The sequence below is a fragment of the Cimex lectularius genome, unplaced genomic scaffold (assembly GCF_000648675.2).
Source record: "Cimex lectularius strain Harlan isolate CLEC.00 unplaced genomic scaffold, Clec_2.1 scaffold62, whole genome shotgun sequence".
Classification (NCBI taxonomy): domain Eukaryota; kingdom Metazoa; phylum Arthropoda; class Insecta; order Hemiptera; family Cimicidae; genus Cimex; species Cimex lectularius.
The window spans coordinates 1,240,342-1,363,458 of record NW_019392785.1 but is presented as its reverse complement, the minus strand read 5'-3'; the positions used below and the strand labels follow the sequence as shown (position 1 = coordinate 1,363,458).

Here is a 123,117-nt window from a genome sequence, read left to right as displayed (position 1 = left end):
CATATCAGTTTCCACTTAATGAACACGGAACTGAATTATTCATCAGTTAACGTATACTCTTCTAAAAAAACATCTCGGATAAAATAAAACAATTCAAAAGTATATACGGTTCAGATTTAGAACAAACAGGTATAACTCAGGATTTTGGCATCATTATCACATTACAGTGAGAGTACAACCATTGATTTAAAGATTCTACTCTCCACGTGGTGCATGCTTGATGTTATTTAGAAGTCTGCCTGATCATACTGGAAGACATTGCGTGACAAATATGTCAACTGCAGGCACTTAAAACTTCCCATCGTTTGTTCCGTTGAAAACAAATTGGATGACATGCGCTGAGATAGTTTGGAGTTCAAATCGAAAGCTGTCGCGCTAATTGCGCCATTTATTATTCAAATTTAGACCTGGATTCCGTTTAAGCTTCATTTACGATATTGCACTGTTCCTTTCTAATTTATCATAAAAGTTAAAAACAAAATTGTTGTCTAGGTAAGTAAATTATCAAAGCAATTATATTTATGTTTATACTCCTTACCAAGTGTGTAAACAAAACAAACGTACACTTCATTCATTTTTTATTCTTTGACCTACACGATTGTTTATAAATAAGCATGCACAATTTTAGTAGCACACTTATAGTTTTATGAATATAATGATACAAATATTTTAAACAGAACCTTAAGTCAGGGGAGAGGAAAGGCAATAAAATACGATTATCAAAACAAGAATACTCGGTACTACTCTAAACATTANGTTGAGAATCGGACCATGGACAATATGAACTTTTTTGTTCATTTTAGGGTGAAGAATCTACTGGAGAAGTTTGTAGCACGAGTAGCAATTCACCCTGTATAGAATTATGTAGGTCAAAAATGTTGAAAAAGTCTAATTGATTAAACGATGTTGTTTGTCAAGATGGCATACTAAAATTAACAAAGTTAAACAATTCAAGGTGACGATAAAATATAAATACAATATATTTATTCTAAAACATATCAGTCCAAAACAAAACGAAACCGAAGACAATGTTTTATATAAAAATTAGGAGAAAATAAACGATAAGTCGAAAACTCTTAAATTTTAAATATTGGGCAAAACCAATTTATAAGCCAGAATATTTCTAATTTTCAATAAATGTGGTAAAAAATAATTAATGACACAAGTAAATAACAGTTAAACTTTGTCGAGATAATATGAAAAAATAACCCTGATCCATAGTTATTCCAGTCCAGTATTTATGTAACAGTTTATTACAATTACTAGAGCATATTAGAAATGTGATCACAAAACTTTTATTCAGTCCCAGCACTATAATGCCAGTGCTGCAACCAGAGAACAAGTGTCATAAGAAACCAGCCACCAGGTTCTACTCTGTGTGAGGAATTAAAGAGGAGGAGGTCTAGAGGTTATCGTCAAGTAAGGAGACGTGTCGGGTTTTCAGGATGATAATAGGAAGAGAGGGATCGAGCAGCAGGGTTAGGATGGATCGAGAGGTTGGTACGAAACTTTTGGAATCGGGAACGCTTTTTCAGACAAAGTTCTAGGGGATAACATGAGCCTGTAAGAGCGAAGTGAGAGAACTTCATCTTTATTAGAGAATAGGATCGTGATACTATCAAGTGTGGATAAATGTGTCGAGATAAGTAAACAGGATGAGACCGAGGATACTACCTTGTGGGACTCCAGCCTTAACAGGATAGTAGTCTGAGACGGATGTTCCCTGTTTTGTCTGACAAAAAAGTCCTTAGTCAATTTTGATAGGAGGATGAAATAGATATCAAGATATCTTATCAAGTAACACACCCGTGCATTACTGTTTCAGCTTATGAGAAGAAGAGATTTTCGGAAGGAGCTTCTCGTGTAATTTTCTTAGTACAGGTAAGAAGTTGCTCGGGCGTTACGATAGTTATATACTAAATATTAATAGTTTTGGGGCTTTTGATTCATTTTTACGAAAAACGTGCATTTAAAGAAAAAAGAGTACTCCTTAGGAAAGTATTATAAAGGTATAAAAACTATATTCTATTCTGTAGGTTGTTATTAAAATTTATTTTTTATCTTGACCCCACTCTATTCCACAAAATCAAAAGAATTTTTTTTTGGTTGTCTCCGTCTGTGGAATAGACTGGGCCAAGATAAAAATTAATATTATAAAAGTAGTTAGGAAGAAGATTGATTTTTATAGAGATGAAGGGTGTTTGAAAAAAGTAAAAAATCGTGATGATTCTGTGTGTTCTTATTTTTTGGTCGTTCAGGCTGTTCGCCCATCTTCAGCAGCTCAAAGGGCTAATTCCTACTTTACACCCCTACAAATCAACTGGCATTCCTTTGAACGAATTTTTAATTAAGGCATCATTAAGCTAAACTGAAGTGGATTGAATAGTTGTTTTTTGAGAAGTATCGATGGATTTCAGCGGGAACAAGTTCGGATACAGAAGCTTTCTTTTTAGAAAGGTTTTCGATAATATACCGAACCTCTGAAGGATGAAAAACTTTTGGGTGAAGGGAAAGAGGTAGTGGTTAGACTAGTTCTTTTTCTATGGTTTCTGTTTAACATTTTTTCTTAAATAGTAGTGATTTATAAATAATAATTGTATATGTATTCAAAATCAATTAAATTTGCGTTTAAATTTTGATACAGTAACGTTATCACATGACAAGTTCAAACAAAACGTCATAAACTTGTAAATTTAGCCAATAATTTATAATCGATTTTGTAGCATGCAATCTATCCATTTAATAAATCCTTTCCTTGTTACTTCAGTGAAACTCAGGCTACGATTTACTTAATCAATGTTGCTTCTATCGTTGTAAAGGCAAGAAATAGTGATATGCAAAAACGAGCATCTCGGTACAAAGATTTACCTCCATTGGTTTTCCCAAACATTTCAGTGGAAATAAATAATTAAAAATAGAAATCTCATATAAAACGAGTCAGATATATAAATATTACCTGTTTTTAACACGCTTTTCCTTCATTATCGAACAGTATGAGGCAGGGCCCACTTTTCACTGTTATCAATCTTTTTAAAAACGAACCTTTAATGAGAATCGCAGGGAAACGTGCGATCTACCTAATTTTCGTCACGCAACTGCGTGAAAATATTGTTCAAAGAACGTATTCAGGAAATCACGGATGTATCGTGAGGTTCATGACAGATGTACTGTTTGTCTGAATGTCATGGTTGTAGTATGACTCTATTTACAACTAGAAAGAAAGTTAGATAGTAATGTTTGTTTTCATTATGTGAAAACTGTACAAATGTCATAGTTGGAATGACTAAAAGGACAAGGAACTACTGTTGATTAAAAGAAAACACCTAGTGGCGTTCTTCAGAAGTTGGTTAGAAACATTCTTGTGAATGGTTATCACAACTAATAAATTGAAAAAACAGATAACAGTAACATTATAGTACAGTACAAGCAAGTATATAGTACAGAAATTACTAAAACTTCAGTCTGTGAAAATACGAAGTCAAGGTGTATTAGTTTGATCGGGGTGTGTCTGAGACATTTAGATTGAGGACTTGTTGTCTAAGTTGGTTAAGGTGGACTGATGTTGCCATCGGACCCAGACATATCATTCCGAATCTATTATACATGGTGAAACGAAACCTCATTCAGCGACCTATTGCCAAATTAGCTGGATAACTACGAGTAAAATCATTCGTTTGAGGTGTAACTATGTGTGGCTTCATCACATGAGCTTCTGATTCAGCTAAGCGCAAAATACCGAACTGACAACAGCCGACACGAGTGCACAATTCATCTGACGCGTTGAAATGTCCCGAGGATTCGTTGTATTGACTGCCTCCATCTTTTGCACGATTCACTGACATTATCCGCAGAGTCCTGGATCACGGCCACTTCCAGGCTAGTTTATTGTATGGGCAGAATGGCGACAACCCGAGCCAAGTTGGCCAATTTAGAGTTGTAATTACTAAGGCGTAAAATGTAAATAGAGGAAGTGAATTGTAATCGCCATGACGGATGAGCGGCCAGAATACTCTCAGTCATTTAAACGAAAGTTCCTCTTCTTAGCATACTAACTACGTTATTTAATGGACAATTTAAGGTCATCAATGTGAACACTAGTGTTTAATTTTTATAGTCTGCATATAAGATTTTGTTGACAGCATATATGATAGATGATAGTGTTAATTCAAAAAATACAGTAATGTAAGATCTAGAAGGAAGATAAAGTATAACTTTCACTAATCCTATTTCGAAGTGCGCACTCATTATTGTCTGCCTCAACTCCAAAGAAAAACAGTTCATAACCATTATAAAATATCCCATTGTCAACAAAATTTCAAAAAGATATTTTCTTTCAACTCTGGTGGAACTGCGAAGCCGCATTTAAAAAAAATGTTTATATACACTGTCAGGCACAGGATGGTAAAATCCGTTCGATACGTTGCATCAACCATGGGGATTAACAGCCGTGGGGATGTCGTGCTTTTTTTCTCTCAGGGCCGAAGGCTGAATCGACCACGGTACCCCATGACCGAGCCGACCTTGATCGAATTCGACGATAACTTTTCCAATTCATGGAAACGTATAAAACGAGTGAATTTTCCTCAACGATTGTCGAGGGACTGTTTGACAGGGCGTGTTGTCAGCAAAAGGATCATAGAAACAAGCATTTCATCCTCCATAGAGTACTAACCTTTAATGATAATTGATGAGTAAGTCAGTTAGAAAACAATGCTCCGCTATTATTTTTTATTATGAGAAACAACATGAAAAGTAATTTTTGTTAATTGACATAATTTTCCAATTAGAAGTAACGTTGAAAACAATGCAATACGGTTATAAACGTCAGAATGAACGTCCCACTAAATTACTCTAGTTTATTCACACAGAAGTGCAACATACAATTCCATAATTCGTCTTTCCTTTAAGCTTTTCATTTAGTTTCTTTCCATTCATGCCTTTCTCACGTTTTTTCAATGTCGAATTTGCTCGCCGAAGGAAAATATAAAGATGTTCAGAATAATTAGCTTTTCATTTAGTTTCTTTCCATTCATGCCTTTCTCACGTTTTTTCAATGTCGAATTTGCTCGCCGAAGGAAAATATAAAGATGTTCAGAATAATTAGTTTCAAGAGAAGTCAACAATCGTGTTGGGTTTTTTACATATCAAATTACGCTTGCGTTTTACACCCAACACGGTTTTCCATTGTTACAACTGCGACTATTACAAATTACACGATTAATCGCGCCCACGGCAGATGACCCATCGATATTGCGAAATCATACACTGTGGCCTTTAACGAATACCAGCCATGTCATATCTATTATTGTACGCGACTTGCACGCTCATATTAACGATTATTTGGAGATCGTGAGGTCGTCTGGTGTGACGTAGCTTTTAGAAAAACATTTTCTTTATCGTTTCGATCTTTATTGAGATCATTTTCAGGGTTCAAAGTGTTTTTTTTCTGTGTAGACGTGTCATTATTGTGTGTCAGATTGACAGACAGACAATTTTTTTTTTCAAAAACACCGCCATCCAAGGGTTGATACGACCTCGAGAATCACCCACCTCGGGTGTTGGCAGTCAGACCTCTTATTCGTCCAGCCGTCTAGGTTGGCCTCCAGGGGCTATCAACAGCTAGGTCATTTTAGCCCCCAACGCAATCGGTTCCTAAATCCTTTCACACGTACTCACTCTTAAATTCTTTCCTATTTACCTACAATTCACTCAGTTAGGGTGGTGAAGTACTCAATATTCCTCCATCTCCCTTTACACCTGTTATATAACTAACCTAATTGAATTTCGATGGATACCCAATATTCAGCTTTCGGCCCTCTGACGCCAATCAATACATTCACGCTCAACACTAGGACTCAAAACCACCATTATCTACAATTCTACTCAAACTATCACATATACAATAAAACGACCCAGCTTCCTACAAAATACTGGCTGCCTAGCTCAATTCATATGTGTGATATTCCTACGCGCTTTCTTTCGGAGCTAAGGAATTGCCCCTTGAATTAGGTGGGACACATCCAGCAACCTTTTTCTGCTCGCCGGACACATGTGCGGACTTTCGCCCAAAAGTAAGGGTCCGTGTATCAACCTCACATAGACTATGCTTAATCAGGTGAGGATGACCCTTCTTCTACGAATCAGATACTCCGAGGGCCACCTATCAAACAGTAGTCTTGATACCTACTGGTATTTATTTTGAAACCATTGTACTATGATAGTATTACTTCATATGTCGCAATCCTAGAATTATATACCATACATCCATCTAGGCTTTAATACATAACTGTCATCAAAGCATGATTTTATTTTGTATTAATAAAATGGGCCCCAACGGGATATCGCTTGTCAATTAACTTGCCTGATTGCAGATTTAATACAACACTGTTGCTTTAATCAATGTTTTGTGGTCATCGTCTCCTCATTTGACCAAAGCTAAATCTTACTATCTTACACTATCCTTATTCTAAATCTTATAGTTCCAACAGAAATTTTCCTTTATGTGAGAGCCATAAACGCTAACGTTGGTTTTCCCCATGGTAATATCTTGTACAGTAAATGTACAACCATGAAAGATGATAAAGCTTTCCTTCCCTCCAATTCTGATCCTGTCATCTCCAACAGAAACCACGTTCGCCGTAGGAGTAGTAAAAAAAATTGAAATACAAAGATAAACAATGACAAAAATAAATATTTAGATATAGTAAATAATAAATATAAAACCTTTACACGTTACGATTCACACTCCTTCTCTCTGCATGAACAGTATGTTACCTTGGACTATTTCCGGACATGGAACTTTCACCGAGACTAAATAGAACTAAAACGACGATACTGACTACCCGCCAGTCTAGTTGATTAGAGGTCTAATATGTATAGATAACAAACGACTCATATACAATACTAAAATAAAGCCAATATGACGTTACGGACTAGAAGTTTCGAGTTTAACTAAATGCTCCAATATCAATAGAATCTAGATCCAATAGTCTAAGATCCTCCAAAAAGGTCGATGTTCCATGTATCCATCCTCATTATCCATATCGTCTTCAACATTCCTTTCATCCATTAACTGGCAAGAACCACATACCTACATTACACTTCACGATATCCATCCATTGTAAGTACACTTACATCACGCACTATTCCAAATAATACTGCTGGAAGTTTCGAAACCAAGTGTCCACGCGACTCCTTTGGCTAGTGTAAAAAGTGAACAGTAACAACAGCGATACTCCCTCATGTAAGAAATTAGAAAGTCAGGTTGTTCATAGTGTAAATAACTAAGTATTACAGTTATTGTCACAAGTTGAAGGAACAGAGAGTACGGGTGAACAGAAAAAATACCCTTCATATTCTTAGACAGTTAAGCTATGCATCCCTTCTGTATTGTCACTATTCTCAAGATATGTCTCCTCGAGACTTTTTCCGTGCTAGACAACTGTCCATGAGACTGTTATATAGTTTAAGGAATATTACAGAATCTCGTCATATCTTACAAAAAAACTATAATTTGTGATTTGTAATGATTATTGATGATTGAGGTCTTTAGAGATTTAAATTTTCTTGAAATAAATAATTGCACTTTTAGAATTAATATAAATCGCTGTTTAAAACAAACCTGTAGTCACTCAACAATTCAAATTGATTTGCTTGAGAGTATTTAAAACTTGGAATATATTTGATATTACTCAATATCTGAGAAATAGTACAAAAAGTGTTCGTATAGACGTGAAAAGCATCGAAATGGAGAACAAACGTTAGATGTCCATTTGACTAATTGCTTCCACCGGTGGTTGTATGAGGGTGCAGATGGCACCGCGTGTTATCAAGCCCGTATTTGTGATTTCCGTCCGTTTCGACTGCTGGCCAGGTGAAAACTCACCGATATTTCTCACAAATCGATTCCTAGCTTCATTGTACCTGGTAGTCTTCCAACATAGGAAAGTTCATTCGGATTGCATAATTACTGACGGTTATTGGTAACATACGAGATCTAACTCGTTACACGGCTACTGCTATGCTTCGTTGAGCTTTCAATTTAAACTAGACGACGTACTTTAGCAACCAATTCCAGAGCGTGGCAGAGTGAAAAAATTTAGTCTCCCTCAACCTTAATCGCGGAGTTGGACATTCCAAATTTACCTTCAATGATCAGTACTAAGAAAATGCAACGAACAAGGATGAATGTTATTTAAGAATGTTTTAGACATGTTAGCACACCAAAAAACACAGTAGTGTATTAACATGTTTTTTATATCTGGGAAAATTATTCAGGTGCTCTAAATGAAAATAATTCCAGTTAGTCTTGAGGTAAGCAGATATTTACTAATATTCCACTACGAATCATAATATACTTTTTAACGTAGATTTGGACATTATCAGTACAGCAGCAATAATTATTTGAGATGAAACATGTTAGGGCGTTTCAACCCAGGGGCTGTCCGAAATTTGATTTTTTTAAAGAAAATTAAAATATACAGTAAGATCATAAGAAGTCTGCTTTTTAGCCTTTTCATTTCATAGCGGCAACGACTGGATAAAATCAGTGAAGATGGTATTCTGGTGCTCTCAATTATGCGTTAATACAATTTCACATATGTTTCTTTCACCACTTCGGCGATTTATGGTATGTTTAGGTGAATTACAGAGATCCCAATATGCCAAGGAGCAATCGTGATAATTCGGAGAACTCGGATTTGGTGGATTTTTGAATAATTATAATAGTGAGTCACTTGCAGGCCCCAAGAAAAGTGTTGCCTACTGCCGAATGGGACAGAGAAGCTATAATAGCCTTTTGTTGAAGAGTGAAAGTGAAGAACTCTTGTCAAGAACGAGCTTAGAAGACGAGTTCGCCCCAAAAGTCGTTTAATCCGATCACTGATATGTTTTGAATACGTCGATCTTTGATCGAATGTGTCGCTTAAACAGTTGACGGAATCAACTTTAGATACCTATTATACCAGGGATCCAAGACTAACGGTATCTTTTCAAATCTTCTTCTATAGGAAATGCAACTAGGGTAGACTTTTACATACGCCATTTTTGATTACAGTCAACAATTTTATTAACATTATTTTGTAATTGCTTAAAAGCTATTAGGCCATCTTTGCCTCTACTTAGTAGCTGTCGTTATCAAGTTAGATCTGGGGATGTCACGGTCACAAGTAAATAAAAGGCCCCTAGACGCTTCCCTGCGAAAAACCGGCTCGGATAGATCATATCATATTTTATTTAATTATTTATGATAATTTATAAGTAAATAAAAAAGAAAAAGAATTGTTTAATTGAATAATATGTTTTTAAAGTGTGAGATTTGTTGAGGCATGCCAACCCGAATGATCTGAACGGCGAAAGTCCTTTTTTTGTTAATGTTACAATTTTTATCAGTTGTGTGATAGTCCATGAAATAGAAAATCAGTCGTTCACAATTCATTGTCTCACACTTTTGTGCATTGGCATTTCACAGGCCAATACCCCAGGAAGGAAATGTACTTGATTCAATACAAGACTTTCTACGAATCATCTCTTATTTGTTCAAACGCGGAGATGGTCAATTACCTACTCGAGGACCATGATTGGAAAGCAAGTTTGCAGTCGGCATCAAAATCATATCCAGCGCAAAAATGTACGAAATTTTGCCGAAAAATATAAGATTTGTACAACGCCCAATGCAAAATTGATTTTATCTCCTGTGCTCTCTCTACATCAATGTTTTTTATTCGATAGCATTTTAATTTAATAATATTCTCAAATGTCATTAACAATAAATTAACACATCTTAGTAAATAATAAAACCACTAATAATAAGGGTCCGACTACGAAGCCCTACTAGTTCAGTTCAACCAATACAATGCTGAATTAGTACCTGGACCATTTTGCCAATCCATCATCACTGCACGAACACTGAGATGCAAATGAACTCACCAGATTTACAGAGGGATTTCTTGTTTAAATACCATGGAAAACCAACTTTCTCCATTAATGCCCAGGATTCATTATAAAAAATAATTCCCTGACTAATACTAAGTATTGGATTTAGACAAGGTTACTCAGCATTGGCAATTGTCTATTAATAAATAATATCAATATTCAATTTCTCCCTAAAAAGCAAAAGTTTGTTATAAACTTTCAAGATACCTTTCATGCCATTAATCATAACCGCTTAACATATGATATGAAATGTAGGCTTCGCTTCTAAATTTATCAGCGTTTTGAAAAAATTGAATTCTGCAACTTGTTCCGTCGTAGGAGATAAATATGGCATTTTTTAACTTTTTCTCTGTGGTCACTGGAGTAAAACAAGGCTGCCTTTTAAGCGCTATAATATTGATGGTTTGCCTTCAGTTCGTGAAAGGGGAGTTAAGGTCGGAAACACAAAAATCAATTCACTGTTATTCACTGATGATGATGTGTTTAGTGCCGACAACCCAGTTTTTTTCAGTTAAACATGAATATAATTTAAAAATCTTAATTTAAACCTAAAACATCTTCAGAAAATTTTCATGCCATGAGATTTCATGAAATTCCAAACCTATTTCTAGAAAAAAGTATTCTCCCTTCCTACACATGCTCCTACGTATACTGTCAATATTGAATCCTCCGCTGAACCTATTTTTTGATTGACATTACAAATACACTTTATATTTTGTCTGAACGTGCTATCCTTTTCAACCATCGATTGGTAACAAGTTACCAATGGAGGTAAGGAGAAGGTTCTCTTGTTTAATTCTCGGGATAGACAATATGGCCAGGTGGAAGAGTCAGCTTCTAAACTTTTCAAAAGAATAACAACTGCTCATCGGAGTCTGTGAGAAGGGCTATACAGTCTAAACATTTCAGTACAGCAGTGTTTTTAGCAGCACAGGATCGATTATTGGACCAGAATGAAGAAGAACTCCTCAGGAAATGATGTTTTCTGTGTAATTTGATAACCAAAGATGACATTCATCATTTTAAATTAACCGAATTACACCGGCTCTACATGGGAAGAAATCTTACTCGCTGGTTTACCAGTTGTTTAGAGTTCTGGCATGCTCACAGCTCTAACCGTTTATTAAATAGTGATATGTAAGCTTACTAAAATAATTTAATTATTAATTTTGTTCCTATCTTGAGGTCACATTAATGTACATTTTAACTGTAATGTAGGGGACCGCGGTAGCCGAGTGGTTAGCATGAGAGACTCTCACGCCGCGGTCGTGGGTTCGATTCCCACCGTTGCCCCTGGCCCTTTTTTCCCAATAACCCCCCAAATTTGAATACACATATACGATTTTGTCACATGGCTAATATGCATAGTTCATAACGCCAAAAAAAAAAAAAAATAAAAAAATAAATGTTATTTCATATTTTAAGAGAAACTATTAAAGGAATTTTGTTTCATATGTTATTTTTGTTTCATATTTATTCATGTTTTATGTTTGTATATTCCTTATTTTTTATATCATGTTTAAAGTCAATGTTTACGTAATACCACTTCAAATAAATTTTTATGTTGTCAAAAGAAGTTCCAAACTCTGGCAGATGACTTTTACCATGTTTGCAATTTATTGTAGATTCATTTTGTGATAAAATAATATCAATAAAGTTTATTGAACATTACATGCCATTTAATGAAAATAAATTAAGTCTGCCGGGAGATGGACTTAATGCATTAGTAGGCGCCGTTAAATAGGGGTGTGGTATCGAAATCAATAATTAAAATAATTAAATAAACTAAAATTAAATAAAACCCCAATACCTGAAGTGAACGGGTGTGCAGTTCTCGCCAATCATCTTTTCGGTACGCAGCAAAGCAGCACCTAAACCCTCAACAGAAACCCTGGATAATATAATGACTTAGATTACCACGATACCTGCTAGGTTCCGTCCGAACCTTTTCTATCGGCAGCTGGCGGATTTCACTCCCGTGATTTTAAATTGAAAGAAAATTAAACTGAAAATACTTCTAAGCCTTAAAGCGAGGACTGCTATCACTTCTGATTTTACGCACGGAAGCAAGAAAACGGATACGCGGAAGCAAAGATGTACGTTACTCTGTTATGAGCCGAAGATACGACGGGAGAAAGTTATTGGTAGTCTATAGGATGGTAATCTGTAATATACGAACCATTTGTTTGAAGTGATTTTTGAGACCATATAATTGGATCCAACTCAATCTCTAGTAAAATAAATAGGTCGGGGAAAAACACTGAAGATTAAATATTTTGCGACATCCCATTTTCCCATCCAGCAAATATTGAAGTCCCCAAATTTGTGAAGCGTATAAAAAAATTGATCCGGATACCTTTGGCAGTTAGGTGGATTGAAGGCTGTGTGAGTGGCCCGTTCCAGATGACATTCAATTTAGCGGTTTTGGCTTTTTTTCTAGTTATTGACAACAATAACACTATTTCTCTCGGATAGAAATATTTATACATCACACTCCTTACACACAATAATAAACACGGTTAAAGGGTTTTTACAAAACATTATATCCCTAAATCATGAATCCTTTCACCTAAAAATTAACAGGATCATAAACAATTGTAACCCAGCACTACACAAAACTACAACTTCCACAGTACACAACACACCATCAACTCAATCACACAAAGAAACCGATGTGTACATGTCCATTCCATTCGTCCACACATTGTCAAACAAATTAAGAACATTTCTCTCCTCAGACCAAATTGGAATAGCTTTCAAATTCGTTGACTCAACAACAGCCAACAAATCCGATCTAATTTATAAATTATCGTAATTGCATGAATTATCTAGCTACATGCATTGGAATTGCATCACAATATTTGTAGTAAAATACCAAAAACCAATCACACAGCATTAGCCACTCACCATTTTAAAAAACACCACAATTTTGATTTCGACAAATACAAAAACTAAACACTGAAAAAAATATATTTAAAAAAGTATAAACGCAGCTTTCTAAAAATGGTTTACATTAACAGAAACACACGCACCATTAATTACAGAATAAGTTCATGTAAACTCAGCAGTAGCTACGCCAACATCATAAAGCAAATAAACTATAAAACTTTATTTTTATATTATTTAGAGATCATGAAATAATCATTATTTAACGGTCACTAAATACATTTATTTTTATATTAACCTTTTCTTTTTTCTTGTCCATAATAACTAACTTACACATCTTATGACAATCAAATAAAAACAGCAGAATGCAAATTCATGTTTTACAACAATTTCAAATTAAACAAATATGACACTACAAGAGTAGCACCACGCTTTATATGAGGACGAAATACTTAGTTGAACATTGTTATTTACTTTTGTATTGTATTTTTTCCAATCAATATATGTTTTGTAATTCATTCGCTCCCTGAAGATGACCCGAATGAAGATCAGGAAAGAAAAACGTGTTTTTTTTTAATATTTCATTCCTGACCCTCCTCACCATTTCATCAAATTGTTTTTATTGGCAGTATTACTTTTACACGTTTGTCAAAAATAGATGCTGTCTATGTTTGCTTGTTTTGTGTTCGTCAGTTCGCTATTTGCTGTACATAGAGGAAATGACGTTTGAGAAAGAATAGTAAGAATAAATTCGATAATATCAATAGCTATCGATTAGTTTTACCATTAATTTTCTCCACCATGATACATGCATAACATATCAGTAATATCAAACTTAAACTAACTAAATTCGTCCAACTATCGTATTTGATTTTTGATTTTTTTATACATGAAAAAAGGTATGTAATTGTGTGTTCACAGTTATGTGTTCATTGTGTTGTCTTCCCGTAAAGTTTAGATAGACATAGATTTTGGTTAGATTTGGTGTCACGAAATTCGAATTCCAAATTGATTAGATGAATTAATTTGATTGGGCAGTCTTCGAAAATCATGATATAAAACAACTGATTATTCAGAAATCGTGAGATGCGGTATGGTGTGATGTAGGTTTCAGAAAAACATTTTCTTTATCGTGCCAACGTTTCTATATTTATTGAGATCATCTTCAGGGCCTAGAATTTAGAAACATTGTTTAAATTTAACAAATACATGTAGAATGTGAAAAAAGTGAATTTATACAATGCAAAATATATTTTTATATTCATTCAAAGTATTTCTACTCACTCAAAATGTTTGTTTTCTATGTAATTGTGCCATTCTTGCGTGTCATGTTGAGAATGCCAGTGAGATAACAACAGTGAGAGCAATATCTCACTGGCACTCTCAACACGACACGCTAGAATGGCACAATTACACAGTAAACAAACAATTTGAGCGAGAAGAAATACTTTGAATGAATATAAAATATATATTGCATTGTATAAATTCACTTTTTTCCACATCCTACATGTATTTGTTAAATTTAAACAACGGTTGTATATCCTAGGCCCTGAAGATGATAATAAATATCGAAACGGTGGCACGATAAAGAAAATGTTTTTCTGAAACCTACATCACACCAGACCTCATCTCACGATTTCTGAATAATCATCGACTAACGGTCACTAATCACCACACATATAGAACAACTTACTACCATTAATTTGAATTTATTAAGATCGATTATAGAATTGATTTGCGTTGACTAGATTACCAAAAAGGATCGAACATGCAGCTCATTATACTTCAACAATTTGGTGGATGGAATATTGGATGGAAATAATGTCCGAACAATAAACATTGTGATATTTTAATTATGCATTTGCAGGTTTGATGATGATCTGACAATATTTTGGGTGCCAGCGCACAACATAATACTGGGCAACGATCAAGCAGACAAACTGGGTAGAATCTATAATTGGGATAACGAGAGCAAAAATACAGTCCATCTCAAAATGGACGCATACAAAACAAAAAGAGATATGGACTAACTCCGGGGGTGATAGACAGTATTCTAATAATCATCACCCCTCATCAAAACTGGCAAATATATTGCTCCAGTTAGAAAGGATAAAACTAAAGTGGTAATACTAGTCACTGGCATCTGAGAAAACACCTGAACCTGGGTAAATTGGTAATAAGACTGATCAGACTGGAAGAGTCTACAATACGTAACTGTCCTAACTCCTGATTAAAACTCGCCCAAAATAGCATTCTTCCACAAAATCAGTTAGCCTGCTGAGTAAAAAAGCAGAAAAGATTTTATTAACGCAATTTACAAACAGATATACCTCTGTAGTTATTTGTGTCTATGGTGTCTCCTTTCTTGAACAGAAGAAAAATGATAGACTCTTTGAAGTTCGTTGGGAATTTATTTTGTATGTTAACAATTTTTTTCTTCTATAAAATTATTATTATAGACTTATACTTATTATAAACTAATTATTGTAAATAATTCTGTAATTGTATGAGAGCTCAAAACCCTAGTTTTGGCATAAGACTAGAGTCATAAGAGATAATCTCTCTGATGAGTAAACAATTATTGCAATTTGGAAATAAAATTGTCTCTAAAGTAAAACATTTGACAGCATATTATCTGATTTTCAACGTCTTTCACAAAAATTGAGGGAATTAACACGGTTTCCTTAGAAAGTTTATCTTCGATAGAAGTATGGTTTTCTTTTCAAAGGTATCGCAAACAGAAAGAATGGAAATTTATAAGTTTAAATAATTTCTTATAAAGAATCCGATTGTTTTAGTAATTGTACTATTAAGTGTTTTTAATTAGCAATGAGCCGCATTAATCTCAAACGATATGTTATAAATCATTTTGTAAAAATCTAGTAATACTGCACAATTGTCTAAACATATGTTTTGTTGACACAATTCCTTATAATTTAAAACATGGACGTTCAAAACTTTTACCTTTAAATACATCCCATACTTAAAATTTTATGTATTTCGCTTAAATAATTAAACCAAAATTCCAACAAAAAAATTGAAAAATTAAAATAAAATAAAAATGTCCGTCTGCAACATAAACACCCCTCAACCCCACTACATTCCAGGGTACATTCACGAATAATCTTTTTCCAACAAATCGTTTTATTTGAATTTTTCTGCAGGTACACAGGGCATGTACCGACATACGTATACAGAGTGGGGGATACCTTCGGATCGGCGACCCATAAGATCTTGTTGGATCCGAATACAAACCACAGCGATTCTCTGGTTCTATCCGACAGGACTATCACGGATTTCGAGGTTAGACAGACGCGACGATAAACCGAACGTATGAATAAACTGCTATTTTCTTAGATTTACAGGCCTCCGAAGAACGTTATTGATATAATCGAAAACCGGAAGCACCATGTCGATGCCAGGTACAAGCACCCGGTGGTTCCCGGGTACAGTGGTTTTGTGCCCATGGCGCACGGTCGGTCCGGCCAGAGATTCACCGTCCAGGTTGAAGAAGGTCTCGCCGACTTCGAAAAGATGCAGATAAGAAACAGACAGGCCGAAAACAGCTTGAGGAAAGAAATATCCGTACAATCCGGGGCTTTCCTTCCGAACATCGATGACAAACAGGTCCTTCACATTCTTCCATTCTTGTTAAATCGACAATTTTATCTCTTTTTCTTAAAATTGTCATTTGTGGCTGTTTTAGTTGGTGAAGAGTGAATTTAAACTACCGTTGTTGGAAGTGCGACCGGAGGCGTGTGCCATCTTGAGGGAGATTACCGTGCCGGAACCACCTTCCAATCCGACATCGTTATTGAACTCGGTATCTCCTTATTTCATGGAAGAATCCAACGATGACAAAGCTTTCAAACCGGGTACGATGGTTTCATTATCCTTTAAACATTTTCATTATTCCGTTATGCTTTAAACTATATTAATAGATCGGGCAGGTCCAGGGGAGTATGGAAAAAACTGGCATTCACATTGATTTTTACAATGGTTTAAAACACAACTCCCAACTTTTAGTTCAATTTTATAAAAAGTGAAAAATTAACATAAATTTAAACTTTCATAATATTATAAACTAGAGTATTCATATCATATGGTCAGCTCTAATAAGCATTTTATTTCATATAAAACCTGTTATTAGATCTCCATAAATATTTCAATAAGACGTCGGTAACAAAGAATTTAGTTCGACCATACTTCACCGAAATTTTGTAGCCCAAAAGTAAGACACATTTTTTAAAAATATGAACCAGAAAGTCTTGGACGAAAGGATATACAGATCTTACGCAAAGGGATATTTACGACCACCAGGAAGTGAGTGCATTTGATTTAAAGTAAACCATTTTCACCAAACCCTAGACAGAGTATAATTTTATACAGTTTCTTTTCAAACGGTTAATGATAATTTGACTAGCTTTGACCGGTTCGTAAGTTCGTTAAAATTGTGATTTTTGGTAATATGCTTCATGCGCGATATCCCGGATTTCGGCGATTACCAAAAGCTTCGGATACTAGTCTTCTTATGCCAGCCAAGACTAAAAATTAAAATTATTCCTGTGGTACAAGAGGGCTTAACGGCCAAGACTATGGTGTCCTACCGACTACCGGCATGACCCCTTTAGTTTTACTATTTCTAACTGGAGTAATGTGAGTTTTGATTAGAGATGTTTATCATGAGATTACTGTGTATGGCACCCTTACACTCGGTTCATATCTCATTTTATTTTGTGTGAAACCAATTTGAGGTGGACTGTATATTTGATCTCGTCATCCCAATTATAGGTTCTGCCCAGTTTGTCTTCTTGATCATTGCACAGCATTACGTTGTGCGCTGCCACCCAAGATATGTCAGGTTGATCCTTATCAAACCTGCAAATGCATAATTAAATATATCATAGATGTTTATTATTCGAACATTATTTCCTTCCACACCGAATTGTTGAAGTTTTTAATGAGCTGTATGTTGAATTCTTTTTGGTAATCTAGTCAACGTTAATTCGGTTCTATCATCGATCTTAGTAGCAAGTTTATTTTATTTATTTGATTTGTTGAGTTTTTATTTGATTTTGTGGTTTTCGAAGAAGACCCAATCAAATTAAATGTTTGGAATTTTGTGGCACCAAATTTAACCGAAATCTCTATATCTAAATTTGACGTGAAGAAAACACAATGAACACATAATAAACACATAAAGTAACATAATATAACATAAACATAATGTAACATGTAACACACAATCATATATAACCTTTTTTATGTAAATCAAAATTCAAATATGATGGTTGGACGAATTTAGTTTTCAATTTTATATTACCGATATTTTATGCATATATTAGGGTGGAGGACAATTAATGGTAAAAACTAATCGATAGCTATAGATATTATCAATTTTACTATCGATAGTCGGATAATAAGCAGGAAACTATTCTTACTGAAACGTCATTTCTTCTAAATAAGCAAATAGCGAACTGACGGACACAAGACAAGCTAACATAGACGGGCACCTATTTTTGGCTAACGTTTAAAAGGAACAATGCTAATTAAAATAATTTTATGAAATGGTGAGGAGAGGTCAGGATTGGAGTATTTTCATTCCTGACCTTATTCAGGTCATCTTCAGGGACTGAGTGAATTACAAAACATATGTTGATTGGAAAAATTCCAATACAGATGTAAATATAAATTTTAAACCAAGTATTTCATACTCACATAAAGCTTGGTGCTATTGTTGTAATGTCATATTTATTTCATTTGAAATTGTTGTGAAACATGAATTTGTATTCTGCTGTTTTTATATGATTATTATAAGGTGGGTAAGTTAGTTATTATGGACAATAAAGAAGAAAAGGTTAACATAAAAATAAAGTTTAATTTGCTTTATGGTGTTGGTGTAGATACACCTGAGTTTGCATGTATCTTTTATATATAATTAATGGTGTGGGTATTTCTGTTAATGTAAACCATTTTTAGAAAGTTGCATTTGTATTATATTTTTTTTTTCTGTGTTTAGTATTTGTATGTTATTGAAATCAAAGTTGTTTTTTTAAAATGGTGAATGGCTAATGCTATGAGATTAGTTTTTAGTATGTTACAGTCATAAATGTGTTGTTTCTTCCTTTTCCCAAATATTGTGCTGTAATTCCAATGTATGGAGCTGGGCAGTTTATATAGTTAATTTTATAATTACATCGAATTTGTAGGCTGCTGGTTTGGGTCTTTGACTTTGGAAAAAAGTGTTTGTACTGTTTTGTGGTTTTTGAAAGCTATTTTAATTTGGTCTGAGGAGAGAAATGTACGTAATATGTGTGAAATGTGTGTTGTCATACCAGTTTGACTTTGTGCGATTGGGTTGATGTTGCGTTGTGTACTGTGGAGGATGTTGTTTTGTGTAGTGCTGGGTTATAACTGTTTATAATTCTGTTAATTATGTTTTTAGGGTAGTTATATAAAATTTGTTTGAATGTATATTTTATAGGTCAAAGGATTCATGACTCACTGATATGATTCTGTGTAATAATCCTTCAACTCTCCGTATATTATTGTATGAGGAAGGTGGTGTGATGAATAATTGAGTTAGTGGTCTACGTTCATTGGTTTTTTTTTTTACAAGTGTGTCTAAGAACAATATTTTGTTTTCTGTTTAGCCTTCATGTGTGACTTGTGAGGTTGAAAGTTTTTAAATGTGTTTAATGTTGTTTGTATTCGATCTGAAAGTAATGCTGTTAGGATCAATGTATTTGGTGAAAAGTAGTAAGGTAGTTGTGTGATAAAAGTGTAGATAAAAGTGTCATATATCTGCATAGATCTATAGGCCTTGATCGCTGCTTATGGCTATGACGAATAATTGTAGAATTGATTGATGTATGTGAAATAACCATTTCTGCAGCAGTGTCGTAACATTGCTAATAAATTCACCGTTGAATATGGTGAAATATCGATGAAAAGTGTCTGACCTCTCGGACACAATAAATCATGATAAAGCTATGCTTGGATCATTAGAAAGTAAAATAACAGTTTTAAAAAACATTACAATTAAATTAAGTCGGTAAACTCAAGTGATACAAATTGTTGAAGAAATTTTACAATTTATCTTCAAACATGGCGGGAAAACACGAGATGGACGATAAAATAAACAAATGGGTTCTTGTTGCATGAAAATATGCTTTTTTCAAACTTTCTCCCGTCTTGGAATTAAAATAAACAGTAAATACCGTTTGATTTTTTGAAGAAAAAGAGAATTTTTCCACACCGGAACCGTTTCACAACTGGTATTAAAAAAAGGTTTCAATTCAAAATTATATAAATCCAAGGCCTTCTGGTTTTTTAATTGTTTAAAAATTTTTTTAAACTTTACTTTTCTAAAAAAATATATTTTACATCTACAAGTAATGTTTATTATTAATTAGACGATGTTTCTTTGTTTTATGTGGATGTTTCTTCTTATTTTTTTTTCTGCAGGGGGTGTCTTTCTGCTTAATTTTGATTTAGTTCCCACAGGCTGCGCTCCATAGCCCGCAGTCCACACAGTGTACAGTCTACACTGTACAGTGTACAGTCAGCCACTACTTCCTTGTTGTTCTCGTACAGGACACACACTTCAAAATTAATTTAAATCCAGTTTTTTCTGTGTGTTCTGCATCAAAATCTGTCATTTAATCCTACTAAAGTGTCCCTTCGAAAGAGATTTCTTCCAATCGGAAACGAAATTAATTTTTGGATTCTAATAGGAAACAAGGCAAGGCTTATTTATGACTAATTATTGACAATTTTGCTGTGGACGTTTCTCTTGGTCGAAAAATAATTTCTTCTTGATAGGAAATCGCCTTGTACAGATCACAAATATCAGTTAATGTATTTTACCTATATATTTTTTAATTTGAAGCCACTTTTATCATGAATCAAACCTTTCATAAAGCCTCACATTCAAAGTGAAATAAGTAATAGAAATATTTAAGAAAATATTCTTGTTTATTATATCACAGTTCGTACTGTAAAACAATACTACTTAGTCAAGTTCTCATTAGCATTAAGACATTTAGTAAACCTCTGACATTAATTTGTGAAAACTCACTTTGACCAGTTTGTCTCAAACTCACATTATTGTTAGCTCTTTTTCGTACGCTGACAAAGATCTGCAGAGTGATGATCCTTTGTAAGCAGGTGTGCTCTATGTGCTTATCGCTAAGCGATAAGAGAACGCCATAAAGGCTTTTTGAATAGGGTTTCAAATACAAGAAACCAGAAAGATATTCATAAGCATTATTTTTACAATGGCCTGTTTAGATGTGGTAACAAACAAAATCAAGTCAGTCTAGCTCTGATATGCCTATTCACAAGAACCTATTACCCCGAAATGATGCTTGCCATTAGCAGCTTTCACACCATCGAGCATCTTATGGGACTTAACTTCTACAGCTTCCTTGGTCCATACAATCGACTATTCAACTTGTCCCAATGGCTGCTTACTGAACTGGACTGAGTCTAGATGAGTCTTAAATTTGACTGACTGCATTCCATATCATCCCCTTTTATACCAATTCCCCAACCAGAGTAGGGGAGGAAATGAAAAAGCAAAAACTGTTGGGGCAAATAGAATCTGGAAGTTTTCATTGCGCAGCCTCATGATCGCTGGCTGTTTGGTGAAGTTGTATATCACCCACCTCGCTGACGTGACCCCAAATTTACGGTGTTCGATAACTGTCCACAACCTTCCCATACTAAATAACTCTTTTTATTTCTATGATTGTGTCTTTGCTCCCTTGTGGGTGTGAGACCCTGAGATTGACAGACATTTCTATTTTTTTTTTGACATGCCTTAACACTATTTTTAACTTATGTTAAGAAGGGACCAGCTTACAACTTGATCATTTCCAATCATCATGGTATTCTCACTAGTTCCCCTGTCAAACAGGTTTTGTTTGTGACTGGTGGGCTGGTGAATTACTTTTCTTAGCTGTGCCCATTTTACACATTTAAATAACATAACAGCGCCAAACCAGCGATGATGTGATAGACTGCTTATCAGTGATGACTGAATTATAAAGTTGATGGTGTGTTTTGGTCTGTGAGTTGATAAGCTCCTGTTAATTGGGTCCTGTCTGTACTCGTGGGTGAAGCTGCAATGCATTTCAGCTTTGCACCTTCAGTGAGGAGCAGTGCATTTGAGTCGCATAAAAACCCAAGAGTGTAGATGGTTCCAGTGACAGGCCATTCGACAAAAATATGCCAACAGTAAAAATGAAGTGGAATGAATTGTAGAATACTAATTATAAGTTTGTCACTTGATGAAAAATCAAATTGAAATCTCAACGTAAAAATTTTTATGTTAACTTTTTAAATTTGTTACAGGTTACACTGGCCATATCCCGTACGGATATTCGAAGTACGGCCAGGGCTATTCACCATACACAAATTCAGCTTTGTGCGATTTCACCTCTAACTACAGAAGGAGGCAGAACACAGAATGGGCGCCTGTGACGGCCGTGAGGCCGGATCCGCCGCTTCTCATCCAGCCAACTGAAATATACCACAAGCATATCGGGATGCTTCCGAATTACGGTGGACACGTGCCGGGATCGTTGTTCAGGTAAAGACGTAATTGGTTAAGATGGAGCAGAGACTTAAGTCGGAGATGCAATCTGCGACGAAAATGCATGTATTGATATACAGGTTCTTGCTGAAGTTTTACAAACAGCAGAAACTGTTTGACGAAAAGCTGTACGATCAGATCAAAATGTACTGTCTCATTTTAAAATCGCTTGATGACTATAACGAGCAGATTTTAATAAGGAGTACGTACAATATAGGAGTCCTTATCGCTATGTTTGACAGATGTGCATCGCCGAATGTACAGCTGTTTTTTGAGGTGCTTAAAGAAAATTTAGTGGTAAAGATGAAAAAGTTGAAACATTTAAAACGAAATGTAATGACGAACAAGAATTGTAAGGAACAAAAATGTTTGAAATTAACTCCAATGAGCAAAGTAGACGGTAGTGATGCCAGAACTGCCGAATTGATTTCCAAGATTAAAACCATGTATAATATGACTTATTCAGAAGAGACCAGATTGAGGTGTGCTAAAAGACATAGCAAACCACAGGAACTGAAGAAAAAGAAAAGAAAAAGATGGTCATTAGGGATCATTAGGACAAAGATGAAGAAAAAGAAAAAACAGGCGCAGGAAGTTAAATTAGGAAAGAGTGATGATCGAGCTCAAGGGACAAGCCCGAACTATATGAAGCACGAGGTGATTGAGTTAGACGACATAGAAGATCATGATGCCGATGATCAGCCCGATGATTTTGTAGATTTAGTCTCATTGGAAAGTGAAGACGAAATCTATGAAAAGGGAAAACTTCAAGAAATAAGAGATAAAACCGAGAGTGTTTTCAATTCATACAAAGTCGTACATTTAGACAAAGAAAGAAAAATGTCATACATGACCACAATGAACAAAGCGTATCAAGACATGAAGAAAAAGAATTCTTACTCGCTTGTCTCGACACTTCTGAATAAACTCGACATGTCAAGTTCAACTTATGATTATAGCCTTAACGAAATTGGCTTACTTCATACGGATGATCTATTGCAACGTAATGACGACTTGCAGACAAAAATTTTCTATAATCATGAAAGCATACCCTCTGGGGTTCATGGAAAAGTGCCATTCTGTACTGTCGGTCCTTTACAGGTCAGACGTTATGAAGATGAGGTTGTGTTTTATTGTACATTGGACGGTTGTAAAAACTGGTGCACTACAAAGCCAAGCTATCTCCACAGACATATACAAGCCAAACACAGCGAACTGACATTCGATTGGTCTTGCTCCCTATGTCCTATCATAGACATGACTTTCATCAAAACGTCAGATCTCTGTGATCTCGAATGGGCTTTCAAACACCTGATGGTGTTTCATATCGAGAGAAGAAACTACGGTCTATATTTATTGGAAAAATATCAAGACAAAAATGATAGCTACATACCCGGTGTAAATGATGAAGATAAGACGGAGATAAAAATTGATTCTGTAATCACTTTAAATCCATCTTTTAAACAAGACAAGTACAACTTGCACAAAAATTCAAGAGTTCCTAAGTTGTTTGTGTGCCCGATATCAAATTGTGAGTTCACTTCGGATTGCGAGATGGCTAGTTTTAAACATTTTTTCAATGAATTTGATGAATTGGAATACCATAAATGTACTTATTGCGAACTGTCTTTCAAGGAAGCTTTCTCTTACTGTGGTCACATCTTAGACGAGCACGGCTTTGACAAATATCAATGCACCTATTGTATGTACAGATCCATTTCGAAGAATAATGTTGTACACCATCAAATGGATCAACACACATCAAATAGTATTAGGATTTTAAGCAATAAAGATAAAAAACATTTTAAAAATAAAAGAAAGGAAAGTGATATTTCAGTTGACCTCGTGCCTTATAAGTGCACTAAAAAGAACTGCAATTTTCAAACAAACATCAGTAAGTTTTTCAGTGACCATCTCACAAGATCCCATGTAAATATGAGTTATACGTGTCAGCACCCGAATTGTAGTTTCAAGACGAACATTCCTCACACCCTCATCGAACATATGCCATCACACGCAATCGCAGAATTCCAGTGTAAATATTGTCCGTACGCTTCAAACAATCCCCAGGCGATCCGTCGTCACATGTATCAGACACACGCCTCAAAGCATCCTTATTGTTTTCAAAGGATTCCTTTTATTTCAGAGTCTGAGAAAATTTCTAAACAATATTCGAACATTTCCTCTTTGAGCACAAATGTGGAAGACGTGGTTCTCATAGATTTAGATTCCTGCGTAGCAGAAAATCTATGGGATCACGAGGTGATAAATGCAGAAGAGTATGAACGATCGTTGAACAGTTACGACTGTAATGTGCTGGTGGAACAAGAAACATGCAAAGAAGACGTCGAAGACGATAAAACAGAAGGCTATGAAAAAATTGTTTTGAGCGATTCTGAACACGAGGACACACCACAGGTAAAGAACAAAACACTAAGGATTTCAAACTCTAATCCAGAAAGTTCAACCCCTAATCATAATTCCCTTTTAACGCTTGTTGACACTGAAAACACAGAAACCAGAAACGCTTCAGCTAACAATGCAAAACTGCCTATTCTTATGAATGTTAATTGCATAACACAACAAAAAATGGTGGAAAAAAAGACTTTGTTGTTTATACCCACTATGTCAGAACCAAGCTTGTCCTCTCCAAGTCTGTCATCACCTACAACTTTTTCGAGTGTGAGTGATGAATCAAATTCATCAGTACTATCAAGACTGACATTGCAGAACAAAGACGCTGCATCTTCCACTTCTGCCAGCACCATTTCATCGTACACTAACGGTATTCCACAAAATAATCCTAGCAATGGTGAATCAAATAGTAAACAGGCACCTAGTACTTCTAAAAAGATTGTCAAAGTTCCAAAAAGAAAATCAGATTTGACTTCATCACTATCTGACACTTCAAAATCAATACACCAAAACAACTTACGAAATGTAGCTAAAAAATCAACCACAAAAAATGGATTATTTTGAAAAGTCAGTCATCTTTTTTTTTACCATTGTTGAGTGCATAAATCTAAATTATGCATTTTAATGTATTTTATTACGTGTTATGTATTTTTTAATACGAGTGTCAAGTAATTCATGACAAAAATGTCTGTATATAGCAGTATTAATATTATTTTTTAATTGTATTAAAATAAAGTTCCTGTTTTATGATTATATGTTTTTTTCCAAACCATTCTCAAAAAATACGCGTATATTTTTTATATGCGGAAGAATAAAAAACTAATATGTCATCAAGGAAAACAAGAAATGCAGTAACAAGAAGATATTGAATTTGTGAGATAAATAATAGTTTAAGAATATAATGGAATATTCTTGAAACCTAAAATTATATTCTTTATCACTATTTTATATATTGTTAATTGTATTTAATTTAGTTTTGTTTGGGTATGACAGAGAACTATACCCTTTATTATACTTTCCTGTTTCCAGTCAGGTGAAATTTCCAGTCATGTACAGTTTAAATTAAAAATTCAAGTTTATAACTTTTGTAAATAATGGATTTTTAAGTTGTTCCGTTATGTCATAATTGAGATATTGTTTAAATAAATGTGCATACTCAAAGAATAACATTTTTATTTACACCATGTCTTCAAAAACAAATCAAAGTTTATGAAAATAAACAATTTAGAATTTAAACATGCCTTTAACTCAATTAGCTTAATATGAAATATATCACAAAGAATGTTTTCTAGGGCTGGTAAAACTTATGGCAATGACACGAAGGACGCGAAGAGGTGGCTGAGGGGCGACTTCTCATGATTGAGAGGCCCCGGGCAAGGATGGATTCATGGTCACATCTTGCTGGCCCCACAAGCCCATTTCTTGAGTATCTGCTCGGCTTTCTGAAGATTCTCATCTTTCTGTTTCGAGGAGCGAATTAATAAATCTTTAAACCGGTCATTACATTATTTTATTTACTTACTTTTATGAAGCAGTATCGAATATAATTTTCACCTAAGTTCTTGTGTTCGGTGCCATAAAATGCTGATGGTGGAATGCCCTGGAGCTTTTGGTTCTTGGTCATCCACTTGGCGAACTTGTAATCTTTGTATTTGTCATTCTCTTGGTCTAACGCAACCCTGTCAGCTGAAAAAAAGTAATTTAAATTAATTTTTTAGAACTAGGTGTTTGGACTTATTTTAATCATACCCAACGGTGTCCAATCTACCATCATGAAATAACCACCCTCCGGTATCGTAGGAATCATTCCGATTTCTGTTATAAATTTGGCCATGTAATCTCGTTTCTCTCTTAGTTCTTCAGCCAAACTTACAAAATAACAATCAGGTGAATCAATTCGTGATAACTCCAGCTCCAAACTTCTTGCTATCGCTTCCTTAAACATAATTACACATTTATAATCAAGAATCACAAAATAAAAGCCTTGTAAGCAAAAATATTGCAACTGGATATATTTACCGATATTGGAGTGGTAATGGAATTCAAAATGTTCTGATGTACAACTTGCAAGTTATGGATGAGGTTTGCCGGACCGTAAGCCCAGCCCGTTTTCCAACCAGTCACACTGAGTGTCTTTCCCGCAGATCCAATCGTGATCGTCCTCTCCCACATGCCAGGCAATGTCGCTTAAACAAAATTGAAATAAACTTTGTACATTGCATTTATTGCAAAGCCGTACCTATTCGTACATGCTTGTAAGGCTTGTACACCATCCATTCGTAGACCTCATCAGAAATACAGACAACGTTCCACTTTTTGCAAAGGTCCGCAATCATTGTGAGTTCTTCCATGCTGAATACCTTACCTACAGGGTTGTGAGGTGTGTTCAGGAGGATAAGCTTTGTCTTTGAACTGAATGCACAAGAAAGCTCGTCTTCATCAAGCTTCCAATCGCTTGACATGATTGTGCCATTTTTTTTGGTCTAAAATAGAAAAAGACTTTTGCTAATTAAAGTAATTCCTTTGGTACAGGAAGGGCTGAATCCACAGCAGCACAAATAGACAACTAACCATTGGGTAAAGAGGGGTCAGAACCATTTTACAAAACATTTAACTTATTTTAATAATTACGTAAAGCACACTGGGAGAAAAGAATTAACGTTAATGCTGACCACATCCGGTAAACAGATGGTTCCAAATATGGGACAGGAACTGGCATTTATGGAAATAAACCAAGGATTAGAATTTGTATAAGCTTGGGCAATATGCGACTCTCTTTCAAGAGGAACTGTGTTTATGGAACACTGTGCCAAGGAGATTTAAAAAAAAAGGAATCATTAACAAAACAATAGTCATCTATTTGAACATCCAAGTGGCACTTAGGGAATTACATTGGGCATAATTACCCTTGCCTTTGATACCAAGGCACACAGGGCAGAGGGTCAATGAAAAGGCCTATAAATTGGCCCTGAACCCTTTTGTGGCATGCCAAATTGCCAAAAAAGTGAATCCATCAGGCAATGGATTTTAAATAAGTCCTCCATTCAATTGGAATGAAGTTCAAGGACAGACTTGCAAAAAATTCAACAAAAGACCATCACAAAAACTAACTGTAGAACTACTAAAGCTAGGAATAGAATAATAGCTGACTGCTAACTAGATACAGTAGAATCTAGAGGCATAGTGTAGACTGAGTGCAGAAACAAGCCTGTGCTGACAGGAAAGAGAGCTAGCAGAACATGTCCTTTGTTGGTATGAAGGCTTATGTAAGCTGAAATTTTGACGCCGAGAGGTTTGGGCCTTAAGCTCTAGACAACAATGGAGATGCAAACCACTACTGCTCGTGTTGCAAAGATCCTAAAGAGAAGCCGGCTCCTACTAATCTACTACTACCTAATCTAATCTAATCTTGGGAACTTCCATTGCATTTAATTTGCTTATCAATAAAAAATAATTTACAAATAGTAGTTATTAATATATTGAATTATATATACTTACCATTCGCAATGGAACAAAAACAGGTTTCCCATTTGCAGCAGCTACCATTGGCTCATAACAGTCAAAAAACGGTTCTATCAGTATGACCTCATCACCAGCATTGACTAAACCGAGTATAGCACAGTACAGAGATTCATAAGCACCGGCAGTCGTGATTATATCAGTCATTGGGTTAATATCATGTCCGGTCATTTTTGAGTATACTTTGCTCAGAGCGTTGACAAGACGCACATGGCCCTTAAATATAATTCAACGATGAAATGACTATACAAATTTTTGTACTTGAGCTTACAAATCCTCGGCAGTACTGATGCAGGAGGACATTGTCATCTTTGGCAACATCAGCCAATGCTTGGGTGACATGCGAGGGTGCTGCAAAATCAGGAAAGCCTTGGCCGAGGTTGAGCGGTTTGTGCTCAGCAGCCAGCGCGATGAACTCAGCCCTGAAAACCAAACCGATACAGACAACCGAACATTTCAACTCGACAAACACTCACCATACTGTCTTTTCTGAGCCTTTGTACTTTGACGGTAGTTCAAATTTGCCTTCCAACGTTGACATTGCTTTGAAGTTAAATAAATTCAAAGAATAAGATGGCTTTTGTGATATTAATTTCCTCAGTCCTTTATACATCTGAAAGAATATGTTCATTAAACATAAAATTTATATTTGTATACGTATATTAAATTATCCAATATAACTTTTTATTAATTTATAATACGTACAAAAGTACAGTGGAAAAGTTGAAGTTTTTTGGATTAATTGCGTCTGATAAGAGTAACCTTCCAGTAGATAAGATAAAAACATCACCCTTGTCCCTTGTTATTTTTTGAAAAAGTTTGTTCTTACCTTCGTTAATGTGAAATGCTTATTTTAATTTTGATTGTTAAAATCAAAAATGTTAAATTCCTGGAACTTATTAATTCTCGGGATTTTGACAGAGGTAGACGTTCGAAGGTTTGTGATGTGGTTGATACTAAATCCAGTCGACCAATTATCGCTTTTTTTATTTTTTATACATATATTTCATTTTCAAGCTCACATGACTAGAGGTCATTCCCCTACAGGCAGAAAACGTTAAACTTATTTATCATATATATAGTTTATACACTGATGTACAAAATTAACACATCACCCTTAAATTTTAATGCATTTAGGGTTATTCATATCTTGTATTCCAAAAAGGTTTGGTTGTAAAAATAAGAAATTTAAAACTTAAATGTTTATTATTATTAAAAATAAATAAAAATGTAAAAAAAGTATGTCTCCTCTAAAGCTGAGGAAAAGCCTTTGCATTTTCCTTGGAAAAGATTTCCAAGAATTTTTGCCCATTCATCAAGAATCATTACGTGGTGCTCATTGTAAAGAAATGTTATTCCATTAAAATTTTATTTATTAAAAACTCCCATTTATTATTTTTATTGCATGTAAAATTGTTGTAAAATTAAGCTCACTTGATCTATAAAGGACTTAGGTGTTATATTTTACCACAAACTTTCATTTCTCTTACATATCAATGTGATAGTCAATAAAGCATTTAAACTATTAATTTTATATTTTCTAAGGAGAAATACATCTGACTTCACTAACATAAGTTGTTTAAAAAGTTTTATATTTCTCTCTGGTAAGATCTGTACTTGAGTACAACTCCCATATATGGCATATATGGTCACCCCACTATAAAATTCAATTCATGACATTGAAAAAGTGCAGAATAATTTCCTAAAATACTGTGCATTTAAACCAGTTTAACCATATATGACACTGTTACTATTCCTGTGCTACTGACCAAATTATCTCTGGTAGTAAGAAGGAACACTTATGACTTAATTTTCCTATTCAAAATTGTCAACAACCAAGTTGAGACCATATTGTTAAATAGAATTTATTTAAATGTCCCTTGTAAAAGTACTAAGAATACCAATTTGTTTTTTTATTTTTTTTCCTTATCGTAACTATTTCTATTATGCCTCTATTGAAAGAGCTTGTTATCTTGCTAACTGTTATGACATTGATTTATTTTGTGTCTCTATATCAAAAATCAGACATTTACTGGTAAATTACAATTAGCATTGTATTGCTTTATCAAAATGGCCAAGTACCATGTATACCAGTGGTTCCCAAAGTGATCCCTACGGACCCCCAGGGGTATCATTCAGGGGGTCCGTGGTAAATTAAAATTGATTTGGGGATCTCTGAACAACGTCAGGGGGATTAATATAAAATAATATAAAACAGAAGTACGTTGGTTATCTAAAAGTGCATGTTTAAATCCATTTTATGTGCTCTTTGATTCAGTGTTGGAATTCCTGAATTTCATTAACCCAAAAAATGACATAGCCTTTATGACTGATTTATTTGCCAAATTTAACAAAACTAATTTGAAACTACAAGGTGACCAATTAAATTTTATCAAAACTAAAAAACCTTTTTGAAAATCTAGCCAGCTCATTTTTATTTCCCTAAAAATGCATATAGTAAACAGCGTCAGTATAAATGATTTTTACCAAACAATTTGAAATATTGTTTTTCCTGACTGTGCTGCTTACAAGCCTATTGCAGGTGCTAGTTAGTATTCAGCAAACTGGCTGCAGCTTATGGACCCATCTCCTTGAATTCCAATGCGGTGACCATTTCCGTTCAGATTTGTCGAGTTACACTGACAAAATAATCTCACTCATGAGCCTATTCAAATATCCAACGTTGGAAATACCTTAGTTCAAGAATCTATTTTAGACAGTTTCAGTCGTTGGTTTTAGATTATATGTAGTTATATAGTAGCTCGTAGATTTCATTAAATAATATAAGAAACTGCTAATTTGTTTCAGATATTTCAAACAGATATGAAAATTTGAATAATTTTACACTTAGTACAGTCAATGATCATTGGATTATTTTTAAACTATAGTAAGATAAGTACCATACAGGAACCCTGAAGATGGCAATAAAAAGTTGGAAAAGTAGCAGTTATTTTTAAAAAGACTACTAGATGTTCCATTATAGGTTGAATCATTAAAAAACTAGGGTTGAAAAAAAAAAAACATCTCAACATAATAACTAAATATAAAATATTTTTTAAATATGAACGGCCATAAATAAAAAAAACAATTAGAGGAAATAAAAAGCAGTTATTAGATTAAAGATAAAAAAAATAACCTTTAAATTAAAAGGAAAGAGAAAAGGATTTTGGGAGAAAACAAATAAGGAATTATGCCATGTAGTAACAGTTATATTTAATATGAACAAATATTCTACAAAATACTGTTTTAAATAATTTTAAAATTCATTATTTAAATTTTTTTTGTTCTTGAATCGAGGGATATTGCACATCTAAATAGTCTTTGAGCGAGTTACACATTGTTCTTGCAGAACTACTGCGATGTATAAATTTATTTACAGCCTCGTCCAATTAAGTGGCAAGTCTTCCATTTAGAAATGATCGATTTATAATGACGATGATATAATAATGAAGCTAATTATTTTTTAAAAAAATTAACGCTAGAGACCATTGCACTTATTTATGGGCAACTTAAAGATTGATATTTCTCTGTTTTTTAAATAAACTATAATTTACTTTGGCTTAGCCATACACAGTTAGTTTTCAATTTGCCCATTTGATATATTCACATTGTTAACACTTACAATAATTAAAAAATTTGAGACAACTAACTTACAGAAGAAAACTAACAAACTATAACAATAAATAACAACAAAAATGATTTTCTTTTTTTATTTATTAAAACTTTATAATTAATTATTTGTAATTATTTATATAATTTATAGTTTAATAATGTTGTTCATTTATATGTAAAAGAAGTAAACTTTTATCGAATTCAAAAAGTTTGAATATACGTAAAAGCCAAAGGTCTAGGATTATAATACTGTTTTCTTTTTTAATTTCACTTTTTCTTTTCTTTCTTTTATTAATGTTTTTTTTTATTTTTCAAAATGTTCCAAATATATTTACAAGAAATTACAAATATACGACCACTGGACAAAAGACAAAAGCACCGTTATACACAAGGATATTATCTACAGTGTCTGTACATATTTACAAGAGGGCTATGTCGGTGCAGTATACCAATTAGGGGACGAGGAGTTGGGTTTGTTGTAGAGGTGGAACGCCGGGGCGGGGTTTGAGGAATAGAACTGGGGCTGTTCGATAGAAGTCGTCGGATAGGGCTCCAAGGGATGGACGGGATACGGTTGGGGCTTCAATGGCAGTGGCTGCGCGGGGCCTTCGATGTACTGCGGCCTCAGGACTTCCGGGTAGCCGACAGGAGGGCTGTCGAAGCCGGAGTGCAGCGGTTGTTGGTGTTTGGGGTCATCGCGGAATGATAGTCCACCGTGTAGTTATGGCGCAGGGGAAAGTCGTTTTTCTGGATGTATTCCTGGGGGTAGGAACCGTCGGAGCCCGGCGGGGTTGGCAGAGGTCCCATCTCGGGTCCGTAATATCCCGAGGGCCTGGTGACGTTGGCCCTTATCACGCTCTCCCTGTTGGCGTACAGTTGACGGAGGAGGGTCGAAGCGGGCAGGTGCTGCCGAGCGGTGGCTGGTTCAAAGCTCCTATCCATTGTATCGTGCTCCTCTGCTGCTGCGCTTTAAGCAGGGCGTCCGTGCTGAAGTCCGTGTGGGCTTTGTCCGGCGGCGGGAGGTGCTTGGACCTGGCCTGTTCCAGCTCCTTCACCGTGCCTCCGGCTCCGTCTGAGTCCTCTTGGCCCTTGGGGCTGCTAGCCAAGACGGACGACTGGCAAGAGGAGCTGGCCGGGCTGAGGACCGGGTACCTCTTCCTCACTGGAGCTTGCCTCTCTTCTTCTTCAGAGCTACACGAACTCTCCTCCTCACCGACTTTTCTCTTCACACCTCGTCTTTCCCCCACGAGTTTCTTCATCGGTCTAAATCTATGAAAAGGGAAAACTTCAAGAAATAAGAGATAAAACCGAGAGTGTTTTCAATTCATACAAAGTCGTACATTTAGACAAAGAAAGAAAANCTTCCTCCAGGGCCTCTTTTAACTTTACAACTACTTGAAAGTACATCACCCTATAATTAAATGATTTCTACAGCTTTACAGGTACAAAGTATGCATATGACTGTCGGTGATACATGGTAGTAATAGTTTAATAAAGATTTTGTTTTGAATATTATCTGGAGGAGGAAGGAGACCTCGTTCAAATCCCAGCTCTGTGCCTTTTAAATTATAGTATGAAAAATGAAAAGTAGTTTAAAGCTTCCTTGACTCTGAACAGGAATTACTTTACTTTTATTGAGCAGAGAGGATTGGTTCTTTTTTTGTTGGGGGGGGGGAGCGAAACGGGAATCGAACCTAGAACTGCAGGATCTAAGCCGAGAGTCTGACACGCTTATTCGGCTACCCGAGATCCCATCTAAATATAAATCAACTTAAATATTTATTTTTAAAGACTATTTTTCACAACTTCATAGAGAAAAGAAAACCGAACGAGACGTAGTGTGTAGATAACTGTGAGATTTCGCTTTGTAGCCAGTTCCATGGAATGTTCATCAAAGAAAAAAAAAGTACTGCATGGGGGGAATGGTGGTCTGTAAGGCTGTAACTAATACACGAAGTTACATACAGTTACAGAACAATATATTTACTAAACAGGACTTGTTATACAAACTGCAAAATAACACCTTGCGACGTTCAATGCTTATATGCACTGCTGTAGGATACATTTAATAACTGAAAGAAAACAAAACCGCTTCGGCCAAAACGCACATCATACCGATGCATGTGTCACAACCTAGCAAAACCGCTCCGTGTTTCAGCGCCCTCAGTCGCTCCGAACGTCAACCAGTGAATTACCTTCTCAAAATGGATGACGATTTCTTGTGCTACTCTTCTGTTTATTTACATATTTTATTTATTGTTTATTTACAAAGCAAAAAATCGAAGAGAAAATGGTGTAACAAGTGGCTCCTGAACAGAAGCCGTAATACCCTTTTCAATTTGATGAAAGTACTTTCCCTTGAACCCGCTGATTGGAGGAACTATTTAAGGATGGATGAAACGTCTTATTTATTCATTATATTTAGTGTTCTATTGACCAAATTACTTCTCTCAATTATTTAATCTTTTTTGGAAGGTTATGGTTGAAAAGAGAAGCTAGTGCCACGAGCGGGATCTGAATCCATGGCCTTCGGCTAAATACGCCGCTGCTCTACCACTTGAGCTATCGTGACTTCGATCCTCTCCGACACCAAAAAATGGCAAGAAGAGAGAAAATTCGAAAGATTGCAGGTTGAGATGGGGAGTTGGTGACCGAGTGGATAGAACTATCGAAGTCAGTATAGCTAAAGTGGTTAGCGCAGCGGCGTATTTAGCCGAATGTCGTGGATTCGAATCCCCCCGTGACACTATTTTTTCATTTCAACCAAAACCTTACAAAAAAAAGATTAACGTCTTATTTATATTTACTCCAGCTTGTTACCCCCTTGATTAGAAAACAAAAGACAGTTATGAGAGAAATCATCACTACATGAAAGGTTGGCAACCACATTACGATTTCTCGCTACAGTGATGAACTACATAGAACTTAAGTTCTCTACTTCGATTTTTGATCATTGTTAGGGGTTATCAATACCGCATCTCTCATTGCATTTGTATCCTTTGTTTTGAAAACGTCGACCAACTGGTTGCGGACCGAATTTCTTTTATTAATATCGTGGTAATCATTGTCCACAACTTTCCGTAAACATAGTAAACTTTCATACAATTCAATCACCTCAACAATAAAATCTCGATTGGATGTCATTACCAATAAAGAATAAACGTTCTTGACTTTTTGAGAATGTACGACGGAGATATTTCCTCAGTGACAGAAAGACGGAGACCGCGCCGAAAAAACGAGGGTTTTCCCATTCATGATCATGCCAGCGCGCCAAAATCCCCACCCTCCACGCCAGGTTTTCCCATTCACGAAAGCGCCATGCCGACGTCGCGCCATAGATATTTGGAGTGGAGCGATGGAGTTTGGACCGGTCGAATATTCGGCACAGCCGGGCACGCCAGTTCAGTTTTGCCATTGACGTGGTTTTTGGAACGGCGTCGCTCCGTTTGGCCTTGGAGCGATCGTGAATGGCCACCTTAATAGCTGACTGCTAACTAGATACAGTAGACTCTAGAGGCATAGTGTAGACTGAGTGCAAAAACAAGCCTGTGCTGACAAAAAGAGAGCTAGCAGAACATGTCCTTTGTTGGTGTGAAGGCTTATGTAAGCTGAAATTTTGACGCCGAGAGGTTTGGGCCTTAAGCTGTAGACAACAATGGAGATGCACACCACTACTGCTCGTGTAGCGAAGATCCTAAAGAGAAGCCGGCTCCTACTTTAATCTAATCTAATCTTGGGAACTTCCATTGTATTTAATTTGCTTATCAATAAAAAATAATTTGCAAATAGTAGTTATTAATATATTGAATTATATATACTTACCATTCGTAACGGAACAAAAACAGGTTTCCCATTTGCAGCAGCTACCATTGGCTCGTAACAGTCAAAAAACGGTTCTATCAGTATGACCTCATCACCAGCATTGACTAAACCGAGTATAGCACAGTACAGAGATTCATAAGCACCGGCAGTCGTGATTATATCAGTCATTGGGTTAATATCATGTCCGGTCATTTTTGAGTATACTTTGCTCAGAGCGTTGACAAGACGCACATGGCCCTTAAATATAATTCAACGATGAAATTACTATACAAATTTTTGTACTTGAGCTTACATATCCTCGGCAGTACTGATGCAGGAGGATATTGTCATCTTTGGCAACATCGGCCAACGCTTGGGTGACGTGCGAGGGTGGTGCAAAATCAGGAAAGCCTTGGCCGAGGTTGAGCGGTTTGTGCTCAGCAGCCAGCGCGTTGAACTCACCCCTGAAAACCAAACCGATACTGACAACCGAACATTTCAACTCAACAAACACTCACCATATTGTCTTTTCTAAGCCTTTGTACTTTGGCAGTAGTTCAAATTTGCCTTCCAACGTTGACATTGTTTTGAAGTTAAATAAATTCAAAGAATAAGATGGCTTTTGTGATATTAATTTCCTCAGTCCTTTATACATCTGAAAGAATATGTTCATTAAACATAAAATTTATATTTGTATACGTATATTAAATTATCCAATATAACTTTTTATTAATTTTTATTACGTACAAGGGTACAGTGGAAAATGTTTTTTTGATTAATTGCGTCTGATAAGAGTTACCTTCCAGTAGGTAAGATAAAAACATCACCCTTGTCCCTCGTTATTTTTTGAAAAAGTTTGTTCTTACCTTCGTTAATGTGAAATGCTTATTTTAATTTTGATTGTTAAAATCAAAAATGTTAAATTCCTGGAACTTATTAATTATCGGGATTTTGACAGAGGTTTCGAAGGTTTGTGATGTGGTTGAAACAAAATCCAGTCGACTAATTATCGCTTTTTTTTTGTTTTTTATACATATATTTTATTTTCAAGCTCATATGACTAGAGGGTTATTCCCCTACAGGTAGAAAACGTTAAACTTATTTATCATATATATAGTTTATACACTGATGTACAAAATTATCACATCACCCTTAAATTTTAATGTATTTAGGGTTATTCATATCTTGTATTCCAAAAAGGTATGGTTGTAAAAATAAGAAATTTAAAACTTAAATGTTTATTACTGAACTCTAAAAAAAATTAATGAGTAAAAAAATTAAAAATAAATAAAAATGTAAAAAAAGTATGTCTCCTTTAAAGCTGAGGAAAAGCCTTTGCATTTTCCTTGGAAAAGATTTCCAAGAATTTTTTCCCATTCATCAAGAATCATTACGTGGTGCTCATTGTAAAGAAATGTTATTCCATTAAAATTTTATTTATTAAAAAATCCTATTTATTATTTTTATTGCATGTAAAATTGTTGTAAAATTAAGCTCACTTGATCTATAAAGGACTTAGGTGTTATATTTTACCAAAAACTTTCATTTCTCTTACATATCAATGTGATAGTCAATAAAGCATTTAAATTATTAATTTTATATTTTCTAAGGAGAAATACATCTGACTTCAAGACATTGAAAAAGTGCAGAATAATTTCCTAAAATACTGTGCATTTAAAGTCAGTTTAACCATATATGACACTGTTACTATATCATCATACTATCCTGTGCTACAGACCAAATTATCAATGGTAGTAAGAAGGAACACTTATGACTTAATTTTCCTATTCAAAATTGTGAACAACCAAGTTGAGACCATATTGTTAAATAGAATTTATTTAAATGTCCCTGGCAAAAGTACAAAGAATACCAATTTATTTTTTTATTTTCTTTCCTTATCGTAACTATTTCTATTATGCCTCTATTGAAAGAGCTTGTTGTCTTGCTAACTGTTATGACATTGATTTATTTTGTGTCTCTATATCAAAAATCAGACATTTACTGGTAAATTACAATTAGCATTGTATTGCTTTATCAAAATGGCCAAGTACCATGTATACCAGTGGTTCCCAAAGTGATCCCTACGGACCCCCAGGGGTATCATTCAGGGGGTCCGTGGTAAATTAAAATTGATTTGGGGATCTCTGAACAACGTCAGGGGGATTAATATAAAATAATATAAAACAGAAGTACGTTGGTTATCTAAAAGTGCATGTTTAAATCCATTTTATGTGCTCTTTGATTCAGTGTTGGAATTCCTGAATTTCATTAACCCAAAAAATGACATAGCCTTTATGACTGATTTATTTGCCAAATTTAACGAAACTAATTTGAAACTACAAGGTGACCAATTAAATTTGATCAAAACTAAAAGCTTAATGTCTGCGTTAATGCTCTGTTTCCAAATTTAGAGATGAAGATTTGCTTGCTGTACTCAACACTTAACGGCTCTTCATATCTGAACCAAAGATTTGAAGACATTCTTCACATGGATATTCCCAACCCTTTTGCGCGTGGACAAACTCAGATCCCAAACACAGATGAATCCATGCTAATACAGAAGCGGCTTATTGAAATATCCACAAATGAGGAACATAAACCAATGTTTGAACAAGGATATCACATTTTAAATTCTGGTTACAAAAACAGATCCCAATTTTATACTTGCATTGTGGGTTATTGTACAGAAGTTGTTGACTGCTTTCCCGTCTTTCTATTTGGTGGAACGTGGATTCAGTGCCGTTATGAAGCTCATCACAAAAGAAAGAAACCGATTAGAAATTATACACTAACATCTCATCAGGTTCATCCGTCATTAATTTTTTTATATTTTATTTTAAACAAAAGTAATTAATATTATAATTTATATATATTTATAATTTATAATTTCAAAAATACTTCTTCAAAAAAACTTTTTTTTAAATTTGTAATTTTTATATTATGCATTTATGTGACTTTTTCACTGGGGGAGGGGGGTCTGTGGGCAATTTTTGACTATAAAAAGGGGTCCATGGGTCAAAAAAGTTTGGGAATCACTGATGTTTACAAAAATAAATAAAACAAATAAACAGCCCTATTCACTTTGTGTTCTGGGCAACAATGTTTGTGCATGTATTAACATTTTGCCATTTTGACGTATTTCAACTTAATTTTTGATGGTACTTCGCTTCGTAGCTGTTGGCAAGAGTGGATCAGAAAACTTTTATTCCTGTACCAGAGTGAAGTTACCTTCCACTTATTTCTTCTCTCAAGAAGGTAAGAACTTTTATTTCTTTTCCTCATTTCTCTATTAAAGTTGTTACCTCTTTTTTATTCTTCGCATTTAAAATAATTTAATCATATTTATCAGATTGTTTGAATTGTGTCCGAATATCAGATGCGTTAAGTGATTTCAACTCTATCGTAGTGTTCCTCAGGGCTCTGCCTTGGGACCGGTTTTATTTTGATTTATATAAACGACCTCCTATTGGACGTTAGATTTAATGTGTATCGGCTGGTTCCATTACATTTTGAATTTTTATGGTAGTTTTGTCTGTATATTGTACAGAATATAATAGTATTTTGTATTTTTATTGTTTTTTTGTTTTTTAGGCAGAGCTTTTATAACATTTATAATTAAAGTAATAAACTCCCAAATGATGGGGATGTTGAGCCTTAATAAACTGCTCAAAAATGAATGAGGGATATTAGTAATTTATGCTTATTCTATTAATTTTAATTAAATTAACCAATATATTCTTGTTAGTTGGAAAAAAACAAAATGGAAAATACAAACCAAAAACAAATTTTAATCCTCATTTTTAATAATGGATTTACTTGAGAATAGTAAACACGAATATCATTTTGTAAACAAACGCTTTTTCTTGTCTTTTCTCAATTTTAATCCAGTTCTCTTCAACCATGGAAAGACATCATCTTTAACCAGAAGATCAGAATATTACTGTGGGAATGGGACATCTAGGTCACCAGCAAGTGGATATCATAGAGGCTGTTGGCGTTTCTCAGACTGTGGTATCCCAGGCTTTAGCTCGATTCTGAGAGACACAGAAGTGTCAATAGGAGGCCTGATGGCGGATCTCAGTGCATTACAACTCTAAGGGAGGACAGAAATATTGTTATTCTTGCAAGATGGAATCCTTTACATATAGCCCGCCAAAACCTAAATGAAGTACAAGATCCTTTATCAACACAAACGATTTGTAATTGTTTGTGGAAAGTTGGCCTCACATCGTATACCCCTTTGAGACGACACGCCGCAACAGCCCACATCAGCAACTCATGAAAATATAGTGCAGCGAGCGCCTAGAAGAGGACACCTATTGGAATGCGGTTATATTTACTGACAAGTCGCGTTTCTGTCTGTATAGTGATAGCACGCGCCGAAGAGTGTACCGAGAACAATTTGTGCTTCCTTCAGTGCAGTTTGGAGGAGGTGGTCTAGTGGTCTGTCCTGGATTTACACTGGAGGATGAACTGGACTCCATATTTCCATATTATCGAAGGCAACCTTACTGCAGTCCGTTATGTACAAGAAATGATCGAGGAATACATCTCTCAAACCGGGGATCTCATTGGCAGGGATTTTTGATTATTGGATGACAATGCCAGACCTCATGGAAGCAGAGTTGTTCAGAAAACCTGGAAATTTCCCATCTGGAAACAGTCTCCAGACCTCATTCCCATTGAGCACTAGTGGGATGCGTTGCAAAGAAGGCTTTCTGATCACCATCCGCAGCCAGTTGACCTCTATCAGCTGAGCAGGGTTACAACATCAATAGAGTGAAATTAGTGTCATCCTTATGAACAGTTTGACACTAATTGACTAAAAGATGCTTTAATAAAATAGGTCTTCTAGGGTACCTACAGCACCAACTTTTATTTTATTCATGTTGATACAATGAAATTGTAGTTTTATAATTTAATTTTTAGTTTGAACATGTTTATGATTGTAATGTGAAGCTCTCTTTGATAGGCTTTGATTAAGATGTCAATTTTGCATTTTGATATTAGACTGCTGACAAACCATGGCAGACAGGATCTTATAATTCTGTTTTTGGTTGACTGTATCCTCTGCAGGTGGCTGAGCCCCATAAGCTCATATGGACAAACAGCGATAGATACAGCATCTTTTACTTGCAAGTGTTAGGAGTGACTGTCATGTAGTAGGACGTTGTTTCTGTATTGGGCTCTGTGCCTTATTTTTGATAGCCATGTTAGCTTATTATTATGCGAAATCCCAGGTAGCGGACATTTGCCCCGTGAAACAAACAAACTATACCTACAGGCCTAACAAAGGTGCTTGACGAGATGTGTAAATCACTGCTAGCTAAATTTCATTCAGATGAAATATTTGGAAATCTTGTTTGGCTAGAAAGTTATTTGTGTAAAAGTGTCATTGTTGTTAAAGTTATAAGCTCTAGGTCTGAAGAATTAAGACCATGTTCTGGTGCTCTCTCAAGGATCTCATTTTGGCCCTATCTTATTTATACTATTCACAAATGACATTGTTGATAAAATAAATGTTAATGTACTGCACAGAGCAGCACCTGTCTGGCTCAAGAACAGTAACAATAATGTTTATGATGCGATGGCACTGCAAGGAGAACTGGTGAATGAATTGGGAGAATGAACTTAAACAGTTTTTCTAGTCTATATAGACAGTAGACTAAGTAGGTGGTAGAATGATGGAAGGTAAGAAAGATTTTTTAGGCTTTGTAATAATTAAAATAAGATGAAAAATTCCATTGGAATGAGAAGTATGTAGACCTAAGGAGAGAACTTTAACTAAGGTTATGAAAACTACAGCTTTTTAAGTCGGTATCGAAGGATTTTTTCTGTGCTTGGGTACTTCATTGAGTGCGAATGGTTTTGGCGGGTGGGAGTATGCTATGCCGCAAATTTAATATCAAATAACATATTTTTAAATAAAAAATTTCATACATCTTTCTACAGATACACTTATAGTTTTGTAATATTTCTCCATAGATGGGAATTATCCTTTAATCAATTTATTCAATATTTAAATGGTGAACATTGGACAAAGCTGTTAGATAAAAGTGTTTTTATTGTATTTTATTTCATGTTATTTTGCGTTCACAAATAAGCTAACAATAAGACAAACCCCCCCCCCCATGATTGATTGACCATGATTAAGTCTACTATTAATTTCTTGTAAATAATGGAATTTGGAGTAATGAAAAAAATAATACCGTTATCATTTCATAGAGTAGCCATCAAATAATAAATTGTTCATGAAATTACATGTCTAATTTTGAAATATGTACAGTAACCTTTTTGAAAATCTAGCCAGCTCATTTTTATTTCCCTAAAAATGCATAAAGTAAAGAGCGTCAGTATAAATGATTTTTACCAAACAATTTGAAATATTGTTTTTCCTGACTGCGCTGCTTACAAGCCTATTGTACGTGCTAGTTAGTATTCAGCAAACAGGCTGCAGCTTATGGACCCATCTCCTTGAATTCCAATGCGGTGACCATTTCCGTTCAGATTTGTCGAGTTACACTGACAAAATAATCTCACTCATGTGCCTATTCAAATATCCAACGTTGGAAATACCTTAGTTCAAGAATCTATTTTAGACGGTTTCAGTCGTTGGTTTTAGATTATATGTAGTTATATAGTAGCTCGTAGATTTCATTAAATAATATAAGAAACTGCTAATTTGTTTCAGATATTTCAAACAGATATGAAAATTTGAATAATTTTACACTTAGTTCAGTCAATGATTATTGAATTATTTTTAAACTATATTAAGTAAGATAAGTACCATATAGGAGCCCTGAAGATGGCAATAAAAAGTGCCGAAAAGTTGGAAAAGTAGCATTTATTTTTAAAAAGATGACTAGATGTTCCATTATAGGTTGAACATTAAAAGACTAGGGTTGAAAAAAAAAAAAAAAAAACATCTAAACATAATAACTAAATATAAAATATTTTTTAAATATGAACGGCCATAAATAAAAAAAAAAACAATTAGAGGAAATAAAAAGCAGTTATTAGACTAAAGATAATAAAAATAAACTTTAAATTAAAAGGAAAAAGAAAAGGATTTTGGGAGAAAACAAATAAGGAATTATGCCATGTAGTAACAGTTATATTTAATATGAACAAATATTCTACAAAATACTGTTTTGAATAATTTTAAAATTCATTATTTAAATTTTTTTTGTTCTTGAATCGAGGGATATTGCACATCTAAATAGTCTTTGAGCGAGTTACACATTGTTCTTGCAGAACTACTGCGATGTATAAATTTATTTACAGCCTCGTCCAATTAAGTGGCAAGTCTTCCATTTAGAAATGATCGATTTATAATGACGATGATATAATAATGAAGCTAATTATTTTTTAAAAAAATTAACGCTAGAGACCATTGCACTTATTTATGGGCAACTTAAAGATTGATATTTCTCTGTTTTTTAAATAAACTATAATTTACTTTGGCTTAGCCATACACAGTTAGTTTTTAATTTGCCCATTTGATATATTCACATTGTTAACACTTACAATAATTAAAAAATTTGAGACAACTAACTTACAGAAGAAAACTAACAAACTATAACAATAAATAACAACAAAAATGATTTTCTTTTTTTATTTATTAAAACTTTATAATTAATTATTTGTAATTATTTATATAATTTATAGTTTAATAATGTTGTTCATTTATATGTAAAAGAAGTAAACTTTTATCGAATTCAAAAAGTTTGAATATACGTAAAAGCCAAAGGTCTAGGATTATAATACTGTTTTCTTTTTTAATTTCACTTTTTCTTTTCTTTCTTTTATTAATGTTTTTTTTATTTTTCAAAATGTTCCAAATATATTTACAAGAAATTACAAATATACGACCACTGGACAAAAGACAAAAGCACCGTTATACACAAGGATATTATCTACAGTGTCTGTACATATTTACAAGAGGGCTATGTCGGTGCAGTATACCAATTAGGGGACGAGGAGTTGGGTTTGTTGTAGAGGTGGAACGCCGGGGCGGGGTTTGAGGAATAGAACTGGGGCTGTTCGATAGAAGTCGTCGGATAGGGCTCCAAGGGATGGACGGGATACGGTTGGGGCTTCAATGGCAGTGGCTGCGCGGGGCCTTCGATGTACTGCGGCCTCAGGACTTCCGGGTAGCCGACAGGAGGGCTGTCGAAGCCGGAGTGCAGCGGTTGTTGGTGTTTGTCCCTCGGCGAGACGGAACTCGGCGGGGTCATCGCGGAATGATAGTCCACCGTGTAGTTATGGTACAGGGGAAAGTCGTTTTTCTGGATGTACTCCTGGGGGTAGGAACCGTCGGAGCCCGGGGGGGTTGGCAGAGGTCCCATCTCGGGTCCGTAATATCCCGAGGGCCTGGTGACGTTGGCCCTTATCACGCTCTCCCTGTTGGCGTACAGTTGACGGAGGAGGGTCGAAGCGGGCAGAGTGCTGCCGGGCGGTGGCTGGTTCAAAGCTCCTATCCATTGTATCGTGCTCCTCTGCTGCTGCGCTTTAAGCAGGGCGTCCGTGCTGAAGTCCGTGTGGGCTTTGTCCGGCGGCGGGAGGTGCTTGGACATGGCCTGTTCCAGCTCCTTCACCGTGCCTCCGGCTCCGTCCGAGTCCTCTTGGCCCTTGGGGCTGCTCGCCAAGACGGACGACTGGCAAGAGGAGCTGGCCGGGCTGAGGACCGGGTACCTCTTCCTCACTGGAGCTTGCCTCTCTTCTTCTTCAGAGCTACACGAACTCTCCTCCTCACCGACTTTTCTCTTCACACCTCGTCTTTCCCCCACGAGTTTCTTCATCGGTCTCGTAAGAACTCCGCTGATCTGAAAAAAAAAACAAAGTACATTAAACTTCAATAAAAAAAAAACCCTGAAAATAACATTTGAAATACAACAGAAAAGAACTTGTAATCGTAAAATTTTAGTGAGCAGTTTTAAACCACAAAAATGAACAGGGATATTGCCAATTTTGTAAAATTTACTTTCCCTAGCAATTTTTATTTTATTTTTATTATAAATTGCATTAAAATAATTGCATAATAAATAATAATTAAATTGGAAATTATGTTATACTGAAGAAAAATTTAATTAAGCGATTTTGAAAAATAACAAAATAAAAGGCTTCCACAATTTTGTTTTTCGGACACAATAATTTTTTAAACACTTAATATCGTGTTTTTTTCTATTTGTTAACTAAAACCTGTGGGCACCTGTCAGGTTGTCACTAATTATATAAGGAATTTCACTACATTGATGTTGCAACGCTGCACGCAGTTGGAGGTCAACTGGCTGCGGCCTACGGATGGTGATCGGAAAGCCTTCTCTGCACGCATCACACACGTGCTCAATGGGATTGAAGTCTGAAGACAATGGGAGAAAGGTCAGATGGGAACACTGCTTCTATGAGGTTTGGCATTGTCATACAGAAATCGATAATCACTGCCAATGAGATCCCTGGTTTGAGGGATGTATTCCTCGATTAATGTCTTGGACATAATGGACGCAGTGAGGTTGCCTTCAACATGGAGTCCAGTACGTCCTCCAGTGTAAATCCACCATACCGCCTCCTCCCAACGCACTGAAAGAAGCTTGAATTGGGGCATTGTACGTATCCCTTGTTTTCGGTTGATTCTTCTGTGCCTCCTATCACTATACAGACATAAACGCGACTCATCAGTAAGCATAAAAGTATTCCAATTGATGCCCTCTTCTAGATGCTCGCTGCGCATATTCTCCTGAGTTGCTGATGGCGCGCTGCTGTTGGAGGTCGTCTCAAAGGGGCATACGACGTGAGGACAACTTTCCGCAAACGATTACAAATCGTTTGTGTTGATAAAGGTCTTGCCATAACATCTAGAAGTTCATTTAGGATCAGGCGGGCACTACGGAAATGGTTCCATCTTGCAGCAATGACAATATTTCTGTCCTCTCTTAGCGTTGTAATGTGCTGAGATCCACTACCAGGACTCACAACTATTGGCAGTTCCAGTCTCTCGGAAAAGGGCTAAAGCCCCTGAGAAATGCCAACTGCTTCAGTGATATCCACTTGCCGGTGACCTCGATGACTCGAACTGAGTAATCTTCATGTTTTCTTAAGTAAACCCGTTATTACATTTTTTGTATTTTCTACTTTGGTTTATCCAACAAACAAGAATATATCGGTTAATTTAATTAACATTAATAGAATAAGAATAAATTACAAATATCCCTAATCATTTTTGAGCAGTTTAGAACTATTCGGTCAAAAAGGATCATTTTCACTTCTGGCTTTGGAATTAATCTTTTTTCTACCCTATCGGCACTTGTAAAAATGAGAACCGATAAGTGGAAAAGCGAACCTGTTGGTGTTCCCCGGCATGGATCTGATCCATGAGTCCACGACCCCTCTGATCACCCTGAACATCAGGCGTCTCATCGTCCAATTCCGACGGGCCTAGATGTCTGTCAGGGAGATGTGCATTCCCTCCACTCCTCCCTTCTGAAAACAAGAAAATCGAATTTGTAACATAAGATTTCGAAACAAAAATCATTGAAGAAAAAATTCATTATGCATAACAGAAAATTCAACTCTATTAAAAGAACAACAAAATCTAAATTGGGCAGTTATAATGGTTAAAGGAATCAAGAATGTGATAATAATTATTAACTTTTAATCTATTAATCCACATATTTTCAACTTTGCGGATAGATTATCATTATCATAAATGATTATTTATATCGCTTTATGTATTGTAGACAGACCTTCTACATTTTCTCAAGTACAAGTTCTACATTTTGTTATCCATATGTCCAAAATAAATATTTAAAAAATAGGACTCCGGCCATTGTTAATTTTTCTTATAATGCTAGTCGGCTATTTGATCGTCCTTTAAAATAAGCACCGGCTTTCGAAACATGACTCGGCCGAATGGAAACGTGTCGTGAATTTAATAGCTGAAGCCCGGTAGCGTTCGGTCTACTACTCAGAAAACTTTCCCACAGTTCGTGCCAGCCTATTATTTCGGAACCCATGCAAATTAGTGATGTCATCGGAATATTTTTATTGAAACGATTGGTAAATTTTGACAGGCATCATGAAATAAAACAGCTTTCGAACGCAACAACAGTAATCAAAGAAGAAAAAGGATTTTTAATCATAAAGCACTAAAATGTATGAATTGAAATATATGTTTCAAAATTCATGGATTTGTAATTATAGTCAACGAGAGGAAAAATCAACTATGACAGACCATATTAAATGGCCATAGGTAACAAAGATATTTGGAGTCAGCTCCACAGTAGAAAGCTACAACAGAAGGACATAAAATAATTTAAGTGCCTTATGAAGATTTTAATTCATTTATTAAAAAATTGAATGGCAGAGAGTGAGTAATAACAAACTTCGGGAAATTAAGGGTTCTGTCAAAGAGTGAGACACACCCTTACGAAAACCCAGGGAAGAAGAAACAACTCTGGCTAGACTGAGGATAGAGCACTGTCCATTGACGCATGGTCACAATGTCCCGAGACCTGCTCCAGTGTCCAGATTGACGAGAAATAATCGTTGTTAAACATATTTTAATAACATGTAAAAACTACATAGACAGAAAAATACAGAAAAAAGGCCGGAAGTCGCAAGGGAGATGGCTCCCATGATTTGCGGCTAACAGCATATTTTCAAGGTAGTCATGACCCTTGGTAGTTGACATTTACAAATACATGTAAGATGTGAGGAAAAAAATAGACGCCTAGTATGGTAGGTACACTGATAGATCAGAAAGAACGTGAATAGGGGTTGTCCCAATTATCTTTCAAGGGAGATCCATGTAATCCAACTCTGAGTACAGGAGTTTATAAGGAATATAAAAGGTGCACGGATTTTCGCTCAGCCAGGCGTTTCATTTTTGCACCAAATTAGTCTGGTAATGTCTAAATTGCCGATGGTCCTATGAAAATAAAACAAGGTTATCTTAAAGTAGGTACCGGGACATGAAGGTATAGAGTTATAGTTATTAGAGTTATGAAGGTATAGGTTGGAAAAAATTCCATACGAAAGAAAAACTCAAGCGTAGTCAAAATCTGGTTGACTAAATCTAAACGAAAACAAACTACCCAAAAACTAGGCAGTGAAAGATTATCAAAGTTATGCTTCACATGGGCAATAACTACAACCCCATCAGATGCCTCAAACTCTATTAAACCTACTTCCATTTTTCACATAAATATATAAGGAGAAGCTTGAAAACGCTCATGACGTGCGACAAACATTTCTGACATACAATAGCAAATAACTGCCACCCATTCCTAGCAATAGGGACTGATTATATGATCCCGGAAACATACTTTGCAACATGTTTTAACTATGAATAAAATGCAACAGACTACTTAGGAGGAAAAGAAGAAATAAGGAGAGTATCAAATAAAATTATATAGTAGGCAAATGACTCCAAAACTAGTGAAATAACACTAAGCAAGCCTTCAAAAAAGTAACAATCAATGCTAGTATTTATTGTCATAGAAAATCTTAAAAGAAGTAAACGACAAAAAATTCTAATAAGAGCAAAGATACAAGAGCTAAGAGCTCGTATAAAGGTGAATACATCCGAAATCTCGAAAAACATTATTATGTCAGAGAGAAAAGTAATTAGAGTAATTATCAAACAAACTAACTGGCCAGAACGCCATCAAACATAAACTCCATCTCAGAATGGGTCCATACAAAACAAAATGAGAAATGGATTAACTCATGAGGTGCCAGGCACAGTAAACTCATGGTAAAGGAGCCTCACCCAACTGCCAAACACACTGCTCCATTTGTAAAGGGTACAATTAAGGATGTCATACCGGTAACCGGCATCTGAGAAAATACTCCCATATATGGGTAGATTCAATGATGACCCTATTTAACGGTTATGCAATGAAGAGGAAGAAACAGGCATATGAAGCAACTGCTCAATTAAGACATAATCTGAGGAAACAAGAAGACTGGGGAAAAAGAATTGCAGCAATGACAGTCATTGACCTACTACTACTGCTACTACTAATGAAGTATCGAGTAAGATCTTAAACTGAACTAAGAAACTAGGAAAAGTTCAATAAACCAGAATGCTACAAAACCTCCGCTTCCTAATATTCATCATCAATAAGATCACTCCAAAATATACGAATAATAAAAATATATTAAACTCGCAAGGTTTTGAAATTATGCTATTCTTTATTTCCTTTTTTTGGTACTTCTTTATACATACAATCCATATAACATAAACGACAAAAAATAAACTACATCGTTTGTAAAGTAACAAAGCGTGCAAAAACACCACGTGGTTGACTTGAATTTTGACTTTTTGGCTTGATCAGACCAATGTATACCTAACTCCTAAGTAGTTTACCTAAATCCAATATGACTTGAGGAACCTATAGAAATAATTGAGGTGGGGTGAGTAGGTCGATTCAACTTTTGTTAAAGATGGTTCTACTCAAAGAATTCCATGAGTTCTTTACAAAATTTGAAAAACCTAATCCTTTTAAATTTTTCCGTCAAAATTTACACACTTGTCATAAAAAAAGAAGACAAAAGGAAAACAGGCCATTGGCAGAAAGTCTGTGAAGCACGAGCCGTGAAGTATTTGAATACAATCGGAATTGTAGATAAGTATGCAAAGTGACCCCTGTGGGGGGAGCGCGGCCAATGGGAGGGAAGCCGTTTTCAGGTGGAAGGCGTCCTGGGGATCCGGTTGGCCCCGCTCTGTCAGGTGTCGCCCTGCGCGCGCCTCTCCACCTTCGTCCATCCCTCAAAAGCTCCGTTTCGGATTGCAAAGTTCAAACGACCACCCTAGCTATTCCAGCTTTCAGAACCCTGTGACAGTTCCAAAGCGTCATATTACGAAACTATAGCTCTGCGAAGATTATATAGATTCCATAGCCGCCCTGCTTTAATTTTGACCTACATTAAGAGTCTAACTTTTTATCTATTTGTATATTTATATATAAATATATACTATATATTTATATATATTATCCCCACCTTCATTATTTCTATTAAGAGTATAATGTAAATCTTAATCGTAAATCATCAAATATACTGTCAACATTTTAACTATAAACCCTAGACCAATTGTCATTCGAAGTTGTTCGCTTACGGTCGAACTTTAGAAATCCAGCTTGTCTTTACCGTATTGTTGAAACTGAAGAAATCACAGTGGAAAAAAGTTTTAAGTCTTTCCGGGACTTCGGTCATGGAGGAAAAGTTGTACTTAAGAGCCTCGTGAACTTAACACACGTTGTATTGCATTATCTATCTTCTGGCTTTGTGGTGCCGTTTTAGTTTAACTGACTGATGAGACGAACAACTTACGGGAACAAAATTATATGTAAATATTAGAAATAGATTAATCACATCACAGATTTATAGTAAAAAGATAAGAAATTGTAAATATTAGTGTGTGTAGATCGGTTTATGCTAGTTAATTGGGTATTCAATCGAGAAGGAAAGGACGAAGGAGAGAAGGAGTGAGTTAGGAAATGGGAGTGAAAGAGATGCAAAGATGGGGGAGAGAGAGAGAGAGAGAGAGAGAGAGAGAGAGAGAGAGAGAGAGAGAGAGAGAGTGGGTGATAGTTGAAGCGTGATAGATAGGGTGGGAGTGCGAGGTTGGGTGAGAGGGGGAGGGAAGGAGAGAAAGAAAAAGGAAGAAGAGAGCTAGAGAGAGAGAGAGAGAGAGAGAGAGAGAAAGAGTGAGTGAGGAAATGGGAGTGAAAGAGATGGAAAGAGGAGAAAGATTAGTTAGGGTGAGAGAGAGAGGATGAGAGAGAAAGAAAGAAAGCGAGAGAAGAGTGGGAGGGAGAGAGGGTGAAAGAGAGAGAATGAAAGAGGGTGTAGGGAAAGTAAGAGAGAGAGGGAGAGAGAGAGAGAGAAGAGACAGAGAGGATGAGAGGGGGAGGGTGGGAGAGAAAGAGAAGAGAGGGAGGAGAGAGAAAGAAAGAAAGAGAGGGGCGAGGAAGAGAGAGAGGGGTGGGAGAGAGATAGGGGGCGTAAAAAAAGTAGTGAGGGAAAGGGGGAGATAGAGCGAGGGAAGAAAGAGAAGGTGCAACAGAGAGCTTGAGAATTAGAAAGAAAAATGAGACAAAGAGAAAAAGAAGAAGATAAAATATAGATAGATGGATGGATATATATATATATATATATATATATATATATANATATGGAGAGAGAGAGAGAGAGAGAGAGAGAGAGAGAGAGAGAAGAAGTGAGAGAAGAAGTGAGAGAAAAAGGAAGTGAGGCAGTGAAAGAGTGCGAAAAAGGGGAACAAAGAAAATCACAAGAGAGGGAGTGTTGGACTGAGAGGAGTAAGCGACAAAGAAAAACATTAAGTTTTTGTATGTCATAATGAAAAGAAAAAAAGGGTGCAACTCGGTTAATTTATACTGAACTGTTTTGAAGTGTATGCGTTTTGTATGAACTTTTGTTTGTATTAGTTGCGTGTGTATGTTTGCAATAATTGAATTTGCTATATGAGCTCTTTTTGACGCAAAGGGGAAGTTTTGAAAACAATATGGATCTCATTACAATACACCAACAAGTATTTTAAATTGTAAATTAAGAGAATTTGATCGAACGATTGTTAAACTTCGCTAATAAAAGTTTGGTATTGATCGTGAAGTTATAAACCTGTTGAAGATATTTTCTCTCTACCAGGTAAAAAAGTGAATGTAAAGGATGAATGGTTCCTCCCATAAAAACAGGTGGGTGGCAATAAGGATCATGGTATTCCACTTCCAAATTGGCTGGACGTCCCCGATTTCGTTTTTCAAGTATGATTCCCTCCGGTAATTGCGAATGGACAATGGATTGGCGACTTGGGGTCGGACCGGCTCAATTTCCTCCCCAGTAAATGGACAAGAGAGTGTAGCGCATTAACTTTCATGAAGTGGCCCTGATAAGGCGGCCGCCCCCAGCCCATCGCCTTTGTCCACATGTTAATTCTTCGCTTGTTTATGGCTCTCTTGTCTCTGACTCAGAGACTTTAGGTCGGAAATAAGAAAAGACGATATCTCGTGTCACCGGAGGTTAAAAAAAAAGAAGAAAATTATTAATTTCCGGGGAGATAAACCGGACATTTTTGCCTCCCTTTCTAAAAGTTTATGAATAAAGCCTTCACCATTTATGAAGAATGGTTTAGATTTCTTACCGCCGGTTTCCGATCCGGGAGATCCATTTTCGGGATCGTTTCCGCTCGTGTCTTCTCTTTTCACGCCACGGGCGTTCACGTGCTCCTCCAGCTGGCAGCAATCCATGATTAAGTTTTTGTATTCTCGACCGCTGAAAACATACAGCATAATTTTGCTTAAAAATAAAAGTATCATTTGTTTAAAACATTAAAAATATGACGCTTTGTCTGGTGAAAGAACTCTTTAAGAAAGGCTATTGGAATTAGATGAAATGCGGGATGAAGTCTACTGGACTATTGATAAATTAACGGCGCAGTTTAGAGTATTTATTCGGAGATTGTGAGGTGCGGTCTGGTATGACGTAGGTTTTAGAAAAATATTTTCTTTATCATGCCAACGTTTCGACCTTTATTGAGATCATCTTCAGGGCTCAAAGTGTTTGTTTTCTGCGTAATTGGGTCATTCTTGTGTGTCGTGTTGAGAGTGCCCCACACGACACACAAGAATGGACACAATTACGCAGAAAACAAACAGTTTGAAACCTGAAGATGATCTCAATAAAGGTCGAAACGTTGGCAGGATAAAGAAAATGTTTTTCTAAAACCTACGTCACACCAGGCCGCATCTCACGATCTCCGAATAATCATTGACTAACGGTCACTAACCACCACACATTAGAGCATAAAACTCACTTATTTAGTCCATTTATGTTTTAGTAGTCAATTGACCAAGTTACTTCTTCCAATTAATTATTCCTTTTATGTAAGGTGCCGGTTGGATAAAAAAGTCAGTGTCACGAGCGGGATTCGAACCCACGACCTTCGGCTAAATACACCGCTGCTCTACCACTCGAGCCAGCGTGACTTCGTGGTTCGAATCCAGCTCACTGACGTATTTATCTCAACCGACACCTTACATAAAAAGAATAATCACTTGTTTAGGTTGTAATGTGAACCTCCCATGCTGCAAACATGGAGGTGGATTTGTTATAGACAATGTCAACAAGAAAAATCAAGTTAACAATTAACCTTATATCATCGATTAAAGGATCGCGAAAAGTAAGTGTAGGAAGAAAATGAACTTGGTAATGATATGTTACTCACCTGACAACGTAGTTGACGCAGATGATATTTTGCTCCTCGGCATTCTTTGAGTTGCAGACGACAGTCGCGCAAGTCTGAACCCATGTGTAACCACCGTTTTTGTTCATGAGCCTGTAGTAGTGGGTCAATACTTGGCCTTTGTTGATTACTGAAAAAAAATCGTCATTGTAAAGTGGTGGAATTGAAAAGATGTTCATTGAGTACTTACAGTCGATATGACTTTTTCTAAGCCTGTGAGCGTCCTCACCGTGACAAAGGGTATACATATTCATCCCTGTTATTTCTTCAGCTGTGTAATCCAGCAGATCTGCGACCCTGGAAAAGTATTAGGATAAATATCGAGCATTTGACGCTGGTTTTATTTCCTTACCTCGGCTCACAGTGGGCGATGGAGAAGTCGAAGTTCAGTCTCGTGACGAACATGTCGCTTTCGAGCCTGATTTCGTGAACACTGGGCGGTGGCAGAGCGATGGCCAGCGACACCATCCCCAAAAGGGGCGGCGAGGATTTTCGGCTGTGGGAAAACTGGTACTGGGGCCTAAGTCTGCACAGGAGCAGCACGACCTGTAAAACCATGTCGCTCAGAGGGTTGTTTATCCGTTCGCCCCTTGTTGATTGCCCCTAACGAAGCTCCTTCTGATCTCGTATAATGGAAAGGGTTATATTATTGACTTAGAGGGGCTTATAGGACTTGGCCACAACTGACAGACCTTATTTCCAATATACTCTCAGACACGGCAAATCCAATAGGGGGTTTAACCCACCACAAGACAGATATAACAAAAAAAAAGTTCACTTACTCTATATCCAGAGGATTTGAAGTGGCAGCCTCTTTTCGTAAGAGTTGATTTCATTCTGATGCAGAATGTCCTGTCGTAGCCTTTATAATTTGAAGAATTTAAGGTCATAACCGTCGAAACTGCAAACAAAGAGTTAACTTTAGATTATTTCTGTAATGTTAAAACTAGCCCAATAGTAAACTAACCCTGTGGTCTTTCTAGAATCAAAAAACTTTCTAACATTTACGCACAAAAATGTCTAATTGTAAAATGTACTCGTTTACAAAACCAGAGTTGAGAAATACAATGAATGTACACAACAAAAAATTGACAAATGTTGGGGTTGACCAGGTCTCGAAATAATCATAATGCATAGTTAGGTTTATCCCGTGACATCTTACTTGATAAATGCGTTTATGCTTTTTGCTAACATTCCACCCTGAAATTTTTATTAACCGTCGGCCCGGGGTGTGGAGTGGCTTTTCGGTGAATATGCCCCGTGCTCGGAGTTAAGTTATTTCCGAAGATTCGTCTCGGTATTTCTTGCCGGGCAGACGCTCCACGGTCTACAATGAACTCCGGGGATCCCGTGAAATGTGGCCATTCTGTCTGAGGGCAAACAATGTCAGAGGTGGGCCCAAAACCAATCAAGCCGATCACAAAAGGACCACTTCTTCACATTTTGTTAACACTCGAAAATCCGGATCTAACACCGGAGTTGATTCGGTATTCAAATTAGGCCGAGGTACGAATGGCGCACCTGGGACGAAAACGACATTTCCGAAGTCGATCAAAACCGATCACAACATCCTGGCTGAATCATGACTGAAATGGCAAATACGAAAACAATGCCAGGATAGAGAAAATTACAGAATAGTGTTAAAATAAAAGACTTTAAAGATTTTGCATCAACGGCTTTAATGCCGAGTCAATTTTATTTCATTATTATTATCACGTAATCAACAAAATAATTGCATATACGGGGTGGCTGGCGGTAAGTGTAGAAAATTCCAGGTTCTTCTACTCACATATGCAACAAAAAACTTCTTTAAACCCCTGTCCAAATCTCAACGGTAAAGAAGTAATTTCAGGTTTTTTTTTTTTTTTAATTTTTCGACATAGATCCACTAAATTGCCTATAAACTTAAGAATTACTGCCTGTTGAAAAATCTGGCTTGTGCCACCTGAAAGTATGTTAAATTTACTGTAAGAAAACCTATCTACATTGCAGTATGATGAAAAAATTCTGCACGAAAAATTCAGGAAAAAACAAAAATGTGGAAATATGGAATTTTTTGAAAATGTTGGATTGGTAACTGTTAATAACTACAAACTCCTGGAGCTTTGCACATTCACTCAAAGGTTCTCCATTCAATTCGTTTCCAGCGACATACCCACCTTTTTGGATTGCGCTTCTGGAAGGCCCGAATATTTTGCATTTTATTCGGAGATCATGAGGTGCGGTCTGGTGTGACGTAGGTTTTAGAAAAACATTTTCTTTATCGTGCCAACGTTTCGATCTTTATATTGATCATCTTCAGGGCCTGGGATTTATAAACATTGTTTAAATTTTACAAATACATGTAGCATGTGAGAAAACTGAATTTATACAATGCTCGAAAATTTTAGATAAAAAAAGTGGATTTATACAATGATAGAAAATTTTAGATTAAAAAAAAAGTTTTAGATTAGAGTTTTAAAATCTAAATTTTTATATCATTTTACAAGTTCATCTTTTATCTAAAATTTTCTAGCATTGTATAAATTCAGTTTTTTCACATCCTACATGTATTTGTAAAATTTAAACAATGTTCATAAATCCCAGGCACTGAAGATGTTCTCAATAAAGATCGAAACGTTGCCACGATAAAGAAAATATTTTTCTAAAACCTACGTCTTACTAGACCGCATCTCACGATCTCCAAATAATCATTGCCTAACGGTCACTAAATACCACACATTTTGCATTTTGTTGAAAAAATCTGGTATCCATGAAGGGGGCACGCTCAATTTTTCCAGGATATCCGTCTGGCTCTTGAGTTTCGTATCGGTTCTTTATTGTTCAATTCAATCAATTTGCTTTATGTGATCGGCTGACAACGTCCTCACAGTGGTGATTTAAATTAGACCTTTGTTTCCTAATGAACATCTTGCTGATATCCATTTCATTTACTGTTACTGCCATATCGAGACGTTCCAGCAGATCGCACCTTCCAACGACTTCATCCCAGGCTGAGGGAAACTGGTTCTTTCACCCGAAGAATGAGGGAAGGCAATCAACGAATTGATGGAGATGAGGAAATTTTGCATCATTATCTGATAATTATTGTGCTCCTTTTTATTAATTATAAACGTTGTAATTACTTCTAGAGCCCTGATAAAGTCCTCAATAAAGGTTGAAAGCTGGGCATAAGTTTCAAAACTTACTTTTTTGATTACCGCGTCCCTGATTTCTAACTTATTAATGATGAAGTAAATTGTTTAATAAAAGTCGGCGACTTCCCCAAACTACGTCAAACTTCATGGTGTAGCTCAGGGCAGTGTATGTACTGCCGTACCATATCACGTATAAACAGCTGTTCTTCCATACAACCACCCTAAGCATTGCTGAGGAATCTGATCCAGCAATTTCCATCACTTGGTGTGAAGAAAAATAATAAAATTGAGTCGCGAAAAATCCACTCACGTAACTCTCAGCTAAAAGCTCCTTCATCTAATCTACTTCCGTCATTCAGTTAAATATTCCAGCATCCACCCCATCCAAACTGCCAATCTCTAATTACTTTTGGCCAAGATGTAGTCCATCCTGTTGTTCCACCACAAATCCTCAAATAGAAAAACTCTCCCGACAGATTACCTCCAACCACCTCACCGAGAAAAAGACGATGGCCAAAAGATCTTCTTTCAGTGATAATGAAACTTACCTCATTAATTAGGGAATCCTTAGGACCCATAGGAGTATTGCCAATATTGAAAAGTGGACTAGGTCGTCCGAAGAGTTCTTGCGTGTCATGAGCATGATTGGTAGATGGTCCCGCAGAATCAAAACCTCAGAAGGATCGTCCTAACCCGACTCAGAATTGGCCATACGCGGTTGACAAACGGACTTTGGGGCCAAATCTCTTTTATGTGCCCAGCATGCACAGAAAGGTGACTCCCATAACTGATAGGAATCATTCCTTGGCTCTATATAGGAAGCGAGTACAAATGCCGCCCGAAGTAAGAATTGTGTTTGAGAACTTTGGATCCCCTATTCCGATTTTTGAATAAAACTGTAGTAATTCTGTATATACATTTGTTTATAGGTAATCCTATTGTTGTATATACAAGGTGTATCAACTTTTATAGCCCACCCTTTTAATTAAAAAACGATTAACTTTAGCAAAAAATGGTCTTATACAAACTCCAAGTTAATTTTAGCTAGGAATCGCGTGGTGGTACCAGATGTATCATAACTTTCTCATCTAGCTGAGCAATGATACTAACTTTGTTACTTTCAATGAGAATCCCTTATTTTTATTGTACAATTCGATCCTAGAGCTTATTTTATGCCACTTTTACTGAAAGGAAAATTTTGATAGGATCGACCATTTCTAAGTTATGTCCGACAGAAGACACGTGAGGGGGTATGATTTTTTAAACAAAACTTAACAAAAAATTAACTTGGGGTTTGTATAAGACCATTTTTTAGTTAGAAGTTAATACACCCTGTATACTAAATTCGGTGGTAGATGTTTTAACTGATTCATGATAATGTATTTATATGCGTGAATGTTTGTGTAAGAGAAAAAATGGTGGAATATCATGTCTATCGACCGTCAATTAGACTAGGTATTGAAAGTATAGTTGTTTATATGAGGATAAAGTGTGATGGAAGACTATCTAGTAGATACTTAGACTTAGGCATAGATAATCAGCATACTCATCGAGCATTTCGTCAATTTGGTTATGGTGTTAAGTCCCATAAAAGTGTACTTTTATTTTCCAACTATGCTTCCAAATATTTGTAAGCTTCATCACATTTCAATCATTACAAGCGTTTGATTTTTTTCGTTGTAGCCTAACCAAAAATCGTTTAATGTTGCCTCAAGCATTTTGCCATACTTTTTTGCATTTTTCTGACTACAATTCAAACCAGCTGATTAGTATCTACAACTAATTTTGGTGAAATTTTGTATTTTCTTCTCTTCGCCCTCTTTCGGTGGAAATACAGTTAAGGGAAAACAAAAAGGCCGTCCTATTGTGTTTTATTTCTACTTTTCCACCGGAGAAGAAAAGCTGGGCCGCGTGTCGAACCGCATGACAGGGCGGACAGTTTTGATTTCACAGCCGGGAATGGGATCGGCTCGTGTTCGGACCGGGACAAAAACGGACACGAGTCGAAGCAAAAATGGCAGCGGAATCTGTCAAGACACGGTCAAATTATAAATTTTAAACGACAAAAGGCTTTACGCTACCCTCTTTTCTCGATTTGGAAAATTTGTATAAAGCCTGTATCAAACTGGTTTCGGCTTGTTTATTTTTAAATTTTTTTTTACTAAGGAACTGTAATTTGTTATGGAATTATCTAATACGTTAAAACGTTAATAGCCGATACTTTGGCACCGACCCAGAATATTAGAGTTCAAACAACTCTAAGTACCTCATGTCAGATATCCAATTAGCTCTCAAAACACTAATCAAACATCATTAACTAGAAGATGGGGCTGACTTCAAAACCTAGGCAAATTAGGTACCCAAAATAAAGTTACTCTCTCCCAAGAAGGAGAGGATTAGAAGGAAACGAAAGAGCGGATGCCCTTGCAACAAAAGAAGCTGCTATACCGCTTATAAATTCTGAACCATTCTTAGCATTGGGAATCAGCATCTTAGACAAAATGAAAAACCTAACAGAATTCTTAACGCAAACTAGATGGACATCTGAACAAGACTGGTATAACCCAGAACGGTAAGTTAGACAAAAAAGCCGAGGCGGCAACTAACAAACTGTGGCAGGAGGATGTTTTGGGATGTAGAACATTGCCGTAGAAGAACTTCAACTGAAACTGGGCTTAGTAATCAAGTTTCTTGATGACTCACCAGTGTGCTATAGCTAGCCGTAGAAGACTTCAACCGAAACTGGGCCTAGTAATCAAGTTTCTTGACGACTCACCAGTGTGCTATAGCTAGCCGTAGAAGAACTTCCACCGACTCTGGGCCTAGTAATCAAGTTTCTTGACGACTCACCAGTGTGCTATAGCTAGCCGTAGAAGACTTCAACCGAAACTGGGCCTAGTAATCAAGTTTCTGGATGACTCACCAGTGTGCTATAGGTAGCCGTAGAAGAACTTCAACCGAAACTGGGCCTAGTAATCAAGTTTCTTGACGACTCACCAGTGTGCTATAGGTAGCCGTAGAAGAACTTCAACCGAAACTGGGCCTAGTAATCAAGTTTCTTGACGACTCACCAGTGTACTATAGCTAGCCGTAGAAGAACTTCCACCGACACTGGGCCTAGTAATCAAGTTTCTTGACGACTCACCAGTGTGCTATAGCTAGCCGTAGAAGAACTTCAACCGAAACTGGGCCTAGTAATCAAGTTTCTTGACGACTCACCAGTGTGCTATAGCTAGCCGTAGAAGACTTCAACCGAAACTGGGCCTAGTAATCAAGTTTCTTGATGACTCACCAGTGTGCTATAGGTACATAACTTGGGATACAATAGCTCTCAAAGGGCACAGTATATTACACACCCCGAACATTACGTCGTACATTTTAAAATATTGATAGCACAGTGCACATAAATATTGTATTATTTAACAGCTATAATTATTTGAAATCTCGCTATCCTTTACAGAAAAAATTAGTCAGATTGCCATTATATAGGAATCTCCCTTTCTTTTTTCAAATTTAATTTTTGAAAACATTATTGCGCATGATACAAATGCACACTAATGCTTGGCTGTAAAAAGAAGACGCAGAAATGACATCACGTAAAGAATATGTAAATAAGAAGGTATCGAACAGCGAAGTTTTATTAGAACGGACCGTGGACATCAGAAACAAAAACAATAGACGTCTTGCCAAGCATTCGAAATATTTGGAGGAAGGTCGTAAATATTGTTGTTTTTGTGTCCTATGAACACACTAGTAAAAAAATAAGTACAAACATCTCGATGTCAACTTGGTATAAGCAGAAAAACAATAAGATGTGCTAGATAGATCAGAGTGACTTTATGTTTAGCTTTAAAATCTAGGTGGAGGCCACTGATGATGTCAACAGTAAGCATCTAGAATTACTTATGGTTTGTCCAAATCTATATTTATGGGTAGGTTCCAAACGTACCACAGGGCACCGGAAATCATCTCAGTCATAGAGTATGTGTTGTGTAGTTGGCCCCTTTTAGTAGTCAAAATAGGTTGCTCATGACCATAGAGCGATCATACTGTCAGGGTGGATAACCTCGACGGAAATCAGCCGTTTGAGCCCCGAATTGGCACAATTGCAGATGCACCGGCAAGGAAAATTCATTTTCTATCAATTTTACAACTTCAGTTGGGGAGGGGGCACTCACAGGGCATGGTCATCATGTCATCCTGCAGTTAATCGTCCTACAGTTTTTAACAGCTCAGAAAACCAAAGACAGGCCAGATTAGTTTTTCATTTTTATAAGATAGCATAAACGACCTCTGAGTGTTAAAACTACTTATAATTGCACGAAAGTCGTGCATTTGTTAACTTCTCCCCCCACACGCAATCTTATTTTCTTTCTAAGATTGTTTTCATTTTATGATATCAGTTTAAGTTCAATTTTTTTATTGCTTACATATCTCCGAAACGCCAAATATTAACCTTTAAAAGAAAGAAAATAAGGGCTTGATTCTGACAAAAATATGGGAGACGTAGGCGTAAGAACATTAGCTGATAAATTAAAACAGTAGCAAAACGCTAGGCGATAAACTTTAAAAAAATGTAAGAAGTCATTGAAAATTGAAGTTACTAGATCTAGAATTTCATCGTCATCCAACCTATCTGATGGCGGATTGGAATATAAAAAATTTCGCAACTCATGGTAACCTTAGTAATTTATTCTAAACGTACCTCGTAGTCGTTAAGAACGCTACAGTTTGACCGGCACGCAAAACCCAAAATGGTTTCGACTGGTACGTGACTTATTCTAACTTCATAAAGTTTGTAATTTGATGTTATTACGCAACTGTAACTACTACAGGTTATGTCAGTTCAATATCGGACCATACACTGGCGAACCATATGCCATGACGGATATTAAACAAAAATATACACCTTGTTGTAAGCTGTAATAAAGTAAAAACGATTCAATTAATACCTGGCGACGACGTGCCTCCTTCTTCAGAACCTTGGGGTGAACCAATGGCCGAACCCTGGCTGAGGCCGAGTCCCAGCTGCTCAGCGACCTCGCTGTGGTCTTGCTGGTGGACGTAGTCAAAAACGCTACTCCCTGTCATTTCAACCTGAAAAAACATTTCCAAGGGCTATTAGTGTTATGAACAATTATTTTATTTCCTAGCAGCGTTGATCTGTAGTGACTCAATAATTCCGGATACTGATCACTATATAAACTCGCTAGATAACTACATTTGGGATATGACAATAGATAGCCATCCATTTTAGGGGAAATTTCATTTTCTATCGATGTCTACCGTTAAAACAGTCAGGGATGGTAAAAAATTATATTTTTTAAATTGAGTTAAAGTGATGTAACCAATTACTGTAAATATTTCATAAATGTCTATTGATGACGTCGAAATAACCCTAAAAAGACACTTGAGTGGTTATACGCTTAAGAAGTGACGTTTTTTGATCAAACTGATGACAAAAGTGCGGCCATTAGCAGGCAAAGAGAGTAATTTCTCAATTATGTCCTTGACAGCCCATTTCTCCTTGCATTGGTAGTAACCCCCCATTTATTTTCAATTAGGTTACTTAGTATTTTGAAATAGAATATATCGATTTCCTTATTTTAAATTGTAGCACCTATTTTTCTGTGTGTATCTAAAAACTACGATTTTTAAAAATGATATTTGGTTTTGGTTTCAGATCTCTATCTCAATTTTTCACAGTTATACAATTAAAACATTAAAAGAGGTCGGGAAGTAGGTTTTTAGTTTGATTAATTAAATTATTATTTGATTACTTTTATTTTGATGTTAATTGTGCTCAAATGTCCACCTGCTTGAAAAAACCGCTCTTTTGTACCACTCAGTCGTAACTGGTTGGGCAATTGATCATCTGTCTATTGTCACCGACCGGCACGCTACATTACATATTCCTTCCAGCAGTTCTTGTCAGCTAGTTTTAGGGGATAAATCGCCATAAATCCGATTTTTTAGGTACACCCAAAGGAAAAATCCAAGGGCGTCAAATCGGTGACCTAGTCATTCATGTGGACCTCCTTTTCTAAACCGACGATTTCTAAACTTCTTGATGAAAATTCGTATCACATCATTTGTGTCATAAGACGGGCAACCGTTGAAAAGAGCACATCTTCCAACAAGCAATTCGTGAAGAAGTTTCGTAAAAAATTAAATAACCATCTGTTTAAGTCCATTAGATTAGTGATGGTGTGCAGAAGAATAGCAGGAAGAAACTGGGGATGTAGGCCAGAAACCCTGTTAGGATGTACACCATAATAGTAAGACCTTTACTTACATACGGAGCTATAGCCTGGGCTGAAAAAGCAGAACAAATAACCAAAAGAAAAGAACTCACAATAATACAGAGACTTGCATGCATTGCATAACGGGAGCAATGAGAACATGTCCTACAATTAGCATGGAAAAGATATTAGGACTAATCCCTCTACATCACATGGTAGAAAGGACAGCACAGAAAACCATAATCAACTTTATCAGAGAGAAACCTCCAACAGGAATAAAACTGAAATGGAGAGACAGAAACAAACCGTGAAAAAACCATCCATCACTCATGGCTCCAAGAGACGACGTGAACAGGATGTTTGAATTTAACCAAAAATTCCGAATACATCTGGGTTCCAAAAAGGAATGGGAAAGAAAGGGAAATAACTCCTTTAAAAATGGCACCATCCTCTGGTACACAGATGGATCTAGAACACAAGTAGGTACGGGGGCAGGAGTATTTGGACCCGGAACCAAATACTCAGAACCCATGGGAAAACAGACCAGTATCATCCAAGCTGAGATTCACGCAATTGAAAGATGTATCCAATTCAATCTAAGTAAAGGACACAACAACAAGAATATAGCTATCATGTCAGATAGTCAAGCAGCCATCAAAGCAGTAAGCTCAAGTATCATTAGTTCAAGGATGGTGCTGAACTGCAAAAACAAATTAAACACACTAGGTAAGCAGAATAAAGTCAGCCTCTGCTGGGTCCCAGGACACATGGGAGTAGAAGGCAATAAAGGGGCTGCCACACCGCTGATAGGACCCGAACCCTTCTGTGCCATAGGAATCCACACTATTAACGAATATCTCAGACAGAAGGACAAAAAGAAAATGAAGGAACAATGGAATTCACTCATTGGACATAGACAATCCAAGAATCTTCTAACCAATTTTTGCAAGAAAGAAATCACAGAATGTGTCAAAGGAAGCAGGAACAGACTGCGAATCCTAACAGGATTCCTAACAGGACACTGTAGATTAAATGGACACCTAAAGAAAATTGGAACAATCCAAGATGGCACATGTAGATTCTGCAAGGAAGCAGGAGAGACACCAACACACTTACTAACAAACTGCGGAGCTACATTAGCCCGCAGGAGGAAATGTTTTGGGATATAAAATGTGACCATAGAAGAGCTTCAACCATTAAAACCGGGCCTATTAATCAAGTTTCTTGATGAAGTAGGACTCACCGATGTGCTTTAGGTAGAGAACGGGGGATACAATAGCTCTCAAAGGGCGCAGTATACCATACCCTGAAAAATTACATCTATATCTAAGTCCATTAGATTTCGTGGTCAGAAATGACTTTTTGATATTAATTAATCTTTACGTAAGGTATTGGTTGAAATGAAAAAATCAGTGTCACGAGCGGGATACGAACTCACGACCTTCGGCAAAATACACTGCTGCTCGACCACTTGAGCTATCGTGACTTCAATCTACTCGGACACCAACTTCCCATCTCAACCACACCTTTTCAATTTGCCCTCCTTTTTGCCATTTTTCATGTCGTGTAATCAGGATTCGATTCTCGGCGACAAATGAATAGTAAGGAAGGACTTTGAAAGGTAGGTTGAGATGGGGAGTTGGTGTCCAAATGGATCGAAATCACGATTGCTCAAGTGGTTAGAGCAGCGGCGTATTGAGCCGAAGGTCGTGGGTTCGAACCCCCCTCGTGACACTAGCTTTTTCATTTCAACCAATACCTTACATAAACATCTGTTTAAGGTTTAAAGTGTAAACTACCTGGTGTGTCTGATGTATAACATGAGGGTTTTCACCCGATCAAGTTCTAAAGTTCCAGTGATTTATTTACTATTCCAATGTTTGTAAATATGGAATGGTCTGTCCACAAACAATTGGATTAAAAATCGGGATGTCCGTTTAAAACGATATGGATGGAGGTCTAGAATCTTAACCATCTCTCTTCATCCACATGGCGCTGAACCTAGGTGCACTCGGTACGGTAGCGGAAGGACTCGCTATACAGTGATTTTGCTGAAATTCGATGCTTAGTTGCAAGGATTTGTATACTATATACAATAAAATTTTCAATTCAAATGCGCTCCCTGATCGAACACTTTTTACTATCCCAGAGATAAAGTGGATCGATGGTCGCTGACAATTCGAAAATTTCTGTTGGTACAATGCGATATCTCTGCGCATTTCACTGCCAACAAAACACTTAAACAGCAGTTTTTCTCAGACCGAAAATTTTCCTCCCAGCATATTTAAAGTTAAAAAGAAAAAGTGCCAGATAAACTAGAGAGACTTAAAAGGAATAACTAAATCGATTGAACAAGTCTCTCATTAGTAATTTTATATCCAAAATAAAACTGCAGTTTATGGTTTTATTATTAAAAAACTCCGTGAATAATTGACATAGGGACTAAAAAATAATCACTCCAATTGGAAATAAGTAAGTTGAGTTCGATATCCAGACAGACTAATAATATAGAAAAACACAAGGTTGAAAATAAAGGAGGGATACCATTTGGAATTTTTTTGTACAAAAAGCAAAAATGTTAAGGGGGTCTCACATTGGTGGGATACCGACATCTTGTTTGAATTGTTTCATGTCTGACGACCACATGGACGCTAAAACTATTCTTTTGATGATAGTTTTAACTTAGGTTATAGATTTTAGTCCTGATAAAGGCATTAAATAGGGCGGAAGCTTGAGTGCAATTTTTGAGTTTTTCTTTATGGGCCTCTTAATTTCTTCAACCAAACTGACAGGCTTTGTTGTAATAGTGTTTCGGTATGGTTATCAGCTGTGGTGGTGTTGATCAGTTGATGACAATGTTATTCCTAGGCTGGTTTTGTTAATCGTACATTTAAGGCGTTTCTTGCGTGAAAACTACCCTTAATGGACTCAACAGTTTTCCCTCATTGGTCGGACTCCCGCTGACAGACGGCAAATCGGTTTCTGCCCAATTCCGAGAGATAATTTTTATCGGGGTGTTTTCTCCGGCGCATTCCTTCACACGCTCGTCCCTGGCTTTCCCTGGCAGGGAGCCAATGTTCGAAGTGGGCAACAATAAGACATCGGGACGGCCCTGCCATGACAAACAGGCTGCCGATGAGCGGGGGTGGGCAGGAGGAAGGGGCCCTGTTTAGGAAAGCGGGGCACGACGGAGACATCAGCTATGCATGGTTATGAGCTGCTCGGACTGAATAGGCAAAGAAGTCGGCTCCTCGACGGGGCAACGTACCTGGCACTGCCCGACTTCCTGCCGGTGACATCCCTTCGGGAAAAAGGGTTCCCGATTTTATATTTACGCGCCGTTTCCGGGCACGTAGGGTGTCCACTGTAGTTTATTATAATGTCGTTACCTCTTTTTAAACTCTTTCCTACGACCCGGTGATTATCACCTCTTCGCCTACATCCTAAATTGACTGAGCCCACATCGAAAAAGACAATGGTTCCTTGATACAACAGTCCTTCCGTCAATAATTGCTTTATTGTCATTCCCCAATACAATTTCTGTAGAACTTACTTGAAAGTGAAACCCAGATTCATTGATGTCTCCCTTATGAAAAATCCTAAAGTTGAGTACAAAGTGGTGTACATAATTTTTTTGGCAATATCACTTTTTTTTCAATCCAACGAAAAAGCCCTGGAATCTTTGAGAGCACCACGTTTAGAGGTTAAAACTGAATATGTTAAAAAAAGATATTTCAGCATTTTTGAGGTTGTGTGTGCCTCCCTGAGTTTCTATTTTAACCTATTTATGGTCACCTCTTCTTTTGTTAAATAATAACGAACAAAACTAACCCTAATCAAACCTGAGTGTTTTGAGAAAAATGAAACTTAAGAACTGTTTATTATTAAGTATATGTCAATAAAATCATCTTGGAGTGTTTAATCACAATTTTGGCTAGAGTCACTTTGATTTCAAACAAAGTTTTGTGCTTTTCCAACAATACTTTGTAAACCGTTACATTGTAATTGCAAGTGTATGAAGATACTTGTTACTTCGTCAAGATCAGCCTAAATAGCAATAAAATAGCGGAAAGAGATCGTGCAGGCCGACCGAGTTGAGTAATAGAAGAGATAATACGTCAATACGGTGTCGTCCTGGTCCCATCGTGCGGATATGACAGTCGGTTATTGAACAACAGCGTATGTCCTATTGTTTTAAATAGGTCCCTCGGGAGAAAGCGGGGTTGGTGCTGCGTGTGCGGGGGCGGGAGGGTGCTACGTGCCCTTCTGGGGGCGGATTCCCGTCACGTCGGAGGCGGGCGCGTGAGCCGCCTCCCAAACCGGGTCCACACCCACCCCCAATCAATACGGGGTAGGTGCGCACCCCGGGGTAGAACTCGGCTCTTTACACTCGGAAATCACCCCCGCCCCCGGCCCGGCATCCGCGGGATCTAATAACCGTTCCGTTTCTCTTACCGGTTGCTGAGAAACCGGAGTAGCGCTCTCTCATCTTCGAACTTCCATAACAAAACCTGTCCCAGGGTGGGCGGTATAGCAAATATCTTGAATTGAGTTTTCATTTATATAGGTTAAACAAATTTGCACTTGCAGATCGAGGGGTAATAAAATTGATTTCTAATTTAGGAATTCACTATAAAATCTGGCGATCTCATCAAAAATCGTTTCCAAGAGGTGATTCTATTCCGATTTCAAGCTAACACGCACAAGTAAGGAAAGCACAGTTTTGACCCATACCCAAGCATTAATATTAATGAATGCTAACCGGACTATTATAGACTTTCTATATATAAATAAAAGGTTTATGGACGTTGAGCAGGACAGCTGAGGTCATCGCCAGTCCTCTGCATGTTTTCCTTCTTTTTCTGTACTTTCGGGCGAATTTTATTTAAACTACAGCCATTCGAGTGTCTCGATCTGATTACTGATTTTCTACTTTTATATCTATACTAGGGGTATTCACGATGTTTGTAAGATGTTAACCAGTGTTAACTAAAATAGAAAAATATCCAATAAGATCGTGAACGCCCTCTTCTCTTGTAAGCACTGAAAAGAAAAAAGGCGTCATAACAGGACTAATTTGCACCTTCCCCTTCACTATTTGCTAATGTCTAATAGTAATTAGATCATTTTTATATTGGCATTGTTGGTGGAAATCAAAACCTCTTTAGTTATTGGAACAGAGAGTATATAGTGCACAGAATATCAGTTTACAGGTCAATTTCGAAAATAGGGGTATACACGATGTTTGGAAGATGTTAACTCGAATAGAGAAAGGTCCATTAAGTCGTGAATGCTCCCTTCTTTCCTTAGCATGTTAAACGTTAATTTTTCCGCAATGCTGCTTGTGGCGATTGGTAGAACCAAAAATAAAGCTATAACAGTCCTTGAAGGCTTGCTGTTGTTTGTTTTGGTTTTCTTTCGTGTTAAATTGTAAGATGCCAAAAGTTAATAAAAAAGGAAAATTAATCAACATTTTCATTCAAAATGCTATCTATGCACTCGAAAAGTACTAACAAATGACACGCTTCAATTCGTGCCGACATACCTAACCTATACCCTAACGTCTAACAGCCTACAACTTGGGCTATTGGATAGGGGATACATCTATTATGAATGAAAATACAAATACAGATCAGAAATTAACAAAAGAAATGTTTTGGTCTGATTTAATTAATGCTTATTTAAGAATAAAAATATATGTAAACAAAAAAACAGCTGTTAAATTCATGGCTGCCATGTTGGTTACTTACGCCCTAACGGATAGAAATGATACTACATTTTCGATCTAACATTAGCCGATTCTTACAATTCTACGTCATCATTTTTCTCGATCTAACAGGACCTAACAGACTTAACAGGGGTAACACAAAGATCGTGAATACCCCTACTTTGTCGACATCCTAAAATGCTCACCACCATAAACAAAGATGAGAGATCACATTCAATCCCCCATAGTACTCGATATTCGGGGTTGAACCCACTCCATTCTCGCTAATAATTTACCTTTTACTCTCCAGACGTCATACACTCAGCCCTGAGTACTCGTATAGACGTACTATTTCTTTGCTATTGATTCTAAAAGATTTATCTTGTTCTTATCCTCTTACATTGAAGCTAGATTAAAGCTTTTAAAAACAGTAAAACATTACCATTAATGAGCATATTTTTAAACCTTAATATTAAATTTGTTTAAATATTTTAAGATTTTGCCCAGGCGAAGATAAAAAATTCAAAAAATTTGCATTGAAGAAGCTCTAGATGAGCCAAAGAGATTTCAGCACTGTCTTAGGGAGGCGAGGATTGTTTAATTAAATTTACAAAAGCAACGCTTGGCTTTCAACCCGCCGGTTTTTATAAAGTTGATAATTGCCGAGGGTAGGCACTTTTTCTTTATTTTTTTATTTTTGGAAAGGGCGAACAATTTCAGGGATTCCGGGCACGGAGGGGCCGACCTTTGTGAATGGCTAAGGAGCCACAGACTCATGATGTATTCAATGAACGGCCGCCCGCGGAGTTATAATATCTTTATTTCACCTTTCCCGCCGGGGACGGTTTCGAAGAAGACCTTAGAAATTGCTTGTTTAAAACCGAAAAAAAATCGGATTGTTTATTCATGCGGCGGGAGTAGCCGGCATCAGCCACTTCCGACAGCTTTATTAAAACCGGCTTAGAGATCAGTTTTAGATAATAGACTTCTCTGAAAAAGCCATCTTCTTTTTCCTCTCTAAGATGAATTGGCTTGATTTTGGTCAGTGAGCGACCAGCCGAGAACGCCTCGCGATCGAATTAAAACGGGCTTGGTACTAACCCTTGTGTAACGTCTCATTTTCATCTCGATGTCAGCATACCATAGAAAATACACAACCAAATAAATTCTCGCTTAAAAAACGACAATATTTATAAATATATATTTTTTAAATAGGATTTTTTTATTTAACCCAGAATGGATGCTATATTGTTCTTTTTTTATTGATAATATAATAAATATTTCCCCTTTTATTGTTGTTGTATGTAATTCCAAATGTAATTATCTCAACTAAAAATCTTAATTAATTGTTGTATGTAATATTAATTTTATATTTTCATTGGATTTCACAAAATTATTTGTTTTTATCTGAGGCATGTTCTTTTTTCAATGTTTTTATTTTTGTTTTACATAAACGCTCTTTCTATTGCTGCGATCTTTATTCAATAATCAAAAAATCTAACCAAATTTTGCTTTGATTAACTACCAGTTTCTTCATCATTTTGTTTCTATTTTTTCAAGAGATGGGGAATAAATAACATTTTTTTTAGCTTTTTAAGGCAATTAATATACCCAGCAATTAATATATATATATATATACACATACACATATGTCTACAAATTGACATAATTAAGTTTTTAATGAGGTTTTTAAATTTATGTGAAGATCAACTCAGTCCCAACATTGCGAAGTTCTGTGATCATATTTAAGATTGTTTTGCCCTGAAGATGATCTCAAAATATGTCGAAAGCTTGGCAGTAAGAGTGAATTATTTTCTTCATTAACACCAAAAATGCAGATTATTCGTGAGTTAAAAACTGGTCTATCCGTCCAAAACTATTTTGCATAATATGCCATATCCAGAGGGAGATTTCAAAATTTGGAGCATATTGCTCTTATATAACAATTTTTTTGCCATTTGCAGCTTACGATCGATCAGAAAATGCAAGTATTTTATTGCATGATAATACAACAGCCAATGATTTGTTCGCTTTTTAAGGCACCAGCCTATCATTAATTGCCTTTAAATATATAAAAGTTTAAATTAATTGTTTTGTATGTGAGTAATTTTGATTTTTGACGGTTTCCTTAAGGAATTTCTTCGATCAAAGCATGGGTAGTGTTAGAAGTAACATCACTGGTCCTTTAATTTACGACTTTAATTTTGGTAAATTCCTGCCGATTTATGTTGAAAATATGACATTTTTGTTTAGTAAATAAATTATTCTTAGATTCACTGTTTTCGTGGTCCGCGTGGCCAATTAATACAAGACAATTAATTAAGGTTTTTAGTTGAGATGAAAAAAAGTTAATGGCACGAGAGGGATTCGAACCTTCGGCTAGATACGCCGCTGCTCTACCACCTGAGCTATCGAGACCTCGATCCACTCGGACATCAACTCCCCATCTCAACTCATAAGGTGGGGTTACCCTGAAGATGATCTCAATAAAGGTCGAAACGTTGGCACGATAAACACAATGTTTTTCTGAAACCTACATCACACCAGACCGCATCTCACGATTTCTTTCAGTTAATTAATCTTTATGTAAGGTATTGGTTGAATGAAAAAGTTAGTGTCACGAGCGGGATTCGAACCCACGAACCCTCGAAGCCACGATAGCTCAAGTGGATAGAGGAGCGTCGTATCGAGCCGAAGGTCGTGGGTTCGAATCCCGCTCGTGGCAGTAACTTTTTATTTCAACCGATATCTTACATATTATCCTTAGAGTAAAATTAAAAGTCTTTTGAAGGTTATTGCTGCAGGATTTATTTTATATCTGTATCGGTTAATTAAACTAATTTTAAGTTATAAATGAGTAAATTTACCTGTGAAAGACCAAGGTAGATGGAGACTGTCTCCGAGATGTACAAAAACCTCCCGTCCGCTCCAAGGGCGAAGGCGAATCCGTCCAATGACTGAAAACAACAAGAGATCAAGAAAAATGAATAAATGTTATTAAATCCTATGCCGTTTGCCGAAATGGTCTTTTTTCTCCCACTGGGGTGAGGTTCTATGGAATCGAATGCCGAGACAAAGATTCGTATGCAGATGGGAACACAATTTCCAACGAAATCATGGAGAAAAAAACCTTTCGTTGGATACGCAATGCATTTTTGACACAATGGAAACATATTCATATTGAAATCCAATCATAATCTTTTTATGCTTGACTGGCAAATCATACATTTCAATTTTTTGTCTATTGACTTCTTATATCAGAAATAATTTAATATTTCTACTTTTCAGTTGATTTTTATACTTAATAAATTTTTGTTAGCTTTATTGACTATATTCTCTCGTACATCAAGAATTTTTTAAAATTTGATTCTAATGTTTATAATTGAATTAGGTTGAACTTTTTTCCTTTAACATAAAACTTTTCTCGTCCAGTGGAGTTAATTTTTAGGATAGGGGATTTCTTATGCTCAATTACAGTCGGAAAAAGAAAAAGAAAATTAAATAACTGTTACTTTTACTCACCTGAAGGATGTGTGTTCCTTGGTGAAGCTCGAAAATGTCCTGGGCGATGTTGTTGGCCCCTCTCCCCCGAACACCGCCGGCTGCGAAAAAAGGTACCAATTATTAAACCGTCCTCCAAGACGCAGGGGTGCTAATATCGGGGGTGAAATATGTCTTAGCAACATGTGTTCCAACCCCAATACAGGAGATAACACGTACGGGGATTTATGGGCCGTCTGTTTTACCCCGGGAGCGCCTCCCAGGATCCCCCTCGCAGAGGAAACTTCGTTCGCAAGCTTTTTTCTCTATATTTTGGAGTGTTTCGAGATAAGAAACTGGGTCCGAATGTAACGGTATAAATAAAATAGAACGAAGCTCGACCAAACGGTGTTTTTTAAATTCATTCTTGAAGATCGAATTATCTTCCAACGATAAAATTTTATTTGGTTAAATTTAAAAAATGGAACCACAACATGACCAATTTCAAGAAACAGAAAAACACTTTTCTATATGTATTTAAATCTGATGCTATTTTCCTATTTATTAATAGATTATAGATAAATTAAATGTTGCATTAGATAGTCTATAATTTCTAACGAAATATTCTGGATCTACGAAAATGAGGAAATAATGAATATGCTTTTTATTATATTTTGCGAAGAACATATTATTACTAGCTCCCCATTAGATTTCTCTCTCCTCCCAATCTCTTTCTCCTTTTCTTTCTTTTTAACACTATATTAATATAGATCTTTATATCTATCCATCTTCATTTTGCCTTTGTTTGTCTCATTTTTCTTTGTGATTCTCACACACTCTTCTCTCTCTCTTTTTCTCTCCCTCTTCCTTTCTCCCCTTCTTTCTTTTTAACGCTTCTTTTTTTTCGATCTATCCATCTATCTAGGTGCTATCTTCTTCTTTTTCGCTTTGTTTGTCTAATTTTTCTTTCTAATTTTCCCACACTTCAGTCCCTTCCTTTTCTCTCTCTCTCTCTCTCTCTCTCTCTCTCTCTCTTTGTCTCCCTCTTCCTTTCTCCCCTTCTTTCTTTTTAACGCTATATATATTTTTTCGATCTATCCATCTATCTAGGTGCTATCTTCTTCTTTTTCCCTTTGTTTGTCTAATTTTTCTTTCTAATTTTCCCACACTTCAGTCCCTTCCTTTTCTCTCTCTCTCTCTCTCTCTCTCTCTCTCTCTCTCTCTCTCTGAATAAATAAATAATATAATTAATAATCTAATTTGTTCAGACAATTTTTAAAAATTAATTTTCCTTTATATTGTCCGGTAATGTAATAAAAATAACAATGACAAATGTGTGTTTTTTTTTTTGGTATATTTATATGAAACATTCTTTTAAGCTATTTTCTTACTTTACAATATTGTTTAATACTTAAGTACTTTTTTCCCTTGTTTTCTTATTTTTCCTTTTATATTATTATATTTTTATAGCGAAAATATCTATATTTAAACATTTTTTCGTAAAGAGGATTAATTCCGTAAAATATATTATTATTATTATTATTAATATATTCTCTATTCTCTTCTCTATCATCTCTCGTTCTCTCTCTCTCTTTCCATTTTAGTAAAATAATTGTCATACATTGTAATTTATGTAGATAAAGATTATCCTATGTAAATAAATCTCTTATTTTTGCTTTTATATTGTTATATTTTTTATAGTGAATATTTTCATATTTAAACATTTTTTTTTGTAAATTGGATTAATTCCGTAACTTATATTATTATTAATCATAATATATTCTCTATTATCTATGATCTTTTGCTCTCGCTCTCTCTCTCTCTCTCTCTCTCTCTCTCTCTATTTCTCCCTTTCTGTCTGGTTAACCCTATATATATATATATCTTTTTATCCATCCATCTATCTATATTTTATCTTCTTCTTTTTCTCTTTGTTTGTCTCATTTTTACTTTCTAATTCTCACACACTCTAGCCCCTTCCTATTTGTTCTCTCTCTCTCTCTCTCTCTCTCTCTCTCTCTCTCTCTCTCTCTCTCTCTCTCTCTCTCTCTCTATATATATATATATATATATATATATATATATACTTTTAATTTAATCTTTAATCTTTTGGTTCTCTTCTTTTTTTGTTCATTCACTCACTCTAATTTTACATACTTTATTATCCTATCTATAGATTCTCCCATCTTATCCTATCATGTTTATTTGATTCTCTCCTGTATGCGCTATTACATAAATTCCTTGTTTAACTAAATTTAACCCCTTTATTTAATGGCTATTCTATATTGTAATTTATTTTCCTCTTTCTTTCCACTATTTGGCATTTTTTTACTCCTCATTCTTTCATTTCTTCCTCCGACTTTTTTTTAGTTTTTTGTCTTCTAAATCCCTACGAATTCTCGTAGTATGCATACCCAAAACTAAGTCTATGCCATTCCTATCATCAGGATGAACGCGTCTAAACAAAGTTGATCAAAATCGGACCTGTAAATTCCGCTTTTACCTGTCACACATAAACAAACTTTCTTTATTAGTTATTTTTATATTATTATTTCTGAGGTCCCTTGTGATTTTATCGTCGTCCAGTATCTATATTGATTCGTTTGTCGGCTAGTTTATTTCCTTCGATCCCCCCATGTCCCGGATCACATAGTAGGGTCACTTGATTACTTTTACCCAGGAGTTAGCGATGTGTTAAGAACTTTCAAGCCATTCATCAAAGATATATACATATTTTATGGTGTTCAATTATATGACTTTCGTATAGGAAGATTGACATGACTGGAATTATATTATATGAAAGCTTCAATTTTAAGGTTTTTGTAAAATCTTAGAATTTCTATATAAATCTATATCTAACCAACTATATAAAATTAAATTTTTTTGTTAAATAATATTTCAAATATTTATATAGGATATTTAAAAAAAATCTGTCTTCATAAGAAAATAAATATAATTAATAAATCGCTGGAGTAAACAAGAGAAAGCTGGTTTTCAATTCGGGACGGGTTGTCTTCGGAGGGGGTTTTTCTTCGGAGATAAAGAAAAGGGGAATTGACCTCCGAGCAGCCCTTCGCGTACGTGCTTCCTCTCCTCCCAATACTCCAACTTAGTCAATTATTCCCTGCCACCTTCCTGATGCCTCGGAAAACCTTATTCTTTTACGGGTCCAATAAAACTACGCCGTTTGTCCGATTCGGGGTTGAGCTAAGGCGACGTGAAAAACCTCTTCCGCATTTTCATTAAGGGCGGAAATATAAACAGATCCACCCTTCGGGTTTCCGGTATTTACAAAACGGATCCCTCGCCGGGGCTGTCTTCAATTATGTCGATACGAGGCTTATCGATACGTCCCTTGGGTTCATTTCGACCACATAAAATAAAATGGATATAAACGCGAGTCCGTTCATACCAGATACTTAAGCATGCCTGATATAATATATACATTAAGAATATTCCTTTGATTCAAGACGGTGCAATCTTACTTTTTTCATTAGATTTCGTGGTCCGATTGACCAAATAACCTCTTTCAATTGATTAATCTTTATGTAAGGTATTGGTTGAGATAAAAAAGTCAGTGTCATGAGCGGGATTCGAACCCAAGACCTTCGGCTAAATACACTTCTCAGTGGTAGAGCAGCGGCGTATTGACTTTTTTTTATCTCAACCAATACCTTACATAAGGATTAATTAATTGAATTATGAATAATGTGATAATCTCATTAAATTCTTTTCTAAAAGTTTTTTTTAAAGCTTGAAATAATTAGGCCAGTCACTTAGTTTTGGAAGATTTTGGAACGAGCTTAGGTCATTTTTAACCAGTTAGTTTATTTCTACGTTGGATAAAATTTCAGGATACTTAAGGCAAAGCTGTTCAGAATTTGTTACTTTTTTATGGTGTATTTGGCAAAAAAAAAAAAAAAATCAAGAACACAAAGCCCTAATAAACAGCTGCCATGTCAGATAGCTAATTAGACACCAGAGCACAAAACTCATAAATAGCTCTACGAATAAATTAAATAATTTTGGCAAAACAGTTTTCGTTGATTGGATCCCAAGACATGCAGGAGTGGAGGGTAGCGAAGAAGCAGATGTCACCACTGACAGGGCCTAGAGGCATCACAAGAACTAACAATAATAAACATACAACATGAGAAGTGTACTAGTAGAACAGCGGCGTATTTAGCCGAAGGTCGTGGGTTCGAATCCCGCTCGTGACACTGGCATTTTTATCCCAACCAATACCTTACATAAAGATTAATTAATTCAAAGATGTTATTTGGACAATCGGACCACGAAATCTAATGGAAATATTCATAATGTGATTTAATATTGATGAGATGACCAAGTTCCTAAATCATCAAATATTAAATGCTCCTTAGGAAGAAATAGACAATTAAGGCTAATTAATTACTCCCGAATTATTAGAAAGAAAAAATACAAAATACTTATCAATTTATATTTAACCAAATTTGAAGCTATTAATAACTCATGTTAGCATTATTAATTCAATTTCTATTTATTGTGATATAAATGCTTATTAAAAACTATGAGAATTGTAAAATTTTAACAAATGAAACCACAACAACCATAAAATATGTTTCACCTATATTTGAAATAAATATTCAATATATAACCTAAAGAATCTGTTAAGGTAGATTATATGAGATCATATCTCTTTTATCTCCATAATTTGCATTAAATTTCGTTTAAAGTTACTAAACTAAAGATAGATTTTCCTAGGAACTTCTAAAACGAAAGCTCCCTTTTACTAAAATAAGTGTGTATTTTGAAGGTTTTTCAAAATTACTCACTAATAACTTCAGCTATCGCGATTTCGATCCAGCTATCAACTTCCCATCTCAACCCCACCTTTTGAATTTTTCCTCATTTTTGCCATTTTTCTTTTATCTCAACCAATACCTTACATAAAGATTAACAATTGAAAGAGGTTATTTGGTCAATCGGAAAACGAAATCTAATGGATTTAATAAGCAAAATGAAGTATATCTTCACGAAAGCTCTCCGTGGCCATTTCATTTGTCGCCGAGAATCGAATAGATTACACGACATTTGAAAAAAGAAATATTATTTGTTAACACCACAACACTGTGAGTCTTAGAGGACTACATAGGAAAAACAAAATTATTTTTATTTGGGGGCACACTCCACTATCCAACAATGCTTCAGAGTAGTCGACACCATCTCATAGGCCCTACAAAAAAAGGAGTATTGCCTGGGCGCGTTCTTTGACATAGCACAGGCTTACGACAGGGTCTGGCATCCAGGCATACTTTTTAAACTTAAGCGCTTCCTACCTCCATTATTACCTTTTAATGAAATCCTACCTAACTGATCGCTGTTTCAGAGTGAGAAGCGGCAATGAATACTCGGAAGTCAAACAGAAACAGGCCGGTATACCGCAAGGGAGTATCCTTGGTCCTGTCCTATATATCATTTATACTGCTCACCTACCAACACATCCTGACACTATTATCACCATCTACGCGGACGACACCGCAATCCTATCCTATAATTCGAATCCTGTCCAAGCTACCTCCAACATCCAGGAACACCTTGAGCTTATCGAAGACTGGTGTAAAAAATGGAGGACAAGACTGAACGAAGAAAAATGCACTCAGTGTACTTTTACGCTGAAAAAGCAGTCTTGCCCTCCATTGTACATCAACAACAAAGAGATACCAGTTTCCACTCAAGTCAAATACCTGGGACTATATCTCGACAGCAGACTGACGTGGAATCCCCACACAAGACTTAAAAAACAGCAACTTAATATAAGACTTGGACTACTACGAAGACTTTTACAATTAAGGCAAAACTAATACTACACAAGACTTTACTAAGACCAATACGGACATACGGAGTAGAACTGTGGGGCACTGCCAAGCCTTCCAATATCCAGCGCATCCAGTCCTTCCAATCGAAAGTCCTTAGACAAATTGTCAAAGCGCCTTATTATGTCACTAACCTCACTATCCACAAATACCTCAACATTCCATTTGCCAACGAACTAATCCAGTCCAGATTGCAAACATACCATACCAAACTTTCGAACCATCCTAACCATACTGCTCGAGCCGTATCCACTCATTCCCATCCTGACAACCCACCATGTCGCCTCAACCGACGATGGCCTCGGGACCTCCTTGATTCCTAGTCATACACAATGAGTGCCAGCAATGGCTGGCTCCTCAAAGCATGTGTTCTACCGGTGCAGTGCTGTGCTGTGTAATTTATCATTCATGTGTACATATTTGTATAGTATACAATTCTGTGTAGGTAAAAAATAAATTTAAAAAAAAATTGGGGGCAGTGTTATACCTAAAGGGTCATTCAGTACTCATACGACAAAGTTCGTCAAGTTTTTCTATACCTCAAATGCAGCCAAAAAAGAAAACAAAAAAAGTTGCTACGAAGCGTAGTGCGATCAACTTTTTTTTCAAGTATCTACGGTTTACGTAAAAAAATCTACACGTAGTTCTTGAACTATTCATTTTTGACAAAACCGAAAAGAGCGTTGAATAGAGCTTTAAATTTCTTTTAAGAAGACACCCTAGTAGAATTTCCCATTTAATTTTTGGTAAAAAAAAACACTAAATATTTCAAAAACTGCTAGACTAAAATTGGTATCACGTTCATCAGGCGCAGCACTACTGTCGGCGCAAGCATTCACGAAATCAGCGTCAGTGAAATCCCCAATGGTCAGCACTTCATCCTCATTGATACAAAATCTAGGACGTTGTCGGACATGGAGTGTAACGCAGGCATCCAATCTTCCTCAAGACTTGTGACCAAATCTTCATGTTCTTCGGCGATGCCATTCTGAAAACCGTCTCGTGACAGAAACGGTCACCTTCCTGGGGATTTCACTTCAGGAGGTTAGTATTTCTTACTTATCTAGGATTTAAGCCCCAAAAGAGTGACGCGACTACAACACTTCTATCACTTATCAAGGATTTCTTACTAATCCATGCCCCACTTATCCAGGTTTGACTAGACAAATTTATTGGGTCCTCCGTAAGTATTCGTAAATTTTTACACAGGATTACTCGACAAAGATAATTGTGTGGTTCGAGCCGTGGTTTTTTCTCCACTCTTTTCCAGATATTCAACATTTTAGGTTTTTTCAACTAACTAGGTTTTCATCATAAATCTACTCGACGCACTTGAACTATTCATTTTGGTAGAAATAAAAATAAAAAAGAAATAAATCGAAAATAGCGTTAAATTTTCTTTACGAAGTACCCACCAAGAATACTAAATCTTTCAAAAATTGCTAAATTTAAAATTTGTAAAAAAGTGTGGTGATTATTGACCGTTAATCGATATTTATTTAGAAATCGTGAGATGCGGTCTGGTGTGATGTAGGTTTCAGAAAAACATTTTCTTTATCGTGCCAACGTTTCGATCTTTATTGAGATCATCTTCAGGGCCTGGGATTTACAAACATTGTTTACATATTACAATTACATTTTGGGTGTGGAAAAGTGAATTTATACAATGCAGAATATATATATTTTTTATATATTTTGCATTGTATAAATTCACTTTTCCACATCCAAAATGTAATTGTAATATGTAAACAATGTTTGTAAATCCCAGGCCCTGAAGATGATCTCAATAAAGATCGAAACGTTGGCACGATAAAGAAAATGTTTTTCTGAAACCTACATCACATCAGACCGCATCTCACGATTTCTAAATAAATTTGTAAAAAAAAAAAGAAAAAAAGGTAAATTTGCAACCTCGTTGGAACAATTCACGCAAACGACACAACTTCTCTATTCAATACGCTTTCTAGCGGTATATCCACTTTTTAAATATATCGAACCAAAATGCAGACATTTTACCCTAAATGGGAAAAAAGTGGTGACCGTTTGAAATGTGAAGTTAATCTAATTAATTCAGCTTTCTACACTGTGCAAAATTTATTTCCAAACTTTAACTTATTAAAAAAGCAATAAATTGCACGAAATATCTACATTAAACAAGGACAAAAATAAAAAGAAGAACAACAATACAAAAGTGGTAAAATCTAACTTTAGCCTAATTAAAAAAAGGACAACACAAAAAGAAACAGTGAACAACCAAAGCAGAAAATATAAGGTGATTTTTTCTTTGTTTGAGTTTTTTTAAAATGAAATTTCTTGGGTTTCTTTTAAGGAACTAGACTATTAAACTCATTTTATTTTATTCATTTTTTTTATTAAGGTAAAGATGTGTTTTACAAATTCTGTATTGTTTTTCATTTTTTTCTGTGTTTAGCGTGAATATTTGGTTCAATTTTTTTTTGGTTGCAGAAATATGCTGAATATGCTCAAGCCAATGTAATGTGAACATTTGTTTATTATGGACAAAAAATTGCCAAGATGGCGAAAACAACGAAAGCTGACAAAAACGAAACTTTATTTTAGGATTGGAAATATCGTTTAAAATTACACGTACAACCATTTTGGAAAATTCTTCTTATCGACACAATTTCTCAGTTTTGGTGTTTCGATTAAACTTTAGAATGGTTCGAAAGGATTTGCAAATTTGAGAAAAACATACAGATATATAAGAGCAAAAAATTACAAAGATATGAAAATGAATGTTTTTAAATTATACAGTCCTTTCGGAAAATTATTAAGCTAGGGAATTAATCATAAATCAATATTTGTGTACTTTAAAAAAAAATTATTTCCATCGTGTTACAACAGCGCTAAAGCGCTACAAGTAACGCTAGGGTCTATAAATGTTATCTTATAATATTATAAGAGAGGATAATTAATCCATTAATTACACTCATAGCCCAACACTATTCACTTTTCTAGGGAGGAAAGGTAGAGGTTATTGGCGAATTGGAGGGTTGTCTAGAAGGGTCGGTATGAAACGTGTTGGACTAGGGGGTTGGAATGACGTTTCGAGGTTTTATGGTTTTTATATCGACTTCTTGAGGTTTCGAGGACAAACGGGATTTGGAGGCCTTTGGGGATATTAAAGTTGGATACAAATGAGCAATGGTTCAACAGATTTTCTATTGGAGTGACTGGATTCTTTGAAGGTCGGAACGCTTGATCGAACCAAAAAGTTCGATTCCCTAAGCCCAGAGAGATTGACCAGTGTATGTAGATAAGGTGTTTGTCTTGTAAGAACAAGGTATAGATCTGTTGTCAAATAATATTTTGAATAGTTCATACAGTTTTTTTTTTTTTTTTGTACAAATTGGGGGTTATCGGGAAAAAAGGGCCAGAGGCGACGGTGGGAATCGAACCCACGACCGCGGCGTGAGAGTCTCTCATGTTAACCACTCGGCTACCACGGTCCCCTGTCTAGTAGGGTTCTAGTCCTTTTTGTTGAGTTTGTGGGTCTCAAGTCGTTTGTCTATGTAAAATCAATAATAGTGTACATTGCTTCCTGTGAGAGGAATTGTTGTAGATTTCAGGGGAGGTGCTACGATTTCAATTGCTCTAGTCCTCCATTGCTTGAACCATTCTTCCAAAAGGGAGAGATCGCCTTGGTGGTTTCTGAAAGCCACTAATGGTTCTGGGCTTGCCGAAAGCATTGCGTCTACTTATGAGGTCTACTTTATTGCTATTGATAGAAATATCTTCAGTGTATACTGAATAGAGAATGGGACCTTGGATACTGCCTTGTGGCACACCCTCTTCGGAATAGTGGATGAAGGAGAATGATTTTCTTGAGCAAGTCCCGGCGCCACACTCGATCCTTGGCCTAACGTACAAAAAAAGCATCAGAGCAGTATTTTTTCCGCCCAAGGGAGTATGCAATGCCTACCCTGTGACACTGTTGAACGATATATTCAAAATGGGCCAGATGGAATGGCACTGGCCTGGACATGTTTTTTAGGTGGGGGTTTTCATGGATTTTATGGGCTCATGATGGGCCAATATGACGAAGGGAGATGCTGAGTTGTTTAAAGCTTGGGAATGGGTTTTATGACAGAGTTGTAATTAGTAGTAAGGAAAATTATAGCTCTCGCTTTTGATTCATCAATAACCCATTACTGCAAATGCGCACCAAATCTAAAACAGAATTTTTACTTAGCTTCCGGGTGTGGATTAAACTTCAGAATAGATTGAAATTGTTTGATCAAAAATTTTATTATTTTCTGCAAAGTGAAACAGTGAAGGTCAAATCCACGCAAAAATTAGTTGATTATGGCGCGTAAAAGCTGGAGTTAGGAAGAAAATAGCTGTTCACATTAGAATTTTGAATTTTCCCAAGGTTAATAACATGCACGTAGAATACACTCGGTGCTGTAAATCCCGAGAGCAGTTTCCGGAAGTTATATCTCCCAGGTTATATTTTACGGGGAACGACTGTCCCGAGGCGATCCCGGTTAGATATCCAGAATTTGATCGCCCCGGCTCCATAACTAGCTGGTTATTGATGGACCCACGTGCACGGGGCTATCAGCTGTTGCGGATCAGTTTGGCTAATGAATCTTAAACAAATTGTTTCCAGGGCTGATCGATCCCGGGGGGCAGTGTTTACAGAAGAGGACCGTTACGGGTCAGAGTTCCTAACGGGCACTTACGGGTAAACTGTTATTGCGTCGGGGGCGTGAACGAAATTGTGTGCAAAGGGAGAATAGATATTGCCCTTTAGACATCCAGCTAAATGATAATAAATAATCCGCAGTGTAAACAGTTTTTTCGCCCTTGGAAGAGCAATTAGATTCCAAGAAATAGTGATGTACTGAATGGGGTATCATAACAATAACAAAAATCATTACTAAATTGCTACTTATTAACTTATTGAAATATTTTTATGTCTAGGAAGAAAAAAAGTTACACAGTTACACAAATAACTTTTTGTTTAACTAACTTTTAAATAGAATTTAATGAATGGCATGGCTAATGCCGTCTTCCTGAGTTAGGATTAAAACAGAAAAGAAAGATTCACTAAAAATAAAGAAGAATAATAACTACACAATAATATACACTATTTTAAAAAAATGAGATTTATATAATAACAAAGAGGCGACCGAGGCCGCAACGGTTAGATAGTTGACAAGGCGACCCATCATTGTAAGGGCCCCGGGTTCGAATCTCAGAGGCCCTAAACTTGAACCCAGAGTAACAAATGGGCTTTTTTTTCAAAAACACCGACATGGGGTTTATATAATATATATTTGATATATTTTATTTGTTTTGTTGATATATTTTAGTTTTAGACTGTTAAATAAATATAAGAAAAGAAGATGATCCCGACCGTTATAGGCCTAATTACAAAGAGGCATAGATGGCACGTGACAAAGGACAAAGCTTCGTTCACGGTCCCGAGCAGCTGGCATTATCTCCAGGTCGGACACGCCGGTGTAGAAAGGACGAAATTCCACGGTCGAAATTGTAAACTGTTTTCGCCCTCTTGGGGTGGTTTTGATTGGAAAATTAAATTGCGAAGAATTTGCGGCCTGTAAAGTGGGGGGGGGCTGGGTTTAACTCGATTCCCACTCCAGGGAGGAGGATAACGACGTTTAAGTCTGATTTACATGACTGTAAATATAATACGGCTCTGTATTTACATTTCAAGAGGGGTTGGGCCGGAATCTGGGGTTTTCAAAGGGAGAATTAGTCACCGTTTTAAAAGCAATTAGGCCAAGAGGAACACTGACGTCACTTCTGCCTTACATACGAGAACTCTTAATTTCCAGTTCTTCTCTTGGACAACAAAACTTCCTGAGTTTATAAAAATCTAATGTGAATTTAAATATAAAAATCAAGTGAAAGAACATTTTTCTGACGTCATCGTCATTAGCACTTCTAATACATTTTTTTTCGAGGGGTATTCACGATCTGACCCTGTTAACTCTGTTAGGTTCTGTTGGATCGAGAAAAATGATGACGTAGACTTGTAAAAATCGGCTAGTTAACACTTCTCGATCCAACAGGCCAATGTTATGTTAGATCGAAAATATAGTCACATTGTCATCCGTTAGGGCGAAGGTAACCAACATGGCAGCTGTAAATTTAACAGCTGTTTTATGTTTACACATATTTTTATTCTTAAATAATCGTTAATTAAATCAGATCAATACATTTATTTTATTAATTTCTGACCTTTGCTTATACTCTCATTCATAATAGTTACATCCCCTAACCTATAAAGTTGTAGGCTGTTAGACGTTATGATACAGGTTAGGTATGTAGGCACGATTTGAAACATGTCATTTGTTAGTACTTTGCGAGGGCATAGATGGCATTTTGAATGAAAGAGTTGATTAATTTTTATTTGCTTTTGAGACATAAGGGGTATTCACGATGTTTGTAAGATGTTAACTCGTGTTAAATCGAATAGAGAAATGTCCAGTAAGATCGTAAACACCCACTTCTTTTCTTAGCATGTTAAATGTTAATTTTTCCCCAATGCTGCGCGTGGCGATTGGTAGAACCAAAAATAAAGCTATAACAACTTGTTGTTTGTTTTGGTTTTCTTTTGTGTTAAATTGTAATAGTAAAAGAAGAAAATTAATCAACTTTTTCATTCAAAATTCTATCTATGCACTCGAAAAGTACTAACAAATAAACCGTTTCAATTCTTGCCGACATACCTAACCTGTATCCTAACGTCTAACAGTCTACAACTTTGAAGGATAGGAGATGTATCTATTATGAATAAGAGTATGAGGGCAGGTCAGAAATTAACAAAACTAATTGTATTGCTTTGTTTTAATTAACGTGCATTTAAGAATAAAACTACGTTTAAAGAAAAAACAGCTGTTAAATTCATGGCTGCCATGTTGGTTAACCTACGCCCTAACGGATAGAAATGTGACTACATTTTCGACCTAACCTAACATTGGCCCTGGCCTGTTAGATCGAATGTTAACTAGCCGATTCTAACAAGTCTACGTCATCATTTTTCTCGATATAACAGGACCTAACAGAGTTAACAAGTGACAACCATTGACCGATATTCCCATCACCACCGATACGAACACCACAATTATATTCAACGGTCACCACAAGTTACATTAAAACATCATGGGAGAGTTAACAGGGTTAACACAAAGATCGCGAATACCCCCTTATATCGTCATCATCAAAGCCTATTTATTATGGGAAAACATAGCATACCTGTATATAGTACATTGTATAAAAAATCTTAATTAACCAACAACTGTAATATCTAAATGTACCATAAAAAATGAGAAAGAAAAGATGCAAAAGAGGCATATACTTAGACGTATGTTAAACGAGGTAACCTATACTATCACGTTGTTTTAAAATTATATATTATCTTACGATTAATTAAGGTTTCAGTTGAGATAAAAAAAGTCAATGGCACGAGCGGGATTCGAACCCACGATCTTCGGCTTGATACGCCGCTGTTCTACCACTTGAGCTATCGTGACCTCGATCCACTCGGAGACCAACTTCTCATCTCAACCACACCTTTTGAATTTTCCCTCCTTTTTGCCATTTTTCAATTATATTATGTTATGGGAATTATATATTATGTTGTATTTTATTGTTTTTAATTAGTTTTAAATTTTTTTTAATGTATAGATGTTGAGCTTCACCAAATTTATATAATTTGTTATAAATGCAGTTTTCCTCAAGACATATGTTTAACACTCATCGAGGTAGATTAAGAAAATATAATTGTTTTTAATTTTGTTTATAAATTGTGCAATATTTCCAACTGCTATGCTTTCCCATAATAAACAGGTCTTGATGATACAAAAGTCGAAAGCTCAGCAAAAACCGAAAGAATTGTCGTTCCGTTGTGACCTCGCCGAAGATCCTTTAACATAAATTTATGAGTCCTGCATGTTACATAAATTTATGAGTTTAATGAGTTAATATAGTTCCTTAAGAATGGCCTAAGTGGTCTAACGTCTAACTACCATTTGGCTGTCGAGCATGAGGGTGAAGAAGTTCCTGCCAATCGATTCCTTAGGAAAGAAAACGTTCCATCTTTGGGTCTACATTGGGGAGAATAAGTGGATGAGCTACTGCGGACATAAAAAATTGATTTATAAATAAGTGATGAAGGCGTGACAAGTAAATGACTGGCCGACCTCCCGTTTCAGGAGGGATAACAATATTTCCACCCATGACGGCCCTAATGTCATTTGGGCCACTTCGGCAGTCGGAGGGATGTAATTCTATACGTGTTGCAATTGGAGCGGCCCGGGGGATTCTTTACGCCGGTTTTCACCTCTAGAACAAAACCGCGGTAATGACTGTTGTTCTCGTTTGGCCGGTGGAAAAGGGGTGGGTGGAGATGGGCGACCCCTCAAATGACGCCAATAAAAGCCCATTCCTGAAGGGTCGATCGCCCCCCGGTAGTTAACCTAGGCCGGGTGGAATTGCCTCTTTACGCATTAGCTTGTCCGATTTGACGAAAAAACTACAATCTTGAGGGTCGGAATCTCAGTTTTATCCACCTGAAAGAATAAACGCGCCTTACCTTTGACAGACTTTGAGGGGAGGGGCTGGTCGCGGTTCCAGGGAGGATCCCCGTGACCGGAGAAATCCCGTAGTTTGAGGTAGGAGATGGTGAGCCGGATGATGGAGGCCTTGTCCAATTGGGAGGTGATGGCCGCCGGGAGAGGAAGCATTTTGGCCAACTCGTAGAATTCGTAGTTCTCCTTTCCTCGTCGGGACCTGGCCGCGTCCCGCGACTTCTCTTTCCGCAGTTCGAGGATACTGTAACAGAAAACCCAAATAAACTGTTAAAACCCATTGCATGGAATCAACGTATAATAGCATGCTAAAGCATTAAAAGAAAATTTACACCAAAATTTTACCTCTTGACATAACTAAATGACCACAAAATCTCTCGTTATCAATTTAACTTCAGTTAATAGTTCTGACAAATCTATAATCTATCACAATCTTTGTGAAACTTGAAAGCTTCAGCAAAAAATGCAAGATAACGCGATTAAAATATATCAACGTTTTCAATTAGAGGGACTGAGGTTGATGAGTTGGTTGCCGCGACGGTAGTTGGCCACTAGGTCCGTTATAATTACGTTGTCGCTGTTTTTGGTACTGTTCTGATCACACCCACCTAATGATCTCTAGTTTAATATGATACTCCATCCATACTCACTCTTTAAAAGGTGTTATACGAACAGCGCCGATTCTTGGCAACGGGTCATATCGAACAGTGTCTACCTTCTGTCATAGCAACACACTGAGAACTGAGAGAAATAAAAAGGCTAGAAACACATTCCAGGAAGATGAAAAATGCTGGCGAAAGTTATTGCTGAAATGGGGACGTATGAGTCCCCAAATATATTAGATATATGGAAGAGAGCTGGTTGTTATTGATCCTAATATTTAACAATCCTAACCACTGGTTCCAGTAAGATAACCATTTTTTCCGACATTCTGGCACTTAAGACCCTCGCACCATGCCAAATAAATGCAAAAATTATACGGAATTGAATAGAATTCCTGACAGAAGTTAGTGACACCAATGATCTGACCCTGACGTGGATCCCTGGGTATTTAGGGCATAGAAGCAATGAGAGGGCGAAATATTGTCCAAAAAAGGGAGCCAATATGAATTTAATCAATTTAAAAGAAAAACGCGTATGCTTTTGAGATTAATCCTCTAAATAGTACAATAGTTTCTTATATTAACTGCCTTCTCCGTATCAAAACTGGCGCCCTTCTCTGCCTCCAGGGGCGGTTTGTGCCTGAGAGTGCTATCAGGGGCGATGTTGAGCCCCTGAACGTTAGTAGAGCCCATTCCACTTTGACATCAGTTAAACATTTTCAATAATAACTATACATATAGTAACATCGAGAGGTAGCCCCGTGGCGTTGGACTTGATATGGTGGGGTTGGGGTCAGGAAGGGTATGGAGTATACAAAAAGATCTGTGGACTAAAGCTAAAGTCAAAAAATATGTATTCTCAGCCGCGAACCCTATTGCCTAGCACTTCGCCACAAAAAAAGGATACATTCAAAAATGGATCCTTGATGAATCCAAAGCCTGGTGGAACAACACCCCAGCATGAGGCACATGATGAGATTCATAGACTTACAAAGGAATTATTGGAAGATAACAAGGCACTGCCGCCTAAGAAGGGACCTCCTGCAAAAAAGGATAAATACTCCGTGGTACTTTTGAATTATGATTTAAACTAATGATCATTCAAATTTATTAGACAGTATCAGCCCAGATAGAGAGTAATTAGCCCTATTCTGTCATGCAGGAATAATGACTTATGAGTTTTCCCAAAAGGCGAAAAACAACCAACTCAAAGAAAAAGAGCGGCAGCTGAAATAAAGTGAGTTTTGGGAGATAACCAACCCAAACATGAAATGTACCATCAGGAACAGTTAGAAAAATACAATATAAACAGGAAAATTCCAGCTAGGGTTGCATTTGGTCAACTGTAAATACAATTAAAGGTTAAATTGATCTAAACAGATGCAACAAAACGCACTGATTTACAATAAAAAGTTTCACGAGCGGGATTCGAACTTACTACCTTCGGCTAAAAATGCCGCTACTCTACCACTTTAGCTATCGTGACTTCGATCCTCTCGGACAACAACTCTCTATCTGGACCTACAACCGTTCGAATTTTCCCTCTTTTTGCCATTTTCGCGGGTTCGAATCCTGCTCGTGAAACTTACTTTTTTATCTCAACCAAAACCTTACATAAAAAGAATAATTAATTGTAAGAAGTAACTTGGGGGCCGCGGTAGCCTAGTGGTTAAGGCGTCAGACTCTCGGCTAGTAGATCCGCCGGTCGTGGGTTCGATCTCCACCGTCGCCTCTGGTCTTTTTCTGACGCCTAAGGGGACCGGTGGCCGCAATTGAAAAAAATTGAGACGGCACACATCAATGGAAGGGGCGGGATCGGATTTCAGCGACCCTGAATTTGGTCCCAATCCCTTCAAAAATGAGTTCCTTCGATGGAACGGGGGCTCAAGTTCACATTTGTGTTGCGAGCTCTCCCCCAAAATATGGAGCCAGAGGATAAGTACAATAAGCTGTACAGCTCAGCTGCAGTGCTCAGGAGGGAACTCCTCCAGTCCCTGGTTAAAAAAAAAAAACTTGGTCAATTGACCACTAAAACATAAATGGATTAATATTTAATAAATAAAAGAAGTATCACATCATTAACAGCTCCCCGTGACCACTTCCCTGAGAATCCAATCCTGATTACACGACATTTGAAAAAAACGGCAAAAAGGAGGGGAAATTCGAAAGATTATACGTTGAGATGGGGAGTTGGTGTCCGAGTGGATCGAAGTCACGATAGCTCAAGTGGTGGAGCAGCGGCGTATCTAGCCGAAGATCGTGGGTTCGAATCCCGCTCGTGACACTGACTTTTTTATCTCAAACAAAACCTAACATAAAAAGATTAATTGATTGAAACATGAAACTTGGACAATTGGCCACTAAAACATAAATGGATTAATAATAATTTTGTAAATAATGCTTCTAAATATGATAGTACCAGAAGAAAAATTTAGCAATATTTTTTTCAAAAAAGAGAAAAATTTCAATATTTCTCAACAGAGTTTATGAAATAAAAAGTGGGATCATGTTAAGCAATCAGGTGGGGTTTTTTTTGCTACCAAAGAAGCAAAGGACTAATGTCAAACTTTCTTGACAATTTTGACCTTTGATTTTCTCGTCCAACTTAAATTAGGTAAAACTTTGTTAATATTACCATCCAATGTTTTGCTTTTCTCCACCGGATGCAGCTTTTCCTTTTGATTCCCCCGGCTATGGGTGGAACTAAAATGTCGCCCGTGCCGCTAAGTGGTGAACCCGGGTGGTCCCGAGAGCGCCCCGTTCCGCTCTGCCGGCCCGACGAGGATCCAATACTCTCTGTACATTTCGAAAAAGGCGGGGGAAAAAATCGAACTGTTTAATCCGATGGAGATAATCAAGGTTGGCCATAAGGCTAACAAGTTTTTTACTGGCAGTTGGGGCGCTACGTGGCCACTCTGGTGTCCACCGCGGCTGTTTTACGACGCCTCCTACCAATTGCATTAGTCAAAATTGGAAGGTTTTACAACTCGGAGTCAGCAAGGAGGTAAATTGGGACGAGGACACTTACGGAAAGAAGGGTGGCAGAGTAGAGCATAAAGTTGTTTACCTCCCTTCTCCTAAATGCATTCTTCGACAGTAAAGTCCACAGAAGAAAACTCCTTTTTCCGCCTTCTATGGTTATAACTCCCAGAGGAATTTCCTCTTTCTCCTCACTAACATGTAAATGCACAATTTTCATCACAAATTAATGCAAACAATACCAATATATAATTAGTTTTACGACAACAGCAAAATGGGAAACTCTGATATACAATGACAGACAAAAATTCCGCCCAATTGATTTTTTTCTCGATAAAAGAAAATTTTGCCCTTAATTTGTTTCATTGTTTTTACCAATAATATTTGTTTATGCTATGTTTTAAGTTGGGAATATCAGTCAGAGGTAAATACCCTTCCTTAATCCAAAACAAGGATAAAGGATTTTTCAATGTTTGGTTTACTTTTTACGGAATTTAAAATTTTTATTCAGTCACATTTGAATCCGGAAGCAATAATTGTTTAGTTTTCATCTTTGTTTTCTTAATTTCAATTTTCAAACTTAAAAATACCACTTAGTGCTGAGGATGTTGTGCCTAGCGTGGCACTTGTTGATGATGGACGTTCCATCAGGTATGCGGCTATTACAGTCGGAGTTCACTACGAAACACTGCGAGATGCCGTTAGACGTCTTCACGAAACTGGGTCCTACCATAGTAGGCCCGGTCTGGACACCCTCGAAGTACAGAACCACAGGATGACTGTCTTTTTGACTTTAAGAATTTTGCCAAACCGGCACCTCAATGTAGTTCAAGCGATTCATCAGCTCCAGGATGTTCGAGGTGTCCAAATTTCTGCACGCATTGCTCGAAGAACAGTAAATCTGTATGGACTGATGCCTTTTCGCCCCGTAAGAGGACCAGAATTGACCAGAACACACACAGTTGCACTGCTCGCATTTGCTCGAGAACACAGCCATTGGTCTTTGGACGATTGGACTACTGTGCTTTTTACAGATGAGTAATGTGCTCTACGATCTCCAGATGGGCGTGAAAGAGTGAACAAGACGAAATGAAAGGTACGAGGCTTGTACGTTTTTCCCAGAGCCAACCTTTTCAACGTAACTCAGTGATGGTGTGGGCGGGAATTTCAACTGATAGTCAGAAGGAGTTGGCTGTTGTTAGTGAAGGTTCTTTGACAGCCACTCGCTATGTGCATGGGATTTTGGAACATCATGCGTCGCCTATCTTCGATGAAATCAGCGACAATCCTACACTAATGCAAGATAGTGCCCGTCCACAGGTCGCTCCCATAGTACAAATGCACCTTCAACAGCCGGTTCTCGGGGTCCTAGTCTGGCCAGCCCGTTCTCGAGACTAGAACACCATCGACATTAATGGGATAACCTCAAAAGAGGAATAAGAGCACGTCCATCACTTCCACACATCTAAACGGAAAACAACACTTTGAGCCCTGAAGATGATCTCAATAAAGATCGAAACGTTGACACGATAAAGAAAATGTTTTTCTAAACCCTACCTCACACCAGACCGCATCTCACGATCTCAAAATAATCATTTTCATTTGTATTGTACTGTAAGGTCCAATCTACAAATACACGCAAATATAAACACATATGTCAAACCGTGAGAAACATTTACTTCAGATTTTTGTAGTACTCTTGACACATTCACACTAATAATTACATTCACTCTTAGTATGCACAAAAAAAGAAGCACATGAGATATCTATAAAGAAAAATATACAGTACAACGCTGTATCCTGCGAAAATTGGACCAAATACTCCCTACAAGAACAATGTTCATATCTGACGGCTTCCTACTCGTTCCTTTTTTTTTGTTCGAATGCAGGGCCGATGGATTCGAACCCGGGACCTTTACCTTACAGTGATGAGGGCCGTGTCAACGACTAAACCGTTGCGGCCACCGACGCCCCTTTATAAGATGTCAAGGAATGAATTCCTTAATTTATGTGAAATCGAACAACCTTTCTCCCCCAGGTTCTTGCGCTGTGGCACAAAAACCACCGCGGGTCGACCTCCTGGCCTATTCTTAGTCGGGCGATTATGAGCCTTCTTCTTCGATACTGATCATGCGAAAGCCATCAACCGAAAGACACAGTTTTATCTGTGGGGGGGGGAGGTGTTGAAGTTTTCACTAATCAGGATGTCAGTAGATCCAGGATACTGGGTTAATTAAGAAAATTTTCATTTTAACGGATTAAGAATTAGGCTATTTGAAAGTGTTGCAATAAATTTGATCTCCAAATAATCATCAATATATAAAAATATATACAAATCAAGATATAATACAAGTGGGTGGAATGTTTGGCCTGTCAGAAGATATCCTTTTGTAGAACCCTGAAGAAGGTACAATAAAGTTCCGAAAACTTAAAAAAGGTTTAAAATTAAAAATATTTTATTTGATCACATCTTTGATAACAACCAAGAAAACATCTGCATAAGTTGGTCGATAAATCTACAAAACATGTTACTTTATGTTCCTAAGCTTTTAAATGAGAACGTCTTTAATTTTTTGCTTTTTTTTAAGCACTGCCAAGAAATTAAAACTGATAAGGAGCATTAATTAATTTTAGTTTCCATTTGTTACAATCTTAATTAATCCCGTATAGTGCTAAATTGGAACTTTTGGTCGGATAATTGTCTCAGGGAGGATTGGGCTGTGTCAGGATGTCCATTGGTCCTTAGGGACTGACTGTTCTGATCAAGCCCCTTGCGCCCTTGATTAGGGCTCCCTCCTAGGGGCCATCACTTAGCCTCCTCCCGATTCCGATTGGGGAAAGAATCGTAAAATTTCGGACCTTTGATATCCGAGTTGGGCCCAATTTACGTCTCGGCCTTATCCAATCGGACCAATTTTCAACCTTCGAACTCGAGTTTGGATAAGGTGATAATTCTTCTCTTTCAATACTTGCTTTTCCAGTTGTAAAACGGCATTGGACGGGATTACCTGGCCGATAAAAACGATAAAACGACGAGGGAAAAGGGGAAATGATCGAGGGTGGACAATGTTTTCTCCCCTGGGTGCACTTCGTGTCCTCCGACCCCTTGAGAGATGTGATGTTTTGCTGGCTTCGAAAATGCCTTTATTTGACCTCTTTCTGACCGAAAAACAACTGTGCTGGACAACAAAAAGCCACCCCTAATCTTGAGTTAAGAAAATGTATACAATCTTTAAAATGTTTGGTGATTATTAGTGACCGTTAATCGATAATTATTCCGAAATCGTGAGATGCGGACTGGTGTGATGTAGGTTTCAGAAAAACATTTTCTTTATCGTGCGACGTTTCAATCTTTATTGAGATCATCTTCAGGGCCTGGGATTTACAAACATTGTTTTGTTAAATGTAAACAATGTTTTTAAATCCCAGGCCCTGAAGATGATCTCAATAAAGATCGAAACGTTGGCACGATAAAGAAAATGTTTTTCTGAAACCTACATCACACCAGACTGCATCTCACGATTTCGGAATAATAATCTTTAAAATTTGTAATCTGAACGTTCTACCAGTTTATGCGACAATAGGAACCAAATTTTAATAATTCCAAACTTCTCTCAAAGATTTGGTTAAGTAACTGTAAGTAAGTAGCTCGCTGCGTGCAAACTTCTTTTCTTGCAACTAATATGAAATATAACTCTGCTTCTGGTGGGGATTCGAACCCACGACCTCACGATAACACCACTCTGTCACGATAGTAGTAGAGCAGCGGCGTAGTTACCCGAGGGTCGTGGGTTCGAATCCCGCTCGAGGTACTAAATTTTTCATTTCATCCAAAACGTTACATAAAAAGGATTAATTAATTGAATGTAGATATTTACTTTCGTTTATATTTAAGTACATTCTCTCTCTCTCTCTCTCTCTCTCTCTCTCTCTCTCTCCTCTCTCTCTTTTCTCTATCCTATTTTCTCTTACTCTCACTCTCACTCTCTATAAGTATCTATATCTTTCCCTCGCTTTATGTGTCTATTCTCTCTCTCTCACTCTTTCACCTTCGGTCACTCGCTCTCACTCAATTCCTCAAAAAAACTCTAAAAACAAACTCTCAAGCTATCTCTATCTCTTTCCCTCGCGTTATGAGTCTCTCGTTCTCTCCCTTTTACTCTTCACGATATGTCAGTCACTTTCTCTTCCTGTTTTTCTCGTTATCTCTCTTTCTCTCTCTCTCTCTCTCTCTCTCTCTCTCTCTCTCTCTTTCGATCTCTCTTTATCATTCTCTCACTCTCATTCTCAAACAACTAACTATATCTCTTCCTTGCTTTATGTGTTTCTCTTTATTTCCCTCTCACTCTTTCACCCTCTGTTACTCATACTCACTCACTCTTTCTCGCTTCACTCAAACTATCTCTCCAAAAACTCTCAAATCAAACTCTCAAGCTCTCTCTATCTCTCCCTCACGTTATGTGCCTCTCGTTCTCTCTCTCATTCTCTCTCTGTCTCTCTCTTACTTTTTCAGTCTTTCTAACTCGGTCCCCCCTCTCTTTCTCTTCTAAACTACTTATCACTCCCTCCTTTTACTCTCTTCTCCTCTCTTCTTCACCCTCTTTTTCACCATTTTCTCACTCTTCCTCGCTCTCAACCCCTTCTTCTCCTTCACCCCCGTCACTTCCTCCCACACTATGCCACTCCTTCTCTCTCCCTCTCTCACTACCATTATTGTTTTATTTTTCATAAGCATTATAAATCTAAAATTTCGGCACGCTCTCATTCAATTGTTGTTCCGAAAAAGTTTTATGTTTGGAAAATGTAGAGGTTTTGGCCAAACTTGAATTGCAGAATTCAAAGAATGTAAGGTTTTTATATAACTGTTGTTGGAAAAAACCCTTTAAAATATAATTATTTAGAGATCGTGAGATGCTGGTGTGACGTAGATTTAGAAAAACACTTTCTTTATCGTACCAACGTTTCGATCTTTATTGAGATCATCTTCAGGATCTTGGATTTATAGTCGTTGTTTAAATTATACATATACATGATGTGAATATGAATTTATACAATGATGTGCACAATATAGAAATTTTAGGTTTTAGGTCATAAAATTTGATGATAAAGATTATCACGAATGATAATCAATGAAATCAAAAAATGATAAGGAAAATATTTTTCTTAACGTACATCACACCAGACCGCATCTCACGATCTCTAAATAATCATTAATTAACGGCAACTAAATATTACACATTTCTATAAAATATAGATCTATAGCACATGGGCAATATTTTATTAATTTTTAGATATTGTGTAGGTACGGACTGTAATAAAAACAAGAGGACATTTTATGTTGTAACATTGATATTGTGGTTACTGGCATAATAAGACAGAAACGAAAAATCATTATTTTTGATCAAGTCAATTCCAGCAGTGAGTACTTTGGGTAAAGTTACATTTTGATGGGTCGGATAATAATAGGTATTCGACGTCAATCTTACCGGTCAATAAACGGGTTTTGTAAACTGACAGAGGCCAATTCAAACTGAAATTGGCAGCCCTTAATTGAAGGGAATTAATCAACAGAACGTGGTGCAAATCAGGCACTGATTCAAATTATCCAGTGCGCTTTTGGATAAAGAGGGCCAAGTGCGCTTTAACAGCCCTCGGCTCCCCTCTTCACTCTTCCCTTTTGTCCCTTTTATCCCGAGATAACCAGCATTGTGAACCGCTAACCAGCCGTGGAGTCATTAGCATGAGCAACAGGCTCTCTCTTCAAGGCGGTGCGTCGCGTCTTCGCGAACAATCGATACCGGGCGGACCGCAGTCGGGGCGGTCAGCGGGCGTTTGGATTCTATTGGATTACCGCTAACAAAGGTCCGAACCGAGGGAAGAGCGAATTGATTGCTCTGACAGGTAAGTCGAGGAGTGAGGGCCGGCTTAATACGGTTAAGCCTCCCGGGGGGCCCCACACCCACCCCTCACTGCACAACTGCTGACATAACACTTAGCCCTTACAGACTGGACAAATATTCAATTTGTGTCGACTTTTTTTCAACATCCACCTTTTATAAACTATTTCTCATAGTTAATGCTGTCGAAGCAGTACGGGATAAAATATAAAAATTGGAAAAAGTCAAATTTTAAGTGACTGTAAGTCATTTATTCAGTTAACAATCAAAGAATAGATGACCTTTTAATGGGCATTGGAAGTCTAATAAGCGCTTTTAGTAAAATAATTACGGTTTTTTTGGAACATCCTGCTTTTTTTCCAAGTATGTTAAGTCTTCATAATGATTACCCTTGTAGCATTGCCACAAAAAATATGGCGAACGTATAGAGAGTTTATGCCAGGAAATGTAATGGACCATGTACATTCTCTACGCCCAATAGAAAGATAGATATACTTTATTTACAAAATGAAAAAATTTAAAGTTAAAAATAAAAAACACAGTATTATTATGGCATAGTATTAAAACCGTCAGCCAACTACGCCCAATAATACATATTTAATCAAAAGAAAAATATCTGATTTGTGGGGCAACACTGCGACAAAAAGCATGTGGTCTGGAGACATTAGGGGTATTCACGATCTGTGTGTAATCCTGCTAACTATATTAGGTCCTGTTATATCGAGAAAAATGATGACGTAAACTTGTAAGAATCGGCTAGTTAACATTGCTCGATCTAACAGGCCATGGCCAACGTTAGATGTTAGATCGAAAATGTAGTCACATTTCTATCCGTTAGGGCGTAGGTAACCAACATGGCAGCCATGAATTTAACAGCTGTTTTTTTATTTACATGTATTTTTATTCTTAAATAAGCATTAATTATATCAGACCAAAACATTTCTTTTTTTAATTCCTGACCTGTCCTTATACTCTCATTCATAATAGTTACATCTCCTATCCTATAAAGTTGTAGGCCGTTAGACGTTAGGATGTAGGTTAGGAATGTCGGCACGAATTGAAGCGGTCATTTGTTAGTCATTTTCGAGTGCGTAGATAGCATTTTGAATGAAAGAGTTGATTAATTTTCCTTTTTTATTAACTTCTGGCATCTTACAATTTAAGACGAAACAAAACCATAACAAACAACAAGCCTTCAAGGACTGTTATAGGTTTAATTTTGGTTCTACCAATCGCCACGCGCAGTATTGCGGAAAAATTAACGTTTAACATGCTAAAAAAAGAAGGGGGCGTTCACGACCTTACTGGACATTTCTCTATTCGAGTTACATCTTACAAACATCGTGAATAACCCTATTCTGAGTTGAGTGCGAAAATAAAAACGGTTGTTTTGTGTAACGTTGAGTATTTCCTGTCCCTTTTTATCATCACCAACAAAACAATTTGTACAAATTAGTAGTGAGCGCTTATTAAAATTACCCAAAACTCTACAGATTCCTGTGATGCAGGAAGGTTTCACGTTCAAACTGCTCGACTGGCAACGCTGACGAGGGTTCAAACCAATTTACAATACTTTTTTCATAATATTTCCAATTAGAATTCTATGAGATATGGGGGATTCTGACACCTAATTTTAAAGTAAAGCCATTTCCGTTATATTGGAGTGTTTTAACTTCCTACACGTCGGACCTTTCTGAAGAGGGGGTCGGAAACACTTTAAAATACTTTTTCCAAATTATTCTCAAATAAAAGTACAAAAGCCGGGATTCGAATCGAGAACCGCTAGCGTCCCATTAATTCAAGACAATGTATCATTTCAGAATTGTGAACTAGCCAAAATAACCAGACACGGAGCATGTCAGAAAGTCGATAATACTAAAATTTTCAAAGATTCTTTTGTCAAATTTAACGTTTGGGTATTCTATTATTTTAGTTATACAGAGGAAAAATAAAAAATGGGTTTTACCTAACGTATTTATTACATGAACTATGCTTCTGAAAAATCTTGAAATATTCAAAGCAAATAGCAATGTGCCGTTAAACGCTAACAGATGTTATCACTGAATACTGATCAGTACAGATCCGCCCATATATTTTTTGGCTTTATTTTATTATTACTTTAACGCAAAAATAATTTAAATTTTTTTTCTTTAAATTATTTGGCTTTTGCCAAATGTTAACGCTAGCCGAAGCAGAAGCGAAAAATCCCTTGTATACATCTTGTAATAATTTGGCTAGTCCTTTTTATCGTGAAATTAAATCTGTACAGAGAACCAAATATTTTGATAGATGAGTACGCATATTCTCGTATCCTTTGAATATCAACGAAAGAACATCGTTCAGACTGATAGGTAAATCTAGATTTTATTCTTGCGGTATGCCCCTTTTCCAATCATAAACGATTGCACATTTCAACCCAGATCGTCTTTACGGATATTATCTATATGTTAGATGGTGAAAAGTCGTGATTAATTTATATAAATAACGTGTGTTTCTTAGTGACCTGTTTTTGATAATTTGTTCAATTCGTGAGGAGCGATCAATATTGATGTACTTTAGAAAAACACCTTTTCCTTTTTTCCCCCGACGTTTCGACCTTTATTCGGGTCATCTTCAGAGCCTGGGTAAATTACAAAACGTATGTTGATTAAAAAAAAAATACAATTTAAAATTTTGATCCAAGTATTTCAAACTCACACAAACTGTGGTGTTATATTCATCTTTCACACCACTTTCACACCACACCAATATGACGCCACAAGAATAGCACCAAACTTTGTGTGTGAATGAAATACTTGGTTCAAAATTTTAAATTGTATTTTTTCCAATCAACATACGTTTTGTAATTTACCAAGGCTCTGAAGATGACCCGAATAAAGGTCGAAACGTCGGTAACTGAAAAAGTTGTTTTTCTAAAATACTTCATTCTTGCCCGATCCTCACGACTTCAACAAATTATATAATTAATTATAAACATTTTTACAACCAAGAATTGTCGACAAATCGTAGAAAACCCACCGAAAACAGCACTTACATTTTTCTTTGATTTATGTAGCAATGATAACTTCGCAAAAACATTCACCAATTTTTAACAAAAAACAACAATTTTTTTAACAACCAGAAAACTTTATTATTTATGAGTAAGTAGTTGAGCTTTCATTAACGATATTTAGTCAGTATTTATATATCTATGTTCATGTATATGTATGTTTATCGCTTCGCTCGGGTAGTATGAAAATTTGAATAATTAATTTCATATACCTTTTTTATTGATTTAGTTACTGAAAAACCGACGTATAATTTTCCGTGTAAGAAACATTCCTCCCATAAATCTTAACCTTCATATTTATATGTTTGTCGAACAATATTTTAATAATTCTCTCAATTGAAAGCTCGACTGACAAAATCACTACATCTCAAAGGGTATTTTACTAATTCTCATCATCTTCTAAAAGACTAGTCTTTGCAAGCTGTTTGAGAAGTTTACTTTTACCATTTCTCGTGCGCAAACAGGAAAAAGAAGTAGGCCCAAGATTATGCTGTAAGAGACAGAAACACTGATTGATTTTGGTTCAAGTGCATTGGCTCTCTTTTTATTCAACTTTAATCTTTGGTAACCGACCTGGTAGGATTAAGTGCTTTTTTTCAGCGTAATATTTGGGTTGGATCTTCTTTTTGGATAGGTGAAGTTCACAAGCTTGGGATCCTAACAGTGGGTCATTTTTTTTACACTATTCTCCATTAAAGTATGAAAATTGTTAGTGTCCGTTGAACTTGTTCACAAATTCTAGCCGAGCTTAGGACTGTTACGTCGTCAGCAAATTAGGCTACTGTGGCGTTGTCGTGTAGACAAAGTAAAGGAATGGACCTAACACGTTGCCTTGTGGGAAACTACTAGACACAAGCAATTAGGATAGTTGGGATTTTACTGCAACTTCCGTAAGGTGATTGGTGATGAGTGTAAATATATATTTCTAGGTTTCCTTTGCATAAATAAAAAAGCGTAAAATTCAGAGTAAGAACTTGATAACTTAAGAAAAACAGAGTAGCAACAAACTACAGATATTTTTAGTTTCAGCAAATTGGGTTATTGTGGTATTGTCATGTAGACAAAGTAAAGGAATGGACCTAACACGTTGCCTTGTAGGAAACCACTAGACACAAGTAATTAGGATAGTTGGGATTTTACTGCAACTTCCGTAAGGTGATTGGTGATGAGTGTAAATATATATTTCTAGGTTTCCTTTGCATAAATAAAAAAGCGTAAAATTCAGAGTAAGAACTTGATAACTTAAGAAAAACAGAGTAGCAACAAACTACAGATATTTTTAGTTTCAGCAAATTGGGTTATTGTGGTATTGTCATGTAGACAAAGTAAAGGAATGGACCTAACACGTTGCCTTGTAGGAAACCACTAGACACAAGTAATTAGGATAGTTGGGATTTTACTGCAACTTCCGTAAGGTGATTGGTGATGAGTTTAAAGTACTGTCCGACTGATGGGCTATTAGTTTCTGTTGGTTGATGAATTTAAAGTACTGCCTGACTGATGGGGTTGGCTGATGAATTTAAAGTACTGTCCGACTGATGGGCTATTAGTTTTTGTTGGTTGATGAATTTAAAGTACTGCCTGACTGATGGGGTTGGTTGATGAGTTTAAAGTACTGCCTGACTGATGGGCTATTAGTTTCTGTTGGTTGATGTTTCAAAGTACTGTCTCTCTGTTCAAAGCCTTTTCCGTGATCGTAGCAGGAACTTACTTTACTTTAACGGCTTTCAAGGCTCAAAATGTGTTGACCATTATGGTTTCCCCGACTTTTTGATGCTTTAAACAGTTTTTCAACGACCATAGTCAATTTAGATTGTTCAACTATGTCCATTGCAAACAGAAGATATGAACCATTTTATCTCAATGGATTCAGCAGTAAAAAGCATTCGGATGGATTACAGGTTTTCCTCGCCGTCCTAATCTCCCAAGGGGGATAAGGGAAAATGGCTTGTGAAGGTCACTAAAACACTTCTCACCCTCGGCCCCACGTCGGTATTGAATATCCGATTCCCCCGGGGAGGCGTCCTTCCTCCGGGGCACGCCTGATTACCCCCGGGCTACCGGCCGCCCTGACTAATGAGCCAGGGTCTTTGAAGGTGCCGTGGGCAAAAACAGGGCTTGATTCAGGAGTTTTTCAAAGGGCCGTCTCAGTCTGGTAGCCCTTCGGTATTCTTACATTACCGTAAATTGACAATTTTCCCTTTTCAAATGGTCAGAACGTCTGCCAGGTGAACAGAAGAAAAACTCACCGTTTTGAATTGCTCATCAGCAAAGATAGACAAAACGGTTCTTCTTTAAAATTTAAAAGGACTTAAATTGTATTTTTTTTAACTTTCTTCTTCACCTGACCTGTTTGTTGCAAAAGACAAAGTACGCAGCTTGATTTTTTTCTACCTTAATAAAATTTAATATTTATGAGGTCCAAATGTTGAGAAATATTGCACCGAGTTTGGTTTTATTCGGAAAAGTTAGTTTAAATTAATTAGAGTTTGGAATGCAAATGAACATATATAAAAGATATTCTATGTATGTTACATAGTTTTGTTCAAAGAACAAACAAAAAGTCTGAAGATGGGTGAAAGTTTTCATTATTCATGAAATGAGTTGTGTATTTGCAACTTTCACGAGGGTTTCCCTTTGTATATCGGTTAAAATGACAGTCGTTCAAATTTATCGCACCAGCATGTTAGATAGAATTGTACATATTCTAATTTTCTTATCCGCTTTGGAAAAAAAATGGAGGTAAATGACATCCAACGGCCGTCGGCTTCCCTTCCAGGCCGTAACCGCCGTATAAAGAACTGCAAAGTATGAAATTGGATGCGAAATTTACAGACATGAATAATGGATCCGGGCGAATCAATTACAGAAGCGGTATTTTAGATGTGATCGCAACATTTTACCGATTCTTCTGCCCTTTTCCACCCCGGCTAATCACTATAATCCCCTTGCTAATTTTCTAATAAACGACTTCCATTCCAATTAAATTTGCCCCGATTCCGAGCAGCTTTTCCTATTTCACGGAGTCTTAGACGTTTTAAACGCACATTTTCTAATTATTTTCTTACCTTTTATTGTGGAATTTCTCTCTTTGGATATTTTTCTTTGTAAGATTTTATTAGAAACTCTTTGGAGACAGCTTTGAAACCCCAAAGTCGATTAATTAATAGAGTACGGTTTTGTTATTCTATTTATGTGTAACCGTAAAGAAGTTGCAAATGATAAACCTTTTATGACTTTATGTCCCATGATTAGCCATGAGTGAATATGCAACGCATTTGGGAAAAAAAATCAGAGTTAGAACTCGTAAGTCCAAAGAAAGAAATGGGTAAATTTGTGTAAATATATCAAAATAGCAACAAATTAGACATTTTAGTTATTAAACATTTAAAATTTTTTGCATTTCTGTTTTTCTTCTCGTTTTTTTATGCCAATTCTTCATCAAGCTTAAAAGAATATTTTTTGTTCTGTGTTTGCTATGTACTGATGTGTTTTTTCATCTTTCTAGGTTTCATTTGCATAAATAAAAAAGCGTAAAATTTTTTTATGAGGGTATGTCCCATGCTTAATAAATATGAAACGTTCTTAGGGAAAAAATTCGGAGTAAGAACTTGATAACTTAAGAAAAACAGAGTAGCAACAAATTACAGATATTTTTTAGTTTCAGAGCTTAGTTATTAAAAAAGATTTTCTTTATTTTTTGCATTTCTGTTTTTCTTCTCGTTTTTTTTATGCCAGTTTTTCATCAAGCTTGAAAGAATATTTTTTGTTCTGTGTTTACTATGTACTGATGTGTTTTTTCATCTTTCTAGGTTTCATTTGCATAAATAAAAAACCGTAAAATTTTTTTATGAGGGTATGTCCCATGCTTAACAAATATGAAACGTTCTTAGGGAAAAAATTCGTAGTAAGAACTTGATAACTTAAGAAAAACAGAGTAGCAAAACTTACAGATATTTTTTATTTTCAGAGTTTAGTTATTAAAAAAGATTTTCTTTATTTTTTGCATTTCTGTTTTTTTTTCTCCTTTTTTTATGTCAATTTTTCATCAAGCGTGAAAGTATATTTTTTTGTTCTGTGTTTAGTATGTACTGATGTATGTTTTTTCCTCTTTCTAGGTTTCATTTGCATAAATAAAAAAGCGTAAAATTTTTTTATGAGGCGTAAAATGCTTAGTAAATATGAAACGTTCCTATTAAAAAAAATCAGAGTAAGAAATCTACGTCTAAATGGAAAGGAATGGGAAAATTTTCTATAAATTGGTATATTTACCTATATCCTCTTTCTAGGTTTCATTTGCATAAATAAAAAAACGTAAATTTTTTTACGAGAGTATGTCCCATGCTTAATAAATATGAAACGTTCTTAGGGGAAAAAATTCAGAGTAAGAACTTGATAACTTAAGAAAAACAGAGTAGCAACAAATTACACGCATTTTTAGAACCAACGTTTTAAGAATTTAGTTATTAAAACCATTTATATATTTTTTGCATTTCTGTTTTTCTTGTCTTTTGTCTTCTTTTTATCTCCTTTTCTTCTTATTTTTCATAAAGTTAGAAATGTATTGTTGTTTGTTATGTATTGCATTATTCAGCCAAATAATAAATAAATTACAGACTTTTTTTAGTCTCATTGTTTAATTATTAAAAATATTTAGAGAGAGAGAGAGAGAGAGAGAGAGAGAGAGAGAGAGAGAAAGAGAGACAGACAGACAGACAGACAGACAGAGAAAGAGACAGAGACATGGCTAATATGAAATAAAACGTTCAAAATTGTAATTTGAATCATTTTCTTTAATCGACCTTATCGACTTGGCAGAAATGTCAATTCCCCGATTATAGAACATTGGACAATATTTATTCAAAAATCGTGAGATGCAGTCTGGTGTGATGTAGGTTTCAGAAAAACATTTTCTTTATCGTGCCAACGTTTCGATCTTTATTGAGCATCATCTTCAGGGCTCAAAGTGTTTGTTTTGGCGTAATTGTGCCAGTCTTGTATGTCGTATTGAGAGTGCCCTCACGCACGAATGGCACAATTACACAGAAGACACACACTTTGAGCCCTGAAGATGATCTCAATAAAGATCGAAACGTTGGCACGACAAAGAAAATGTTTTTCTGAAACCTACATCACACCAGACCGCATCTCACGATTTTCGAATAATCATCTACTAACGGTCACTAACTACCACACATTGGACAATATATAATTTATCTTTTCGACTATCTGTGTTTATTTGTATATATAAAAAAGCGAATTTTGTTACTGTTTTCCAGCCGCGTTGTGATGTTTTATGGCCGATAACCAACTCTCCCTTTTCTTTATCTTATTTAGCTAGCTCTGAACCTCATGGTCTCGTCAATTGTGAATAAAATAAGACAAATAACAATAAATTTACAGAAACAAGAAAAACATGATATTCTGGTATTCACACTCCACTTCCTCGGGGTATTTGGGTCTCCATTCACGCTAATAAATTACTTTCATATTGTATTCTTTGAAACTATTTTTTATACACCTGCCTGTTTGTATGAATATTTTGTATTTAATATTTTACTTAAAAACGAAAGTAACTTAAAACTTAAAAAGTAAGTAAACCATGTCAAATAAAGCTTTTAATCTATCTACTTTGCAATATCTAAAGTATCAAATTAGACCCCCTTAATATTTCTTAAAAATTTCAAGTTTTGAATAATTTTCAAGTTTATGACCAATAAAACTGATAATCTATTAAATTTATTTTTTTTACGAGAAAATCTATTTTAGATAGGTATATTCGGTCTTTTAAGCCGCTTAAAAATCCTTAGTTAAAATTCACGTTGAACAATGTTCAGAAGGTCATCCCTGACGGTAGATCTCATAGACTACAAAAAACTACCAAATTTAGTTATATATCATTCGATCGAACTCCAAACAGTCAGCAAGACTAGAATTTAATTTTAAAAATTATTTAAAATAAATTATCATTAAGGTGTTGATATATTAAAGATTGAACTGATATTTTTTTTAACGAAAATGTGGAGGAATAATGGTGATGAAGCGAAAACAAAATGACTCGCACAAATAAGCTCTGAAAAATCGATTTTTTAAGACCTAAAATAAGTTTTGTTCGATATAGAATGAAGTTATTGTTAATAAAAATAAATAAATAAGAGAAAAGCGCAAGGATCGGAAAATCCACTATATATGCAGATATTTATATTTTTTGGTGAAAGGTCAGCAATATCGCTACCGTCTATAAAAGGGTCGGTCGTGAGGCGAACGATGCCATCGTACGTGTAAAGCCGGCCGACCTTGAAGACGTGGTTGCTCATTGAGGAGGTGGAGGCGGTTGCGGGCGGCGGAGGCGGCGACGGAGCCGGGGGTGGAACGTGGCCGGCCCGGCATCGGCGCGGGGTGCGGCTAAGTGGTCAATACGCACGGGCCGCACGTAGCCTGGACGTGAGTCCGGGGGCAGCACGTCTCCTCCAACTAGACAACAGTTATGTATTCCACCGCCGTCATGTCTTAAAGCTGAGGGGACGACCTACCCGTTATACAAAACAAACCCCCACTTTTACCCCATTGATTTCCTCTCTACGTCAAATCCGTTGATGAACTGCTCTGATCAGACAAACGTTATCTAGATGAACAATGATTTCTTTCTCGGTCTTCACTGGGAACAGGCAGTAAGGACATATCTGCCCAAAAGTCGCAGCCTATTAACTTAATAAAACAGTGAGGATATGGTACAGAGATTATTTGTTTACGTCTCTTGTGTACCTCGACTAGAGCATGATAGTGATGACTGAAGAACATTTCAGTTTTGATGTAACTGCGCCCTTTAAGAGCTATTATCTATACTGTCTTGTACTTAATACTCCCAAAAGAACCACAATCTGTCTCTGTGTTGGAATTTATTCCGCCTTCTTTGCACTACACCGTCTAGGTCAATACCGGCCTTTCTGAGCTGTCCTTTGAGTCTGCACTTTATTGTTAGTTCTTGTGATGCTTCTCATCTTTTTCCTCTTGGTTCTGTCAGCGGTGAAATCAGCTTGTTCGCTACCCTCCACCCCTGCATGTCTTGGGATCCAATCAACGAAATCTGTTTTGCCAAAATTATTTAATTTATACTTAGAGCTATTTATGGGTTCGGTGCTCTGGTGTCTAATTAGCTATCTGACATGGCACCTGTTTATTATGTCCCTCTGTTCTGTTTTGCAAGAAAATAAGATAAGAATGCAACCTCCAGGGGCTTTGTGTTCTTGATTTGTTTTTGCCCAATACAACTCGTGCTCCTGTACTTAACATTAGAGAACAATAAAAAGTAACAAATCCTGAACAGCTTTGCCTTAAGTATCCTGAAATTTCATCCCACGTAGTAATAAATCCGCTGGTTAAAAATGACCAAAGCTCTTTCCAAAACCTTTGAAAAATAAGTGACTGGCCTAATTATTGCAAGCATAAATAAACTTTTAGATAGAATTTAATGAGATTATCACGTTATTCATAATGTGTGGTGGTTAGTGACCGTTAGTAGATGATTATTCGAAAATCGTGAGATGCGGTCTGGTGTGATGTAGGTTTCAGAAAACATTTTCTTTATCGTGCCAACGTTTCGATCTTTATTGAGATCATCTTCTGGGCTCAAAGTGTTTGTTTTTCGTTACACAACACACAAGAATGACACATCTACACGGAAAATAAACACTTTGAGCCCTGAAGATGATCTCAATAAAGATCGAAACGTTGGTACGACAAAGAAAATGTTTTTCTGAAACCTATATCACACCAGACCGCATCTCACGATTTTCGAATAATCATTATGCATAATTCAATTAATTAATCTTTATGTAAGGTATTGGTTGAAATAAAAAAAGTCAGTGTCACGAGCGAGATTCGAACCCACGACCTTCGGCTAAATACCTTACATAAAGATTAATTAATTCAAAGATGTTATTTGACAATCGGACCAGGAAATCTAATGGAAATATTCATAATGCGATTTAGTATTGATGAAATGACCAAGTTCCTACATAATCAAATATTAATGCTACTTAGGAAGAAATAGACAATTAAGGCTAATTAATTACTCCCGAATTTTTAGCATGAAAACATACAAAATACTTATCAATTTATATTTAACCAAATTTTAATCTATTTAGAACTCATGTTAGCATTATTAATTCAATTTCTATTTATTGTGATACAAGTGCTTATTAAAAAACCATGAGAATTGTTGTAAAATTTTAACAGATGAAACCACAACATCCATAAAATATGTTTCACCTATGTTTGAAAGAAATATTCAATATATAACCTAAAGAATTCGTTACGATGGACTATATGAGATCAAATTTCTTTTATCTCCAAAATTCTCATTAATTTTTTTTAAAGTTACTAAACTAAAGGTAAATTTTCTTAGTAATTTCTAAAACGAAAGCTCCCTTTTACTAAAATAAGTGTGTATAGTGAAGATTTTTCAAAATTACTCACTAATAATTTCTTTCAAAATATATAAATAAATTGTTATTTATTGACATACAGATTATGCAGGATAGTTGATTGATGAACTTCAATTTTTTTCAGTATTAGAAGTATCGAGCACTTTTTCACTTACGAACACTCTGGATTATGGTATGGTCTTGTAGAAAAAAAAAGCAAATTCAGTTTTTACTGCCAGGATTTCGACCTATTTTAAGGTCATCATCAGGGCCTATGTTAATTTCACATTATAATAAACATATTTTTCCAATTGGTTTAACAATCAATATAACTAATATAGAACTTAGAATTTACAGGATGACTGTAAAAATTTAGCCGAGAAACAAATTGATTACACGACATTTGAAAAATGGCAAAAAGGAGGGAAAATTCGAAAGGTGTGGTTGAGATGGGAAGTTAGTGTCCGAGTGGATCGAGGTCACGATAGCTCAAATGGTAGAGCATGCGGCGTATCAAGCCGAAGATCGTGGGTTCGAATCCCGCTCGTGCCATTGACTTTTTTTATCTCAACTGAAAACCTTAATTAATTGTAGGATATTAATTGGTCAAGCGGACCACGAAACTAGTGAATTTATGTAAGGTATTGGTTGAAATGAAAAAGTTAGTGTCACGAGAGGGATTCGAACCCACGACCTTCGGTCAATACGCCGCTGCTCTAACCACTTGAGCTATAGTGATTGACACCAACTTCCCATCCGAACCTACCTTTCGAATTTTCCCTCCTTTTTGCCATTTTTTTCATATTCAATTTGTTCTGAAATTAATATAGGCCCTGATGATGACTTTCAAATAGGTCGAAAGCATGGCAATAGAAAGTAAATTTTCTTCTTTAAGCCCATACCTTGATCCAGAGTGTTCGTAACTTCAATTTTTAACTTTTGATCTTCATAAACTAAGTATTCACAAGTAAATTGATCAAATCGATTAATACAGGTAAATCAAAAGTGTCCTTTTTTTCAATTTATTATAAAAATTGCCTTCTTTGTCGACTCGAACCAATTTTATCACATATGCGCATCACCCGAACAACTGTACCTTTTGCACGAGTACTTTATTTTTGAGAATCCAGGTCGACGCTTTAAGGACGTTGACTTTTCGAAATTAATTCCGAGGAGCAGGCGACAGTTTTGGACATTTGACAAACGTTTACGGAGTTTGAAGAATATTGAGTAACATGCGAAAAAAGCCGGGCTACGATTTCACAAAAGTAAAGGTCTAGTATTGGTGTCGTGGGTACAGAATCGTCCTTTGGCAACATGAAGAAGAAGAAATTGAACCTGCGATATAAAATTAAATTTTTCGAACGGCACTACAGTGATTTTTGTAAATATAGTTTTATCAGAAACCGTTCAAAAAGAAAAGTTTTTTTTCGTTGTAGATACCAAAGTGGTCGTTTTGGGCCTTGGGCCGTTGTTCTGCTTCATCGTCTCGTGTAAGCGCCCGATGCTCGACCGGTCGATTTAATTTCCCTTTCCCTCTAGGATTGTCCCAAAGTGATAATTTCAGTTCCCACCTTATAAACGGAACGTTGCGACAAAAAAAGTCACATCTGGGCCTTAAATTTCATGAAATCACAAGCGTAGTCAGAGGATCATTAAGTCTCCCCAAGGCTAAAGTAATATTAACCGGTGGCTTAGGGCAAATGGAAACTCCTTACCCTATAAACTATATAAAATCAAAAGTTATTTACTGGATTCTATACTAAAAGCCACCTTCACATAGGTCTGAACTATCGAGAGCGTCGGTATCAACCATTTATTATGATGATTATATCTAACCAAAGCTTACAGGACTGCAAGATAGTTGTCCGTCACGATCCATATCAATGATTGATGATTTGGGGATGTGAATAGAGAGCTCGTGCAGTTAGAATCGAGAGGTTTTGAAATTTTTGGAATCGGGAACGGATCAGTTCATTGACAAAAAGAATATTGAGGTCGTTGTGGATAGTGACGTTAGTGAGGTAGTAAGGACCTTTGACAATTTGGCTGAGGTATGGTATGGTGGAAAGGATACAAGGTAGCGGGGTTTGTATTCCCCAGGCACTGCAGCCTTCTGGCTTATTGTGCCTACCTAGTTCCTTAGTTCAGTCAATAGACTCAATCCTTCTTAGAAGTATCAGGTCATTGACTGTTTTTGCTGCAATTTGATTCCCTAAATCTTTTCCGTACGTTAGGTTAAACCTCCATTGAGCTGTTGCTTCGCATTCGAAGATGATATGAGTGGCTGTTTCCTCCTCCTCATTACATAATCTGCAGATGGGATCATCGCTGTTGATGTAGTTGTGTAGATGTTTTCTCAGATACCAGTGACCGGTTAGTAGTCCCACCACTCTTCTGAGTTTTGCCCTCTCCATTTGGCTGAGGACTTTTGACTGGAAGCGGATACCCTGAATGTCGGATGGCTTGGCAGAGCCCAAAAGATCCAGTTTGTTATGTTCAGACTGGTCATAGCCTGTTTTGGACCTAGAAGTCTTCTGTTATGTTGTTGCCTCTTGTTTAGGGATTCCTCATCAGAGGGCTGTCTAGGTATAGTCCCCTAAGTATTAGACTTGAATGAAAATCGGTATCTCTTTGTTGTTGATTTTCAGTGGAGGGCAGGAGGGTTTTTCAATATGAATGAGTGATTTTTCTTCATTCAGTCTTGTTCTCCACTTTTTTCTCTTTCTGCACCAGTTTTCTATTTGCTCAAGGTTTTCTGGGATATTGGACGTAGGCTGGATAGGAGTCGTGTCAGAGGACAAAATTGCGGTATCGTCCGATCGTATCACTAGGTATAAGTAGGTCAACAGTATAAAATTTCATAAAGGATGGGACCAAGAATGCTTCCTTGTGGGACGCCGACTTGTATCTAAATCAACTAGCGTAAATATACAAAACCCTGTCACCAATATACAATGACAATAAAAAATATATATGTATTTTAAGAAAAATAAAGAAAATACAGAAAAAAAGGGGAAAAAAACAATATTTGTATTTGTTTAGTAAAAATATACAACTAGGATTGAACCTATTAAAATACACAACACGCAATTTAAATACAACAAGAGGATTAGATTTTTATATACTTCTCTTTTTAATTATAAATGAAATTGACTGTAATTATTTCAACTAGTTTAAATTGGATGTGTGGTGATTAGTGACCGTTAATCGATAATTATTCAGAAATCGTGAGATGCGGTCTGGTGTGATGAAGGTTTCAGAAAAACATTTTCTTTATCGTACCAACGTTTCGATCTTTATTGAGATCATCTTCAAGTCTCAAAGTGTGCCATTCTTGCGTGTCGTGGAGGGGGGCACTCTCAACACGACACGCAAGAATGGCACAATTGCACAGAAGACAAACACTTTGAGCCCTGAAGATGATCTCAATAAAGCTCGAAACGTTGGCACGATAAAGAAAATGTTTTTCTGAAACTTACATCACACCAGACCGCATCTCACGATTTCTGATTAGTTATATAAATTGGATATTTTCTAGCTAGTCCTTCTAGTTTCAAGACTTTTCTATCCTGTAGTAATTAGCTAAAACAGTTTTAAACAATTTTTTTTGCCGATGTTTTTGAAAAAAAGTCCATTTGTAAGTATGTTTGGAATGCAGGGCCGCTGGATTCGAACCCGGGACCTTTACCTTACAGGTTACACACAAAATTGAATCAATATCCATTTGTAATAGAGATTCATTAAAAAATTGCGAATAAAAAATATTGAATAATCGTTTTGATTTTCCAAAGTTTAAAATTCAATCGTACATCTGACGACATTCACCAAAGATTTTTTTTTCAGGGTTCGCAACAGCAGAGGTTTATCAACCCTCGGGGTGCCGGTGCTTTTGAAAAAAAAGCCCGTTTGTAAGTATGTCGGGTTTGAACGCATGAATGCAGGGCCGCTGGATTCGAACCCGGGACCTTTACCTTACAGTGATGAGCGCCGTGTCAACGCCTAAACCGTTGCGGCCACCGACGCCCCCCACCAAAGATTAATGTTGATTGTTTAAATCAATCATCAGATTTCAGTGAACAAAAAGTATTTAAAGAATTAGAACACTAAATATCTCAGTCAGTTTTACGTTAAGTTGAAAAAAAAGCCTTTATTGATGTAGATTATTATACATTACCATAAAACTTTACCCTTTAGATACTTATTTAATTATAAAGAGTCGTTCATGATATTACATAGACGTTTAGAGGGTACTTTAAGTATAATGACTTTTATTAACTGCTTATAAAGATTGCTTCAATTTGCAAATATATTTTTATATTTTAAATATAATTCTATTAACATAAAACTAAGCATTTTCTTAATTTGCGCCTAATTAGCAAAATAAAAAATTAGGAATATGTGAGTTGCTTTATTAAAGATTTAATAAAATATATCTGGTGTAAAATGACAGCTTCCTTTAATCCCGCAGAACGACTGAATTATTTGAAAATAAGTGAATGGGCTTTTTTAAAATTTAAAATATAATTTTCGTTTTTATTGAGGAATAAGTTGAAAACTTCAGTATGCTTAATACTAGGTGTAATTATTATGATGAAATAGTAATGATTCTTAATTTGAAGATTTCTGATTTGTAACCTTGGTTGTATAATCATTACGTATTTATAATGCTATAAAAGAAAGCTGCCTTCTAATGGTTGGGCAAGCCATAATCATTCTATTATTTCAATCAAAATTTTAAGTTAAATTAACGATTAGAAATACTAGAATTGAAGAAACAGACACAGACCAATGGGTTTCTTTGCTTGGTTTAGCAAGAATTAACATAGAAAATATGTCTAATTTTTCGAAATCTCTAAATATGGTTTTTAGTCATTCATTATTCAGAAATCGTGAGATGCAGTCTGGTGTGATGTAGGTTTCAGAAAAAACATTTTTTTTATCGTGCCAACGTTTCGATCTTTAATGAGATCATCTTCAGTGCTCAAAGTGTTTGTTTTTCGTTACACGACACGCAAGAATGGCACTCTTAAGCAGAAAACGCTTTGAGCCCTGAAGATGATCTCAATAAAGATCGAAACGTTGGCACGATAAAGAAAATGTTTTTCTGAAACCTACGTCACACCAGACCGCATCTCACGATTTCTGAATAATCATCGACTATCGGTCACTAATCACCACACCTTTTTAGTTATTGCTTGATTACTACAGTACAAGGATATGGTTGATATATGGTCTAGTACGTCCAGATGCTAAACACGGTTCGAGTTGATACTTTAGTTTCTTGCCAATTTTCAAAATTCTAAAGTTGATTTTTTTTCTCTTTAAATCGACATGGACTTAGAATTAGACCTTAATCTTATTTTTATCAGGCTTGGTGGAAATGTCATGAATTAAGTGCTGAAGACTTTAGTTAATGTTAATAAAATGTACTTATTATAGTAGTAAAATGATAAAACGCTGCCATAACCTTTGATTTTTAATTATTTAGGTTCTCCTGCTTTTAACGTCTAATTTTATTTTAACTTTTTTGCCTAAAAACCTATATATTTTGCGACTTCGTTTACCAAACATTAACTTAATTTTTTGTAATAAAATAAATCTTATTAACTATTAACTTGCAGTATTTACAGTACTAATTTTTGTAGATTTGTAGCAACATAAACATAGACTATAATATAATACATAAACTTAGACTATTTTCTATAAAAAAATTTTATCTACTTGGCAGACCATTTTCAAGTAAATCGTTAATTTTTTGAAAATATTTTTATTCTTTTACATTATTGTTTTTCTTATTTAAATACCTAATACGTTTGTATAATTTTTTTAAAATTATAAATTAATTTATGACTAATATTTACTTTGATTTAATCAAGGAAAACAGGAATATAAAATTAAAATATTTTCCAAAAATAAAACGAAACGTCGTAGATCGAAAACTTCTTAAACCATCTTCAAAAAAAGGCATATAAATAAGTATAACTAATTATTTCCAAAAAAGCGTACAAAAACGAAGGCAATTTTTGAATTATTTGAGAAATCTAAAGGCATAAAAACCAATAAATCATTGCCTAAAAAAATCCATAAATAAAACAAATGTATTTTTCAGACATAAAATTTCCTCTGACCTGAGAGAGTTTGGGTTAATACCCTGCCTATATATAATTAATTATCATCATGTAACATCCAATAAAAACTATGAACGATCAAAACTGTATTATATATTTAATTTTTAGCAGAGAAAAAATTTCATTTTTTTATTCAACGTATTTTTTTAATAGTAGTTGCTACATTTCAATTTTCAAATTTTGAGCAATTACGCCATAAACTGAGGTTTAGTTTTTGGACCTGCGTGTTGAAGAATATGCAGTTCGGTTGTTTAAACGATTTTGGTATAGTTATCGCAGTTTTGGTATGACAAACACGTTTCGGATTCCCGCCGTCTTCAACGTTGAGTTTGTGTATTATTTTACTTGGGCCAGTTCTTTTATACAATCCGACCGAACACCCCTTGAATTTCCAGCTTAGTACTGATATATAAAAAAAATAGAAAATAATTGAAAGAAATAATTCGGTCAATAGACCACTCAACATAATAGATTTTATAAAAATAAAGTAAAAATGAAAACAAGCAGGGAATGGACACAAATGTCCAAATTGCAGATGCATCAACTGCACTTCAAAATATAAAAATATTTAGATATAAAATATTTAATAAATGGTTTTTCCATTTTTTGTGTATATACACTGAGGGGAGAAAGTAGCCACCCTAGTTTTTTTAATAGTAAATACTTGCAATCGATATATTTTTTTTATTTTTGGTTATTTACTGGATATTTTAAAAGAAAAAATATATATAGGCTAAATAAAAAATTAAACTGAGTAAACAATTTTACTAAAAATGTTCCTATGAAATCATGAAGAAAATATTCAAACGAGTTTCTCCTCTTACGTTGATCGCCGCTTGGATTTTATGAAGTTTTGAATGTATTGCTGTGGAATATTTTCATATTCTTCCAACAGAATTCCCGCAAATTCTCTGGCATCCCTGAGCGACTTTTTACCCCCTTTGACATCTTTCGATAGGGTTTAAGTCGGGACTACATGTTCCAAACATTGAACTGACATAATCCAAAGTAGTCGCCAACGATCCCAGCTGAGTGGGGCCTAAAACCGTCGCCAATTAGCTGTAAATAAGGAACAACTTCTGATAACACATCTTCACTGTATGCACCCTCGATGAAGACCAAGTTTGTTCGACCTTACATAAAAATGTCTGCCCAAACCATAACACCACTACCTCCGTAGCTGTTCTCCAAACCCTATTTCGGCCATCAGAAGACCTCCAACAAAATCTCGACTCCTACGAAAACAAGATTTCAGTCCAATCTTGCTCAGATCAATTGATATGATTTCTTAACTTCAGAGAGTTGTTCTGTACCAATGCAGGACTTCTCGCACGTAATCCATCTTCTTCTGGAACTTTACGATTTACAGTGCGTAAACCGAAATTAACGTTTCTAACTCGTTTAAGTCGTTGCTGGATCTCAATGTCGATCACGGAGTACATTCCAGATGTGACACGATGGCGACCTGATCCATGCCTTCTTGAGTAACCTCCAGAAGACCCTTCGGGCAGTTGTTCTGGGAATGTTAAGCGCCCTGGTCACATACGCTTGACTTCTTCCATCTTCCAACAATGCTACCAATCTAGCAGAATCTGTACCACTTATCGCTCAAACAAATTTCAAACTTAAAAGTGGTACAACTTAATAAAATCGAACCACTTGAACGTTAGAAAAAAGCTTTAGTGAAAAACCAACAAAGAAGAGATGGTTATACAAAGTTGTATTTACAAATCCAATTATAAACACAACTGGGAGATTTTTATCTGTGTTTTATTGAACTTGAATGAAAATCTCTCTTTGTTGTTCATGTACTGTGTAGGGCAAGAGTGTTTTTTCAATATGAAGGAGTGATTTCTTTTTAATTCTGTCTTGTTATCCACTTTTTCCACAGCCTTCGATTTGCTCAAGGTTTTCTTGGATATTGGATGTAAGTCGGATAGGATTCGAGTTGTAGGGCAAAATTGCGGTATCAACCGATGGTATCACGGCGTATAGGTAGTCCAGCAGAATAAAATTGTACAAATCGCTCAAATTTGAAACTTAAAAATGCTACGTCTTAAAAAAAATCGAACCAATTGAACGTTAGCTTTAGTGAAAAACCAACAAAGAAGAGATTGCCAACAAAAAATTATTTACAAAATCCATATAAATACAAGTGGAAGATTTTTATCTGTGTTTTATTGGACTTGAATGAAATTCGGTATCTTTTTGTTGTTGATGTTCAGTGAAGGGCAAAAGTGTTTTTCAACATTAATGGGTGATTTTTTTTAAAATTCAGACTTGTTATCCACTTTTTGCACCAGCCTTAGATTTGCTCAAGGTTTTCTTGGATGTGTGGATTAGTGACCGTTAGTCTATGATTATTCGGAAATCGTGAGATGCGGTCTGGTGTGACGTAGTTTAAAAAAAAATCATTTTCTTTATCGTGCCAACGTTTCGATCTTTATTGAGATCATCTTCAGGGCCTGGGATTTACAAACATTGTTTAAATTTAACAAATATATATAGGATGTGGAAAAAAGTGAATTTATATGTATTTGTAAAATTAAAACAATGTTTGTAAATCCTAGGCCCGGAAGATGATCGCAATAAAGATCGAAACGTTGGAACGATAAAGAAAACGTTTTTCTGAAACCTACATCACACCAGACCGCATCTCACGATTTCGAATAATCGTTTTTTTGGGTATCGGAGATAAGTTGGATAGGGATTCGAGTTAGAGGACATCCGATGGTATCACAGTGTAGTTGAAGAGTACAAAATGATAAAAAAAAAATGAAACTATAAACATAAATGGGAGATTTTTATTTTTTGTTTACCTCTAAGCTTTTAAAACGGACCCAAATATTATAGTAAAGTAATTAATGGAAGATTGTCTAAGGGATCATTAAAAAGATTAAGGGTGGCCACTTTTTTGCTTCTCTGTATATTTTGTTATTTACCTATTCCTCATTTATGATTTTCTGATGATCTTCATCTCCAGACATTCTTACTTTATATATTCAAATAAATAGTTTTTTTTACAGAAAAAATAGTACTTTCTTCCAATTTTCAATCTTTATAATATAGAATATTTATAGATTATTGCTGATATAATTTATCAATGCGTGCTTGGTAATTTTAAACAATATGAAAATTGTTGGTAAATTAAAACACGTTTGAATGCAAGGGGGTGTGTTTAAAATTGAAAACATGTATATCAAGACAAAATGTATATACAGAACGACATACAGACGGAAAAGCGCGCGTTCCTTTAACCACACACACGCACATATACACACATAAAAGGAAACAGTAAACAAAATATATAAAAAAGTCAAAAAGAATAAAACTTGGTGTATATAGAAGAAATAAATAAAAAAAGTGAACATGCCCTGGCTCAACTGTATTGTGTTTGTAGGGTACATAGAGTTCCGCCGCCGGTACCAACCAGGAGTGTGTGAAAGCTGCAGCAGCAGCCGCCTGCTGTCTGTAGTCCATAGCGACAGCTTGGTACGGCAACATTACAACACAGATGAAATGGGGGAAAAAGTCGGGTTTTTTTTTTCTCTTCCGCCCCTCAGTTCATCGCCCGAGCACGCCGCGCACTCCACTGACAACAGGCCGAGGGCTTCTGCCCTTTACCCCCTCCACGCACCGGGAGGCCCCGCCCACCCCAGCCACGCCCAATCAGAGAGGACAAAATGGTTCACCTGCCCCCCACCCCCGACAAGTACTAAGTTCGACAGTTTTTTTCAGCGGCCGGGGGAGGCTTTTGACCCAGTCAACCCCCTGCCCGCATCCGCCACTTGTTCAACCTTCATAAACAAACATTAAACATTTAATTCACTATTTTTTTTCTTTATACCAGGTTCTGAAGGAGTTCCCTCCTGAGCACTGAAGCTAGCTGTACAGCTTATTGTACTTTATCCCTGGCTCCATATTTTGGGGGAGGGCTCGCAACACAAATGTAAACTTGAGCCCCCGTTGTACCGGTGTTCTTCCATGAAAGAAAACATTTTTTAAGGGGGTTGGGACCAAATTCAGGGTCGCTGAGATCCGATCCCGCCCCTTCCATTGATGGGTGCCGTGTCCATTTCTTTCAATGGGGCCACCGGTCCTCTTCGGCGTCAGAAAAAGTCCTGAGGCGACGGTGGGGATCGAACCCACGACCGCGGGATCTACTAGCGGAGTCTGACGCCTTAACCACCCGGCTACCGCGGCCCCCCCCCACATCCTATCGTTCTAAAACACAACGATTGAACAAAAAAAATGATCTGTTTTGGTTGTTTTGTCTAATAAATTTTTGGATGAACTAGGCACGCGCAAATACAGAAACAACCAAAATCTGAAATTTTGTCCTACAAATAGCCCAATAAAGTTCTTCTATGAATGAAAATGAAAGAGAGATCAGCTGATTGATTGTTAGTTTTATTTAATCATGAAACGTTAGTTCCCTTGGACGTTTCTTACACTTAACTTACTTATATAGTTTACATTATACATTTATTATCATGCAGTCTCCTTTCGTCTTTTCAAAGTATTTTACAATTAAAATTTACAATGAAGGGAAATATTTTTTATTTTGGTTTTTAGTAACAATTTGACGATAAATTGTTTTATGCATTTTTTTGTAAGTTTATAGTTTTGTAGAACATAAGAATCAATAAAAACATAAACAAAACGTAAAATAAAAACAAACAAATGGTACGTTGGAAGGTGTTAGGACATTCTTTATCGATATAAATTACAATTATTTTACGCAAATGCAAAGAGAGAAAGAAAGTGGGCGAGAGCGAGAGAGATGATGATGATGATGAATGTTTTATTTATCAATCACACAAGATTTGGTCTCAAGGACCATTCTTACATCTAATGTGAAATACAATGTTTTCTAAGTTTAAGTTACTTCTAATTTATTAAACATTAATTACATCGAATAACTTTATTTTCGTGGTCAATATGTTCCATCTATTCCTTTCACATTGAACTTTTAATTAAATTTGTTTCTGAAATAGATATCCTAATTTACATAATAGCTGAGCAGTTAAAAATCAAATTACTAATAAAAGAAAATAAGTGAACAAAAATAATTTTCAATACAATGCAGGACAAATAATCAATTGTAAATCCCAATATATATCTACAAATGAAACTTCACTCACTAAATAGTAATATTTATAAAAGAAAAAGAAAAAAAGAAAGAAAAAGAAAGTTAAATTTGAGACATCAATCATAACTAGATAACAGATGATTTTTAAGACGATTCTGGAAATCTTTGATATTTTTACAACGTTTTATGTGTGTAGGGATTCTCGAAAACCTTACTGCACCTTTTACTGAGAATGACCTATTATACGTTTTGGTTTTGTGCTTAACTACACGCAGACGATAGTTTGCAAACCTAGTATCTCTATCATGAATCTGAGACATATAATTAAATTTCACATATAGATATTTTGGTTTTTTAATTTTTAGAATTTTAAAAACTTTACATGAGATGTAATCGATTAAATCTTTAATTTTGGGAAATTTGAGTTGCGAAAACTTGTTATATATACAACTGTCATATTTCAGGTTCAGGATATATCTGATGTCATGTTTAACCCTACATGCAATTTTTTGATTTGTGTACGATTTAAGTCACACATAGCTCCTAGACCATAAGTTATGTGTGGAAAGGCTAGAGTTGATACAAGTTGTTTTTTGATATTTACATTGTATTTTGCAAAACTTAACAATTTATTAAATCTATGTAAGGTCGAGCGAGTAGATTTGATTTTTGATTTTTAACACCTGTATATCTCATGATAGATTCTTGCTAAGCGTTAAACCCAAACATTTTACATTTTCTTCATATTCAGAGAGAGAGAGAGAAAGAGAGAGACAAACAGAGAGAGAGAGAGAAAGAGAAGAGACAAACAGAGAGAGAGAGAGAGAGAGAGAGAGAGAGAGAGAGAGAGNAATACAATGTATGACAATTATTTTACTAAAAGGCAGAGAGAGAGAGAGAGAGAGAGAGAGAGAGAGAGATGATATAGAATAGAGAATATATTATTATTAATAGTAGTATATTTGACGGAATTATAATCCACTTTACAAAAAAAATATAGATATTTTCGCTATAAAAAATATAACAATATAAAAGGAAAAATAAGAAAACAAAGGAAAAATTACTTAAGTATTAAACAATATTGTAAAGTAAGAAAATAGCTTAAAAGAATGTTTCATATAAATATAACTGAAAAAACACACATTTGTCATTGTTATTTTTTACTTCACTAATTTCGTGGTCCACTTGACAAAAGAGGTCCGAGTGGATCGAGGTCACGATAACTCAGGTGGTAGGGCAGCGGCGTATCTAGCCGAAGGTCGTGGGTTCGAATCCCTCTCGTGCCATTAACTTTTTTTCATCTCAACTAAAATCCTTAATTAATTGCAATATATTAATTGGTCAAGCGGACCACGAAATTAGTGAATTAATGATTAAAAAATGAAGTACACTTCACTAAGCTCTCCGTCGCCATTTCATTCAATTGTCGTCGAGAATCCAAACCGATTACACGACATTTGAAAAATGGCAAAAGGAGGGAAGACTCATAAGGTGGGGTTGAGATAGGAAGTTGATGTCCGAGTGGATCGAGGTCACGATAGCTCAAGTGGTAGAGCAGCGGCGTATCTAGCCGAAGGTCGTGGGTTCGAATCCCTCTCGTGCCATTAACTTTTATTCATCTCAACTTAAAACCTTAATTAATTGTCTGTTATTTTTTACATTACTGTACTTATAATGTGTACTTATAAAGGAAAATAAATTTTTACAAATTGTCTGGACAAAGTTGTCCTGAGATAAAATTAGATGAGTTTTATTTACTCTTGAATTACGGACAAGGCAGTTCAGTATCAGTGTTGACATAAAACAAATAAATTTAGGATTTGATGACGATGGTGACGGCGATGATGCGTTCAATTTGTAACTTATAGGATGGCTTAATACAATCGACTAAGTGTAGACGTCGAATGTTACAAAAATTAATGTACTTTAAAGGGTTTTTTTATGAGGGTTCGAAACAGCAGAGATCATATAAACTCTCAGGGTGCCGGTGTTTTTGAAAAAAAACCCATTTGTATGTCGGGTTAGAATCCAGCGGCCTTGTATTCGAACCTGGGACCTTTACCTTACAGTGATGAGCGCCGTATCAACGCCTAAACCGTTGCGGCCACCATCGCCCCCAATATTACAGTTATTATATGTTTTTAAATATATTTATTTGCTTTAATGACGAGAAGTAACATAGGACGTGAGGAAGATAGTTTATTAAAATAAAACAGAGTAGTTCTATTTTAATTCTTTACAACTTGTGAAAAGCAAGTAAGTTCATTACAATTTCCTAGAAAAGTCAAATAGAAATACTATAAATAGAAAACAGTCTACACGGGTTGAATTTCTGTCGAGTTCTCCGGTTGCTCACCTAAGAATTCACCGCACGAGCAGCCGTGATTGTGACCGGAAGTATCCCAGAAGGGAGGAGGAAATGGATCTGGTCGGTTCAAAAGTAAACCGGATGCCACCCTGTATCGTAGACGGAGTCCTATCGCCCTTCCGCGACTCCCGTATACATACTGAGGAGGACGAAATCAACAGTACTCGACATCGTATTTACATTTGCAACCCCTGCCATGGGGAGGGAGGATAATAATTAAGACGGCGGCATAAAGGGTTAGGGGGTCGATCTGGGGGACACTAGATCTATTAAGATATTCTAATAACTGTCTCAGACTTGATATTGATTCCCGGGCTGGCTCTCCGCTGCCTTTTCCTTCCACCTTGACTTTTGATAACAATTGCAAATATCGAGAGATTGCAAAATTCATCGTCATCCTTGGATCAGAGAAAGGGCTAGGTAAAATAAACACGAAGGTTATTACTAAGTGATCACTGATATTACAAGACCAACTACTAGAAATTTCAGACAATTGAAGTTCCATTTATAGTTAAAAACGAAACGAGAAAGAAAACACACATAAGAAATTATAAGTCCTCTACGCTTAGTCAGTATAAGTAAAAGGAGAAACATAAATTTGAGTCCCTGTGATGGACTGGAGGTCTTAAACTGTCTTTAATAATTCACTAGTTTCGTGGTCCGCTTGACCAATTAATATATTACAATTAATTAAGGTTTTCAGTTGAGATAAAAAAGTCAATGGCACTAGCGGGATTCGAACCCGGCTTGATCCACTCGGACACTAATTTCCCATCTCAACCCCACCTTTTGAATTTCCCCTCCTTTTTGCCATTGAGATAAAAATGGCAAAAAGGAGGGAAAATGCAAAAGGTAAGGTTGAGATGGGAAGTTAGTGTCCGAGTGGATCGAATCACGATGGCTCAAGTGGTTAGAGCAGCGGCGTATTTAGCCGAAAATCGTGGGTTCGAATCCCGCTCGTGACACTGACTTTTTTTATCTCAATTAAAAAAATTAGTTAATTGAAAGATATTATTTACAATACTGGATGACTGGGTATAAACATATTTTAATGAATTTATTTATCTGTTTATTTGTTCATGTTAACTACTCTCATATTTATTTATAACTTATGTGTGGTGATTAGTGACCGTTAATCGATATTTATTTAGAAATCGTGAGATGCGGTCTGGTGTGATGTAGGTTTCAGAAAAACATTTTCTTTATCNTCAATAAAGATCGAAACGTTGGCACGATAAAGAAAATGTTTTTCTGAAACCTACATCACACCAGACCGCATCTCACGATTTCTAAATAAATATTTATAACTTATCTATGTAAACTTGTGCTTAAATTGCTGAACTCGTTATTTAACTTCTCCTTAAAATCTGCCATATTATTGTTAACATAAAATCAATTCACTTAATAATTCTTAATTATCAACTGTAAGTATGTAACACATTTATCAGCCGTTTGTATAAAATTTTTCCGGAAATCTGTACACTTTATATAAAATTATTATATAAAGGTTACAGGATAAACATGTTGGAGGTTATAAAGCCCGTTGCTTTTGCGCTTTGGTAATAGTTTAGGACGCACCACTAGTGTAAATTAAGTCTAATTGAATTTGAAAAAATTTCATTTCATTTTTTTGCTATTAAGTCATTTTTAATAGTTCATGATATCTGTAATTTTGTTTTTATTGTGATTTTTTGGTTAATTTTAAACTGCCTTTTTTATCATTGTTGCATTTTTTGATATTTTAATTTTTTTATTTTTTATTTTGATGTATGTTCAGTAATTATGGTCAAGGGTAGAATAAAAACAAAATCCCAACTTCGCCAAGCTTTCGTCCTTTGACCGAGTATCCTACCAGCAATCTATTACCTTATCCTAAAATCCCATCTTAACGATAGTTACTTCCAAGTATCCCACAGAAATTGTCTCCTATCCATCCTATTCTAGCAGGTGTCCCACAGGGCAGCGTGGCTCCTTTCCTGTACTCAATTTATACCTCCGACCTACCTACGCAACCTAACACTATCACCTTCACCTTTGCCGATGATACCGCAATCCTTTCTCCTGATAAAGGTCTTGTCACAGCCTCCCTTAATCTCCAAAATGACCTACATATCCTAGAATCCTACGACAGTGGAAGATCATCAACGAAACCAAATCAACAAACATGATATTTACCCTAAACAAGAAAACGCACCCACCAGTACACCTCAACAACCATCCCAATTGCGAACCATGCGTACGATACCTCGGACTCTACCTGGACAAACGACTGCCATTGAACCCCCATACTCGGCAGACGATCAAAATCCTCACTAACAATCAAAAGAAAACTTTACATTGCTTTTCTGGCCCCCATTTGGACATACAGACTTGAACTTTACAGAACTGCTAAGCGTTACAACCTCGATCGAATTCAATCCATTCAATCCAAAATCCTCAGAACAATAGTCAACGCCCCTTTCCATGTATCCAATCACACCATCCATACCGACCTAAATGTCCCTCTTGTCACTGAGCTTGCCCAATTCCGCTGCAAAACG

General features: G+C 36.2%; 3 protein-coding genes across 6 annotated transcripts; 1 reads left to right on the top strand and 2 right to left on the bottom strand.

Moving 5' to 3' along the window:
- The first annotated feature begins 15,718 nt into the window (after positions 1-15,718).
- LOC106666337 (UPF0605 protein GA14893-like) lies at positions 15,719-26,332 on the top strand. The gene is made up of 6 exons (XM_014393448.1): positions 15,719-15,927; positions 15,984-16,122; positions 16,177-16,446; positions 16,526-16,694; positions 22,177-22,414; positions 26,125-26,332. The coding sequence occupies exons 1-6, from the start codon at positions 15,881-15,883 to the stop codon at positions 26,189-26,191; spliced, it is 930 nt and encodes a 309-aa protein (XP_014248934.1). The 5' UTR covers positions 15,719-15,880; the 3' UTR covers positions 26,192-26,332.
- Positions 25,989-36,797, bottom strand: LOC106666336 (kynurenine--oxoglutarate transaminase 3). Of its 4 annotated transcripts, none has more exons than XM_014393444.2 (9): positions 36,631-36,797; positions 36,283-36,419; positions 36,078-36,228; positions 35,786-36,022; positions 27,072-27,315; positions 26,852-27,018; positions 26,582-26,768; positions 26,355-26,518; positions 25,989-26,292 (listed from the first exon to the last, which is right to left on the bottom strand). In XM_014393444.2, exons 2-9 carry the CDS (start codon positions 36,417-36,419, stop codon positions 26,224-26,226), a joined length of 1,356 nt encoding a protein of 451 aa, XP_014248930.1. In that variant the 5' UTR covers positions 36,631-36,797; the 3' UTR covers positions 25,989-26,223. The 4 variants fall into 4 exon arrangements, with proteins under 4 accessions (XP_014248930.1, XP_014248931.1, XP_014248932.1 ...); XM_014393445.2 differs by having other exon boundaries at positions 36,512-36,766; XM_014393446.2 differs by lacking the exons at positions 35,786-36,022; positions 36,078-36,228; positions 36,283-36,419; positions 36,631-36,797 and adding exons at positions 28,331-28,567; positions 28,623-28,773; positions 28,828-28,964; positions 29,057-29,375.
- A 6,048-nt stretch (positions 36,798-42,845) lies between these two features.
- On the bottom strand, positions 42,846-116,783 carry LOC106666335 (protein trachealess). The gene is made up of 12 exons (XM_014393440.2): positions 116,491-116,783; positions 86,039-86,277; positions 71,639-71,718; positions 70,984-71,073; positions 61,120-61,264; positions 53,813-53,931; positions 53,383-53,576; positions 53,221-53,327; positions 53,013-53,160; positions 51,930-52,060; positions 46,104-46,243; positions 42,846-44,589 (listed from the first exon to the last, which is right to left on the bottom strand). The coding sequence occupies exons 1-12, from the start codon at positions 116,619-116,621 to the stop codon at positions 43,711-43,713; spliced, it is 2,403 nt and encodes an 800-aa protein (XP_014248926.1). The 5' UTR covers positions 116,622-116,783; the 3' UTR covers positions 42,846-43,710.
- Positions 116,784-123,117: the final 6,334 nt, after the last annotated feature.

Coding starts and splice junctions, on each gene's coding strand:
- LOC106666337 (XM_014393448.1), top strand. CDS start 15,881: ATGTCCGTCTGCAACATAAACACCCCTCAACCCCACTACATTCCAGG. Junction 15,928..15,983: donor CAACCCCACTACATTCCAGG/GTACATTCACGA, acceptor ATTTTTCTGCAG/GTACACAGGGCATGTACCGA. Junction 16,695..22,176: donor TGACAAAGCTTTCAAACCGG/GTACGATGGTTT, acceptor AATTTGTTACAG/GTTACACTGGCCATATCCCG.
- LOC106666336 (XM_014393444.2), bottom strand. CDS start 36,419: ATGTATAAAGGACTGAGGAAATTAATATCACAAAAGCCATCTTATTCT. Junction 26,519..26,581: donor GGTAGATTGGACACCGTTGG/GTATGATTAAAA, acceptor ACTTTTTTTCAG/CTGACAGGGTTGCGTTAGAC. Junction 26,293..26,354: donor TTCGATACTGCTTCATAAAA/GTAAGTAAATAA, acceptor TCCTCGAAACAG/AAAGATGAGAATCTTCAGAA.
- LOC106666335 (XM_014393440.2), bottom strand. CDS start 116,621: ATGTTGCCGTACCAAGCTGTCGCTATGGACTACAGACAGCAGGCGGCT. Junction 61,265..70,983: donor TCTACCTTGGTCTTTCACAG/GTAAATTTACTC, acceptor ATGTTTTTTCAG/GTTGAAATGACAGGGAGTAG. Junction 52,061..53,012: donor TGCGTCAACTACGTTGTCAG/GTGAGTAACATA, acceptor GTATGTTTTCAG/CGGTCGAGAATACAAAAACT.